Consider the following 143,213-nt stretch of genomic DNA (forward strand, 5'->3'; position numbering starts at 1 on the left):
GTATCTGACAGATGCCACTTTCTGAGTCAGTGAAACCAGGCCGCTGTGACTTCTAGGCCTGCCCCTTGAAGGAGCGTCCCTTGTGGGATCTTTCCTGCTGCCCCTGAGGCCGCCCCGCAGGCTTCCTGGGGAGCTTCCTTTGGTCACCTGGCCTTGGTGGACCTACTTACTTAACTCTTTGCAGTTCAACAAACATGTAAAGTTGAGCATCTGGTGGGCATATAATAAATGATTGTTGGATGACTAAATTCTTGTCAGTAATACGTGCAAGGCCCTGGGTAGGGCAAGGCTTTCCTCCCTTTGCACATGCAAAGGGATATGAGGAGACGTCTCCATGAGGCCATTGACTTATTAAGTAGCTGCAGATTTTTTTTTTTCATTTTGAAGGTCTCTTTTCCCTTTCTTTTCTTTTTTAAAATTAAATTAAATATTTTAAATTAAAGTATAGTCAGTTTACATTGTGTCAATTTCTGGTGTACAGAATAATGTTTGGCATACATGTACATACATACATTCCTTTTCATAGTCTTTTCCATGATAGGTTACTACAAGAGATTGAGTATAGTCCCCTGTGCTATACAGTAGAAATTTGTCTGCAAATCTCAAACTCCCAATTTATCCCTTCTCACCCCCTTTACCCCCTGGTAACCATAAGTTTGTTCTCTATGTCTGAATCTGTTTCTGTGTAAGTAAGTTCATTTGTTTTTTTTTTTTTTCAAGATTCCACATGTAAGTGATATCATATGGTATTTTTCTTTCTCCTTCTGGCTTACTTCACTTAGAATGATGATCTCCAAGTCCATCCATGTTGCCGCAAATGGCGTTATTTTATTCTTTTTTATGGCTGAGTAGTATTCCAGTGTGTGTGTGTGTATACACACACACACACATCTTTTTTATCCAGTCATCTGTTGATGGACATTTAGGTTGTTTCCATGTCTTGACTAATGTAAATAGTGCTGCTCCAAACATTGGGGTGCATGTATCTTTTTGAGTTGGAGTTTCCTCCAGATATATGTCCAGGAGTGAGATTGCTGGATCATATGGTAACCCTATTTTTAGTTTTTAAGGAGTCTGTTTTTCATAATGACTTCACCAAACTACATTCCCATCAACAGTGTAGGAGAATTCCCTTTTCTCTATACCCTCTCCAGCGTTTATTGTTTGTGGATTTTTGAATGATGGCCATTCTGACTGGTGTGAGGTGGTACCTCATTGTAGTTTTGATTTGCATTTCTCTGATAATTAGTAGGTGCACATTTTAATGAGGGTTTGATGTCTCCTGTAGAGACACAAAATTTTCTTTCTGTTGTGGAAGAGCTATTTGTGTTAATAACAACAGAAAAAGGAGTCAGCGGACACTCCAAAAGTTTTCCTGATATTTTATGATTGAGTGTTCTGAGGTAATTTGGAAAGTTAATATGGATTATTAAGCTGAGATTTTGAAAAGGGCTTCTTTAATGACATAAAGCTTCTTTCAACTCCAGCTCTTCTAATAGCAACTTCCTGTCCATCTGAGAATCATTATTTTTAAAAGTTGTATTTAAGTTAAATGAAATAATGCCAGTCCTTAAGCCTTGTTAGTAATTAGATAGAGTGATTAGATTTTCTTTTTAAATTATGCTTGGATTTTCTGTTAAGAAAACCATGGCAAAGTCATAAAATAATAGGTCCATTATAATTTCAAAGGTCCAAATACTTTAATAGACTAAATAATACTGAATTAAAAAATTGAATTCTGTGGCTTTCATATTAAAGTCAAGCAAAAGTTTCCTGCATCTTTAAATAATTAAGACAATTAGAAAACTGTCAACCAGGCTTTCAGTCCTGCAGCCCTGCAGAGTATGAAAGCTCGATGGTAAATCCGCTGCATTTATTAGCTGGGGATGCTCACTTAGTAGGGCATGAACCCTCTAAGAGAGCGCTGCTTACTCAGGGCTCTGAGTAAGTTTTTGTTCCTTTGTTTAAAAACTCCCCGAAAGTAAAAAGACTGGAAAGAGGACCTCCCACCCCATCCCCCAACTAAAACCACCTCACCTGCTTAGACTCCCTGTGCTCCGTACCTTGGCATTGAGGCGTTCATGCTGTCATTTTAAATTACTCTATGGGTATTTCCCGAGTCCTTAGTATAGGTTTGTCTCTACAGCGTACTCTTGTTTTCATTTATTTATTTATTTTTGGGGCAGGGAGATGATTAGATTTGATCATTTATTTTAAAGGAGAGTACTTGGGATTGAACTCAGTACCACTAACCACTAACCCAGTACCACTTACCACTAACCACTAACCCTAACCACTCCGCTGCTGAGCTATATCCACCCCTCCACCCCCCCCCATACTCTTCCCAGAGACAGGGGCCACTCTAGGCTTTATCACATTTCCCCACAGTGGCTGAAACAGTGCTGATCACTGAACACTGCTTCCAGAACTGTGCTGGTTAATTCTGTGTGTCAGCTAGCTAGGCTAGGCTGTGGTGGCCAGTTTTCAGTCAAACCCCAGTCAAGATATTGCTTTAGGGGAGTTTTTTACACGTGATTAATTCTGGAGTCAGCCGACATTAGTCTCCGTACAGCAGATTACTGTCCAGAACGGGAGTGGGCCTCTTCTAGTGAGGTGAAGGCCTTAAGGGAAAGGCGGAAGCTCCCTGAAAGAGAAGGCACTCTCCTCAAGGCTGCAGCCTAGAAGCTGAGTTTCCAGGCTGCTGCCCTGCGATCCCACTCCAGGCACAGCTCCTGCTCCCCCTGAAGTGCAGATTCAGCCACTGCGGTCACACGAGCCAGTGCCTTAAGATCTCATTCTCTCCTGCTTTGTTTCTCTGGAGAACCCTGACTAATACAAGTATGAAAACTCTGCACTAAACACAGATGTGATTATAATAGATTTCAGTGGGCTATACCATTTTTATAGTTAATATAAATCCTCTGAAGGAAGTACCACCTGGTTATCAATTTGCAAAAGTGATAAATCTTGAAGGAGCCTTAAAAAACTTAGCCAGTCAACATTGTCCCTATCTGCAAACCATACTAAACTCATGCCTCATTAATTTTTTTTAACTTTTGACTTGGAAATAATTTCAAATTTACAGAAATATTTTAAGAATAGTACAAAGAAAACTCATATATCCTCTACCCGGCTTCATCTGGTGTACCCACTTATGGGTACATGCACTGTCTTTCTCCCTACACACACACACACACACATTTGAGAGTCAGTTACATCCACCCTAACTCTTTACTTCTAAATGCTTCAGTGTGTATTTCCTAACAACAAGGATACTCTCTTACTGATCTAGTACAGTTATCAACTAGGGTAGATTTATTACTGATATAATACATCTATTCCACCATCTGTATTCCAGTTGTAGTCATTGGTCTAATGTTGTCCTTTAAAGCACTTTTTTCTCTACTGTAGGGTCCGGTTATCATGTCCTTCTAATCTGGAACATTTGGACAGCCTGTCTTTGTCTTGTATGACATAGGAGCCATCACTTTTGATGCAGAATTTCCAGGGAAATTGGTTGTTCAGCTAATGGTAGTTTTAACAAAACTCAGAGTCAGAGATAAATGAATATGAGATGTAATTTTATTCCTAGCACTCCTCTAGGATCACACAGAATTCTGGATGTGAAACACATACCCTAGCAATGTCTGGCTCAGCCACCCGATGGTCCTGTCACTCTCTGATACACTTTCCTAATCTAGGTTTTCCTCCGCCCTGTGCACAGTCAGTGGGCAAGACAGACTTTGTGTCTGAAGTTCTATAACTAAAAGCTTATTCTGCATTAGAGCTGGGCTTGGAAATTAGAACCAGATCTGGTTTTCAGTTAATTAATTCGTAAGAAAAAACTAAGAGCTTGAGTTTAAGAAAGAAAAAGAATGAGAAGACATCGAAGTTACTGGGAATAGGCTTTTCCAAAATATGTTCCCATCAGCTTAATTTAATATATTTTATAAAAAAAAAAACCCTAATATAATTAAGCTAAATTTAGCCCATAACAAGCTCTGGCTTCTTTCTTTCTTTTTTGTTTGACAGAGGAGAACATTTGATTAAATTACAATTCATCTGAAAATATTATTTGATAGGGAAAAAATCCATTAGATGCATAAAGACAGATAACATTAAATAGCTAATTGGGAACAAAGAACCACATGATGTAATATAGATAACTAAGAAAAAGAGTTCTTGGTTTTGAAATACATCTTTATGCAATGTCATATAGTCTAGTTAAAATCACTGTCATGGACTGATCCAAAAATAGAAGTCATATAATGCATCATGTAACATCTTCACTTTCGCTGTTTTCGCTGACTCGCCGTCTTGACGTGGTTTTTGCTGCAGATGAGTATAGAGATGGTTCATATCATCCTTTAGAAAAATGTCATTGGATAGCAAAGTGGAAACACAATCTAGGAAACTTCTGTATTATTAGGTTTTTTTTTTTTAAGTAGAGAATTTAAAGATATATTCTTGTGACCAATGAAAATAATTTAGTTTTTTTAACAGAAAAAAATGTTAAGTTGGAATTTAATGGGGCGTGGAGTGGGGAGGGTTGTTAGGTGGTTAGCAGTTGGCTGATTACCAGTCAGACGTCCTCCCCACCATAGGAGACATTACTTTTCTGAAAACAAAGCTTTTTTTGTTTGTTTTACTTATAAAATTTGATGCATAAAATAACTACCATTTAAAAAAATGAAATACCATTCTCATTTAGAGACCAGCTAATTGTGGGCCTATAACCAAGTTTGGGAAGTTAGGAATAAAGTTTATTAAGACAAATGGCTCATTCACCCAATTCAGTCAGCACCCCTCACTCTGGAAACCCCAGGGGCCTCGGGGTGAAGGAAGACCTGCCTGCCTGCACTAAGTGTAAAGCATCCTGATGAGACAAGGGTTTCCAGGTGCGTTTCTAAAACATGCTCCATTATTTACCACACAGGAGGTTAGGTGTTAGGAGAATGCAAGGTAGTTATTTTCTGTCCCTGGAGCCACCCATGCTTCCCTGGGACACCTTGACAGGGGACAGACACTTCTTTCTCGTGGTGTCAAGGGAATAAATTGTTCCCTCTGGATGGATCTGTACCAGCTCCTTGCAGAAGCAGTCCTGGGCCCGGGGATAAGTTCTGGCCTCTGCCTTCCAGCTTCTTCACATGATTTTGCACCCCATAATGCACCTAAATGGAGTCCAAGGAGGCTGTTCCCCGCTTCCCCTGCCGGGAGACAGCTCCTGCCATGAGTCATGCAGACAGACCGCTCCAGCATCCTGGGCGTGTTCTCCTCCCAGCAGACGGCCTGTGGCACCAGCATCGCACATCCCCTCCGGTGTCAGCAGCTCTCGGACAAGGCTGCCAACTCTGCCTCGTGCCCGGCCCTGAGGAAATGTGTCTGAGGATCTTCCGGAGTAGGGTGGGGTGAGTGAGTGTGTGTGTGTGTGTGTTGGGGGAGTAGAAGTGTGCTGGATCTGGAGGAGAGACTGCTGGAGACCATCAGTGGGTCTGGGGTGTGAAGCACCTGTATTTCAAGCCTTAGGCACTGCTTTTTCAATCACTAGGAATCATTTCTTTTCCATTCTCCCAAGAGAGCTCAGATGCAAACATTAGATTTTCTCACTTTTCGAAGGTTGTGAACCTATGGACTCAACCACTGTTGGGTTTTATTTACCAGAACACAATGAGATGATTGGATAAATGATTGGTTACTTGGCCAATAACTGTGACACCTCCACTGCAACACGGGATTGTTGCTTTTGAAATGCTGGAATTTTTTTAAACTGTCAAGGTTCCTGCTGATATGTGTTAAAGAAAAAAATTATTCTGACACTTGTTAAAACAATAAGGAAAACTTTCAGTACCGTTGTAGTAAGAGCATTGCAGTGGGGGAGAGAGATGGGGCGCAACTCCAGTTCAGTAGACAACCCGGGACAGCAGCCAGCGAGCAGAGTGAGGGGCCAGTGGATGGAAGGTTACTGGGAGGAGACATGAGGGTAGGGAGACCTGCTAAACCGACTTAACAGGATTCTTGCTGAAGGCAGGTCAAGGACATCCACGTCACAGGCTGGGGGTGAGGAACCTGATCCCCACAAGGATGATGGCCAAGGTGGCGGCCTCATAGAGAGGAATCTGGCTCAAGTTTGGTCAAGGAGAGAGTCTTTGTCATGTGTTCTCTATCTGGTTTTCCACCCCGCAGAGAGGGGACTGGGGGTCCTGGTACAGTTAATCTGAGATGGGGAGAGGCCCTTCTCAGGCGTCTGCTTGGCAGGTAATACATGCAGGGCTGCTCTGCCAGGCCCAGGACTTCTCTTCTGAAGGGTGGCCACGAGTGCTGTAGGGGCAGGCAGAGCCAGCGGTCGGGCTGGTTGCTCTCCGGGCCCAGCCAGAGCTTCCCGGCCTCTGCCCACTGTGCCCCACCCCCACCCAGTCCAGCCAAACAGTTTGCTGTTAAACTGGACTTGGATGTTCTTATTGTCCTGTGTTCCAGAATCAAGATGGAAGAATCAGGTCACCTTTTATTAGTTTTATGTATGAAGAATATTGGAAATACATTTTTAGATTGTAAACTTGACCTTGTCAAGTAAAGCTTATTCAGCTTTTTAAAAATTGGGGTAAAATATACATAGAATAAAATTTAACATTCTAACCCCTTTTGAATGTACAATTCAGTGGCATTAAAGTATATTCATATTCATCACATCCTTTTTCAGGTTTCCATTGTCCCAAACAGAAATTCTGTACCTATTAAACACTTAACTCCTCATCCTCTCCCTCCCTTGGTCCTGGGCAAACGTCGTTCTCCTTTCTGTGTCTGTGAATTTCTGTCGTTGTACCTCATGTAAGTAGAGTCATACAATATTGGTGCTTTTGTGACTCGCTTATTTCTTATTTCACTTAGCATAGTGTCTTCAAGTTTCCTCCATGTTGTATGTAGCATGTGTTAGAATTTCTTTACTCTTCAAGGCTAAATAATATTCCACTGTATGTATATATCATATTTTATTGATTGATTCATCTGTCAATGTACGCTTGGGTTGCTTGCACTTTTTGGCTATTGTGAGTAATGCTGCTATGAACATGTGTGTACAAATATCTGAGTCTCTGCTTTCAGTTCTCTTGGATAGATACTAGATCATTTGGTAATTTGATTTTTAATTTTTTGAGGGACCATCATACGTCTTCCATAGTGGCCATACCATTTTACGTTCCTACCAGCAACGCATGAGCATTCCAGATTCTCCCCATCCTTCCTTGCTAACACTTCTATTTTCTTTTATAGTCACCTTCCTGATGGGTATCAAGTGGTGCCTCACTGTGGTTTTGATGTGCATTTCCCTCATGATTAATGGTGTTGATCATCTCTTCATGTGACTATGGACATCTGTATATTCTTTGGAGAAATGTCTGTTCTTTTGCCCATTTTTAAATTGGGTTGTCTGTTTTTTGTTGTTGAGTTGTAGGAGTTCTTTATAGATCCTGGATATTCACCTCTTATCAGATATGTGATTTGCAAATATCTTCTCCCATTCTGTAGATTGCCTTTTCACTCTGTTAATAGGGTCCTTTGATACAGGGAAGTTTTGAATTTTGACAGAGTCCAATTTATGTATTTTTCTTCTGTTGTCTGTGTTTTGGTGTCATGTCTAAGAATTTGTTGCCAAATGCAGCGTCATGAAGCTTTTCTCCTATGTTTTCTTCACAGAGTTTTATAGTTTTAGCTCTCACATTTAGGTCTTTGATCCATTTTGAGTTAATTTTTATGTATGGTGTAAGGTATGTGTCCGTGTTCATTCTTTTGCAGGTGGTTATTCAGTTTCCAAGCTCCATTTGTTGAAAAGACTGTCCTTTGCCCATAAATGGTCTTGGCACCTTTGTTGATCATTCAGTTTTATTTTACGTTGAGAAGAGGGAGCTGTTAGAACTATATCTCATCTTTTAGGTTTACATTTCACTTTTCAATAGGTTTTAAAATCTGTACATCTGTCACAGGTTTTCACCAGCCCTTTGCTCGAGAGTCAGTGGGGGTAGTGGACTTTACCTTAATTAGGGATGACAAAACTCTGCCATTGTGATGGCACTTGGGTGGTTTGGGGAACCCAGACTGCTCCAGATTTTCTCTGTTGGGTTTCCCACGGATTCAGCTTTCCTCCTAAGAAGCACATTCCTTTAGCCTAACAAACTTCCAGGGTGGCAGTACACATGGGGAGAGTAAACAATATTGGTCACTTACTTGCCGATGTGAATTCATTTGCAGCATTACTTTCCTGCCAGTTGATTAGCTGAGAAGAAGGAAATTTTAGCTCTAACTTTATTAGAGGGTTGAAGTGAAGGCCACATTTCAAGGAGGGCAGGCCCGAGTGTGGTGGTCCCCCAGACAGCCTGAGGCACTGAGCATCTTGGATGGACCCAGAAGAGAGGCCAGTGGCCCAGACGGGGAAGTAGCAGAATCTAAAGATAAATTTTGCCTGTTCCACAGCTGTGCCGGGGAGGGGCTGTGCAAGTGAGCATGAGTAACCCAGAGACGTGCAGAACCAAGGCCGGCCCTTTCGTGTTTATTTTAAAGCAGTAGCACATGTTTCTCCAGGCCTGGCAACATTTCCTTTCGGTAGTGTCTGTCCAGTCCTTCTTTTAGGGAAAAATGGAAAGACTGCAGTGCTGGAGAACATCTAACTAGAGGAAAGGGGCTTCTAATCTCCCTGTGACCCTCACCTCCGACACACACGTGCGCGCGCACACACACACACACCCCTCTTGGAGATCTGGCATGATTTCATGATTCTAATTTGAGTTGATTGCACATATTTAAATAACATATTCAGAATGTGGGCAATATTGTTGATGCTGGCATACCTTTGGGGAGTACTGGATATTTTAATAGTTTCATTCATATGTTTCAAGAATCAGGATGTTTTTAAAATTATTAAAAATTGACATTTTGTCCTGTAAGTGCCAAGTTCTAACCCAAGTCATCTCTACTACACAGTAGAGAAAAGTAGTTTTACGATTTGGTTCGGTTATCTTTCAGGCACCTTTTATTCACAAGGGGAAAGAGGTACCTAAATCACATTCAAAATTTCATTAGTGCTTTTAATTAATTGGAGCGCATAAGACTTGACCGTTGCTGGGTGTTAGTCCCATAGAAAGTACTGCTGAGGCCACACCCTCCTCCCTCAGCTCCATGCTGAGGGTTTTCCCTGGTCTGTTACAGAACTGCTTATCGCTCACTTCGTGTTTTTGTACTGTGACAAGAGTCTGACTTGTGACACCCGAGTGCCAGATATCACAGAGCACGCCAGCCGATGCCTTTTCTCTTTAACAGATCACACTTGACTATTTTTAAGACGTTAACACGAGAGGCTATCTTGTGCTGCCATTACAAAGCTGGGGTTTCCACTTTCCGTTATCTTTCACCCAGCATCTACTTTCCTTTCCTTTTTTTTTCCACTTATGTTGTCCAACACGTCAGGCCCTCAAATTTTGTGACTGATTTCCACTACTTTTAGGTAGACTATGTCCCTTTAACAGCTGCTAAAAGAATGTATACTCCAAACAAACAAATGTATTTTTGTTTAATTGGAGTACAGTCAGTTACAATGTGTCAATTTCTGATGTACAGCACAGTGTCCCAGTCATACATATACAGACATCTATTTGTTTTCATATTTTTTTCATTAAAGGTTATTACAAGATATTGAATATAGCTCCCTGTGCTGTACAGAAGAAACAGAAATGTATTTTAATACAGTGGTGAACATCTTGCTTGATTAGCTTTTATATATTTCCTTTATTTATATTTTAGGGAACACATTTTTTCCTATTTACTATTATTAAAGGTAACCTCTGACCAAAATAATACAACAGCTGATAATGTTTTTGGTAGGGTAGAATAGAATAGAAATCACCTTTAACCTTGCAATAATGTATTTCTGATAACATTTCTTCCTTTTAAAGATTCCAATGTGGTGTAATGAGTGTATGCATATGTCCAGGGTCATCAGATTGCATACATTAAATATATGCAGGGTTTTTTGTGTATCAATTATATTTCATTTAAGCTACTTAAAAAAAAAAGAATAACTTTGTTTCTGTCAGGTAAATAGAGACTCAGTCTTGCCAAAGGAAAAAAAAAAAAGATTCAAGTAAATGGAAAGAGATACCATATTGATTGGAAGACTCGTTCTTGTTAAAATGTCAGTTTTTTGCAAAGTAGTGCAGAGATTCAATATAATCTCAGCCAGCTTTGTAATGTAGAAATTGACAAGATAATTATAAAATCTATATGGACATGCAGAGGACCTAGACTTGCCAAAGCAATCTTTAAGAAGAAGAAAGCTAGAGGACTTCAGTTACCTGAATGAAGATTTACAGTATCAAGCCACAATCATCAAAACTTCTGCTCTGGCAGAAGAGAGAAAAAGTACAGAAGAGAAAAATAAGGACAGAACAGAAAGTCCAGAAATAGATCCTCACTTATGTAGCCAGTTGATGTTTGTCAAAAGGACAAGGGTAACTCAATGGGGAAACAGTAGTGTTTTCAACAAAGGGTTCGGGAATAACTGGGCAACCACGTGTGGGAAAATGAATCCCAACCGATACCTCACATCAGATACAAAGCTTAATCGAAGATGGATTCTGGACCTAGTGTGGAAGCGAAACTGTAAAGCTTTAGAAAGAGAACACAGGAGGCTACCTCCACGGAGGGGGTGTAGGCAGCTCTTTTTCAAATGGGACTCAGAAAGCAATAACCGTAAAAGAAAAAAGTGTAAGTTAGATTTCTTCAAAATTAAATATTTCTGTTTAAGACTCACAGGTATAGAGAACAGACTCGTGGTTACCAGGGGATAAAGGGGGAAGGAAAGGATAAATTGGGAGTTCGAACTTTGTACCTCTTGGAGAGTGATGGAAATGTTAGCTGTCTTAATTGTGGCGGTGGTTTCATGGGTGTACACATCTATCAAAATTCATCAAATTGTACACCTGAAATACGTGTAGTTTACTATACAGAAATTATACCACAAGAAAGTTGCTTTTCAAAATATTTCTGTTTATTAGAAACACTTTTAAGAAAATAAATAAGCAATCCATGGCCTGGAAGAAGATGGTAGCAAATGCATAATCTAATAAATAATCCAGAGGGTATAAAGAACTCCACAGCTCAGTAACAAAGACAACCCACTTTTAAAAAGATGGACAGAAACCTTAAACCCACACCTCACACAGGAAGGTGTGTGAACAGTCAGCAAGCACAGAGAATGACGCTCATCATTAGTCATCAGAGAAATGCGGATTAAAACCACAGTAAACTAGTACCGCACACCCGTTAGGACGGCTAAAAGTAAAAAGATTAACAACATCAAATGTTGGTGAGCTATAAGCAACATGGCCAGTGGAAATACATAAAAGAGTATATCCACTTTGGAAAAGGTTGCAGTTTCACATAAAAATCAAACATACACCTGTCCTTTGACTTGGAAATCTCGCCCCAGAGAAACGAAACACATATTCACAAAAAGGCTTGTACAGGAATGTTCACAGTAGCTTGATTCATAACAGCTAGAGAAGGAAACATCCCACCTGTGCCTCAGTAGGAGAACAGGTTGACAAATTGGGGTGCATTCACCTGGAGAATGGACTACTGATACATTCACCAATGCTGGATAAATCTCATAAACACGGGGAGCAAAGGAAGCCAGACACAAGAGGACATGTGTGATTCCATTTAGAGAAACTCGAGAGAGGCAAAACTAAGGTGGGAGGGAAAAAAAAACAGTGGTTGCATCTGGGGGTAGGAAAGGATGACTGGGAGGGGACACGGAGGCCCTTCTGGAGAGATGGGAATGTTCTAAATCACAGGAGGGGCGTGGATTACAGGTGTGTGTCCGTTTGTCAGATTATACTGCTGAGATTTGTGCATGTCAGTGTAGGTATGTTTTACCTCAAAAAAACTGCAAAAAAAAAATAATAGAACAAGGAGTAGGAAGAGGTAAAAATCATGCAAGAATGGCAGGCTGTTGGTAATTATTAAATTTGTGTGACTAGTACACGCCGGTTCATCATACTATTTTCTTTATGTATGTTTGAATTTTTCCATAATAAAAAGTTTTAAAGTGTCTATAAAATTTAAAACGTGAATTGATTGGATCGATCATGGGTTGCTTTGGCTACTGTATTTTTCTGGGCAATATTCAATTATCCGCATTAATGGAGCAGCACAGTGGTTGAAGATTACAAGCCTTGAAACCATTTATTAACTCCATGGCTTTGAGAAAACTTCTTGATTTCTCCATAGTTCAGGTCTGTCACAGGGCTTTGTGAGGTTTAAATGAGATGAAATATGTGTAAAGTGCTTTGCCAAGTTCTTACTCAATAAATGTTATTTATTATTATTAGCAAAGGGGAAAATGTGACAAAGATCACTTTAAAAATGTATTCTTATTTGGCTTTGCAAAAACCCTGTTCTGTTTAATTTGAGTGTGACTGTCTCCGGTGTTTGGGGAATTGACCTTATAGGATCCCACCGGGGAAGGTTTGGCTGAGAAGAAATTAGAGGAGGGCTCTTGCCCTTGTAGTGAACTTGGAAATGAACACTTAAACTTTATTTCCATGAGATTGTCTTCACATTCCTAACATTAAATGGTAATGCAGACAATCCCGAAATCTTTTTTTCTTGTTTGTTTGCTTTTTGAATTTGAACTTATTTTCGCTCTTCTGCGAACACCTGTCTCTGGGATGTTTTGCTTGGGCTAGTATTTAAATTGGCTCTGTTTTCTAACTTCAAAACAGCTAGTGGTAGGGAGAGGAGGCTCAGATTTTTGGACCTAAAAATAGCAAAATAAATAATCCCCAGCTGGCTCACAAAAGCCCAAGTGTATAACCATGTTCACTCTCAGGCCTGGAGTGCAGTTCCCTCTGAGTCTCTTTCCTGAGCAGCGTCCACCTCCAGGCGCGGGGCCTTCTGCTTCTGTAGCCAGGGAGACACTCAGTAAATACGGATCTTGTGGGGACGCAGAGAGGGCTGTCAGGGAAGGGCTCTCCAAGGCTCACTAGTGTCGAGGCAACCCTGTCGGATGAGAAGGGCTCCGCTGGTCTCTTTCTTGCTTTACACAGTGTTGGTTTTTGACATCAGTTTTCTCTGGAAGACCTAAATGGAATTTGCCGGGAAGAGCTGGCTTTGAAGCCTAGTTTGCGGTGACAGTCTTTCCAGATCCCGTCACAGAAGTTTCTCTGAGCACCACGACGTATGTTGTGGGAGAAAAGCAGGTTGAGGCCTGTCTGCTGGGTCTGCTGGGGGCGCAGGTCTCCGCACATCGTCTCGTGGAGGTTCCCACGCCCGCTCTGCTTCCCTGCCTCCCGCCACGCTCCCGGCTCACACGCTTCTGTTTCCGCTGCCTCCCTCCCATCCTGAGATGCAAGGAGCGTCTTTTAAAACCGCAGTTGGCCTTCCCATGGGTCTCCGTGACATCTTAGTGTGTTATCCTCTTTTATCATGTTTTTATAAAACCTTGCTTGTTGTCGCTGCTTTCTCCTCTTTGTTCCTCGGCTGCTTTTTAAAAACACGAGCATCTGTACTAGTTGTTGCCGACGCTTCAGAGAGGTGTAGTGTTTTCCGTGTTTCCTCAGGAGGATGTTGAATGGTTTGTCTCCCTCGCGGTCTGGTCCCCATCTGTGCTTCTGAAATAGTTGGCTCAGTTTGGCTTCATTTGAATAACTCATTCATTTGAATAATAAACACATACCACGTTACTACAGATGATTTCTCTGAGTATTTTAATCAGCTTCCTTTTAAAAAAAAAATCCCTCTTTTAGATTTTCACAAATATGAATTAAGCACCTACCACTTCCTTATGTTGGGACTGGGATTTTCTCACTGACCTGGAACCTTGCTTCCAACCCTCCTGCCTTCAGGGCCTCCCCTCTGGCTCCTGTCCTTGTCCTCAAGGCCCGGTGGTGGCCCCGAGGTCCAGCAGTGTCCCTGGCTGCCCTGGCCCGCAGCGTTCAACTTATCACCTCCATCGCTCGCTGAGGGGTTAGTCATAAACGGCCACGTGCATGGACCAAACCCTTGTACTGTCTTCCACGACTGTTAGTCTTTTTATCTCTGGGTCCTACATTGATTAGCATTGTATCTTCTTCCTTCTGAGTGCTCAGAATATTCCATTTATTAGAAAGAATAATAGCTCCTTCTCCATCTTCAGCTTAGGAACCCACTTTGGTCTTCAGATGACCAGGAGAAGTTTCTTCCCTTTCTCAGAAGAAGAGTCAACGATGCAGCTTCACCTGCCTCCCTGAGGAATTCATCTGAATGTATTGCTCTCCTGGAACAAAATGAGCTGCCTGGCCTCCAGTGATCTGTGACCTCTTACTTAGAGGCAGAGCTCAATTAATCGTGTGCCAGTTAGTTATCACCCCCACCCGTAAATAGTTAGTTGCCTAACAGATTGCGAAAGACTGTGCCCAGGCTTCTATGGACACAGCTTCTGAGTGCAATTTCTCAAGAGTATAAATCAAGGGCGAGGTTTATAATCAAATCTCATAGGTTTAGAAATCATTTTTGCTTCGAAATCAACATAATTTGATCTCGGGCAGTTCTGGATACTTGAGGAAACATTTTTAATTCCCGCTGTTTGCCTAAAAACAAAAATCAAAACAACAAAAACTCTCTAAAAGTTCTACATTCCACAGACTTGTCTTAACCAGTGAAGATGAAAGAAAACATCTGTCCAGTCCCCTCTTTAAGGTCTTCATAGGAGGAATTCTGGACATGTGAGGGGAGTCAAGGTCACAGTGGGGCCTCCATCGACAGTGCGGCCGGGTCTGGACAGGGCGTTGCAGGGAACTCAGTTCCGGCTTCCTGCTAAGGATAAGTAGAAGGCATTTACTCTTCATTATGTGGTTGCTTTCAACAAGATTTATGAGAAAGCAAAAGGAAGTTTCTAAACTACTGCCAGATGGCAAGCACTTGGAACACTGAAATGACACTAAAACCTGATCAGAAAGAAACATAACCTATTTAGGACAAAGCATCAGGGCCTCTTTTGAAACTGAAGCATTTCCAAACGTTCCTTGAGGACATATAGGCTGATTGTACAAAGTGCTTTCTTGAGTATAACGTTTAGAAATAAAAGTTGAACCCAAGGGGAGGACATAGCCTCAAAACCGTCTCCTGTTTGCTTTGCTCTTGTCTTTGCTCTTGTTAAGTAAGTTTCTTCCCTGTTGAAGCTACTTTGAAGCTTCCTTTTCCCATCTTTGGTACAGATTAACTGGTATCGTCCCTCCCTGGTACAAATGATGGCTTTTCAGTAGACTCGTATCAGAAAACTTTGTATGTATCTAGTTTAGTCCAGATACTGTAGGTCTTCTTCCGTCTCACTGAAGCCATGTGGAACTAGTATCACTGATTATTTTTTAAAAGCCTTCTAACAGTTTTACTTACCTATAATCACTCCTTACTCTGGTACTTTCTGTGTGAACAGGGACATTTTTAAAACACAAATCAAAATAGATTCTAGGCATTTTCAGGATTGCCCTGCTCTGTAGCAGTGGTTTTTATCTGTCGTTCCCATCCTGTTGACTTCATGTTCATACATTTATAAAGCACTTTGAAATCATGAAAGCCTACTTTCTTGAGAATCAACATTTTGTTCAGAATTCCTGAGAAAGTCAGCACCTGAATACTAACTAAGGTGGGCAGCAAGAGACGGTGTCAGGTGAGTACCTGACTCCTCTGCTGTGACCTGGATGGTTTACTAATATTTGGGTTGACACCTTCACAATTGCTTATGAGTAACAGTCCTATGATTTGTACACTGACCAGAGCCTTGAGCTTAATGTTGATTTTCTGATTGAGCTGATAGATCCGTTCTCCTCTTGTCCAGTCCCGCTTGTGACATTTCCTGCACGTTCTCAGAATAATGGTGCTGCTTGTGCGCATGAAACTGAGCAAAGCCAGCCGGACCTCAGGGAGACTGAACCCCTGACCCTGGGCTCACTAGCTCCGTTCTTAAACCAGGGCAGCCAAACGGTCAGCCAATTAGTAATTCACTTGGCAGCAGGGGTGAGACTTGTGTGCTGATCTAGTCCAGGCCCAGGAAAGTCTATCAGGAGAATGGAGTGGCAGCTGTCAGGGACAGGACTCACTTCCATTTCTGATGTTCAACAGCCGTGCGCGTTTTTAAACTTGAGCCATGCTGTGTGTTCTGTAGCTAGATTTGTGATTCAACATTAGGTTGAGGATCCTCCATGTTGTTTTGTGTGTTGGAATTTTTTCACTTGCTATTTTGATTCCATTTTGCAACTATAATTTATCCATTTACCATGGACATTTGATTTCCAGTTTTTTGCTGTTATGAATAGTTCTGCTGTGCATATTCGAGTGCATGTCTCCTGGTCTGCAGGTACAAGTTTCTCCAGGTTCTCCACGTAAGTACCAGGAGTGGGACTGCAGCTTGTAGGATACGTCTTTAGTTTTACTAGATGACGCCCGAGTGTGCAGTGCTCTGTTCGAATTTATACTCCCGCCAACAAGGATTCCAGTGGTCCCACATCGTGGCCAATACTGGACATTGTCAGGCTTTGAAAGTTTTACCAACATGGTACATGTGAAACTATGTTTCAGTTGTGTTTAAAATTTGGTTTCTTCCCCATTTTCTAGAATACTAGTACAGTCGGACAGACTTTTGTGGATTTACTGGCTGTTCAGCTTTCCTCTTTTGTCAAGTCCTCATCCCAGTGTTCTGTCCATTTTCTGTTGGCTTTATCAGTGAGCATGTGTTTTTACAGTCTAGATGGTGGTCCTCTGTGAATTATGTGCTGCAAATACCTCCTCCCAGCTGGATTTGCCTTTTAACTCTTTCCAGTATCTTTATAGTTCTGTTCTTAATGTTTAATGGTTCGTATTTGTGTTTTGTTAATACACAGAATCTCTCCTCAATATCATATAAATGCTCTCTTACGGTATCTTGTACAAGTTTAATTCTTTCCCATTCCATATTTAAGTATTTAATCCACTTGGAAGTGGATTTGGACTGCTGCGCACATAGATGAGGTTAGTGGGCCAAATTCCTTCTGTAGAGATAGCCCCCAGCACCGTTCGGCGGGAGGTCCTTGTCCAACGGATCGGCAAGGCTGGCTCTCGGAAATCAAGTTTCCATACGTGGGCATGTTTGCTTCTGGAGTCTGTTTGGGATCTGTGGTTATTGTATTCATCCCAGCATCAGCGCTACAGTTCAGTCTAGTGTCTCATGACTTCTCGCCATCTGGCAAGGCCAGCAGCCTCACCTGTTGCTCTTAAGAGTGTCTTAGCCATTCTTGGCCCTTTGTGCTCCTAGAGTAGGAAAAAATCCTGTTTTCTAAATGTTCCTTCTAAGAGCTGACTGAACTTGTAATTAGGCAAGGAACAAACAAGGTTTAGATGTTCTGATCAGTAAACCTGAGAATAAATAAATGTGTTTACTTGAATTTTACTTAGTCATAAAAATTAAGTTCATGAAATTTAGATTTGAGATGAGAATTTGTGCTCAGAAAAAGTGGGTTTTTTTTATTGTACAATATCTATAAACCATATTAATACGGACATGTTAAATCTGTTTGGTTGGTCGTGCTGTGTTTATCGCAAATTTAATTAACATTGAACTTGGACCACTTCCCTGAGCAGTAATATACATAATGCCTGGCCAGTGAAGCCACATGAGACTGTAATTAGATCTCACGAAATAATGGTCTCAGATTATTTTAAGTGCTTGTAGTTTTTAGTAATATACAGGCCCATGCACAGATACCAAAAGGGAAACTCAACCAGGGAGGAGCGTGTGTGCTGATAACTGTTTACTAAGGGAATAAATAGAGAAATTTAATGTATACATTCTGCCTGGGAAACTTAGTATTGTTTATTAAATACAGCAGAGAAAGCAAGAGAGGAATCAGCACGGAGGGAAATAAGGTCACCAGATAGGTTTTTTTTTGTTGTTGTTTTTTTTGTTTGTTTTTGCCACTCTGCTTCCTGTTCTGGGTGGCTCTGCAGTCCACTGGGGGAGATACATTCCTCTTACCCAGATTGATGATTTCCCATTTCCTGTCACTCTCCCTCCCCCTCTCCTGTTCTTGAGCTGTCAAACCAAAGCAGTTCAGACACATAGAGACACAGCTAATTTGTTGAGGAGCACAGAGCTTTCAGTATACAACTTCTCCCTGATATTACTGTGTAGAGATGACAGGAATGTTACTAGCAGAGTAAGAACTGGATCAGCTTATTACTGTACCATGTCTGTTAGGCCTACACCCGGATAGCTCATCCTTGTCTTTCTTTGCAACTACAGAGCTACAAAAACAGGGAATGACTACAGAAGCCACGAAAACGTTTTGGGGAGTGGCAGGATTTGTTGGAACTAGTTTTTGCATTTTTAGACTAAAGCAGAGCGTCGACGGCAGCTGTGCAGGGTTTATGTGTGTAGGAGAGGCCGTCAGACAGTAGCAATGATGATAGTTTGTTGCAAGGGGATGGATTTCAGAAAGCCCTATTCTTATTTTCTGAATTATCTAAGTGGTGAAGACATTACCATGTTTTGATTGATGTCTAAAAACAGCAGCAGCCCTTGTCACACTTAATTACCGGGCGTAGAAATAACTATGGAAGGCATATAGAATAAGGGTGCATTCCAGAGGATCAAAAAAAGGTTTAGGTTAAAAAAAAAAACCTAACATTTTACTAAAAAAAATGACTATATTCAATGTAGGCCCGGTGTCAGGTATTTAAACGTTTTACTTAACTATGTGGTATTTTTTCCAGATAAATTAAGGGTCAGAAACCCAGGTTGGTCTGATCCTACCACATCACTAGCTGATAACCAATTAGAAGCACCTTAAGAATACTTTTTTAACATTAAAAAAAAAAAAAGAACTAAACTATGGTATACAGAATGAAAAAAAGCAGTCTGCTACACTGTTGCTTTTTGGCCTGTGTAACAGGTTGGGTCCAGCAAATGGCTTTCCTTCTGCGAAGTTCATGTTTCTGGGGTGACAGATGTGTTAATTAACCACATGGTGAGACTTCTTTTACAATGGATACCCACATCACTTCACAGTGTACATTTTACATATCTTACAGTCTTGTCAGCTATACCTCAGTAATGCCAGGGGAAAAATAAGTTTACGTCTCTAGATTCCTGGGTTTTGAAGTTCAAGGTTGTATAAAAAATAATTTGTACCAAATAAACATTACTGAGTATTACATCAGGGGCTTCCAGCAGCTCTCTAATCTGCTGGCCTACGAGAAGGAGTAGGTAGGGAGCTTGGTGGGTCTCCTGTCCCATGGCTTCACGTTCACAAGGCGCTGAAACTGGAAACCACGTCCCTGGAGGCCTCGCCAGTGTTTTTTGTGGACTGATGTCACCTCTGTAGAGGGACCACTACCGACAGGGGCCCCAGGATTCACGAAGGCTTTGTTTTTACCACCACTGGACAAGAAGCTGGAACCTGGGTTCCACTTCTAGCTCTGCCATGGCACTTACCAGCTGTAGCCATGTGGCTCCAAACAGGTCACTTGGCCTCTAAGAGCTTCATCTGTAAAATGAAGAGGTTGGATTGCACGAATTTTCAGAATAAAGAGAATGCATGGGAAAGCGCTTAGCATGCCTCTTGATGCATAGTTGGTGTGCAAAACACGTGTTTCCTCCATATTAAACTATGCTGAGGCTGAAAAACCCCAAGTTGTACTAATTTCTTGATTTCCAAAATAACCATCATTCTATTAAATAAACAAACGTGTTAACTGATGCTAGCTAGAAACCACGAGGCTCAGACCCAGTCTTCAAGGAAGTAATCGCTTACTAGGGGCAATAGGATATACTCAATCCTGGTAAGGATGGCTGGTCTTAAGTGCCACAAAGGACCAGATTCAATGGCAGATCAGAGGAGTAAGAGAAAAATTTTGGCTACAAGGAAACGTGGACATATTCATGGAAGAAAGAACACCGGAGCTCTTTCGAAAATTTCTAAAATGCTAGAAAGATGACATGTGGACAGGTGGAGGCTAGAAGTTTTGGGGATGAAGACATCCCAGGTCTGGGGAATGACATGCAGATGGGCCAGCAAAGTGGGTCTGGAGAATGGGAGCTGCCCAGGGTGAGTGGAACATGCAGAAGGCTGTTGGGAGATGATGAAAAATGTGAGCCAGAAAACAGCCCGTGGAAGCCCTCTAAGCTTTTACGCTGCAGGCAGCCAGGAGGGATTAGAGGTGACACAGCAGGTGCTGGGCTGGGGCTAAATTAATCTCGAAACCACTGGGAGGGCAGTAGGGCAAACCAGAGGCGGGGAAATTGGCACAGAGGTTATTCTCCCTTGTGGGGAGGCCGTGGGACCGTTAAGGACTCGGGTATGCCATGGACTGAATGTATTTCTGGGCTTTTAAAAAGCAAGTGACGGTGTAAGTTGGTGACCTGTGCTTAGGATGAGAAAAAGGAACATATCATTAGAAATGTTTTTAATGGGAAGAAGCTCTTAAATTTTAGAGCGAGGCCTGTTATGACCTGGCCTGAGAATACAAAGAAAAGCCATGGAGAATGTGATCTGAGCTCTGGGTTAAGAGGTTGGGGCATCGTGGCAGGCAGCTGAGAAAGACCCTGGGCTGCAGGAGGGAAAAAGCAGCAGCCTTGCCTGGGTAGATGCAGGGGGTACAGGAGAAAGTCCAGAACTGCAGTTTTGAGTCTAAATGATGCTATGACAGCAGTAACAGTAGGGAGTAAAGTCATACAAGATGTAGGGTTTTTATCTTTTTATTTTTTTGGTTGGTAGGAGGTAATTGCTTTTTTAAAATTTATTTTAGTGGAGGTACTGAGGATTGAAGCCAGGACCACGTGCATGCTAGGCATGTGCTCTACCACTGGGGTAGTTCTCTCCCTGCTAAATGTTTTTGTTTAAACTGAGTCATTTTGCTGTTTAAAACCAGTCCTGCCGAAGTCAACAATGTCTGTTCATCTTTCATATTTCTGACATGTAAATATTTTACAGTTCATTCTTAAGTGGGAAAAATGAGGGGTTCTCAATTTAAGTGGAAGAATCCATAGTGGAGATTAAATATGTCTATCCGCTGACACGCCAGAATACTAAGCAAGCTCTTCTCGCAAGCTGTAGGTAGAGCACTCCCAAAAGGCAGGAGTTCACTTCTACAAAGTTAATGCCATGCAAACAGTAAAAACAAGAAGTACAGAAGGAACATTAAATAAAAGATTTTGCTTTTATTTAAAATAAAATGCATTTATACAGTCTTTAAACCATGGATTAATGGACAATACTGGTAATCCACCCCTCCCTGGCACCCTTTTGGGCTACGTGAGCTAGGAATTTTCTGACTAGCACCAATGCAGATTGTAACAGCGCAACAGACTCAAAGATGGCCAGTCCAGGCATTAGAGTTAAGGGCATTGTGGCAAATCATGACTATAACCAAGTCATTCTTAATTTAGCAGATATTAAAACTGCACATCAATTATATTTTAAAAAGCATATAATTAATGCAAAGATGCTACATCTAAGCCATTGCTAGTTGTGAGTAGTTTTTAAAAAACTGTACAATTTTATAAAATTTGTGTTTGTACATTAGTTACACAAAATGCATACTTCATAAACCTTTACTTCATATTGTAATGCAAAAATTGCATATTTTAGGCAGACAGTGAATATGCTGGTGAATACTAAAGTGTTGTAATACAATATGGTGTAAAAATAAAAACACAAGACAATATACATACATGCTTATTCAAAGACGAAAACCAAGCATAACAACTAATAGCATTTTCCTTCAAGATCAAACGACAACATTATTAAATACCAGGCAGCTTTTGCAGGCCTGATTTATTGTGGGGTCGGGGGGACAGATGACAAATGGCTACCAGAAGGATATCTTAAAAATACGAGGTCGAATTAAACATACATTAAAATACATGCATTAAACATGATAAATAGACTTCATATAGTTAAGCCCTGGGTAGCTTTAAAGTAGATGGCTTGCATTTCTTGCAGTTTGGCTAGCTTGCATCAGTGATGTTTTGTTCCTGACTTGCCCACTACTTCGGTTTTCAACTCATGGCCCCAAGGAGCACGTGCCACATTCAAGTCCATATACTGTCTCATGATAGCAGATTAATAGCCATAGTTGTTAGTGCACATAGTAACTGGTTTGGTAAGGCAGAAAAGTTCTCATGATAAAATAATTTCAAGCTTAACTTTATTAAGCAGCATATAACAAACAACAGCTTTTAAAGTTAAATAACTGTTATGGCTGTGGCGCTTCATCATACAGCACTTCCGTTCACACCCAACCACTGGTAAGTTTGTAGAACATCTCTTCATCTAAACTCTCATTTTGGTCTTTTGCACGTGTTGAGAGGAATATGTAGCCGCCGATGAATTCATGAACCACTTTGCAGTCTACCTCAGTGCAAATGAAGGACAACCGGACTTCATCTGCAAACTCGACAGTGACCTGGAACAGAGACAGAACTCAGTCCCGGCAACGCTGCAGACGGTCGGGTCCAAGTGAGGCTGTTTCGCTCCAGGCCTGTCCTTATCGCAAAATGAGGTTCTCAGGTATTTTTTTCATCTTGAACTAGTAATGCCTTCAAGTCCAAAAGGCTGAAGTGTACCAGCCCTTCCCCCACGCCTTTTCAGTTTCATGTTCTGAAAAGGAAGACTGAATGCAAGGGGCTTAGGTCATTAAGTTCCCAAGTGGTCTCTGGTGATTCAATTTATGAGAACCTCTCTCTTCAAGTCCTGGGAGAAAACCTACTTCCTGTGTTATGTTCAACATTTGCTTTAGATATTTAACCTTTAGGTATCGTGTTTGAGTATTTCAGAAATACAAGATTCTCTGAAGTAATCGAAATTAATACAACAAACCCAATGACCGTAAAACAGATGACTTACTAGTAAAAGACTGGTGCTCATGTACTCCGAGGCTAGGGGTAGCACGACACATAGACGTGCCAGGCTTCAGAGCCCTAAGTATCCAGGTTTGAATCCTGATTCTGTTACTAAGTGTGTGGTCGTGGACAATGACGGCCCTCAGTCCTCTCAATTTTCCTGTCCTCATTTGTAAAGCAGGGATAATCCGTCTACCTTACAGGGCTGAAGTGAGGTTCAGAAACAGGGGACAAATGTAAAGCACCTAGTGTCATGCCTGGCACAGAGTGGGCATCAATGAAGAGTAGCTGCTCTCTGTGAGTGAAAGGACTTACCCGCTACAGAACAATGTAATAGAAAGGCAAGAGAATAATGTATTATGTTCTTAGAATTCAGTAACTAGGCTAGTTAAGAAACGGGCAAATTTAAGTGGGAAATGAATAGAAGTAACTGCTTTATACTCTTAAGAGGTAATGGTACAAATAATCTTCAGAATTTATAAGCCTTTTTCTTCCTAATTCATTCATTTTTAGCAGAAGGACTGTACATGTGTTCAAGTAGCATCAGAGCTTACCATTTTTATTTCCCAGTTTACATTCCACTGTTTCATGTTACTGAAACGCCATGTTTTAATTGCATCTCCTGTGCTGGCATCCATCCTAATCAGTCGGTTGTATGCGATTCCAATGAGTTCTTCTTTTTTGCCCCCTTGGAACCTGCAACATTAAAAACATACATAAATGTTTTAAAACACATTGGGGGTGGAGGGGACATGGCGGTCTGTTATTCTGCAAGATATGTGCTCTTTTTAAAAAAAAATATTTAGTAGACTTTATACTTTTAGAACAGTTTCAGGTTCGCAACAGAACTGAGCAGAAAATAGAGTTTGCACATAGCCCTCCCCACCCACACATGTATACTCCCTCAACATCCCTCATCAGTGTGGCATATTTGGTACAATTGGTGAACCAACATGGGCCCGTTATTATCAACCAAAGCCCATAGTTTACATTCGGGTTCACTCTTGATATTGTACGTTCTATGGGCTTTGACAAATGTGTAATGACATGTAGCCACTATAGTATCATACAGAATAATTTCATTGCCCTAAAAATCCTTTATGCTCCATCTGTTCACTCCTCCCTCCCTCCCTCTCCCCAACCCCCTGGAAACCATGATCTTTTTATTGTTTCTGTAGCTGTGCCTTTTCCAGAATGTCATTTGGTTGGAATCGTATAGTTTGTAGCCTTTTCAGACTGGCTTCTTTCATTTAGTAATATGTCTTTTAAGTTTCTTCTATGGCTTTCATGGCTTGATGGTTGTTTTTTTTTTTTTTTACTGCACATGTATTTTTTAATTTACACGTATGTACTGTTCATTGTTTCTAAGAACGTTCAGCTCTAGTTTTTAAACTTATAGTTATCAAAGGAATAAAGCCAACCACAAAGTAAGAATTAACTCAAAAAGATACACCCTGCTATAAACAGCAACGTTATTTATAATTGCCAAGACATGGAATCATCCCAAGTGCACATCAACAGCTGAATAGACAGTGAAGATACAGCACATGCGTGTGTGTATATATATATGTATGTGTGTGTGTAATGGAATACAAATCACCCATAAAAAAGGATATTTTGCCATTTGTGGCCCTTCACTTTTTTTTCACTTCAAAAACCAGAATTTTGTAACTGGCAGACACATTTCCATTACATCAAAAACAACAAAATACCTAGAAATAAACAACCAAGGAGGTTACCTATACTCTGAAAACCGGAATGACACAAAGAAATAGTGTTGATTCTTCCAATCCAAGAGCACAAGAAATCTTTCTATCAAAATAGCCACACTACCCAAAGCAATCCACAGAGCCAACATAATCCCCGTCAAAATACTCAGGACATTCCTCACAGAACTAGAACAATTCCAAAATTTGGAAGGAAACACGAAAGACCCCCAACAGCCAAAGCAATCTTTTTGTAGGTCTTTTTTTTTCTCTTTCTTCTTTTTGTTCTCTTTTGATGGTTTGATGACTAGAGAAGGTCCTTTAACATTTGCTGTAAAGTTGGTTTGGTGGTGCTGAAATCTTTCAGCTTTTGTTTACCTGTGAAGCTTCTGATTTCTCCATCAAGTCTGAACGCCAGCCTTGCTGGATAGAGTATCCTTAGTCGTAAGTGTCCCCCTTGCATCACTTTAAATATACCACGCCCCTCCCTTCTGGCCTGTAGAGTTTCTGCTGAAAAATCAGCTGATAACCTTCTGGGAGTTCCCTTGTGTGTTATTCGTTGCTTTCCTCTTGCTAATTTAATTTTCTCCTTATCCTTAATTGCCGTCAATTTGATGACTATGTGCCTTGGTGTGTTCCTCTTTGGGCTGATCCTGTGTGGTACTCTCTGGGCTTCCAGGACTTTGGTGACTGCTTCCTTTCCCAAGTTGGGGAATTTTTCAGTTATTCTCTCTCCCAAAGTTTTCTCAGGTCCTTTCTCTCTCTCTTCTCTTTCTGGGACCCGTATAATATCCCAGAATATGAGCGCTTCATATTGTCCCAGAGTTCTCTCAAACTATCCTCATTCCTTTTTATTCTTTTTTCTGTTCTGAAGTAGTGATTTCCACTAATCTGTCTTCTAGCTTACTGATCCATTCTTCTGCCTCATTGAGTCTATTCCTGGTTCCGTCTAGTGTGTTATTCAGTTCAGTGATTTTATTCTTCAACTGTTTGGGTATTCTTTATATTTTCCAACTCTTTGCTAAAAACTTCACTCTGTGCATCTATACTCCTCTTGAGTTCTCTAAACACCTTGGCCATCATTACTTTAAACTCTTTCTCAGATAAGTTACCTATCTCCTCATCACTTACTTCTTCTGGGATTTTATCTTGTGCCTTGGCCTGAGAGATATTCCTTTGCCCCCTCATATCGTCTGTCTGTCTATGTGTTTGTGGATTCCTTCCAAGGACTTTGGGATTATTGTTTTCTTATTTCTAGCATCTGCCCCTGGTGGATGAGGCTGGACTAGAGGCTTATATAGGGTTCCTGGCAGGAGCCAGTGCCTGCCCACTGCTGGGTGAAGCTTGGTCCTGGACCTCCGGTGGGTAGGGCTGTGTCTAGAGGCCTTTGTGGCATAAGATGTCTGCTGAAGGTTGGGGCTGTGTTCCCAGACTTTGTTGTTTGGCCCGAGGCTTCCCTACAGGCTGTTGGGTGGGGCTCAGTCTTAATGCTAATGATCCAAGCAAGATGTCAGCCTCCAGGAAAGCTCATGTAGGTGAATACTCCCGGAATGTCTGCACCAGCTTTTATGTCCCCTGGGTGAGCCACAGCTGTCCCCCACGTCCCCAGGAGACCCTCCAAATCCAGCAGGCAGGTCTGGCCCATGTTCCTATGAAATCTGCCTCTGCCTTGGACCTGTGCATGCTTCTGAAGTGAATGGAGTCTCCAAGCCCCCCTGACCTTCAAAACCGGATGTCTTGGGGTCTCTTTCTCTTCCCGATACTGAGACCCGAGCTGGGGAGCCTGACGTGGGGCTTAGAGCTCTCACTCCTGTGGGAGGGCCTCTGCGACTTAACAAATCTCCAGCTTGTGGGTCGCCCACGGGGGTGGGGGGTATGGGGCCCAATTATATCGCGAGCACGCCCCTCCTACCGTCCTGCTGTGGTTCCCTCTTTATGTTTTCAGTTGCAGAAGATCTTTATTCCTAGGTTCCAGTTTTTTTCGATGGTTGTTTAGCATTCAGTTGTGGTTTCCTTGTAGTCGTGAGGAGAGGCAAGCTCATGCTCCTACCACTCTGCCATCTTGACCTCTAACTTAAGATATTTGCTTTTTAAAAATTCTAAAAAAAGTGCTGTTCTTACATGAGTAAAAACAAATGCAATCATTTTAAGTTTTTGATGAAAAAATTACATGATAGGAAATATATTCCCACATTTTAAAAATTTAATATGTAAGAGGTTCATGGGTCTCAGTAGGTAGATGTTTAATTTCTAATTACATGAAGTAGATTAAGTAAAAATAAGCACAGGTTAAGGTTCACATACAGGGGCTTAGCAGAACCACTGACCTTGCAATGAAGTGTGTGATGCCAAATTCTGGTAATGACTGCCAAGCTTGAATGAATCTCATCTTAGCTTCAATTAGACTCATCTGAGCTACATTCTGATGGGCCTCCAAGATTCTTGCTGTTATCTGAACATGATTAAACATCATTTTTACCATTAGATATTATTCTTTCATGGTAGAATCAAAAGATTAAAAAATTGAATTACATGCCCCCCACCCCAAAATTATGTATTGCAAGAGTTGGAATTAGAAAATATCTGAAGCTATGTGGAAATTTTAGTAAAATAATGACTTTTCAAAATAAACCTCAACATATATTTTTAGTTTCTATGTCAAGAAACAGTAAGTACTATTAAGCGTACATAACTGCCATTCTTGAGACATATTCCAAGTACACACATGTATGATACTGCTTTATAAAACCACATGTTCTAAGCCTCATGTGTATGATGAGTCTTAAATTCAGCAACAAGATATATGATCAGAATGAGTACCTGGAAGACAAGTTTCTAGCAGGAATATATTTTAGCAGCTTTAAAATACTTGAAATCATAGTATTTTAAAATTTTTTCTAAAGAAATCATTAGAAAAGTTAATTTTTAATTTAAATTACACTCACTTTTGGAGTGACTGTTCTACCCAGGAGCAGAAGGAAATTAACCCATGAAGGGAGACTGTGGCTAGGGCTTTAAATATTTTTCTTTCTTTTTTCTTTTTGGTAAATATGGAGAACTTACCAAATCTCTTATATAGCCTGGCTGTAGATGGCAATGCGAAGAAAAGAAAAAGGAAGCAGAAAGAAAAAAAAGGCAATCAGAAAAAAATGGCAATGAAGCAAAGGAAAAGCTGCAGCAACCTGCAAACCAAATTCCCACCAAAAACCATGCAAAAAAATTACTTTAGGTGGAAACCAAGCAAAGTGAATGCAAGCATGAAAACGAAAATGAGAAAGCAGCCACTATTTTCCATTTAGAATACTCAGAAACACTCCATATTATTTTAGATTGTTAAGTGTTACTAGAATTAAGGGCAGAAGTTTGTAGGGAGAAAACAGAAAGAGCAAATAACCTTTTCCCCCTCCTATACCAGTTCTTACTGGTTAGGGTGAAGCTAATTATTTTAGTAGCAAAATAAAAATTAATATCCGAAAGCCTTTAAGGTCTCATATTGAGTCAGATAATATGATCCATGCACCACTTTTCAGAAATAAGTTGAAGGCATAAAATAAGTGCAGTGACCATACTGTTTATTTATACAAGAAAAGCAAACCCCTCAATTACCATCTGTTTTTTGCATCCTTTTTCCTGGAAGGGAAAATAAAAATATGCCATACACTACACTAGAAGTGGTAGCTATAAACATACCAGTCCATTTCAACTTGGATTAACATGGATAAGATGTAGAAAAATTCTTTTCTTTAACGTGAAAATCCAGGTTGGGAGTCATATTTACATAAAAATATCCATAGCAAGTTTAATTAATTCAATAGTTTTGAGGAATTAAAGTAGATTAAATATAACAAAGGCTATACTGATGGACCCCAAAGACTATATGCCCTGGTAGGGCTGACGACCCCAAGGCCTAACTCCTGAGGGCCACTGGATTATGTAGTTTAATAATTACTGAGCACTGTGACCGGTGATAGCACAGCGCCTGACCCACAAGAGCAACCAAACTCCTGCCTACTGGCACTCACGAGGTGTCAGAGCAGTACTCAGTCTCTACCTTCTAGCAGCAACCTCAAAGTCAGTTAGGGAAAGGAGAATTAAAAAAGAACGTGCATTTGATAAGATGCCAGCGTGGAAGACAGGCTAGAAGGATCTTTGCCCTTGGACCACACACCTACTGCCATCCTGCCAGTTAAAGACAGTCACACATTCTTTGTCCTCAAGAGAATTTTCAGCTGACTAGTCAAGAACTCAGGGATAGAAAACTATCTTTTTAAAATGGAAACTATCACTTTAAAGGCTTCTGTGAAAAAATTCAATACCTGTCTGACAGCTAAACCAACATTTGGCAGTCTTCATAATTATACTTTAAATCTTTTTTTCCTGATAGCTGATAGTGAAATGATAAGATCGCTAAGATAGGGAACTATTCCTTGCCTTTGAAGGCAAATGAATCCACTTTTAGAAACAAGTCTCTTTACAAATAATTTTTAAATGAAATAACTAAGAATAAAAAAAAACTAGTACTTGATTCACTTTCTCTTTTTAACTTACACTCTACATTCCACAAAGCTCCCCAGGGCAGCATTTCCTCCATTCCTTACTACTCCCACATCGTATGACTGCCGGATAAACAATTTCCTTGTAGCTAACACAGCCTCTTAAAGACACAACTTAAAGACAAGTATCTGGTGATTAAAACTTCTGAGCATTTCTAGCTCAGTGATTTCAGACCCATATGATAAACATTCTATTTAAAGTTAAGTAGTAATAAATGTTCTGGGTGTATCATTGGGCCTTTTCGAGTATGTTTCAAAAATACCCCTTAACAGAGATAAAAATGAAACTAGGTAAAAATGAAATATTTATTTTAAAGGTCTTCTTTACCCCTCTCCCAAACCAAAAGCCTTTTTCTTTTATGGCATGATGCTGGGTGTAGAGAATACTGGGGGCTATCCCAAGTGAAACTCCCCTGCAAAGAACCCTGTATGTTGTACTGAAGAGCTGTTTTCCTAAATAGCAATCCTTTTATGGTATTAATTTCCAGGAAAGGAATTCTCAACAGAGTGAGCAAAAGCAGTGAATTTCAATGAAAATTTACCAAACTTTGTCATGTTACACAAATCTTGCTTAGGTTTTGACTGTAAATGTTAAGGAAAGACTATGTTAAAATGTGGACTATTCCTACTCTTGTAAAGTTTATTTCCAAAGCTGGAAAAGTCAGTTTTGACAGCAAGAAGAGTCATCACAGATTTGACTGGGAAATGCTGGCTGTGCTTTACATCAGACTTACTTTATATTATGAATAAGACTGTATGAATTAAGGAGCACAAAGCAGTAAGACCACGTTCAATTCCCTGAAAGAACATCCTGTTAGCAGAGTGATTTCCTCAGGCTGTTTAGAATAAATGTGCACCTAACTATTCCACCTAATTATCTGTCCTATTAAGATAACAAAACTTTTTTTAAAATGACCAATTTAACTGCCTGAAGGCTATTTCCTATTTTGTATTTTAACCAACTGATACGAAATTAAGACTACCAATTAAGACTAAAAAGTTTTCAGAAGAGAAACTAAAGTATATACAGAAAATTGCAAAACAAACCTTAGCAGAAAACAGTGGATGAAGTAAAACGAATCATGTACCTGCTTGTTCTTGTACTTTTTTAGATAGCGAGGGGACACCAAACACTCAGGGTTTATATCAGTTGTGATCTGCTCTGGTATTAACTGAGGATCTGGATTTAAATGCTGCATCTTCAGAAAGGAAAGAATATTTTGAACTTCCAAGTTATAAGAACTGTCCGCCATGGTCTTGCCTTTGGAGGCCAATCTGCAGGCTGCCATCCAGTGTGCATACTGTTTTTCCTGTTGCAAAGAAATGTTGAAGTCTGAAATGATGGGTCCTTTGAGTATAAAGTATAAGAATGAATGGTTAACTCACTAGGGACCAACGAAAACTGAGGTTTACTTTTAATGAGAAAACTTACATTGTCACAACGAAGCCAGATTTCATTCATGCCCTCTGCAACTGGAATGAGGAGTTTAATGTTAAATTTCTGGCCTGAAATGTTCACATCTGGGGTAACTTCACACCCTGTAATAAAAAATTATTAAAATGGTCAAATTTACTCTTAAGAAATCTCAAGCCAATATACGCAGCCCTCATTGTATGGCATCTTAACACGATGAATTTGCTGTCTATTGGATTGCTAGCTTTCCATTGCTAATAACGGAATCTATTAATCAGAAAACAAATTCTTTATGCTAAGTAATTTTCTTTGGGGTGGTGCAAAGAATCAGAGCTAATATACAAGAGACAAAACTGCACAGAGTTTGTGGTTTTCACAATTCATAAAACCTGGTTGAGAAGAGAAGGAAAGAGTCTATTAAAAGGATATTTTACCAAAAACACTTGCACTCCAACCCACTAGTTTTATATGTTTTGTTTTAATATCATTCAGTTCTTTGAATCTTGTTATTTGGGATTTTTGTCTTAAGTTTCTAAATGTACAGGGATTTTTAAGTATCTTTCTGTAATTAAACTCTAACTTGTGTTTTCGTCAGAATAAACGACTTTTATGATATCCTTAAAAAAAGGGTACATGATGGGGGATTAGCCAATTGGAGCTAGAGTCCTACACGAGGGCTTCCTCAGGACTCTGCTGCTCCCCCGTCCTACTGGTGTGGAAGGGAGGAGCCTGCCGGCACAGGGGGAGGGAAGCCCAGTCTCTCCCGAGTCTGCTGGATGCTCCCGGGCCTAGGCCTCCCTCGGCAGCTCCAGAGTGCTGCAATACTTAAGTGAACCCTCCAATTCAGATGGTGACCATCTGAACAGAAATGGTTTCTTAAAGTCATTTCTTTGTAGATATGACTCAATTCATAAATTAACTTGTATGCACAATATTTTAGCAGTTCATCTGGTATAGAAGGTAACATAAACTTTATAGACTTGGGAAGTCAGTATGACAATAACTAGCATTCAGAATTTCACTTTACTGGCAAGTTTTCCAGAATACACACATTTATAGACCAAAAAAATGCAATTCTGTTAACCAGTTGCTGGAAGCTTTGCAGAAGAGAACACAGACTTACTGAATGTATACCCAGTTAGACAATGGGGCAATGGTCAACATAAGTAAGTAGTGACCAGTACAATTCAGTGGAGAAGAGCCCTGCACTCAGACAGATTTGGGTTCTAGACTGTTCTCGACCCCTTATTATGTCAAATTTATTTATGCCCAAATTTCCTGACCTGGCCCTTGACACTTGGAATCCTCTGTGTTTACAGACATTCTCAATAATGTTTATTTCAAATCTTCTCAGGCCTCCTATGGCACTCACTCTCATGGTACAACCTCACCTGTAGTTCTTCCAATAACATGAAAGTCGTCAATCAGTAGTGAGGTCCCCCGACTTCCTGCCACCATAGCAGATAAAGCTAGCTGCCCTCACTTCCACACAGTGGAAGCAGTGTCTCTCCTAAGGCTCTCCTACCCGAGTGGGCTTAGTTTTCTACCACCCATCAGGAACCTTGCTCCATCACAGAGATCCTCCCCTTCCACCTCCCTTCCCTTTCTACTGTGACGTCTCCATCAGCATTTAACTTGCAGTCTCTCTCATCTTAAGTCATAAAAGGCCTCTCTCCTCTAGTTTAAACCTATCTCTTCTGCTACTGCCCTCTTTCCTCCTTCCCTGTCACAGATAAAGTTCATCAAAAAGCTATCTTTGTTTCCTGTTTACTTCTCAATGACTGTACTTTGGCTCCCATACTCAAAACCCCACTGAAATCTGCTGAATCCGTCCTTAATCAAGGCCACTAATCATCTCCATGTGGCTAACTCCTATGGAGGCTTTGTTACTATGTTTGTTACTTTTCTGTAGCGTTTGACACTATTGACTACTCTATCCTTTTTAAAACAACTTTTATCTTAAGTTCCATCATACCTCATTTCCATGGTCTTCCTATGCATTTTCATTGTTGTTCTCTGTTCCCCCTCCAAGTTCCTTTTCCTCTAATCTGCCCTATCCCTTAACCGTGGGTGTCCTGCAGGGTTCTGTTCTTAGCCTTTTCATATTGTAAACAGCTATTCCAATGGCTACATTTACCATTAATACTAGCTGCTACCACATCAGTACCTGGAGCATGAATCTCTCCAAACAAGATATCCCACAGACACCTCAAATTTTTAAAACCCCTGTTAAATTAAACTCGTCTTTCTCCCCAAAGTCAGCTCCTCTGTATCCTCAATCTCAATATGGCCCTACCCACCCAACTCCACAGGCCAGAATCAAGTCCCTCCCCTAGCCTCTCCCAAGTCAATCATCGTGTCTGTGACGGAACTTCCTCAGTATCTATTGAAGTTGCACCCTCCACCCGAATTGATAAACTCAATTTGCATCACTTATCACTGCTCTAAAATTACTCAATACTGTAGCCAGTATAAATATGATGGATCCTATCATTTTCATGTTAATAATCTCAGTGTCACTTCATTGCTGCCAGTTTAAAAAACAATCTCCTTAACATTTTTATCCTCTAATTCCTGCCAGTTTCTTCTGCTGTTAGCTCTCATGTTAACAGGAATCTGATTCAGCAGCTATGAAGGAAGTATTCATCCTCCCCTTTCAGCTCCACATTCCAGCAGCACAAGTCCCCCTGTGGTTGCCGATCATTTTCTCCAGCCTCCTTTACCCACTTCTCCTTCCTTCCACAGGTCACAATGTTCTCTTTTGGATCCGATCTTAACTCTGTATTTTCCTCATGAAGTCTCCTAATTCTCTCCACCGTCACTGAAGGCTAAGTGATACAGCACCCTCACCTCTTTGCTCCTCTGACCTATTACGTACTTTTAAAGTACTATTTATTGCCCGACTTGCAGTTGTTTATTTCCTGACATGCTCTAAACATGAGGGATGCAACTATTATCTGTTCATCTGCTGAAATGCATTTTTTAGCACTTTGCATTTTAGGTATCTTAGGGGACTCAGACAGCATCTAGTCCAACACTCTCATTACTCAGAGGAAGACACTTAAGTCCAGACAGGCTGTTTTCCCAAAGTCACAGGGCTTGTTTGGTGGCAGAGCAGAATCTGGGCCATCTGATTCTTAGGCTAGTGTTGCCCTCACCAGTGTGCAGGAAAAGTGCTCCTCTGGGAGGACTTGGGAGAACTGGGATTAGGGCACCTTGTAAGCTGTGCTCCACACCAGGACTTGACCTCTCAGTCATACAGGGAAAAGAACAAGGATATAACAGGGACAGAGAAAACTGGGGCCAAAGACAGATTAAGTCTCTAAATCAAGGGCATATAATCTGAGCTGTCCTGGGCAGCTTAGAAGGGAAGTAAGAGGAGAGCTGCCATGGATTCTGAAAGTAAAAATTGTAGGGCCCCAAAAGTTAGACTCATGACTCAGAAGGGGAGGCAGTGAGTCTGACTAAAAGTTTTAGGAAAATTACAGATGTTAAGCACATAGGCATAGCAATCTTCTACCCAGGTAAGAGGTTTTCTGTTTTTTTTTTTTAAATGTGCACAACTATAAAGCAATAGCTTGGATGACTACTGGGCAGAACAGAGACAGGGTAGAAACTTGGACATTTGGTTGAAATACACTAAAAATACTCTAATGTACAATATACTAAGAAAAATTAAGACTGCAGATGTAGAGATGTAACTTCAGAGCCTGGAAGTGCCAACTCACCAACTCTTCTCAACTGCCTCTCCATCCCCTTAACTCAGTTGGGAATTCAAGTCTCACAAGAATGCATCTGATGGGAATCTAAATTTCACTGGAAATGAGTCTGGAAAATGTATTTTAGTCTCTGAGCTTGTGCTGTAAGGGAAGGCACAGTAAAAGGAGTGTGGAACAGTGAGGAGCCAATCAACTGCATCCTCCACCAAGCAGGCTGGGTGCCACGGGTGCAGTGAGTGCTGCATGAGCCTGTGGGAGAGCAGTTCTCAGGGGCACAGCTTTCTGGATGAAGTGGTATCTAAACTGTGTGAGAGCCAGGCAGTTTAAAATAGTATCACCGCAAGTGAGAGGCTCACCGGCAATCTACAAGGCGAGCTGAAGACTGTGCAGAGAACCACAGAAAGAGGCAGCAGGATGGCCCCAGCTGCAGCAGAACCAGACCAACCTGGACAGGGAGTTCTCCTACGACCCGAACCAGGGCATCCAACACCTGCAAGTGCTGCAGGAGCAGTGCGAAGGGCCAAGAGAAGTCACTAAAACTGAAATGAAGCTGTAATGCCAAAGACCTGAATGGAAAAATAAAGACCAAAACCAGTAGCTCTAAGGCCTCGGCCAGGCTCAGTCGGGGCCACAGGAAGCAAGGCTGCCACAGCTGCCACAAGGGCGAGCAAACATGTCCAGCAACGTGTGCCTGAAACACCAGCCTCTGTTCTGAAACAGCTTTGGATTTGAAGAGACAAGAGGAAACCAGTGATATTCAGGTTGTCAGCTAAAAGCCTCAGAGGAGTATCCTGGGGCTGCCCCAGGGTCCAGGACGAGAGCAATGTTGATGACATAAATGTGCAGGGAAGAGGTGGTGGAAAGGGTAGGACACGGCCAAACCCTGCGGGTGCCAGCCAACCTGCTGGTGAGCCAGTAAACCAAGAGACAGGGACTTGAGACAGACCAGTTTGTCACCAGTGAAGGTGAGGAAGAGGAGTGGGATGCTGATGATAAAGGGAGAAAGCAGTAGAAACTGGGAGATGACGACTACAGCACAGACGAAAATGAGGCAGAATCTGAAACAGACAAGCAGGCAGTTCCTGCAGAATGAGGACAACTTCAATGTCCTAATGCTAAAGAACAGAAGAGAGACACCATAAATTGGATAAAAGTAGAATCACCTGCTTCAACTGAGGACTGCACAGAAATTACAACCAAACATTCATGTGAAATTGAATACTAAACATAAAAAAGTACCTAAAGGAGTAAACGAAGTATTAAAAAAAAAACAAACTTTCCCCCCAGCAAAATGAAGTTTGTGGAATATTAGCTAACAGATAGTCCACCATCAGTACTGGTCATTCCAAGGCTCTCCTCACCTCTTAGGTTCATCTGATGAGCTGGTGTGCCACTGGATTCTTCTTTGCTCTTATAGCAAGAAATAGATGTGTCTTTAAAGGTGCACCAGTATTGCTTGTAACCTTTTAGAGTCAGCTTCTTTGGCCTATGTGTCAAATAGAATGAGGAGAAAAAAACACCTTGAAGTCACTTTATCAATGCTGTGTTTTAGCAGCCAAGTTTCACAGTGTTAAGTCTGAGAGGCCAAGTTTTACATATGCTGAATTCAGTTCCCTACTGTACAGTGTGTAATATTCAATGTTGCTGTTAACTGGATTTGCCCCTTCTTTCTCCGTCGATCTTACAGTGAGTGGGCCAATAAAGACAGAGGGCCAACATTCCAGCACTTCTGTCCGTTGTAGCCATCTCTATCACTAGCAGGTCACATGGAAAGGACAGGAAAATAAAGGTAATGTAAACGTCAATGTCAAAAGTAAATGTCAGTAGTTGGAAGGACACCAGGTTCGTGGTGTCCGCGGGGGAACCTCTGGAGCCTCTCTAAACAAGCACGTTTACCTGGCAAGACTGAAGTGAGGGAAGTACTTATCTCTCAGGGATATATTCCAATGGTGACTTTAACTTGCCACTCCACTGTCAAACATGAAGAAGAGAAGTCATGAAGAAGAGGATAAGCAAGGTACAGGTAGATGAAAAAGGTGTGTAAAGGGAGAACGAAGTGGAGGTAGGGAGCGGCACGTGAAATCGTGCCATTAGCTCAGAAATGTTACATATATGGGGCTGTAATGTTTAGCTACAGTAAATAGTTTATTCCATAATGACTATGTTTTACATTCCATATCACCTCTTTTCCCCTTTCTGCCTTAATGCCTAGGTCTCTTGAGTCTGTGGAATATGACTAGACTGTTTAACTGTCTAGATAAAATACACTAGAACCTTGTTATAAAATGTCCCATGAACCAATGTATAGAATTCAGTAGATTCTGGGGCTCTGAACAAGGAAATAACCACGACAATAGCAGTTCACTGTGTCCTGCCTTCCCCCAGAGGGGATGCTTTATACTGACACGCCACTGTACATTTCAGAACCTACGTGATGCAATCCATCTAGGTTACACAATCCCCCAGGGTTAAGAAAATGTTTATCAGATAAAACAACTTAATGAGTACTGCAACTTTAACTTGGTAAAGATGGTTATTTTCCCTCATTATACTTTAGTGTTCATCTAACTGGTAAATGCTTTTATCAGTCACTTACAGTAAATTTCAAAAATGTGAACATGACTATAAAATTGACATTTATTAATATTTGGAATCCCTCCCCTTTTTGTACTTACTTGAAAACTTTAATATAGTCAGCAAGTTCAGGAATGGAAGTGATGTCACCCTAAGAAAACAATAAATAAAAATGATTTAAATTTGAAACTCTAATGTTTAGTATCTGATATCAAGAAATCATTCAATAAACAAGCAAAATAACATACAATATAGATTATAAAGATTTTAAAGGTACAGTCATATTATATGGTCATATAGAACAATGGCATTTTCAAACGGCATAAAAAGGTATTAAAAATTTGATCAAAATTGCAATGTATACAACCCACAATATATTGTTAATTCTAGTATAGCTAAAACTGTAGCTGCATCTGGAAATTTTGTAAATCGTAACAACCCTGAGATAAATGTTTCTTCTGCAATAACCAATTCCTAAGCATTTAAAAATTCTCTTCAGATCTATTTTTCTTTCTTTCTTTCTTTTAAATAATATTTCAAATTTGGAGATCACTAAATGGATTTTACCATGACTTGAGATGAACCCTTCCTCTGCATGTAAGAGAACATACAGAATATCAGAAGATCTATCTTTACTGTGTTGGAAGCACTAGAAACTAGAACCATATTAATTCTAATAATTCCCCTGAAAGCTTCTGGAAAATTGATGCCTGTATTCTCTAAAGCAGTAAGTATATCTCTGTGTCCCCCAAATACTTCATGAAAACCTAACTCAACAAAAAAGTGTAAGCATCAATTCAAACTAAATTAGGAGGTAAAAGATTCAGCCTACCAAAATTGTTGATGTTTTACCCCCTTCCAAAGTAATCTCCAGGTCGGAAAGCGCAGCATCAACTTCATCAACTTCTTTGTCACTGTTGTTCAAATGATTCTCTGATGTCATGATCGAAAGTTTATTGATATGATACTGAAACCAGAAATGATATTTTATTTAAATAAGTGTTCTAACTATAAACTTTAAAATGAGACTATCTGCATCTATATTGAATGCCATTCACCAAATGTGAAAAGCTGAAAGTCACCAAGAATTAGAAGAGCAGGAAAATAACGGGCATGGCACCTGAAATCAATGTCGTAAATTTGCTAATAAATATTTACTCAAAAAACTAGGGTCTTTGGGCAGATACAAATGAATTCAGTTTGGGAATCCCTAGAATTTGGAGCTCCACCAAGCTCTACATGAGCAGAGACTTTCAACTGTCCCTTTTTTCACTGCAGTATTGCGTGTCTAGAATACAGCCTGGAACCAACAAATATTGAATAAACAAACAATGTGCATAATGTCTTTTGTAGAAATGGATTAACATTGATTACCTTACATTACTACTATTATCCAGCAGGGGAAAGTTAATCATCACTATTATGTTGAAAACTGAAGTTCCACCTTCCCCATCCTCAATTCAATGCTGAAAACATGATCAGAGGGAGGTGATGTTTATAGTCTCATTTATACATAAGAATAAGATAAAATACGTTTACATGTAAATACATACACTACCTCCAAAACACACACACACAACAAAAACATGGACATACGCATATATGTGTGTTTAAAATGAGTAGTGATAACAACTCCTATATGTAGATGGAAAAATCTTTGGGTACAGAACAACTAGTCTGACTTTAAATACACTTAGGTCAGCAATTTACAAATATTAATGATCAGATTTTGATGCCAACCTTTAGAGAGGTTTTATACAAAGTAAGCAGAACTTTTGAATTACTTAGTTACCTTTCAAAGCTCCAAGTAGCAATCCATATTTCTGAAGGATTCATTCACTGAATACAGTCTATTCATGGGAACATTTAATGAACGAATCCTGAGGCCAATTATCTACGTTCCTCTGTTATTTTAAGACTTAGTGAATTAGTAACGACTAGTCTCTGGCTATATCGTCAGTTGTGCTGAAATGAGATCCTTATTGTGGTAGAAACTTCCATATTCACAAATCATGGATAAAGAGGTAGACTGAGGCCCTCATGAAGTGGCCTCACGTATCAGAGTATATTTAGAAGCATATGGAGAGCTGGTTAAAAATATAGATTCTTAGGTTCACCCCTAGAGATTCTAATTCAGCAAATCTGGGGTCCAGCCTGGAATCTATGTTTTTACTAAATATGTTAGATGATTCTGATGCAAAAGGTCCTTATGAGTTACACTGAAGAAATTCTGGCTAAGAATGGGACTGGTCATTAAATCCAGCTTTGCTTTCAAAGGTGCATGGGGTATCTGTTAAATGTTACAGTACATACTTGGACCTAAATGCTTGAAAAATAGCGATACTAACTTATCTTTTTTTTAATCCACAGCTTCTTACTTTGAATTATTCTTTTTACTACAGTGGATTTTACACGAGGAACCAGAGGCCCTAAGGAGAGAACAGTTCAAGATGTAGCCAGTGTCTAAAATAAAAAATACCAGGCATCTCCTTGCCATACTTTCAGTTTCCCCTTTCTTGTACTGGATGGATGGCTTCCAAGAGGCTTTGGTTCAGTCTCTAGGAAGGCTTCTTACAATTCAGGGGACTTTTGTCCAAATTTCCTCCAATGAATCTCAATTCTAAAATGGTCCAGAAAAGCTATGCTTTGGGGTATTCAATTACCATGAATTAAAATCCATGGTTTCTGAGGTATTTTCCACTGTACTGAAATGGAATGGCGAATGTTCACTGGGGGGAGGGGGAAGGGGTTTGAGAAAGCTGCAGAATAATCCCGTTTCTGTGACAATACGACTGTACACTCATTCAACAAACATTTTTTTTGAACACCTACTGTGTGCTGGGCACTGTATATATCTGTTGGCTTTTTTAAAAATGCATTATTTTTCTAATAAAAAGATAAGAAATGCTATATAAGAAAATCTGTGGTTTCCCCATGTATATTTTACATGTATTATTATTCTGACATTAGCAAAACTTTCACTAGAAAATTATACGCCCATATTCTAAGTGACAAAGATGTAAAGAGAAAGCTATAACCATGTAAAAAGAAAGCTTAACTTTCAATAAAATTGCTCCAGAATGTAATTAAAGAAATTATTCAGATAATCTGAACCATCTAGAAAGACAATAAAAGAATCCTAACTAGTTGATTAAGCAAGTCTCTAGAAAATAACTGATTAAACTAATTCATCTACCCTCAAAGATTCTCCTCATATCTGAGCTTCACTTTCAGCAAGTAAAATAAGGAAAATTAGTTGTGCTTCCTCTCTAAAGGACAATTTTTTGAATCTCAACTAAAAACTTATTCTGGGTACATAAAAGCACTTGGAAGATCGAGAGCATTTATACTGGTGTACCAAGGAAAAAATGCAATATTGTAGTAAAAGCTTTTCATAACTGAATGTCAACCTTGCTTCCAGTGCTTAAAGAATATCAACTTTATCAGAACTTTAGGTGAAAATAAAATTCCACTATAATCTGAAAACACTCACCAAAGTCTGACGCAGGTATCTGAAGTATAAGGTTATGTAGTGGTCAGTCAGACCTCAGTGTCTCTAAGAATGTTGATTTGTGGATGCCACCCTAATGTTATTTTTACCAGAGGGGACAGCAGTCGTGAAGTGGACAATTCATACTCTAACAAGCCCTACTGTAACCCTGAAATAGGTGGTCTGCAAGAACCACATTTAGAAAAACAATGGTTTAATGTTTGCTACTTACTTCCTAAGGATTATCAACCTAAAAACTTATTTTTGTTTAGTTTCACTAGTCTCTTAAACCTTTATCATCTTTAAAGGTATGAATTTCTTCCATAGCCCATTTAACAAAAATTATCATCCTCAATTATTTATGAAATTATGTAAAAGAGCTTCATTTCAAAAATCTGATTTTTAATATAGATTTTAAGCTAATATACATCTGGGAGTAGGACACTTTTCTCCTACAGGATACAGAAAAGTATTAAGTCTGCCACTGAACACTTAGAAGGCAAAATAAATACACGAATTTAATTTTTTGTCTTATCTAAGTGTCTATTCACTTTCTACATAGCAAAAAGTAAAACACTATCTATCAAAATGCTACTGGAATTACTGTGCCACTTTACCATTTAAATAATCCTCAACCGTTTCCCCTTAAAAGTCCCATTTACCAATAATCTCCACTACCTGCAAGGCAGCAAACATCATCATTTCTTCTTCGGTGCACTCAATTTCTTCCAAGAGGATAGCCCATTTGGCCTGCTCATAAAGCTGATTGATTCTGATTGCATCATACTGCAGCAAAAGAGACACAGTTCTTTTGTACTATATTACCTTTAACATTAATAACAAGGAAAAAAGCTACCTGTAGGGTTACCTATACCTATATGTACGCACATATTTTTCATTAAAAGTGGCATTAAAATATGCCAAAAGATTTTTATGTATTCAGTATTAGAAGTAGGTTCTGTATGTTATTTTTTCAGGGAAATAACCATTAGCTATCATAGCCCTTAACAAAAGAAATTTAACTTGAAGACATTAAAATAAGGTAGAACTGACTGCTTTCAGTATTGTTATTACAACTTACGATACTAATATAATCAGAGAGTAAATTAATTATTTTGGGGAACATCTTGCTCACTGTGGAAAAGCGTACTCAGACAAAGTGGCAGGTCTTTGGAAACAGTAATTATTTTAAGAATCTAAAAAAGAGGGTGTGTGTGTTTGTGTGTGTTTGTATATACACACACACACCCACATGCTTATGGAAAAGATTTACTTATGTTATTGAATTCTCCAGTTAATTACGTTAATAAAAATCAATACTAATATCTTAACAAAACTATCTTAGAATGTTAACAATATACATAGCCCCCTCCCACCCCCTGCAAATGTAACTATGTTCCTAGAACAACTTTGGTTTACCAAAGTTAGGTATGATATAGCCAAAAAAGGGATTAAAATGATTTTTTAAATAATTCTACTATATACATTTTACAATTGTATAAAGAATTAAGTAAATAATTTAAAATAATAAATATACATTAAAATCTAGACTATAATCTAGACATGAAAAGGATGAGCAGTCAAGAGAGGTCCCCTCCGCCTGCAAGGATGATATGAAAGCAAAAGATCCAAATCTCTGTGCCATGTCCAGATTTCTATAGCAAATTTATCAGAAAGGCAAAGTACTTCAGTAGCACTGATGATGCCAACCATCTGATAGTAAAAATACAATGTTTGGCTATTAGATTGCAAGAAATGGAGACTTAAAAAAATTTTTTGAAGCAACATCTTCTGGAATATATAATTAGAAATCTGAAGGTAATTGAACCAGTAATCTTTCAGAAAACTTCTTTCACCTAAAGTACAGTTGAAGAGAGATGTTAAAAAAAAAAAGCCACATAAACTAACTTTACCAGTTCTGTGCACCAAACTTGTCCCTTTAAAATACAGATCAACCAAAAATTCAATTATCTTAACAAAAAAGAAAAGGTTCAGTCATGCTTCCAACCTACTAAAACAATAGACTTAAAATTTAAAATACAGATGCCTTTGTCCAAAGCTTTGAGTTTTTAATATTATTCAACACTTGATATATATTATATATATCCAAGCAATTCCTTACCCGACCAACTTCCAAAAAACAAACAAAAAGGAAAAAAAGGGATCCCTCTAAACCCTCGGTACCTTTGGATTCAAATCAAAAAAGCTGTAATACTTGAATCGGAGCAGCAAGGCCTCATTTTCCTTCACATCTTGTTCCATGAGAGATCTTGAGGAATCAAGCCACCTGGACAAATTAACAAGAGCAGTGGAACAAAACAAGACAGAATTAGTATTTCTACTTTATGTGGATTAAGAAATTTTTAAATTCTATCTATATTTTAAAACTTACCCTTGGTTGATTTTTGCTTTGTCAAGAAGGGCTTGAGGCTTGAACATTTTCGCCAAGATTTCTGGTGATGTTATTGGCTGACTGACAGCAAGTATACCAGGGTTGCCTTCCGACAAAGCACTGTCACCAAACCAAGCAGAAGTTGGTGACAAGGGGCTTCCATCATGAGCATCGTAAGTAGGGGTCATTGTTTTACTATAAAGTCCTGGGCTTGAATATATACTTCCTAATAAATAACATGAAAAACAGGTAGTTAAGTATTAAGTATAGTACCTTAGTTTTCAATAATACATGCTATAATTATATAAAGCACACTGTGAAACACAAGCTTCGTTCTGAAAGGGAAAACTTTAGTACATTATCTGTCTTGAAAACATGTGAAATTAACTTTACTTGTGTAACATTAAGAGCAGGTAATAACAAGGTCAAAAAATAAAATTAAGTTGGTAGAAATTCTAGGGGAAACAAATCAGTTCAAGAGAGTTAGAATATAAGTTAAGGATATTGCTGAAGCAGACAGACCAACACTTTTGTTTTTAATTGTGCCAAGGCTCACCTTTCAGAGGGCCAATGTAAAGAACATCAGTGCCTATAGGAAAGGAAAGAAAGGATTCAGAAGGTAAAGGAAAGGCAACAATAGAAGAAAGAAACAAAGAATGAAAATGAAGAGAAAATGGGAAAGGGAAAAAACAGATTTTTCCTAACTGTGAATCATAAACTGAAGTAAATATTGCAAGTGGATTTAAGAATAAAGAACTACAGAGCCATAACCTAAGTAAAACAAGTTTGTCCAATTCAGAACAATGAGGTTCTGCTCTAGTTACATGAAATCACCATGCCATGTTTTAAGACAGCTCAATGTAGCTGACTAGATTCACATAAATTAAGAGAATAATTTTATGTTGATGTTTTCTCAGTGAATAGCTGAACTGGTCTCAAAAGATTTACAAATAAAGTGTTAAAAGCAAAGGGATAAATAAAATTTTGCTCTAGAAAGACGCTAAGAAAGGTACATTTTATAATTAAACCCCTGAAGGTACGGATATTGTCTTTTTAATTTGCTTCTTCAGTATTAAAGGCCTAGGCATATAGTAGAGGCTACATGAATTAGTCAACTGATGATCTATCCTGTCATTTAAACTACAAAAATTGAGGAGATTTAAATTAAGACTTTTTTTTAAGTTCAGAATGACATTAATAAAAGCACCCCCCTCCAAAGTCCTAACTCTATTTATTATATTTTGTCCTCTAGCCACAATTCTTAAAAAGAAAATGTTCTAAAAGCAACTTGTATTATTTAACAAGATTCAGATTCTACAACTCATTTAATGCTCCCCAAAACCCTATTATTCTCATTTTAGAGGAGCAAACTGAGGCCCAGCTCAGTTGGGCAAAGAATAATTCTGCTATAGAGAGTATACATGTAAATAAAGTTTGGGGAAACATCACCTCCTAGGCAGAATCTTCTGTTAATTTCAAAGACCTAGCAGATTAAGTCTTTTACTAAACATGACAGAATACTGAAAATTCATTCCTGGTATGATGAACTATAATTACTATTCAAAACTGAGTAAACTTAGAACTGACATTTTTCCTTAAGAAGTTTCTAAAACAGAAAATATATTCCCCTAAATTACACAACATTTAATAGAATCACCCACACAATCAATTCCCCTCCCTATTACTTTCCTATACTTTGTATAACCTATGCTTCACATTTGATCAATTCACTGTTCCCATTTGTTCTTATTTTGTTAGGCAATCTGTGGTAAGAGCTTATTTAGTGTTCCCAGCAACCCTATTATTCTCACTTTAGAGGAGCAAACTGAGGCACAGAGAAGTTAATATACTTGTCCAGTGTCAAGAGCTAGTAAGTTGCAGAGCAAAACTATAAACCAGCAGTCTGAGTGCAGCTAAGCACAGTGCCTCCTGGGTACTGTAACTTATTACTCAGGTCATTCCCAACTGGTATGCATTTATTCGTTGTAGAGTTTTACTACTGATGTCACCACTGCCATTGCAAACAATGCCTTCCAATAAACACTTTTGTACTTATTTCCCAATTTCAGCAGCACTGCTGGGTCAGAGGGTATGTGCGTTTTAAATTCCTTTTAAGCCTCAAGTTCAGTGACAATCCCAACTAGCCTGTTACCCTGATTGTCCAATTTAAACTATATTTGAAGCAGAAAACGAATACAAGGTAAGATGAAGGAGCATATGTAGTCAGCAACAAAACATGAGTCTGCTGAACAATATGAACGGTAACTTAACTGTAAGAATGAGAAATAAAGACTTAAACAAGCACTACAGTCTCGGGCCACCTATTATAAATATTAAAAACCCAATGTAACCTAATAGCTTCTGAGAGTATTCCTATATTTTAACACAGTAGAATCTGCCTCATAACTTGGTTATTATATTTATTCAGATCCTTTTTAAAACAAAAAAGTATACTAAAGTATTTAATACACTTACAAAATTTTTCAATCAAAATATCTAGCTCATACCATACTTAGAAAACAAATTACAGGTGAATTTTAAAAATATGAATGTTGACATTACAGATAAAATATAGAAATATGAAGTAATGATAAAAGTACTAAAAGGAAATACAGAATTTCTATAATACTTATAAAGACTTTAAGAGTGATAACCAGAACTAACAGATTTGATTACATAAAAATATAAAACTTTAGTATAGCAAACAAAAGACCACAAACAAAATTGAAAACAAAATGCCAGTATAGGGAAAATATCACATCAAAAGATTAATATCATTAAAACAAAAATATAGATAAAAGAAAGTGGACAAAGCCCATGATTTGAAAATTAATAGCTTAAAAAAAAGTTCTGATATTTAAAATGGTAAATTCCAGCTAGGAAAAATGGCATGCTGCATGGTGATTCTCCTGAAAGTGCCAAGCAAGTCAAGTATTGATTACTTTCTGTATTACTTTTCCTTTGTCTAGCCGCCTTTAAATTTTCTTAGGGAAGCTCCTAAAAAGATAATTTTCTATTTCTATTTACATAATAGATCCTGAAATTAGTAATTTGCAAGTCAGCACTATACAGTAAAGTTAATTCTTGGAAAAACTGTTTCCCCCAGACATGAGATCAACTTGACTAAAGTCTGAGAATCATTAATTCACTAATGATTCTTTACCTACTGAAACATTACTTTCAAAAAAATAAGCTTTGTTGAAGTATAATTTACACACTTAATATTTTATCAAATGTTCCTATTAGAATTAACAAAATATTTACTTTAAATATTATAATTTGAGAGATGATGTTACATAATGGTTAGAAACATGAGTGCTGCATTTGAATCCTAGATGTGTCCCTTATGAAGCTTTGTGACCCTGGGGAAATTATTTAACCCTTGTGATGTTCTTTCCTTGTAAATAAAATGGGGATAATGCCACCAAAATCATAGGTGTTTTGTGAGGATCAAATGAAAGACAGTGTATGTATTAAGTAAGTTATCATTGACTGAATATATGTATTAAAAAATTATTAACCATGGTCACACTGAAATGCTCACAATTCAAGAAGCTCAAGGGAACAAAGGGAAAGTGAGCCTGTTTCCTTCTCAGTAAAATGAAGATTTCTCCTTATCACACCCTGCAGTAGAGGAACATCTGTGAAGCACTGAGCATAGTGTCTGAAAGCCAGATGTCATAAACTGAGATATATGGACTTGTTGCTATTTATTATGGACACAATAAGCAACTGATCGTATTTCTCAGTATTTGGTCCAATAATTGACTAAAGTGACTGACAAATCATAAAAGGAGACAAACTAGGTATTTAATATTTCTTTTAAAATGAATCAAGTTACTTTTCACATGTGTATGGGACATTTTCCCTACAGGTCATCAGCCCTCTCCATATCACTATCTTTGGGTACTTTCTTAACTCCTCAAGTGCTTTTAATTAAACTGCTTGGATATAGACAACTAAAACCTATTTTTAAAAAAATTCCTTCACTCAAATGCAATCACTTCAACAGGGAACCATATTCGGTATCTTGTAGTAACTTATGGTGAAAAAGAATATGAAAATGAATGTATGTATGTTCCTATATGACTGAAGTGCTGTAACACCAGAAATTGACACATTGTAAACTGATTAGACTTCAATTAAAAAAACAATCACTTTACAGACAAAAGAAAGCCCAAAGTGTATGATTTCATTCATATGAGGCTCAAGAACAGGCAACACTATTCTGTGATGAGAGGCAAAAAGTGGTTACTTGGGAAAAGGCATGCGAGGGGCCTTCTGGGGTTTGGTATCATGCTATGTGCTGTATCGTGTTCTGGGCGGTTACAAGATGTATACATCTGTAAATATTCATCTGTAATTTAAAATCTGTTCACTTTACTATGTGTAACACCTCAGTTTAAAAGAAACCCATAGTTACTTACTCTTAAAGATCTGTAGCTTTCCCTCATCATAATTCATCATCCTTTGTCTTCCAATTGTCTTTTCTCAAAGCACTATATAAAAGTTCTCGTTTGCAATTCTAAAACCAATCCTGCCTAATTTCAACCACTCCAAATCATCCCATAAATATACTTTTCTATGTAGTTCTTCATTTTAAAAATGAAATGAGTTTCCATTCACACTAAAAACTAGCTGAAAGCAGAGACTGTGTCTACTATCAGATTCCTTCATCAATATTTCATCAGGTCTAAATCAGACTTTAAAATTAACCTTATTCTAATGGCAGACACATTCTTTTATTTTATTTTACCTCTTTAATCTACAGGCTTCACCCAATGCCTGCAACCCTTTCCCCTCATTCCCTCCTCCACATTTTACTAGAATTAAATTTGATATTCTTTCTAAAATAATGATTTGTTCATTTTGTAACATATTCAGAAACCAATGACCCTACAGTGCACTCGTCTAAATTCCTCGGCCTGACATTAAATACCCTCCAGTGTGATCCTGAAGTTCCCGGAAGGTCTTGCCCATGCATTGGCTCAACTGGTTTATTTACACATCTTGTACTTCTCCTTTGCCAGAATGTTCTTTGTTAATATTATTCTTTCTGCTTTGATTGCCTTTTCTTCCCTTCAAAATCCTAGCCACTGGAATCCTAGCTAATTCACAATCTGAATGTACCCTATTTGGAATTGTTTTGTCTTCTGAATTCCTGTAACATTATTTTCCACAACAATCATCTAATATTTATAGACTACCTTCTTAAATACAGTAACTACTTAAGGGTAAGGACTCTTATTTCTTCATATCTCCCAAATGTGATCAGTACATGGGTACTGACGTAAAAGTTACAAGGTATGTGACCTTAGACATTCCTAAACTTACTGTGCCAAATACCTTTATTATTGTATGTGAGTAAGAACATAATCCACTTCAGTGGATTGCAGTGAGAATTAAATGAGTTTCCACAGGTGAAGTATATGAACTAGTTCTAGGCATACATAAGCTCTATGTTCAGTATTTACTTTTATCACCATCATCCTCATCCCAGAATTTTAAAAACCAGGAGTGAACTGGATTAGTAAAATTAGTTTACATGTTTGCTTCAGGGATCTGTCCTAAGAAAGGGATTAGTAAATGTATGGCCAGTGGAAACGTGGGAAACTATAATATCCCAGGACTTAAGAACCATGTAATATAATTAATTGGTCATCTAGCTACTCAAAACACACTGCCTATTTATGTTCCTGCTGGATGCCATATGCTGAGTTAGGTCCTGGAAACAAAAAGATGAAGGGCAGGCTCTTCATGCAGGGAGCTCACAATTATTAGGGGAGAACATGCAGTATAATACCGAACAGAAAAGCCTAGTGACTTATGACAGAAAGATACCTCATTCAGGTTAGGGAGGTAATGGAAGGAAATCTGAGAAAGCTTCTTAAAGGAGCAATACCTTAAAAGGAAAAAGGTAGAGAGGCACTAAGAGACCTGCAAAGCATAGAGAAGGCTTTAAACAACCTGATGGAAGTAATAATGTCTTAACTAAATAGCAGTGGTTTTCACAAAATACCAAAAACACAGAACTAAATACTAAAAACTCTCTCATTTCCACAAAACAAAGAACTGAGTCCGGTTAAGGTACTGTATGTACCCTGTTGACTGTTTCTGAGCAGAGAACCAGTTTTTCTTGATACAACTATTAACACGTGACATGATGAGCTGCAACGACACATTCCAGTGATTATTTCAAGACTGAGGGAAAAGATGCTCAAGCAGAGTGTTCTTTAACGTGACCAGTCTCCTGAGCCACACAGCCCGTTTACTTCACTATCAAAGACACAGGCATACAGTCCCTGGTTCTCACACTGAGCCCCTGCTTAGTCAAAGCCTCACCTGATCCAGGAGTGATAAGAGGCCCCTCTAACTCAAGGGCCTCATCTTCAGACTGGTCATCTAGCTTCTTCTTTTTTTTCTTTGTTGGATCTCTGGGTTTTTTCAAGAGAGAAAGCTCTTCAGGGTGTCTGATATCTGTTAAAATAAGAAAATACTATTTTGCTAAAATAATGGAAAAATTAAAAACTTTACACTTGGTAAATCCATATTTACTAATCACTTTCAAGATAAGAATTTGTAATTTCCTTCTGTGTATGTGTGTATGTGTTTTGTCAGATATTAAAGCCATGCAAAAGACTGTTTCAAAAACAATCTGCCAAAGCACTCTTAATTCAAAACTATCCAATAAATGTAGTTACCTCAAAGTAGAAAGGTAACAATCTACTAGGGTACAGAAAAAAAATTAGAACTCTTGTTTACATATTTTTAATCCAAAACTGTAAGAAATTAATGTTTATATGATAGCCCTCATTCATTATGTATGTCATAAGTTACACAAGATTCATGAAGTAAATGTAAATACTTTCATATCATTACCAAATCTCAAAATTTTAATGAACTCAAACTTTTCTGCTATGATATTGTGAATGGCTCCAAGTTTCTGTGTTTATTTATGTTATTCTATTAAAGAACCTGATGAGCAGCAAAATGGTTACACAGAAGTAACAAAAAAACCCAAGTAAGTGTATATATTTTTTTTTACATATTACATATTACATACCATATCCATAAATCACAAGAATGGTTAAGAAGTCAGTTCCCTCCCAAATTGAGCTAAAGATTCAATGGAATCCCAGTCAAAATTTCAACTTACTCTTGAACAAGTTGACTGTAAAATTTATAAGGAAATGAGAACAATTCTACAATAGTGAAAGCAATTTTTAAAAAGAAGAAAAAGTTGGAGGACTTATCCTACCCGATTTTAAAATATCATAAAACTACAGCAATCAAGACAGTGCAATTACTAAGCTGAAATAGAACAGAGCGTCCCAAAGCAGCCCCAAATATAGGTGGTCATTTATTTTGGACAAAGGTGACATGGCAATTCAAGGGAAAACAAAATCTCAATGAATTGTGCTAAATGAGAGATTCATATGCTTTTCAAACAGACCATTAGCCCTCACATAACACAATATCAGAGTTTTACAGGGGCAGCTTGTACCTTCAGGAACCCACAGTATCCACCACATTCAATCCAGTATTACACACTCAGGAAGATTTTTATCTGTAGGGGACCTAAAACTAGGATGGAGCACACTGCTGCAGACGTGCTGAGGCACAATTTGAGGCAGAAGCACACAGCTAAACTACCTGGATTCAAATCTCTGCTCCACAATTTATTAGCTGTGTGACTTGGGCAAGCTACTTATTAGCCTGCCAGCGTCCAAGTTTCCTCATCTGTAAAATGAGAATGATGCTACCACAGGAAGTTGCTGTGGAAATTAAATGATTAATACAGGTAAAGTTCCTTGCATAGTTCCTTACACATAACAAGTACTTCATAAGTATTAGGTATTAATGTTTTTCTGTAATTTTAAAAATATATAATCATGGTATAAATTTGGAAATTATTTTAAAAATATAAGCAAGTCATTTAAAACCTGTTCTTGAAAAATGGAGTATGATTATGTGAATCAGATCATTTTAACAGATGTATACAATTATGCAAATATACAATTTAACCATCTTCTAACACTGTGCCCATTATAAATAATGGTTCTTTAAACATCTATATACATATTTTTCCACATTTTATTTCTTTAGAAATTCACTGAAGTAAAATTATTGGATCAACAGTTATAATGATTTTAAGGCAAAAATGGTACAAGGTGGGCACTTTTTTTTAAAGCTTTGCTTATTTTTAAAACATTATGTTTATCTCGTTTTAATTTACATTTCTTTAATTACTAGTGATGTACATTTCCTCATGAGTTTTTAGCCATTTTTATTATTGCCTTCCTTTGCTCATTCTTCTATGAGGTTTCTCCAAATCACTTAATCTGCATATAAAAATCAACATGGTAGCAATCACTGCAAACCACATTAAAATTTGAAAAAATTTCATTTTATATATACCTTGTCCCATGTTTAAAAAAGAAATCCAAATCAATTTTTTAATAACTATATGGGTTTTTTTTATTTGTTTTTCTGTTGGTTATTTGAATTTTACTATTAGGAACACTCTGGTACACATTAGGTTTTTGTTTGTTCTCTGTTTTACATGCTATTTTCTGGTCAATGTTTTTCTAAAACATGAAAACAGAATTAGCAATAAAACTATCCTGAACAGATATGTTACCAGGGAGTAGGTGAACATAACTGCTCTTTATTTATTAATAAATTTGAGCTAAGTACATCTTAAGTGCTAAACAGCAAAAAAATCATGTTAAAAATAAATGCTTGTTCGTTAAATTGTCATTTTCTTAAAAGATTCCAGGCATATCTTTTTAAAGTTAGAAACAATACAGCATACTCTTTAGCGAAAGTTAAAAAATTAAAAATCAAAGATTTTCTTCAGTTTTGTATATTCGAATTGAGATAGGCTGGGACCTGGATGCTTTACCAGAGTACTTACACTTCAACAAATGTCCCCTGAGCAACAGAATACAAAGAAACTGTAAGGGACTAAAAATAACTGCACACGGGCAGTGGAGGCAGTAAGATACAAAACAGTAAGATACAAAAAGGCCACAAACCAACCAATTTCAGAAGTGTCCAGAGCAAAAGCAGGGTACTGCACATGATTCCTGCACATAGCACCAATGGGGTAGGCAGACCACCTAAGCCACCCCTCCGTCGTGACCCACCAATCCACCTCTAGCTTCACCCTATTTAAGGAACCAGCCCACTCTTCTCAGACAGTGAGCAAGAGAATCCGTTACTTGTTTTTGCTCTCTAGCACAAGTCCCAATAAAGCCTCGCCTGAATTCCTTGCCTGGTCCCTCATCAGCTTCTAAGAGTCCAAGGAACCAAGCCATAACAAAGTTAACCCATTTATCCTTGAAAGTAATTTTGGGGGTTTGATGCAGTAGCACTAACTGATATGATTATGTAGATTCAGAAACTCAGAAGATACTTTAAATATATCCTTTGAGCTATATTTATCTAATTAATAGAACTGAATCATTTCCTGACAATTTTTAAACGAAACAAGTTAATATGCTAAGAGACCTAACGATTTATGGGTTGCATTTTCAATTCTCAGTGTACTCTCAGTTTTAAATGCCATCATTGCCATGTTGGGAGAAAATAAAGGCCTTAGAAAATTCCAAGCTTCTGAATAATCACTTGTCCTCTCTGCTTCAGTATTAGGTGGGGGCAGGGTGGTGGCGGTCATCTCTCTCCACCCATTCATTTCCCCAAAGTAAATCATATACTGGTACAGCATAAACATTTTAAAAAGTATATAAGGACATACAATTAATCATGCCTGTGAGATATGCCATGTTTCTATCACAATTCACCACAGTCAAGCTGAGTGCGAGAGGAAAGGAACCATGTATAACTTGGAAAAGCCTCCTAAGTGGTCCAGTATGTTCCTTCTGCTTGAGAATCACTGCACTCCATGATTCATCCTTTTGAGATTTTTGTTCCTAGGTCATTTCCTGTCTGCTCACAAACCAGCTATTAATGTTAATAGAAGAATGTGTATTTTGAACTAGCTTTTTGGTCAGTCACAAGCAGATGAAGCAGCTCCTAACTATATGTGCCTATCAGAATTGCTTGTGAAGTTAAAAATAATTACAGTAAAAACACATGCTTAGGCCACACCCCCCAGATACCCTTAGTGACTCAGGGAGGGATTCAAGCAGCTTGCTTTATAAAAGCTCTAGTGAGGGATGTTAACCAGACTTGTGGTGATCATGTCACAATATATACGAATACTGAATCATTATGTTGTTTGAAACGAATATATTTTTGTTTGAAAATAATATAGTGTTATACATCAATCATATCACAATTTTATCGGTAATTTTGATTCCAACTTCTCCTTGAGAACTAGTAGCTTACAGAATGGGGAGCAGGGAGGAAAACATCTTATTTCTCTAATGATAGGTAGTTCTATATCGTAACAGGGTAGCCACTGACTACACATGAAGACTGTGAGTAAGTGGTTTTCATTTCATTATAAAAATAACAAAGTGAAGTAAACCTACCCATCCACATAAGATACTATTTCACTAATACAGAAATTTAGGACTTACATATTTACTGTGTTTTATATCAAGAAGAAATTAGTGAACTTAGGAATCTGAATCACACATGTAAGCGTGGGCTTGGTGAAGAGCATAAGTAATTAAACAAGGTTTAAACCAAAATAAAATACACCTAGCGGACTGTGAAATACAAAACCTTTGAAATGGGCATACCAAAATACAATGCTATCTTTCCTTTATGCTAAATCTTATAGTGCAGTAATAAAGATATGCTAGCATTTATGAGTCATTATACAAAGCAATGATCCAGGATCTATTTATAACAAAATGATATATTACATAGAAATAAAATTTAATGTTTAAAATCAATATAATGTTATCAAGTAGAATTACAATTCTGGTGGAAGATAAGACTACATAAATTATATATATAGCTATGTAATATATATAATACGTATATCTCAAAAACTATGGGGTGAGGAAGTGTGGAACTAAGCAGAGATGGGTTCTTTGGTAAAATAATAATCAGATTTTAGTTTAAAAACAAAGTTTTCATTGGGAGTTCAGGATTTGAGGATACTACTATACATAAAATAAACAGCAAGGTCCCATTGTGTATAGCACAGGGAACTATATTCAATACCTTGTAATAGCCTATAATGAAAAAATATCAAAAGGAATAATATATTTCATATCTGAATCACTATGCTGTACACCAGAAATTAACACAACCACTGTAAACTGACTATACTTCAATTTAAAAATTTTTTTTTAAAAAGAGCAATGTTCTATTTTTCCTCCTATGTCTACAGGTTGGCTGGGGTGGCTTTGATGATCTCAGCTAGGCTCAGCTCAGCTTGGATGCAAGGTTGGGTTGGGGTCAGTTTCTTGGACCAGTGGGCTGCCTGTGTCATGTTCTCATAGTCAATGGTGAATCTAAGTAGACAAACCAAACTCCATAAACATATTTCAAGCCCGCTGTGTAGCTCTTCTTTTAGTATCTCATTAGCCAAAGCAAATTACATGGCCAAGTCCAAACCAAGGGTTGGAGAATACTATGGTCTGGATGTCTGTGTCCCCTCAAAATTCATATGCTGAAACCTAACCTCGAAGGTGATGACATGAGGAGGTAAGGCCTTTGAGAGGTGATTAGGTCAGGGGGGCTCCACCCTCATGATTGAGATTGGTGCACTTTTAAAAGGGCTCCAGAGAAATCCCTCGCAGTCTGCAAAAGGCTTCCACAACAACATGACCATGCTGGCACCCTGATCTTGGATTTCCAGCCTCTTGAACTGTGAGAAATAGCTTTTTGTTGTTTACTAAATAAATAAATAATATAATAAAGTGTTCATGAGTTTCTGGTTAAATGTCTGTTGCACTTGTGCACTTACTTTCACTCCTTTCCAAAATCATACCAAGAAGTAAAAGAAATAAAACGTGAACCAACAAGGAGGGAAAGGAGAAAAACATCAGATAAGCAACATCAGGAAAATGTTGAGGCAGAATAGATAGGAGAGTTAACAAATGACTCAGCAAAGTGGACACACAGAAAATCAAGGTATTTGCAGAAGATACCAATGGGAAACACGCTGATGCCAAACATCAAGCATGACCAAGTACTGAAAACAGAGACATGAAAAATGAATCCTGTCCAATACTGGATTGAACCTACCCCTTAGATATACACACCCTCTAGGATTCCTTAGAGGAGAATCTCAACAGCCCTAGGGAAAAGATCTTTTAGAGATACTGACATTTGAAAAAGTTTGCTCAATATCTAAATACCCTACAGAGGGGTGACAAGCTAAACTCCATTCAACTAGGGCTTCCTACTAGGTATCTATATGAATGGACAGTCAATGATTGACAGATATTACAGAAAGGACTCTGTGGTAGATAGAACTCAAGAGATAGTTTCTTAAAATTCCTGTCCCTGGTTATACAATCATATACTAACCTAGGTACTGCTGTGACTTTGCAAATGGAATTAAGGTTACTGATCTACTGATTTTAGGGTGATTATCCTGGATTCTTTCAGTGGGTCCAATGTAACCACAGAAAGCCTGCCTAACAGAAAAGAAAGGCAGAAGAGGGAAGCAGAGGAGAGATAAGAGACAAGAGGTCATAAAGATTTGAGGACCAAGAAGAGCTGGACCTGCTCTTTCTGGCTTTGTGGAAGGGGCCACAATTCAAGAATTCAGGAGGCCTCTAGAAGCTGGCAGACAAGCCAGGGAGAGCCTCAGTTCTACAGACACACGGAACCCAATTCTACAAGGCAGAATTCTTTCTCAGAGTCTTCAGGAAAGAACAGAGCCTTGCTGACACATTAATTTTAGCCTTATAAAATTCTAAGCAGAGGACACAGCTAAGCCATGCTGTGCCCAGACTTTTCACCTCCAGAAACTGTGAGATAATAAATGTGTGTTTTTTTCAGCTGCTACATGTATGACAGGAATGGAAAACCCCCAGACTTTCTAATATGGAAGAGACTAAATGAAAAGAAAAAGAACAACTTAGGGAAACAGAGATAATGCAAAGAACAGAACACAACAAAACAAAAACCTCTTAATTACAATTCCCCCGAAAGATAAGGCAATGGCATCCATGAGAGATGAACAGGATATTAAAGGATAACCAGAGGTAAAAAACAGATCTTGGATATTAACAAGGGGGAGGAAAGATTCTTTCCACTTTTTTAGAAACTGTTTTCTTATGGCTTAACTTATATGAAGTCCACAACTCTTAAATCTATTAATACCTGGGTAACAAACATCCAGATAAAAATATAAAAACAGTGAAAATTAAAATTTGATAGCCACAATAAAAAAAAATCCAACAGAAGAGATATAAAGTCAGGTAAGATGATCAATCCAAGAACAATGTCTGACTAATTACTAGCAGCAAAGAGAAGAGAGAAAAAACATAGGGGAGGAATTAAGGCACACTACTATGAAATTTCAAACTGCAAGAAAAAAAAAGATCCTAAAACTTTCCAGAGAGAAAAGCAGGCTACAGAAAGGATGAAAATAAAGATTAAGAATACTATCAGGACTATAAATAATAACACTAGAAACTAAAACAACTGAACAATGACTTCCCAATTCTGAGGGGAAAATAATTTTCAACCCAACAATTCTATTAAAAGGCAAAATAAAGACATTTTCAAATATAACAATTTAAAATTTTACATCCCATTCACTTTTGATGATGGAGGATATACAGTTCACAAAGGAAAAATGAGGAAATCAACAATGAGGAAAATGCAAGGACCAAATATGAGAGAGAAGACATTTTCCTTGGATAATGGTGAAGGGAAGTTCTGTGGCTTTGACTACAGCATGACCTGGAAGCCACCTACTCCAGATTGGAGCAGGATGGAGGGACTTCAGAGTGTACCCAAGAAGAAAAAAAAAAAGGAAGGAGGGAGGAGATTATTATCAGATAATGCATTTGACAATGAAATGTATAGCTAAACTAGAATGCAGAAGAATCAGCAACAGAGCAGGTTGAAAACTAAGCAAATGGTAAACAAAAAGGCATATAAGACAGGAGAGGTAAAAGTATAAACTTTGATGTAGGAAGTAAAAGTATTTACCTTGTGAAAGTAATGCAAACAATAATACTGATTTAGTCAAAAATTGTAATAGTTAAAGGGGGGAAGTTGAATAAAAAGAAGTGAACAGGTATCTAAAACTGGTAAATCAAGAAGTAACAGTATAAGCACATTATTTAAATTACAGAACTAAAAGTTAGAAACAGTAGAAAAGTAGAAAGTGGTAGGGAATGTGCTTAGGAGCTGGAAAGAAATAGGATAGAAGAATGGTTTTATATTATACACCTTTTTAACTTAACTCTACATCTACTGCTTTGATTTAAAAAAAAAATTCAAAATCTTTCTACTTACTGTATTGTAAAGAATGAATTAGAAGGAACAAGAATGGATAAAGAAGACCATTTAGGAGGTGGCTAGGACAATCTAGGAGAGAGATGGTGGTGGTGTGGCCCATAGAGCAGTAAGGATGGTAGAGATAGAAAGATATGAAAAGATTCAAGCTGCATTTTAGAGGCAAAATGAACACTTCTAGGTCATTGATGAAATGTGTAGGTAAGAAAGAGAGTGGTGCTAAGAATGACTCCCACATTTCTAGTATGTGTTTCTGGGATGATGCTTTTACTGCTAATGGAGACTTCTGAGAGGCAGAGTGGGGAGGACGGAGCACAGAGATTTGGGAAGGAATACCATAAGCTCAGTTTTGAACATGTTCAATCTGAAATTTCTGTGAAAGAAATGGTTTTGTTATTATAAACAATGCTTCAATGAGCAAATGATGGCTTTCTAAAAAAGGTATATGGCTGCAAGAAAATCAAGCATAAATTATGAATGAAGGGTCTCAAGTAAGATACAGTAACAAGAATTTTACTTACCCTCCTATTTAAACAATAAGAAAAGGAAAAGAAAAGTAAGTTTTTCAGACAACAAGGGGCACATGACAGAAGAGAAAAACAACAGAATGAACTCTGAGCATAAGAGCTTACTGCCTAGAAGTGGGTCAGGGTGGGGAGCAGGCAGTTAGGTCTCGCTGAGTTGAGAGATGTGGGATGGAATCCAGGGAGGCCAAGATGGCCACAATTTGTGGTCAGAGTACCATAGAGAGGAGAGCTTCAGAGAGAGAGCAATTGTGAGAGAAGTCTTCCTAATACACACAATATTGAGAAGAATCCCCATAAGGAAATTAGCCCGAGACTGATGGTGGCTTTGGACCTGCCCTAACAAAGCTTAAAAGCAAGTTTCGAAAGGATCCAAATAATTCTAAGTAATCTGACTGGTGACCAGAAAAAAAGCCAACACTACTTAAAGGAATACAAAAAGAAATCCGGCCACGAACAATGTAAAATTAATAGACCCCTCCGTTCAATCAAAAATTACCAGACACAAAACAGGCAGGAAAGTATGATTCCTTCCCAGGAATACAGGAGGGGCAAAGAGTAACAGCAACAGAAATAACTACAATGATAGAATCAATAATCAAAGATATTAAAATAGCTATTATAAATACATTCCATATGTTTAAGAAAGGAGAGAAAAGCATAAAAATGATGAAAAACATAAAGATTTATATATTTTTAAAAGGCCAAAATCAAATTTCCACTGATGAAAAATACATCCAAAATGAAAAATACACTGGATGGGATTAACAGCAGATCAGCAGAAGAAAGATCAATGAACTTGAAGACAGCAATGGACACTATCCAAAACGAAGCACAGAGAATAAAGACTGAAAAGAGGAACAGAATATCAGTAACCTGTGCAAGAATCACAACTGGTCTAATGTACATGAAACCAGAGTCCAATAAAGGATGGGAGGTGTGGAAGGGACACCAAAAATTACCTATAGAACTTAGTGGTTAAAAATTACCCAAGTTTGATGAAAACCATAAACCTACAAATCTAAAACACAATGAACCTAGAATGGAATAAACTTAAAGAAAACCATGCCAGGACACATCAGAATTAAATGCTGAAAACCAAGATGAAAATAAATTCCTAAAAGCTTAACCAAGAAAACATTCAGAGGAACAAATAAAAGAGCCATAACAGACTTCTCTGAAATTAATGCAAACCAGAGGACAACAGAAAGACATCTGAAAATTATTGAAAGGAAGAAAAATTAGAATTCTCCAAACAGCTGCATTATCTTTCAAAAATGAAGGCAAAATTAAGATTTTTGTAGACAAAAGGTGAAAAACACCACCACCAGCAGGCCTGCACTATAAAAAGGCCATATCAAGTTCCTCAGATAGAAGAAAAAGGCTATCACATGGAAAATACCCTCACATGGAGCACTGAGAAATGATAAATGTGTGGGCAATTACAAAAGACCATTTTTCTTATTTTCTAATATTTTTAAAATTATTAAAGAAAGTTTTTTTAGGAGAGAGTAATAATATATGAGTTTTAGCATATTTTGAAAGTAACATATGACAATAGCACAAAGAGCAAGAAAGGAGAAATGGAACTATACCATTTTAAGATTATACTATGTGTGCAATGGTACACTATCTGAATACAGAATATGAATAAAGTTAAAGTCATATATTGTAAACCCTAGAATAACCACAAAAAAAGACAGAATAAAATTAGTAATAGCTAGTAAGTCACAGGTGAAGATAAAGTAATTGTAACAAACCTCCCTCAATCCAAAATAAAAGAGGCAACAAGGAAAAAAAAAAAAGGAACACACAGAAAATTAGAAATAAAATAAATACTATATAAAAAACAAATACCAAGATGGTAGATTTAAACTCAACCACACTGATAGTCACATTAAAATAAATGATCTCGGGGGAGGGTATAGCTCAGTGGTAGAGCACATGTTTAGCATGAGTGAGGTCCTGGGTCCAATCCCCAGTACCCCCACTGAAAAACCAAATAAATAAATAAACCTAATTACCTCCCTGCTGCAAAAAAAAAAAAAAAAAAAGTAAATGATCCAAACAGTTTACAAAAGCGTAGAGATTGTTAGAATAAAAAAGCAAGCCATAGCTGTATGCTGTTTACAAGAAATCTAATTTAAAGACAGACAGATTAAAAGAAACAAGACAGAAAAGGATAAATTATACTGATACTAATCAAAATATTACTATTATACCACTTTAATATCAGACAAGTTGTTTTTCTAAGCAAACAATGTTATCAAATATATAGAAGGTCATTTTATACTGATAACAGTAAATTCTTCAAGAGGACTTAACAATTCTAAATGTGTGCATGTACTAATAAGAACAATAATAAAGTAAAACTGGCAGATGTGAAAGCAGCAAGAAAAAATCAACAATTATTGAAGATTTCAACATCACTCTTTTATCAACCAACTTTATCTGTCATTTATAGGACATTCTCACCCAATGACAATACAATATATATTCCTTTCACATGCACATAGATAGTTCTGTATTCTTGGGATAAACTTAACTTGATCATGATGTTAATGTGTTAATGTCTTTTATATATTGCTGGACTCAATTTGCTTAAATTTTTGGTAAGGACTTTTATGTCTATGAATAAAAATCATTAAAGGGATCATAAACTGGTCTTCATCAAAATTAAAACTTCTGTTCTTCAAAAGATACAATGAAAAGGTAAACCACAGACAGAAGAAAATATCTGCAAAACATATGTCCAATAAATTTTCCATATCCAGAATATGCAAAAACTGCTTACAACTCAATAAAATGACAACTTTTTTTTAAAAGAGAGGCAAAGGATTCAAACAGATACTTTACCAAAGACACATGGATGGCAATTAAACACATGAAAAGATGTTCAATATCCTTAGCCATTAGGGTAATGCAAGTTGAAGCCACAAGGAGATATTACGCTACATCAACTAGAATAGCCAAAACTACAAAAGGCTTCTCCATTTCCTTCTAATTTTTATCTTTATAGAAAAAGTACTCTTTATTGTTATTCCTAAAAAAAACTTTTTGTATTAGAATCCCTATGTACACTTTAACTGATCTAAAATGAAATAAATTACCATTAAAATTTTTTTAAATCTATTTTTAAACATTGAGTTTCAGTTAAACCGAATTCTGTTCCATTACCATTGTTTGCTTCTCTATCCTTACCAAATATATTCTCCTTCACAAAAGTACAACAAAAAGAGAAAAAAGGTGAATCAATTAGTGTCTAATGCCACCAGACATACCTTAATGTCTAAGACTCAAATTACGTGTCCTATTGATATGAAATGGTAGCAAGCTCTAAACAGAATATAACCTTTCATAGTAGCTCTACATAATATGTCAATTTAAACTTTGCCATTTACTTTTTTTTTTTTTACATTTTTTTAAATTGAAAGATAGTTGATTTACAATGTTGTGTCACTTACTCTTAGTAAGGCTCTTCATTTGTAAAGCCTGCAAGTTAGAAACTATGTTACACAAAAGAACTTAGCATGCTTTGCCAGCAGTGTTTCTTTAAAAAAAAAAAAAAAGGAAAACCTCACTTAATCATTACATAGAAGTATTTTCTTAAGAGTTAAATTATAAAAGAAAACCTTCAGCAATCCCACTCCTGGGCATATATCCAGAGGGAACTCTAATTCGAAAAGATACACACACCCGAATGTTCACAGCAGCACTATTTACAATAACCAAGACATGGAAACAACCTAAATGTTCATCAACAGATGACTGGATAAAGAAGCTGTGATATATTTATACAATGGAATACTACTCAGCCATTAAAAAATGCCATTTGCAGCAACATGGACAGACCTGGAGATTGTCATTCTAAGTGAAGTAAGCCAGAAAGAGAAAGAAAAATACTACATATTACTTATATGTGGAATCTTAAAAAAAAAAAGCAAATGAACTTATTTACAAAACAGAAACAGACTCACAGACATAGAAAACAAATTTATGGTTACCAGAGGGGGAAGAGGGTGGGAAGAGATAAATTGGGAGTTCAAGACTTGCAGACACTACTATATATAAAATAGATAAACAACAAGTTTATACTGTATAGCACTGGGAACTAGATTCAATATCCTATAGTAATCTATAATGAAAAATATGAAAATGAATATGTGTATATGTATGACTGAACTATTATACTGTATACCAGAAACTGATACAATATTGTAAACTGACTATACTTCAATTAAAAATATATATTATAAAAGAAAACAAAGGTAATTGTTACCAAATAAAAAACTTGAAAAGCAATCTGCCAAAATTTATACAAGAAACAATCTGAATGGGCCTATATTTATTAAAGAAATGGAATCAATAATCAATCACCTTCCAAAACAGAAAGCATTAAGGCCAGATGGGTTTACTGGTGGATTCTACTGAACATTTTTTCTACTTTTACTGAGATACAATTGACATACAACAGTAAATTTAAGGTGTACAGCATAATGACTTGACTTACATATACTGCAAAATGACTACCACAGTAAGTTTAGTTAAAATCCATTATCTCATATAGATACAAAAAAAAAGTTTATTTTCCTTGTGTTAAAACTCTTAGGATCTACTCTCTTAACAACTTCCAAATAAACCATACAGCAATGTTAACTCCAGTCATCATGCTGTATACCACATCCCCAAGGACTTACGCACTTTGTAACTGGAAGTCTGTACCTTTTGACTGCCTTAATCCAATTCCTCAACCCTTCACCCTTGACTCTGGTAACCACAACTTGATCTCTTTTTCTGTGAGTCTGGATTTTTAATTGTTTTTAGATTCCACGTATAAGTGAGATAATACAGTATTTGTCCTTCTCTTTCTGATTTATTTCACTTAGCATAATGCCCTCAAGGTTCATCCATGTTGTCACAAATGGCAGGATTTCCTCCTATTTTATGGCTGAGTAATATTCCATCACACATACACCCACATACCCCCCACGTTTTCTTTTTCCATTCATCTGCTGATGAACACTTTGGTTGTTTCCATGTCTTGGCTATTGTAAATGCTACTGCTATGAACACAAGAGTGCAGACAATCTCTTCAACAGTGTTTTTTCATTTCCTTTGGATATAGTCCCAGAAGTGGAATTGCTCGCTCACAAGGTAGCTCTATTTTTAATTTTTTGCAGACCCTCCATACTGTTTTCCATAGTGGCTATACCAATTTACAATCCTATAAACAATGCACAAGGGTTCCCTTTTCTCCACATCCTCATCAGCACTTCTCTCTTCTTTTGATGACAGCCATTCTAACAAGTGTGAGATATACTTCATTGTAGTTTTGATTTATATTTCCCTAATGATTAACGATGTTGAGTAGCTTTTCATATACCTGTTGAGAATTTGTATATCTTCTTTGGAAAAATGTCTATTCAAGTCATTTGACCATTTTCCAATTGGATTATTTGGGGATTTTTATACTATTGAGCTGTATGAGCTCTTTATGTATTTTGGATATTAAATTCTTATCACATATACGTATTGCAAATGTTTTCCCCACTGAATAGGGTTTTTTTTTATTTTGTTGATCATTTCTTTTATTGTGCAGAAACTTTTTTTGTTTGCTGTAATCCCACTTTTTTTGTGTGTGTGCTTGTGCTTTAGGTGTTACATTCAGAAAAATCATTGCCAAAACCCATGTCAAGGAGTTTTCTTCCTTGACATTTAAGGAAGAAATTATACTAATTCTCTACAATCTCTTTCAAAAGACAGAAGCAGAGGGAATACTTCCTAATTCATTCTATGAGAGCAGCATTACTCTAATACCAAAATCAAACAAAGACATTGCAAGAAAACTACAGACCAGTATCTAAATGAACATAAATGCAAATATCTTTAACAAAGTATTAGCAAATCAAATCTAACAATGTATAAAAATAATTATACACCATGACCAAGTAGGATTTATGCCAAGTATGCAAGGTTGGTTCAACATCCAAAAATCAATATAACCTATCACATCAAAAGGCTGAAGAAAAATCACATAATCAAATCAATAGATATATAAAAAAAGCATAACTAAATCCAACACTCATTCATGATAAAAACTCAGTAAAACAGAATAGAGGGGAACACTTCCTCAACTTGATTGACCAAAAACGTTCAGCTAATAACATACATAATGGTGACAAAGCTTTCCCACTAAAATCGGTAACAAGGCAAGGATGTCCTCTCTTAACAGTGCTTTTCAATATTGAACTGGAGGTCCTAGCTGATGCAGTAAGACAAGAAAAGGAAATAAAAGGTGTACAGGTTGGGAAGGAAATAAACTGTCTCTTCCAGATAGCATGATCATCTCTGTAGAAAAATCCAAAAGAACTGACAAAAACTCCTGGAACACATAAACAATTATATCAAGGTTGCAGGATAAAAGGTTAATATACAAAAGTAAATGGCTTTCCAGCAGTAAACATGTAGAATTTGAAATGTAAAACAACACTATTTATATTAGCACCAAAAAAATAAAATACTTAGGTATATAAATCTAACAAAATATATACAGGATCTATATAAGAAGAACTATAAAACTGTGATGAAAGAAATAAGTGGAGAGATGTTCCATGCGCATGGACAGGAAGACTCAAATCTGTCAAGATGTCAGTTCCTCTCAACTTGATCTATAGATTCAATACCATCCCAATCAAAATCTTAGCAAGCGATTTTATGGATATTGACTAAACTAATTCTAAAGTTTACATGGAAAGGCAAAAGACCCAGAATATCCAACACAATATCGAAGGAGAACGAAGCTGGAGGATTGATGCTATCTGACTTCAAGACTTACTGTAAAAAGCTACAGTGAGGGGAAGGTATAGCTCAAGCGGTAGAGCACATGCTCCACATGCACGAGGTCTCAGGTTCAATCCCTAGCACCAACTCCAAATAGAAATAAATGAATAAACCCAATTACTACCCCCTCATACAAACACAAAGAAACTACAAGACAAGGTGGTACTGGCTAAAGAATAGCAAATAAATCAATGGAACAGAACACAGCCCAGAAAGAGACCTACATAAATGTAGTCAATTGATCTTTGACAAAGGAGTAAAGGCAACACAATGAAGAAAAGATAATTTTTCAATAAACAGTGCTATAACAACTGGACTTCCACATGTAAAAAAATGAATCTAGACCCAGAACATACATCCTTCACAAAATTAACTCAAAATGGATCACAGACCTAAATGTAAACTATAAAAACCCCTAGAAGATAATACAGAAAAAAACCTAGATGAACTTGGGTTTGGCAGGGACTTTTTAGATATAATAACAAAAGCATGATCCATGTAAGAAGTAATTGATAAATTAGACTTTATTAAAATTAAAAGTTTCTGCTCTGTGAAAGAAACTGTCAAAGATAATAAAAAGATAAGCCAATGACAGTGATAAAATATTTGCAAAAGACATATCTGATAAAAGACTATTACCCAAAATATACAAAGAACTCTTAAAACTCAACAATAAAAAACAAAAAAACCTGATTAAGAAATAGGCAAAAGACTTTTAACACTTCACCCAGGAAGATGTATCAGACGGCAAATGAGTGTGAAAAAGATATTCCACATCACGTCACCACAGAAATGCAGATTAAAGTAATGCTTATAACACTACACATCTATCAGAATGGCCACAATACAGAACACTGACACCACCAAATGTTGGTGAGGATTGAGAGCAACAAGAATTCTCATTCACTGATGGATACAAATGCAAAATGGTGCAGCTATTTTGGAAGACAGTTCAGTGGTTTCCTACAAAACTTAGCATATTCTTACCGTATGATCCAGCAATCACACTCCTTAGTATTAACTAAAACGAGTCATAGATGTAGTTCACAAAAAACCTGCACATGAATGTTTATAGCAGCTTTATTTACAACTGCAAAACGTAGAAACAACTAAGATATCGGTCGCTAATGGAGTGGATAAATAAACTATGGCACATCCAGACGACAAGGTATTAATTCAGCGCTAAAAAGAAATGAGCCATCAAGCCATGAAAAGACATGAAGGAAGTTTAAGTGTATATTACTAAGTGAAAGAAGCCAATGTGAAAAGGCTACATGTTGTAAGATCTCAATTGTATGACACTGTTTAAAAGCAAAACCATAGAGACAGTAAAGAGATTAGCAGTTGCCAGGAGTTGGTAGGGAAGGGATGAAAAGCCAGAATACAGAAGATTTTTCGGGCAGTGAACTAATCTATGTGATATTATAATGATGGATAGTTATTACACATTTGTCCCAAACCCAAAGACTGTACAATATCAAGAGGAAGCCCTAATGTAAGCCATGGAGTCAGGATGATAATGATGTGTCAATGAAGAGTTTATCATGTACAACGAATGTCCAGCTCTGGTGTGGGATGTTGATAGTTGGGGAGGTTGTATGTGTGGGAATGGGGGTATATGAGAACATTCTGTATTTTTTGTTCAATTTTGCTGTGACCCTAAAACTGCTCTTAAAAAAGTTTATTACTTAAAAATAATTGATAAATGATATAAACAGGTAATTCAAGAAAGAAACTGAAATGGCCAATAAAGACAAAAAACACAGTTAACTTCATAAACTAAAATGAAATACTGCTTTTTTTCACTTAGAGAAGCAAATACTAAAAACTGACATTTAAGTGTTAGTGATGACTTAGGGCGATGGGTTTTCACATATTGCTGGCTGGAATGTAAACTGGTATAACCTCTTGGGAGAGCAATTTGACAGTATCTGAAATGAATTATGTGTACACTTAAAATGCAGCAATTCTTTTTTTTTAATTGGAAGTATAGTTGATTTACAATGTTGTGCTAATTTCTGTTGTACAACAGTGATTCATATATATTATATACTTTTTCATAATTCTTTTTTATTATAGGACATAACAAGGTCTTGAATACAGCTCCCTGTAGGAACTACAGTATGACCTTGTTGTTTATCTATTTTTATATATAGTAGTTAGTATCTACAAATCCTGAACTCCCAATTTATCCCTCTCCACTCTTCCCCCCTCATAACCGTAAGTTTGTTTTCTGTGAGTCTGTCTGTTTTGTAAATGAGTCAATCTCAAAAGGCTACATTTGTGTCTGTTTTTTTTTTCCCACTTCAAATCACTTGTCTTGCTTTTTCTTTTTCTTTTCTTTTCTTTCTCCTTCTGGCTTACTTCACTTAATATGACGATCTCCAAGTCCATCCATGTTGCTGCAAATGGCATTATTTTATCCTTTTTATGACTGAGTAGTATTTCATTGTATTCATATGCCACATTTCTTTATCCATTCATCTGTCAATGGACATTTAGGCTGCTTCCATGTCTTGACTATTGTAAACAGTGCTACTGTGAACACTGGAGTGCATGTATCTTTTCAAACGAGTTTCCTCTAGATATATGCCCAGAAGTGGGATTGCTGGTCATAGTGTTGAGGATTTTTGTATCTATGTTCATCAAAGATACTGGCCTGTAATTTTCTTTTTTGGTAGTGTCTTTGGTTTTGGTTATCAGGGTGATAGTGGCTTCATAGAATGAGTTTGGGAGTATTCCCTCCTTTTCAGTCTTTTTTAAGAGTTTGAGAAGGATTGGTCTGAGTTCTTCATGTTTGGTAGAATTCACCAGTGAAGCCATCTGGTCCTGGACTTTTATTCGTACAGAGTTTTTAAATTACTGATTCTGCTTCACTTCTAGTGACTGGTCTGTTCAAATGATCTATTTCTTCTTCATTCAGTTTTGGTGGACTGTATGTTTCTAGAAAACTTGTCCATTTCTTCTAGGTTGTCCAATTTGTTGCCATATAGTTGTTCATAGTATTCTCTTATGGTTTTTTGATATTTCTGTGGTGTTGGCTATAATTTCTCCTCTTTCATTTCTTACTTTGTTTGTTTATGTCCTCTCTCTTCTTGGTAAGCCTGGCCAGAAGTTTGTTGATTTTGTTTATTCTTTCAAAAAAAATTAGCTCTTGGCTTTATTAATTTTTTTCCTGTCTTTTAAAGTCTTTATTTCCTCCTTGATCATTATACTTTCTTTCCTTCTGCTGACTTTAGGTTTCGTTTGTTCTTTTTTTCTGATTCTTTTAGGTGGTAGGTTAGGTTGTTTACTTAAGATTGTTCTTGTTTTCTGAGGAAGGCCTGTATCACTATTAACTTCCCTCTTAGGACTGTTTTTGCTGCATCCCATAGATTTTGTGCAGTTGTGCTTTCACTGTCATTTTTCTCAAGGTATTTTTAAATTTTCTCTTTGATTTCATCTTTGACCCACTAATTTTTTAGTAGCATGTTGTTTAGTCTCCATGCAGTCATTTTTTTCTTTCTGTGGTTAATTTCTAGTAAAACACAGTAATTCTACTTTCTACTTCCACATAAACATGAAAGAGAAATTCCTCCATACGTGTACAAAATGGCATAAGAAGATACTGTTACAGCAATTGCAGTAACTTACTTTGGTTTTGGATATATATACTCACAGATATGGGTACATGTATGTGCATGTATGTGTGTGTATTTACATATTTTCAGACGTACTGGAAGGATACACACTAACCTTATGACAGCAGAAGCTTGGTGAAGGGAAATTAGAGGAGAATGTGAATCAAGAACTTTACCTCTATTATTCTGACTTTTAAAAAAGTTTAGTAAAATGACAAAATATCAGCTACTAATTCTAGGTAACAGAGTTTAGGTAACTGTTATATAATTTTTTGTATTTTTCTGTATATTAATTTTTTTCTTAAAAATTCCATTAAACATAAAAAAACCTTATAACTTGAGCCATTAGATCAAAACAGTAACATCCAGTATTGCCCGCAAATCTACGCCACAACAGAGCTATGTACTCATGATGATGACAATGGTTCACATTTTCTCTGACGGTTGAATACTTCCTGTCATACAACAGAACTGGGTCAGCCAAAAGTAATCCACATCTCATTTCAGAAAACATAAACAAAATTGCTACAAGAGTGTTCAAACTGTAGGCTAGTTAAGGAAGACAACACTCATGGTCATTTCCTTAGGAGCTGTGTCAGGCCTTCAGTTAAGGAAGTGACACAATCTACCTGAATCACTAAAATCAAATACTGATTTACGTGATGGAAACACTACAACAGCTACATCCCTCTGAAAATAATGCCTGTTTTCTTCTACTTTCCATAAAAATACAGTCATCAGAAATAATAGTAAATAGATCAAATACTTCTAGTAAGGAAAGTTCTCTACTGGACTCTTCCTGTTCCACTTTAACTCAACATTTTTTTATCTTAAAGTAATATAAAAACTTTGACGAATTCAGTAAAAGTTTCATATGCACACAAACACAGACAGCCCACCCCAATCCCCACTCCTTGAGATAAGCTAAATGTCAGTCATCAGACATATACACACCACACAACTCACAGTTACATGATAAATTTATATAATACTTACTGAAAGTCTTACAGATGTCGGAAACAGCTTTGAAGACTCTATCAGAGAAATTCACTTTCACCTTCACATACTTCATGTTGGGGAGTTGCAGGCGGAGCAGTTTGTGCTGGGGGGTGAACTGAAGCTTAGCATCAGCCTGAATGCCATACTTATCTAAGGTCCAATGTGTCTTAAGAAGCCAAGTTCTCTTCTTTTCCCACCAGAGAGCATGGTCAGACCAATCTTTTTTCACATCTATTAAAAAACAAACAAACAAAACACTTAAAAATCAGCAAGATTACCTTAAGAGAAATTATAAGCAGAAAACTAAGTAACAGGGTAGTTAATATAAACAGTTCATTAAATATGAAGTGCCTGTTATATGACAGATACAAAAGAAATACTAAACAGCTGAGGAAGCACACTCTGCCCTTGAAAGCCGATATACAAGGTAGCTGAGGGCAGAACACACAGGGTAACTAATAATGCTTATATTTGGAGACACGAATGACAGAGTCAGTACTCTCTGGAGGCATTCAGAGAACAAAGAGAACTCTGGGGATGGCAAATAGAAGGATTACCAATGAGGTAAAGTTGGTGAGTTCTGAGCCGAGCCTTGAGGAATGGACAATATTCTGATGGTAAAGTTGATGAGAAGGCTGAGTTTGTGAGGCTGCAAAGCATGTTGAGGTTAAGGAGTGGTGAAAAGTAAGGTGGAACCAAAGTGAACAAAAACTAATATCCTAGGTAAAGAAGAGACTGGAAGAGAAAACATCCACGAGTAACACTTACTAACTTAAGAACTATGTTCAATATCTTGTAATAGCCTTTAATGAAAAAAAAAATGAAAACGAATGTATGTATGTATATGCATGAATGGGACATTGTGCACACCAGAAACTGACACATTATAACTGATGGTACTTCAATAATTAATTAGTCAATTAATTAATAAGAGAAAACAAAAACCAAAAAACTACATCCCAACCATACAACCCAAATACCATCCAAGAAAAATAACTTTTAAGTCACACTGTCCAACTTTTTTTTACCAATATATTTTGGTACAAGTATAAGAGAAAACATTAATATCTGTTAAACTATTTAACATCCTTATATAATTTAATTAAACAAAGAGTATAATTTACACAAGATTTGGTTACCCCCAGATAAGGTAGATCGTTAATAGACTTGCAAAATAAAATCCAAGTTCAGCTAGTTCTTAAAGTAGCAATAGAAGTAAAGACTTTTGGGATCAATTATATGTTAAACTAAGAAACAAAAATGAGGACATGATATTTATGATACCTAAACAAAAGAAAAATGGCCAAAGTCTTCCAGGGGAAGAAAGTAAAAATGAAACTATTATCATGTTTCTGATAGAAAGCCCATTTTAATACAGGTTTAAAAAGAGTTGGTCAACTTTAAGAAGATAAATTTAAAAGTATATACTAATCTGAAATTTTTTTTTTTAGCACAACTTGGCTACATGAACGCCTCAGGTAGTAAAAAGTCAAATTATCACAGTGATTATATGCAATACCTTCTATAATCTTAAAATTTACTTAAAACAATTAGCATCTCATTATTATGGAAGAAACACATCAGAAGTGGGAAAAAGATGTTCAATTCTCCAGACACTAAAAAAAATTTTTTTAATCAGTAAGTAACAGGAGAACTGTAATTATTTATAATTATATTGCCATTCTGAAATTTTAGTATTTGTTTTGGGAAAGCCCAGTCAATTATGTTACTTAAGTTTGGCTGCAGAAATACATATTTTACAACTACTTAATTGTGACACAATGTATGTAAGTACTCTGCGTTTTAAATTATTTTCCAGCACAGGATGTATCAACTAACTTTTAGAAACAGTAAATCTGATCTAGCTCATAGGAAGACAACCAAGATTAGAACCTTTTTATATACTATGAGGTAAATGGTCACACATGTTACAGATGGTTTAACCTTCTCCTTCAGGAATAAAGAACCCAAGGCATGAAAAGACAATTTGCAAAGAATGACAGTAACCAAGCAGAGTAATGCTGAGCTGAACTGAATTAACGGTAGGTAGGTATCTAACGCTTTCTTCCCCATACCTCAGTCCATTCCACTTCTGCTGGCAATGTCAACCGTTAAGAAAACTAGAATACGTATTCCCGGTGGGGTAGGACGGGGGAGCTGTACACTACTATATATATAGTTCTGTAAACACTGATTTAAATCTTTTGGGTTTCCTTTGACTTAAATCAAATGATGATCCTGAAATAAGAACTTTGGTGAAAGTAGCTTATTTGTGGGAGAGGAGATCCCAGGAAGCACATCTGAGGGAATCAGGAAAAGTGAAACAGAGGGAGGAAAGTCTTTTAAGGATTCATTACCTGCTGTGGATAACTGGAGTTCAGTCCTGTGAGACCCTCTGAGGAATCATGCAGAACACGCCTTAAAATTATCCCAGGAAGGAAAGAGAAAGCTGGGCTATTTATCCAGCTCCTAGGGCCATTAAATTCCCAGCACTTCCCAGCTGCCATGCCTGGGGCTGGCGGCCCTGCACTCTGGCAGTTAAATCACAAAGCCCCAAATATTTACTATATGAACTTTTCACAGGAAGATCTTGTAGGCTCCAATCCAATAAAACCTCAACTTTCCATCAATTAGGCTACAAACACTGACCTCAGAAACAGGTACTTCCTGTGATCTTCATTTTTAAAATCTAACCCTCTCCATCAATTCCACCTTGGTTTTTTACACCAAAGGAAGAGCCCCCCAACTGCATCCAGCAAGAATAAACATAGACAAGAAGGACATATAATCCAAAGATTATGTATACCTTATGAATAGTTTGTTTACCCACAGAAAGAGAGAAAAATCTCTTATTGACTGGCAACACTGGTAAGACCAGTCTTTTTTACTCACAGAAAATAGCGGATAAGTAGCAATATAGGAGAGAAAAAATACCCCAAATAAAAGCTAAAACAGGACATGAGAAAAGACCTGAAGTGTCAATAGTGCATATGCCAAGAGATAAAAAACAGAGGAAAGGAGGCATTCTGACAGCAAAAGAAGTAATCAGTGTTGGAAGATGGAGTGGTTCACCTATGGGAGGCCTGTAACATCTGTTCAAATAGAGTAACTTTTGGTAGCATTCTCAAATTATAAGGTAATCACTACTACAGAACAAGAACAAATAATACCTATAAAATATTCATTAATTCTGCAGATTTCTACTGAACATTTACTGTGTGCCAGAAGGCACTGTTCTAAGTGCTAGAGAAGAACAAAGTGATGAGAAGAACAAAGTTCCAGCATCTTTGAAGCAGGCCAGTATGACTGATACTGAGACGAGGACGTGAAGCATTAAAGAGCTAGACAGAAGCCTTACACATCATAAAGTTGTCTGCTTTTATTGTGAGTATGAGAGAGGCCACTAGAGCAGTGGTTTTCAGCCTGTTTGGCATTAGAATTATCTGAGCAACTTTTCAAATATACTAATGCCTGGACTCAGCCCAAACCATTCTGAGAGTGGGTCTAGAAAATGATTTTAAGCAGGGTAGTGATTCTGATTTCAAAAGCATCACCAGTAATTCTGAAGAAATGCAGGGGGCAGGGGTGTGCATGAGTGAAATTCAGAGGCTATACAAGAAGTTAACGTGGGAGTGGACAGGATGAAAGTATGAATTACAATGGTTGGGCAGTGAGGTATTAGAAATAAGGAATACGGACAACTTTTCCTGAGTATTTTGTTATAGAGGGGAGCAGAATAATGGATGGTAGGTGAACAGAGAGGGGATGGCAAGTCCAAGAAGTATTTTCAGTTTTGTTTTTAAGAAGGGAAAGCTATATTCAGCGTTATTTACATAGTGACTAGCCTATAAAGCTTAAAACACATTTCCAATTATTATCCTTCTTTAATTTGATCACCCCTCTGCAGAGAGTCACTCTATCACAATATCATTTCAAACTTTTGAGAGACTTGATTGAGCTCTCTTAAATATACAAGGCAGTGATTTTCCCACCTACTAGAAAATCTTTTTTTTTTCTTTTGGTTCTGGCTTTGTATTATACTAGGTATCTTATTTTGAAACTAATAACACAGCTGGCTCCATGAGGGATATCACAAGGATATATTTATTCTATTCAGAAGTAGCAAAAACAATATTACACTGACCAAAATCCTGAGAAAGATGATATACCAATTGAGAATAATTCATCAAGGTAAACGTAAGAGTCAACTGTACATCAGAACTACTTAACTACACAATTTGTGTGTGCGTGTGTGTGTGTGTAAAGCTGTGTATCTCAATGCAACGGCTCTTGAAAGTACTTAAGTTATCTGGTGTATTACAGCATCACTGGTCTCTATGGGGCAAATTAAAACAAAAACACACTATGCAACTGTAACTTGTAGAAACACAATGTGCACAACAGTGGATTTCAGATAGCAACACACACTTTTATTTCTCTAGTGGAATGAGTGTAGAAACACTGTGCTGGACTTTAAAAGAAAAATAGACATCTATAAGTAATTAGGAGTAGTGGCAAGCAAAACAAATTCTGTTTCTGGATTTTGAAAAGCAACATACCACAAATACAAACTTTCTCAGAGAGAAAAACTAAGGGGGAAAAGGTTATACTATTTTGAAATAATTCTTTTTTTTCCTTCTTTGGGGAAGAAATAAAGGGACTTCATTATTTATTTTTAAATTTAGCCTGTTCAGTAATTTTTTAGAAGAACTACTTAGATTATGGCTTAATATACCTAACAAAGGTTTTACTTCTTTAATAAAACTTGGTAGGGAAATAAACATTTGCCAGGATTCTGGGAAGAATTTTTCCTGTATGGCCTACCTTATTTAATAGATCCAATCAAACTGTGCTCTGCTACACATAAAAATAACAATACCTGACAGGCACTCAAATTCATATCATTAAAACTGCAAGTGAATAAAACGTTAGTTGTATCAATAAAAATCTCCTCCCATGACTGTAACAGAATGTTCTTCCAATTCAAGAAGTGGCTACATATTTATTCTACAAAGATATCATATGTGTATTTTAAGCAACAGAAGACTTAGAGTATACAAATATTGGTGGCTGAGAATACAACTAGCGTTTATTCTACCAAATGGCTTTTACTATCACAGTGTTCACCCACTTCATTAGACACAAAAGGAAAACAAATATTTCAGCAGAGAAAATATTATGCCCCGTTATGCAATGGCAGCCAGCTTATACTATAGAAAATATGAGCACAGAGAAAAAGGATACACTACTGATAACAGCGGGAAATTCAATCTTTTCCTAAAAGGATCACCAATTTCTACTAGACCATTCTGATACGGGCTTCTAAAATGAAAGCATTTGATTTCATTAAAATTTTTTAGTTCTATAAAAAGTCAAGAAAATGCTAAATAGAAAGCTAACCAAATAACTTACATTTTCTTAAGTACCCACATTTTAAAAATAAGTAACTCATTAGTAACAGTTTGAAATGAACAGGAGATAAGATGTTACTCTTAAGTGGATTAGCCTTCTAGTTGCATAGTTAAGAAATAATACTCAGGAAGGAAGGAAATGCAAAATTATTTGGCACTCTCATAACTTCCATAAACCCAGAGCAAAGTTTATACTATTTTAAAAAGGCACCATTTCATTTAAAATTTTAAGTACAGAGATGGTTTCTGGGCACATGTCTTGTTTTTGGCAAATGGCTATTTCTGTATTTTGCTAACATTGTTAACACTTTCTGCTGTTTCCTTTTGTTTTAGGATCCTCTTGAGCCCCAAAATAGATATTATAACTATTACCATATTCAAGAGTTTAGCCTGTCTTTACTGATGGTAAAGACCACGGCAATCCTAATGTGCAAAGCTACTAAGCAGCTGGTTCTGACACTGCTGCACGCAAGCCATGCCAACTGATAACACCACAGGCCAGTGGCCTCCGGGCCTCCAAATAAGACTTTCAAACTACTCCTCCATCATGCCATTAGCTATACCACCTAGCCACTCATCTACCAAACTTGGAAGGCTTTCCCTGCTTCATTTCAAACCAGGCAGATTGAAACAATTACTATACATTTATGGACAACAGGATCCTAGGTAGCACCAGGCAATTCTACCACGTTTCTTCTGTCCTCTACTGCACTGCAAACTTCTCAACCTTCCCCAAACTCCTGAGTATCCTCCCTTCTCTCAATAGACAACCATGGATTCTACTTCAGAATATAGAGAAGCCATCAGGTTGGAACTATTTCACCCCCATGCCAACCAAATCTACAAACCTTCCTGCATTTGTACCTGTACCAGTCTCCTGCCTTAGTGTTATGATGAAAGAAATGTCTCTCCCTATTTAACTGAAACCAATCCTGCTACCCATGCTCTACTGCCTTTCTCACCTTCCAAGAACCATGTGCTTCTTACTCTGGCTCCCAGATATCTCATCCATTCCAGCGGCTTTAAAAGGCATCTATATACTCACCGTCCTGATTTTTACTTCCAGCCCAACCTTGTGCTTAGAGCACCAGCTCATACATCTTAATGATTATCCCACATCTCCACCTGGATGTCTCACAGGCATCCAAAATTAATATATCCAAAACTTAACCCAATTTTCTCCTATCCATACTCTTATTAAATAGCCCTAACCATCAATCCAGTTGCTCAAACCAGAAATTTAAAAGTAATGAATTCTTCTCTTTCTTCTATTCCCCACATTTAACAGCAAGCCCCTCAGTTCTACTTTCCAAAATCTCCACTTCAGGCTCCACTGGCATCACCCTATTCCAGGTCATCATCTCTAACACTGACTACTGCAACAGCCTCCCAACTGGTATCCATGATTCCATTCAGCACTTTCACACAACAGCCAGAGTGATCTATTTAACACATTCATGTCATTCCCCTGCTGGAAATTTTACTTAGGAAAAAAATCCAAATGCCTTACACAGCCCCACACAACATGACCCATCTGTTCCTCCACATTTATCCTGTGCTACCTGCTGCGCTTTCTCTGTTTCAGCCACACTTGCCTTCTTTCTATAACAAAAACTATCTAGTAAGTAAGCTCTTTCTTGCCTCAGTGGTTGTGCTCGTGCCATTTCATCTGAGTGTCTAATTCCCTCTCGTCTTTCAAATTGTTTAAATCCCATGTTCTCAGAGAACCCTTTCTCAAGCACCCTAAGATGAGACCTCCAATGTCCTATGTCTCTCCATTATCCTGCATTTTAGTACACTGTAATGTCACTTACCAAAATTTGTTTGTTGTTCCTGGGATGGGAAAGTATCTTTCTTCCCTACTAAACACTGAGAAGACAAGGACAATGCCTATTTTAATCATCATTCTAGCACACTGCACAGATGACTGGCACACATTTGATAAATGAATGAATCCTCACATTGAAAATTTTAAAGATCCTTCATTACTTCAAGAAAACATTAATCCCAACAAGGAAATCATTCTTAAACCATCAAGAAAAATAATATATAGGATTTATTAATTTAGTTGTAGGTTTTAAAAATCCACTTTATCTTCTTCAACTTCAGAAGAGTTTTAGCCTCTGCTTCCTCTCCAATTTCTGAAACAAACATACAACTCTTCTAATGTTTCTAATGAGATGTTATTGCCAGTAATGCGTAAAGACAGGGTCTATAAGTAAAATTAATGCTTCAATAAGTTTTAAAAATTATCTCTATAATGTTATCCCTAATGTTTATTGAACTGTAAAGGATATTAAATATTAATTTTAATTTTCAACTACATAATCTTTTGTTCTTAAGAACTTTTTACTCTCACTCTTTCAGGTCTCTCTCCTCCCAAACTCTTTAATTTCAGAGATGAGGGGGCTGAGGATGCCCCTTCCTTGCTTTTAGGATGTACCCTCTTGTTCTTGTCTTTTTAATCACTTGGACCTTCAAAAAAGGAAAGAGGCAAAGTGGATGAAATGTTGCTCTTCAGGTACACAATCAATACACGAATTAATGAACATGTTCCAAGGACCAACCCTATATGCCAGACACTAAGCTAGGCCATGGGAATATAAAATTACATAAGAATTCCCATCCTGGAGGTGCTTTTGGTCCAAGTGAGGGACAGACAAATATAATGAGCTAAAAAGATAAAAGAATAAAATGCAACAGGAGCAAACAACTCTAAATGTGATAGACCAATTAGGCTCTGAAGAAGAGGTAACATTTTACCTGGGTCTTAAGAATTTGGGCATTTTAACATGTGCTAAGAGTAAAGTATCCTACAGACAGTGAAAGTTCTCAATCAGATTGTTCTACGAAAGTAATTTTGATGGGATTACGGATAATGAATCAGAAAAAGGAAGGACTTGGCAGCAAGAAATTTACTGCAATATTCTGGGAGTAGGGCCTGACCCCAGGCAGAAGCCGATGAGAAGGACCCAAATATGAGGGACAGGTCTAAATTAGAATCACACATCTTAATGTTACTAACTACAGATGAGAGAAAACAGCTGGACGGTGAAGAGGAAAGCTAGAAAGTCCTGGCTTGAGAATCAAATGGATGATAGTAATAGCACTAAGGTTTGTTTACTGAACATTTAGTATGTACCAGCACTTAACATACTCCTATTTAATTCTCATAAAAATGCTAAGTAGTAAATGCTACTGTAATTTGTTTTAGAGATGAGAAAGCCAAAGACAGGAGTCATATAACTTGACCAAAGGTCAAATTGCTAGTGTGCACGGACATTAGAATCTGAATCCGGATCAGTGTGATTTCAGAAGTGGCATTCTTAAGTAACACTCCATTAACCACGATAAAGTTATTCAGAAAAGAAGCAGGTTTAGACACATTGACTTTGAGGACAAAGAATTCATTTACACTTCACAGTAAAACCTTGATAATTATCCTGAATATTTCTATAGGAAATAGGTATTTAGGAGTGAGAAAGAAGACAGACTGGACACCTACAGTGTGGGAAAGAGATTATTATATAAAGTGGAAATACCAGGTCTTGCCGGAGGGACCAATAAGCAATGAGAAGTGAAATATGGGGACTGTATTTCCTTCCTGCCCTTCCTTAACTTGGCACCTGCCTTTCCTACCGCACAGCTGAGTGGCCTGGGCTGGTAAGAAGACTATTGTGGGGAAGATTTCAAGCAATCCTGAAGGCAAACAGCTGCAGCAGGGAGCAAAATTCTGGTGAGAGTTTCAACAAACCTTCCCTAAGTCTGACATCACCGGATCTTACTGTAACTTGCTTATTAGTTTGTGCCTTTCCCCTGCCAGCATCACAGGGGTGCTTACGAAAGCTCATGTAAACTGGGAACTGAAAAGGTCCTTGGAAATCCATCCAATCTAAATTCTTCCTGCAAATAAGGAAAACAGGCCCAGTGCGGTCAGTAACTTGGTTGAGGGCCCTACAGTTCCTCAGTGGCAAAGAAATCAGAATCCAGTTCTAATATAAGTATCTAATTGACATGTCAACTCAATAGTCGGCATAAAAAAAAATGGGTTCAGACTAAATTCATACTCACTCAGTTCTGCCCAAGGTAAACAAACGCTGCCTCCCAGGCACAGAGAAACCTTTACATCAGAGACTGCTATTTCATTAAGGTCCCAAAGAGCTATGGTGAAACAGTCACTCAAACCACTCCTTCTCTCTGTTCCAATACTGCCCATACACTGGAATGCCGATTTATTTATATATAATGGACTCCATCCCCCACCATACACCAAGAACCTAACTGACTCAAGATACATCCTAAGAAAGATAAGGTATTTCACCAGATAATTAAGGACTGAACCATGGAAACTGTGGAATTTAAGTGAAGGCTGGTTTCAGGAGGCTCTGCCTGGAACCAGCCAACACTACACAAGTCTCTCATCAGTTCACTAACAAAAAAACAAATGTGATGGGAATGTTTATATTATACAGGTCTTTAACTAATTTAATAATGGCAGCTATAGACAATAAAACTCAAAAGTTATAGCTGGTAGCTGTTTAACTATTTGAAGAATGCATATACTACGATGCAAACTTAAACTGGGCTTAAAGTAAGTGAAGAACACAAACATATCAATTGCAAAGAAGCAATCTAGAAAAATAATGTAATTAACCACTTTTGATTTTATATTATAAGTTAAAAGTATATTATAAAATGAATACTCTATCATCTAGAAATAATTGAAATACCTTCCAAGTCATTCCTTTGTTCCTTAAGATTGCTCTTGAAAGAGACCAGAAGTAAATTCCTCAATTATTTTTAATCTTATTCTTGAAGAGTGACCATCCCTTCCAGAACTATCCTTTTTCTAGAGGAATAATCCCCAACAGATTCTCAGCAGTGCATTCTACACCACATCACTACAATACAATCTAGGACTTTATCGAAATTACTGTAATAGGATTATTAGTATACTAGAAAGAAGCATTTTCCTGACTTTCCACAGCTGTGAAAAGCAGAAATAGACTGCTTTAAAGTCCCAGAGCTATCTCAGCTGACATACTCTTTTGTTAATCAACACTGGCAATGAAGAATGCAAATATTCCATAACTCAGTAACTGTACCCTTCTACCTCCCACCCATCCAGCAAATTAAAGGGAAGACTATACCAAGATCATACAAATAGTAATTACATTAACCTAAGCTTTAAATCTTTACAAGTGGATCTCTCTCTCCAAATCCTAGGTTATTTCTTCTCCCTCATTTTTTTTTTCCGATCCAAGTACTACAGAGTCTACCTCCCCAACAGCTGTTAAATTTGTCCCTTCCTCTCCTTTTACATTGCTTTAGTTCAGGTCCTCAATATCCCTTACCTAAACTACTATAATCCCACTTTTTACAAAACTGAATTATCTTTTAAAATGCAAACTGGATCATTTTACTTCTCAACTTAACTTTCCAGGTCCTTTGTTGCTGAAGTGTCTTATAATCTCTTAAAAGGTTATACAGATCTGAACTATCTGTGCCCCACATTGCTTAGCTATCCCCAGGTACAGCTCATGCTCTCGCCTAGTTTGTGGAACCTGGTGTTTCACGCCTCCTTGAGTAGATACCTTTCTCTTTCCCCATCATCAGGATGACAAAATCCTACACAAAAATCAAATATTACCATCTCTGAGTCTTCAATGACCCTCCTGTTAAAACAGGTACATATTAGCACTCTGAATAATACATGAGGGGGGAAGAGAAAGGTATCCACTCAAGGAGGCACTTCCTTATAATTAATTTTATGTAACTAACTCTCTCCACTAGAAAGGGTCTTTGATCTTTATTTTGTATGTTAAAGGCAGAGCCCAGGGCCTGGCACATGGAATTAAACCAATAAATATTTGTAATACATACAGGCAACATGTAAAAAAACCTCACAATAATTAAAGTGGAAAATTATAATTATTCATGACAAAAGTTTTTGTCAAACATTAAAAACTTTTAAGTGTACAAAGGGAAATGAAAAAATAGTAAAGCTGGAATTTACTGCATTGTAGTTTAAAACATTAGAAACAACGAGAACTGAAGTGTTACATTTCTTTGTAAAAACTTACCAAGAATAGTTTGAATACTACTTGTCTATGCCTTGGCAAATTGTCATACTCCTAAGTTTGGATCATTTTCCAATATTTTATCCTCTGTATCTTCAATGCTAAGAGTTCCTTTAACATGAAGTTTTTTACTGATGTCAGTTTCTTTGAGACATCTTTGTGTTTTTCTGTCATACCACTTTTCTCAATTATGTCAATAAACCTGCCATCACTGAATTCCTTTGGCTGTGTATCTAGAGTCAAATGGCGACAGCACTCACATTCCCATGGTGAGCGGTTTCTTCTAAGGCTCCATTTATGTTTGATTCAAATTTCACTTCTAGCATCATCACTTTTTGTTTCTTTGCTGCACATTTATCTTTGTTGACCAATTCCCTCTTTCAATTATCCATCTGTACCAAATATCTCAGGAGTTAATCAGTGGGAGACAGAGGCAACAAAACTACAGTCTGTTGTCTATGCATGGACACAAAGATACAGCAACTAATTATGGACAGACTTTGAAATAAGTGACTACTGGTCACTGATCACGATGCACATCTGTTACTGACATAGTGAACTGTGGACTGAAGAGCTAGAAGCAAAGTTGGCACTTTATGCAATTAATCAAAGTATGGTGGTAACTAAAATGTGAATCATGTTATTGGATAACTGGTGTTAACTAAACCATGATAACTGAAACATGTGCATACTGAAACTGTGAAATATTGAAAAACCTACCTGATGTCTTATTTTAAAATTTTTTTTTCTTTTTCTCGGGGGAGGGGGAGTAATTAGGTTTGTTTATTTATTTTTAGAGGAGGTACTGAGGATTGAACCCAGGACCTTGCACCTGCTAAGCATGCACTCTATCACTTATCTATCACTATACCCTCCCCCACTAAAAATGTTTTTAATCTGTTAGTAGAAGCGGTAAACTGCTTCAAAGTTTACATATCATTCAAACTGCCAATATATTTCAATTAAACTACCTCATTTAATTTTAGCATACGAAAATTACTGTTTCAAATTAAAGCTTGAATGACTAACCAACTAAAGCAGAGGGATCAACCAGTTATCGAAAATATTTAGAAACTAAACTTTGGATAAAAACTGACAAACTAGTATTTCTTCCTCAGAAGTAACTTGATTGAAAATTTATGAATTTACTCATCAAAACAAAAATCAACAAAATTTACAAATCGCCTTTTGAAGTTACACACAAACCCAAAATAATGTTTATCAATTTCAATTGTTTGCTATTACAAAATATACTAACTCAAAGTAGTTGAGACGCTTTACCAGATCACATAAACCACATGTGCAATTACAAAGTACACGCAATGAGAAGGCATACCAATTACTCATTTCCAGAGGGTGGGTAACTTTCTACCCAATCCTGAAGGCTTGCTACTAATTTGGTTCACCTTGGCTTAGTTCCTAGCTGCTGGACTCAAGAGTCCATGCAATGTCAACATCTGACAAGTTCTGAGAGAGTAACATCAAGGCTGAATTTATCAGTTAGTATTTGACTCACAGAAGTACTAACTGGATTTGTCTTTTAAAGGTGGTCAAAGGCATCAGCTATTCTATGGTTCAAGAAAGCAGCAACTTAGAGTATTTTATTGGCTTTGACATTTAAAATTTATCTCAGAAACAAATTTGAATACAGGGCTAGAGTGCAGATTACACAAAAAGTATTTCTTGGAATCCAAGAGGCTTATTATTGCTTATATCTTATGTTATTGACATATATGTACATGACGAACTTCAAATTTTAAAAGATCTGATGTCTCTCTCAGTTTAAAATCTTTTACTGGCATCTCACAGCTCTTAGTGTAACACTAAATCTTTTAAACTTGGTTTACAATGCGCTTGAAGCACCTACTTATTTCTTAAGCTTATCAAGTCACTGGTTCTCCATTAGACTTCTTTCAGTTCTTCAAATGACAGCCCTCCCCTGCTCCCATGCTGCAACGTCTCATCTTCCTCCAACCTGCTGTTCGTTTATCCCTCACCCCCTAAGATCCTCTACCACTCTCCTGGCTAATTTCTACTCCACTTTCAGCCCTCAATTTAAAAGTAATTTCCTCCAGAAGTCCTTCCCTGTATACTAGGTCAGGTTCCCTGGTACATACTCTCATAACTATTTCAGTTATCGTAATAGTCATCACATTACAGCAATTACTTTTTTAAAGACTGTCTTGCCCCTAAGCCTGCAAGTAGAGTGAGTTAATGTTCACTTCTTGTCTCTTCCATTCATAGGACCGTATTTAGCATTCACTAGGTTCTCATTTAAAACCTTAAGTGGGTGAAAGACTAATAGAAGAGAACACAATCGACCATTTCCTAACCTACTTACCTATACCTTTCCTCTCTAAAATCTTATATTCCACCTCTCTAAGGTAGTCTACAAAAAACACCATAAACACTGCAGTCATCAATCTGGAATGCCTTTTTTCCTGACTTTTCACCCTGGCCCTCTTCAAATAAAGACAGTTTTTGCTCCTGCTTCTAAATCTCCACCATCTTCCGGTACCACTTATTTGGCACTTCACAACCTGTCTCCTGTTTTCATTTTGGTACTAGAAAGCTGCTCACATTTTGAGTGGGGACTGTGTTCCATTTCCTAATATAATGCTTGACCCTGCATAAATGTTTGCTTGTGCTATTACTGATGAGGTCAAGTTCACATACCTCTTTAATTCCTACAAAAGTCTCATGCTATAAACCCCCCTAACCTATCAAAAATAGAATATGAGTGTACAGAATTACTTTATGCAGGAATATTACACATCGATGTCTCATTTTGCTCTAAAGCCCTTCTCTCTTAGTCTAAGTTCTTTAAGGCATTTATTCGCCAAACTCATAAGGGTAAAATATTTAATAGTAAGATATCCCAGAGGTCATTAGGATCCTCAATAAAATAACAAGTCCCTCTAGCTAGTGCTTTCTAAGTGCTTTACACATACACATTCATTTAATTCTCACAACAACTCCACAACATAAGTATATTATCATCCCCATTTTACTTGTAAGGAAACTAAGTCACAGCAATGCTAAATAACTTGACACAAGGTCATAGAGCTCATAGGTAGTGAAGCCAGTATTCGAACCCAGACAGTCTGGCTTCAGGGAACATATTTAGAGTTCAGAATCATACAAAACTTACAAAAGCAATAAAGTAAGAAGGGATTTCTAGTTAAATACTATATAAAAACAATGAAAATAAATTAGACAAGCTACTTCAAACCACAGTTCAAACTTTTGTTTTGGGTTTACTTACTATTTGAAGAATAACTGAGGATAACATTTTATTGAGCTCTTAATATAGGCATTCTACAAACTACCAGGGATTCTGTTAATACTTTTAACACCATACTTACTTCTTACATTAACTCCAAGAAACAGAGAAGAAAACTAAGGTTAAGTGGGATTAATAATCAGGAGAGGTTAAAATAACATGAATTTGCCAAGGTCATATGTACCTCTAAGTGACCATGTCTTAAGTTCTTAAATAGTAACAAAGTTCACCTTTTAAAGAAGGCATTTGCCTAAACCAGAATATTAAATTTACTGGAAATACCCTCCATTTTAGCAGGGTTTATCTATAATTTTGTATACACTGAAGCATAAAATCTACTACTTCTGAAACATCTTTGTCATATTTTTTAAAAATAATATTGCCCATAGTGGTGCAAAGTAGCATAATAATGTTAAAATACATTCCTAATATGGTAGAGAATATGTTAGTACTACTTGGCTTACCTTTATAAAAGATACATTCTCAATCTTATATAAATATTATTTCTCTAGCTCAGTAAAAAGGAAAGTTTTATACAGCTACATTTACAAAGGCTATTCGAAAACACTTCATATATATTAACTAACTTAACCCTTATAATAATCCTATGATAAAGGTATTGTCCTTATCCCCATTTTACAGATGAGCAACCAGAGGCATAGAAAGCTTGGTCACACAGCGCAAGGCTGCACAGCTAGAATATGGTAAAGTTGGGATTGTGACACAATCAGGAGGCCCTCCCACAGTCTACGCTCCATAACAAGGCATTCTATCATGGCAACAGATTCCATCAACACCATAAAACTTTAAAATGATACAGCAATTATTTGCTTTTTTCAAGTTATTTTTAATTTCAAAGGTTATAAAATTCAGGAACTACATTAAAGAACAATAAGCTGGGAAGCACTTATCCAACAGATACCTCCATCTACAATCAATAACACTGGCACTTTATTGGTGTTTTATTCATAACCTTCAGTGTTCCATTAAGAAAAAGATATCAAAACCATCATTACACTGATGCTTTGCAATTACAATTTATCGTTAAAATACCTGATGTAGTTTTTAGTTACAGCATGATATAAAAATAAGATAGGTAAATATCTCTAAAAAGATTCACTACAGAGTTCAAAGCAAATGTCACCTCCTCTGGGCTAAAGGTTGTCAGCTCTATAACCTTGAAAACTGAATAAGGAATGCCCCAAAATAACACTGAAGCTGGATGGTCCTTATACAACTAAATAGTAGACAATCGAATCTGAAAACTAAATCATGAAAGGAAAGGAAATCCCAATGTAAACCTCACATTTCAATCATTTATGGCTTAAGTACCCTAATTCACTTAGAAGCAGAATTATTGAAACTGAGAGAAAATATCAGAAAATATAATATTCAAAACATTTTACCACATAACTCTGAGCCACTATAAATAGACAGTATAATATTCTCACTGAAGGAAAGACCAGGATTTGAATAATGACCCTTTATACACAACAGTACTGTTTCAGAATGGAATCTTCTAGTTTAGAAAGATACCATACTCAAAAAACATTTTTCAAAAAACCCTAACAACATTACAAAGGTAAGGGAACAAACTTAAATGAAGGCTTATTCTGTGTTTATCTATACTGTACAGATAAGGAAACTGGGATCCTTAACATGAAAACCCTGACTTAAAAAAGTAAATAAATAAAATCACACAGCTACTATGGGGGATGGCCAGGATTGGAATCCAAACTTACTTAATTCTTTCTGTAACATTTCTACAGCATTAAAGCCTGAAACTTTTCTTTAACTATTCAAAGACGTTTTACTATAGATCTCTTTTTATGACTGAAGTTCTAAAAATCTGTTTTCTAGTAGATTGACAATAAATCAGTTTTCACTGCACTATTATTTTACAGCTCAGATTCCACCAAATTAAAGTTATAATTACATTATGTAAAATGATATGATGTAATTAATTCCTTCCTGATACATTATAATTACTACACTTCATTTTTCCTCCTCAACATATAAAAATAAGCAGAAGCTATACAACTTACAGAACAAAATCTTTGTGACCTTAATTAGGCCTATTTCCTTACATAAGACAATTTTTTAAAAGTTCAATCCAGAAAAAAAGAATTGATAAAACGGACTTCATAAAAAATTTAAAATTTTGCTCTTTGAAAGATACTGCTAAAAAAACAAAAAAACAAGCCACAGACTGGGAGGAAATACTGCAAAACGCGTATCTGATTAAGGACTTGTATCTAGAACATATAAAGAACTCTCAAAACTCAACAGGAAAACAAACAACACTATTAAAAAAAACAGGCAAAATATATGAAGACACTTCGCTAAGATATACAGATGGCATATAAGCATGTGAAAAGCTCTCCATCATTAGTCATCAGGGAAACGTGAATCAAAATCATAATAAGATACCACTACATAATTATTAAGACTGACTAAAATTAAACAAAAATAAAGACAAAAACACCTGACAATACCAAGTGCTAATGGAGGGCTCAGAGCAACGCTTAAAATTTTTTTTTTTTTCAATTCTCATACCATGCTGACAGGCATGTAAAATGAGGTGGCCACTTTGGAAAAGTCTGGCAGCTTCTTATAAATTTAAGCATATACTTAGGATACTACACAGCAATCCCTCTCCTCAGTAGTTTTCCAAGAGAAATGAAAATATACCTTCATGGAAATGTTTACAGCAGCCCTATTCATAATCTCCCCAAACTGGAACAACTGGTAGATGAATAAACTGCGGTTTAACATCCATACAACAGACTGCAACTCAACAATAAAAAAAACTGATACACACACAAATCTAAAATGTATGATGCTAATGAATATTTTTAGTAAAATAAAACATATTATACTAAGTGAAAGAAACCACACTCAAAGCTACATGAATTAGAAAAGGCAAATGATCAGCAGTTTTCAAGAGCTGAAGTTGAGGGGATGGGCTAATTATTAAGAAACAAATTTTTTGGGAAAAAATTGCTGGAAAAGTTCTGTATCTTGATTGTGGCTGTTTTACATGGCTGCATCATTCGTCAAAACTCAGCACATTATACTAAAAAGTATGAATTTTACTGCATGTAAATTATACATCAATAAGCCTGAGATTAAGAAAAAGCAAGCAAAAAATGCAGTAATTATGCAAAAATTTGTTACAAATGAATTATAATGGATATGAATTTGTAACCACAAACCTAAGCGCAGAATGTCACATCTCAATTAAAAAATTATTTTATAATATTCTTTTAGACTATTTGTTTACCTCACATTGGATATATATACCATTTTATAACTTACCATGGCATTAGCATTATTAATTTTTATTTCAATAAGACAATTATTTAAATAAAAATACTGCATACATTAGTTTTTTTCTTAAAACAATTTCATTAGTTTCTAAATGGGCTCAATGTTTCCATATGCCCAGACACAATTTTATATCATTCCCCTGTTATAACTGAATTAAAAAACATACTACAGAGGCCTTCATGGTTATAAATTTTTCAAATCTCTGGAATACCATCATCCACTTATTGGTCCATTCCATTTCAGAAATCTAACGAAAACAGTAGTTAAACAGCTCTCTGCCACATTACAGAGGCAGGTGTGTTTGGAAGTAAGCGAAAGGGTGGAATGATAGCTATTTTTCTTGCTGTTTAGGGGGTGAGAGCACAAAGCAGTCCCAAACTAAGCTCCTTCTAAGGAGTACAATTCTCCACGATTAAAGCTGGAACCTATTAAACAGTCTAGATTATGATGTAACTCCTTTTAAAGGAGTTCTTCTCTCCCCTCCAGTTTAGTATAATCAGGGACTCTCAATGCCACTGAGAAAGTAGCCACTCTCATTTGTACAGCATAAATAGCTTATGTAATACATTTTCATATGTATCATCTCTTTTCTCACCAAGACCCATGAGAAAGTTTTTTTTTTTAATTTGCATTTTACAGGTGTCAAAACCTACTGAGAAGGTTGGATCAGTTGTTCAAGGATCACACAAACCAATATATAGCAGAGCCAGAATGCTGTTTCTTATTATTCTGTGTATCTGTTAGCATCTACTACAGTCTGAAGGCAGCCAACATTATGGGGACTCTATACCCAATGATGTCTAAAAATATTACCTATACCTTATTTAATAGTAAGCTAAGGAGAAAACTGAACTTTAAAGGTAAAAGTACCTGAAAAAGAACCTACAAAAATATCATTCTGAACTGAAATTCACCCTGATAAAGGATTTTACCATTAAAAAAAGGTAAAAGTGTCTTGAAAGACAACAGTTAAGGAACTATTCTATAGGGTGGCTATGAAGTCTGGAAACAGGTACTATTACATGTATCTTAATGTATTATTAATAAACCACATTTTACATACTCTCCTGTGGGTTTCAAACTTGGTAGCCATTGTGTATATTAAAGGAGACTAAGAGGCCACTTTAGTGACAACTAAATGTGGAATGAGATCCCGGATGGAAAAAACAAAGGCAAATACTAGAACTGGCAAATCTGAATATGGGTGCATGTTAGACAACAGTATTGAATTAACGTTAAATTTCCTGAATTTGATCATTGTAATGTAATTTATAATAGAAAGTCCTTGTTCTTAGGTGATACATATTTTAAGTATTTAGAGACAAAGGATTATGATATGTGTGATGTCCTCAAATGGTTCCCCAAAAAATATGTATGTGTATATGTGTGTATAGGGAAATTAAATGGCAAAATGCTAACTGGTAATCTAGATGATTAGTGTTCATAGTTATTACTCTTGAACTTATAAGTTTGAAATTTCAAAAAATAAAAAGTTGAAGATAAAAGGCAAACTTTAAATTTTCTTTCGGTTTTCTTCAATAGCTAGTAAACATTTCCAACAAGATCTTTTCTAAGAAACTGAATTTTAAAAAATATTCTTTTTAGTGCCTCTGTAAGTTAACTCTAGTTGGAATTAAACAGTATTTGTTGATTTTTAAAAAAATACGGTATAAAACATGGCAGCAAACAACACATAGAGCATCCAAAGAATAGCTTATACTTTATTAGGTACTATGAGAATTTTAGTAAAGTTTACATACTGTCCTTTTTTTTTTTTTAAGGAGCTTAAGATGTGCTGAGAAACAGATAAAATTCAATGTCCAGTTCCTGTGGATCATTAACAGTACTCTAAACACTGAGTAAACCTGCTATCAGATACTACATATTTAGCTAAAATTCAACTCACTTTAATATATAGGATTTTACCATTAAGTGTTTCTCCCACTACACTCCAAAGGAGTTTTTAAAAGGTTTTATCTTAATATATTTCACTATGAATGCAATAAGGCTGTATCATGTAGATATTTTATTTTTATGAATTCAACCATAAGCCCTCAGGGGATAAAACTGAGGATTTCAACAGCAGAGACACCATTCCACCAACTAAGCATGTCTTCCCCAAGGAGCAGTAAGCAGGAGTATAAGGAGGGAGCTGTCCAGTAACATATGCGTTTCTCCCTGTGCACATCTTGCCAAGCTCTGATCCTAGCATTTAAAGTATTTTTGTGTAACAAGCCCCTAATGCAAGCCAATTTCTTCATCTGGTGCTCAACTAAAGAAATTTATTTTTGGAGTTTCTGAAGGAAAACCTAGCTATTTTGCACTTCTGTGAGATGGAATGAATGTATGGAAACCATACTTCAAGATCACTTTAAGGGATTTTTAAGGTAATGTAAACCAAAATCTTGTGGGGGGGGCAATTATGTGTGCTAAATTCACAACCTAACTCCATCGTAACATGGAACTACAACATAAACGTTCCCTATTTCATCATTATGGCAAGAACATGACATACTTTAAAGCAAAGATGACTTCTTTCCAAAGGCTACATCCAGAACCATATTCCTCAAATTTTTAAGTCAACGCCATACATTTGTTTTTAGTTACTCCTGAGTCTCCCAACTTGTATCTTTTTCTCTGGATTACTATTTAATCTGATTTAATCCAACGTCTACATTCCTCCTCATAGAATCAGAGCTAGAAGAAATTTTAAAAATCACATGGCCTATTCCACCCTCCAAGCTCACAGAGCTGTGAGCTGGAAACATCCATTCACTGAGTTCCATGTTATAATAAATTCCTTACTCTTCAACTAATATGAATTTTTATAGAAAGGTAAAAATTTAATTGTACATAGTATAAAAAAAGACAATTTTTATAAACTGATACTAAAATGCAGTGAAACAAAGCATCTTTGGCATTTGGAATCCTCAACGTTTACTAAGTTCTGAATCCTATTAGTAGATCAGTTTTAATACTTCTCGATCTCCAGAGGAACGTCAGGGAATCCCATAAAATTGGACCTCTTCCTTATAACATTATTTTTAAATATAATTATTTCATAATTTTATTCTCTGCCTCATTTGTACAATCCTTGACCCTAATGTTTTATAACTCTTTTCTTATAAAAGAAAAACTATACAACTTTGAAAACTGTTAACAAAAAGTACAATAAATTTTTAAAATTCTATTTAATGCTTTCAATCTGGATTTTTTTTAAAGAAATTAAAATATGAAGTAACTTTTTATTTCCAGAATGAGGTATAAACACTGGGGGGATACAGTGTGGAGATTATTTGTCTAGTATCAACCTAAACTAAAGTCACAGATGCAAAAAGTTTCTGTGACATCAGGATATAATTCCCTAAAGCCCACTTTTTCATGGTGTACACTATTTTCTTTTTAAAAGATTAGCGCAGAATGACAAATGTGTTGTGTACTAAGATTTACAAAGGGATCATTTGGATCTTTGAATTTAAGTCATAAATCTAAGAATTATTTTTTTTTTTAAATTGAAGTATAGTCAGTCACAATGTGTCAATTTCTGGCATACAGCACAATGTCTCAGTCAGACACATACATATAACTGTTTTCATATTCTTTGGTGTTTCATATTCTTTTTCATTATAGCTAAGAATCATAGTTGAATGACCTTACCTGAAGTGCACAAGTCTTTTACAAGATTCTAACTAAACATAAAGATGTTGCTGACATACTAAGGAAACATTATTTACTTTTTTACTTGCTTAATTAAAGTGCCTAAGTCTGAGATGAACACTATTTTCAAAATAAGACTGACCTTCAAGGGCCAAACCTTACAGTTGTATTATAAACTTTTTTTGATCATAGACCTCTTTGAGAATCTAATGAAAGCTAAGAAGCCTCTTCCCAGAAAATCTGACATGTGCACATACACACAAAATTATAATACAATGTTGAAGGGAGGAGTCATCGTGGAATCTATCAATCCCATGGAAAAAACTGCTATCACTATTATATGGAAGACAGCCTTAAAGCATAAATCTTTGGTATTCACACACACTCTGATGAGAATAAGAAAGGTTTCAAGAAGGCATCTGCAACTGAAAAGATAGGCTGTCCTGCTGTACCACCACAGTTCCAAGGCCAGAGCAGCCTGGTTCTGCTAAGTGTCCATTCCTGCTCTGCAATCCCCTGGGACATGAGACCCGGTGCCATCACATCCCTACCTCGACATCCCTACCTCGATCTCCACCTCTCACCATCTGGACTCAGCAAGCTGTTTTGATCTACTTTAGCGCTGACAAGTAACCATCCAGTCTGCCCTTTAATACTTTCAGTAACACAACTTAGGACTTCAGAAGGCAGGCCATTCCAGTGTTAGGCAACTCTGAAGAATTATAAAGTTCTTTTCTAGTTTGATTGCCTGGTTTGTAAGTTTTAAATGCTGTCCTACTGAATTTATCCTCCATTTACCTGCCAATAGGTAACAAAATAGCTTGCCATTCAAAGTATTTAATCCTAAAACCAGGAGCAAAAAAAATCACTTAACTCTACTATTACCAAACAGGAAAGTCAGAATTATGCTGAAAAACATTTTCTATTTGAAAGTCAAAATATAAGGGGCTCAGTATTGGTTCAGTATGAGAAAGATGTAAGGCTTTTATGTACACAACATTTCTTACCTTGGGCTTCCTCTTCACACCACAAAAAATTAAAAATGCATCAACATTAAAAGAGTAAAATTATAATCACTGAAAATTAACATCAGTTCTGCCTGCAAAAAGTTTACTCTCTGTATTTCTATTTGTGCCTGTGATTCTGCGATAAACAGCTCTAATCAATGCAATGTAAATATAGAAGCCATTATTTATTCATTAGATAAAGCCAGGCTTTCAAGAACTACAAGTTGTCTCAGTCACCTTCAACAGCTCCTTTTTCAGAATAAGAAACGTCTCTTCCTGAAATCTGTGTATTGATAAGGTCCATTTATCATATATAAATCCATCTCCGCTGCAAATGCTTATTTCCTTTGAAAACAAAGGGAATATAAACAACTATATTTGAGATTTTCTTCCTTAAATAATCCCACACTAGTGCTGGACAAAAACGGTTCAGAAATCTTTTGCAAAGTAATTGATTTAGTCAAATCAGGTAAGAGCATGCAATGCTAACCAACAGTTAATTGGATATACAGACAGCAAAATCTCATTTTCAAAGGGCTACCAGGGGGGCTCTCTTTCCTAGGCTTCGTCTCAGAGAGCCAAACAATGCAGTCCTAAGGAGGAGACTAACTTGTAAGGAGCTTCTTTATGGTCTTTCAATAATTAAACTTCCTGCAGAGATCCAAAGAAAATCCACCTAAATGAATTCAGCCTTACACTGCAAAGTGCATTGGGGCACTATTTTGTTAAGTTTATATGGTAGAAATACAATAATCTCCTGGTAAGAAATACATTTCCTAATAAATAACCACTTCTCTACATTTCCAGAGTGGCTTGAAGAAGGAATGCTATGCTTTAAAAAGACACACACAAAATGCCTTAAAAAAAAAATGCTACACGTATCCACTTATCAGAACTTGTTTTACAAACAAAAGACATTAAAGTTCAGGAAAACAGTCCACCAAGTATTTCTCTTGTAACAAAATCATCTGTTAAATCATTTTATTTGAGTCTTCCAATTGAAAATGGTTTCATCCATCACAAACAAAATGTGTACTGAAAAATTTTCTTCCACTTCACATTACTGGATACACTAGTATTTGATTATTTAAATCAATATATTTGTACCCAAGCAAATATTGTCAGTCTCGAGTTAGTTCAATAATGTCTGCTTTTTAAAACAAAATTCTTTCACTATCTTGTCATTCATACAAAATCAAACGCTCGAAATAGCTTAAAGCATGGACTACAGATAGAACACTGCCCCACCCCTCGTTAAGAGTGGATGACTGGAACATTTTAATATACTCCACGTAGCAGTACAGCTACAAAATCTTCATATTGGCTCCAGAAGTTGCACATTTTCCAGTAGAATTTATTCTTAAATAGATTTCGCATTATCCTCAATACCAAACGTCACTAACATTCAGGTACACTGAATATATATAGTTGATAACTACAAACCCCGTAATATAACCCTCTCAACATTCACTTGCGCACTTTTCTCATTTCTTTTCATGTGAATTCGCTCAATATAAAGAATCAAGTAGTTTTCTTCGGTAACTACGCAATTAAATTGTATTTAATTGGGAGGCTGGACTCACCACATGAAAATTTCAGAGTGAAAAAACAAGATTCAAAGCGGCGGAGGGGGGTCTATTTGCTTAAATATTTTAAGATTTTAAATTAAAAAAGAAGTATCTGCAAGATGCCACCCAAGATTTCCACAATCCACCCCTCCTCCCGCCTTAAGTCCCCCCCGCCCCGCCCCGAGTCTGGGAAGTCGTTACTTTGACGCGGCCGGGATGCTACTCACCGAGTTTTTCCACCAACTTGAGCATCACACCTCCAATGTGCACCTCCCCGGTCACTCTTAGGGTGACATCGCGGTTCAGGTCCGTCACATGAACGCTCAGTTCCCACGTCCCGTCCGCATAGCAGCCATCTGGCATCCTTATCCCGTCCAGAGCCATGGCTCCTTCCTGCGAGCACGGAGGAAATGGCTCTCGTCAGCGTCACTCCCCCAAAGGAAGGCAAATCCCACCGAACTGGCAGAGTCGGCAGCCGGGTGAGAGAAGGTGGTGGACGCGAGGGTTTCCGCACGAACTCGGGAGAGCGGCGGCGGGCCCCGCCGCAGGCAGGGTTCTGCGCCCCGCGCCCCTTCCCGGTCGCCGCCCCGCGCTCCCACCCCGCGGCGGCCCCCGGCGGACACGGCGCCGCCCTCCTGCCGGCCCCGCGCGGCCCCAGCCTAGCGGCCCGCGCCTAGCGGACCGCGGCGGGCTTCACCTGCCCGCCTGCTGGCCGCACCCTGGCCGGGGAGACCGCCCGCGGGCTCCACAGTCCTCCCCGCCCGCGCTCCCTCTCCGTCCCCGCCGGGGCCCGGCCCCTCACCGCGCGCTCCTCACGCTCCCGGCCCGGGGCTCGCGCGGCAACAGGCGGGGAGGCGACGGCTCGCCGGGCGGCGTCGGCGGCGTCGGCGGCGTCGGCGGCGGGTCTCCCTCCTCCGAGGGAAAAGCGCTGCCTCCCGGCCGGAGCGACTAATGGAGTCCGGTCGTCGCGGCCCCTTGCCTCTCCCCCCGCGCTCCACCCTCTCTCCCCGCCCCCTCCGTCGGAGTCCGGCTCAGGCCGGGCGCGCCTGCTCCCGCCTCCTCCGCCCCTCGGAGCCGCCCGCACCGGGCCGGCCGCCTCGCCCCTCCCCCACGCCAGTCCCCCGCGGCCGCGCTGCGGGCGGGGGCCGCGCGGACTCCCGGGCTGGGGGCGGGGCGGCGCGCGGCAGGGGAATGAGCTGTGCGGGGGAGGCGGGGGGCGCCCGCGGCGGCAGCAATCTCAGCCCCGCCGAGCCGCTGCCCTTTTATGGAAATGAAGGACCCGGCGTAGGGACTGAATCCAACATCCGGGCTCTCGGCGGCGGGACCTGAGGAGGGGGAGCCGGGGGAGCGCGGCGGCCTCCCACGCGGGCGCGGGTGGGCGCGCGGGGCTCTCCTTTCCGCGCTCGCGTCTCTGGCTCGGCAAGGGCCCGCGGCAGTGGGTGTCGGCGCTACCCGCCGGAGGAGGGGGCTCGTCCGTGAGAAATGGCCACAGGAAATTCCCAGGGCAAGGTCGTTTTCTGGGAACAAAGTACCCCCGCCCCTTCCCCACGTCTGGAGCGAGCCCAAAAGTCTCGGGCCGGCGAGAGGTGCCGCACTCCGGGAGCTGGAGACAGGGAGTTGGGGGACGTAAAAAACTTTAAAAAGTAAATGCCCAAGGCAGTTCCATGTATATCCAACAAAAGAATGAGAAAACCCAGAGGGAGGTGAACCACAAAAATTGCTTTGCAAGCAGTGTCCGGCACAATCAGCAACTCCTGCTGGGCTCCCAAGAGTTTGCTTTCTCTCTTAACCCGTTCGGAAGCGCCAACCAGAAGTGGGTCATAAAGATCCTACGATGCTCTGGTTAGAGGGGGAAAAATCAGTGCAGTGAGTTTTACTCGGAAGCTGTTTCCAGCTTCTTCAACTCTTTGTACGTATTTGCATATTTTATATGCAATTTAGAACTAACGTCATTAAGACATTTAGATGGCTATACATCCTTTACCCCACCCTCAGCCACACGTGGAAGGAATTTTAATAGCTCCGAAAGGGTGCCAGCAGGTACGAGAAGACCTAAAGGACTTCACCTGTTGAGACTGACCAGTGATGGAGACCGGTCCTCCTGCTTCCCACTTTACTTCCACTTCCCTCTTTTACTGTCGCATTCTGTGGAGAGGGCTCCATTCAGAAACAGCTAGCCAGGGAAACTGCGCCGCTGGCAAACACAGGGCTCAAAATGTTTAGGTCAGGAAGACTCACATAAAATATCCCAGGTCCCATAAAAGATCCGTTTTAAAAGTCTCAAAGTCTTCAGCTGTGTCAGACTCTTCGTAGAGGGACCCCTCTCCCTCCCTGCCAGGCAAATAACACTTGGTTCAGCAACACAGTTGGGAAACAAGGTTAGAGGCCTCAAGTAAGGGGTGGGACCCATAAAGGAGTGAAAGAAAAGCAGCGAAATTTAGTCAGATGCCAGAGGTTTGGCACCAAAAATAGGGAAAACCACTACAGTATTTTCAGCTAGTCATCATGGAGAAATTGATGCCTGGAGTCTGTAGTCTCCGCACTCTCCAATTATTTCTACTCATGGAAGTTCCAGACAATTCACTTGGAAGCAGTATGAACATCCGGAGAGGAGGGAATGTTTATGTAAATTATGGTGTTGAAAATATATAGGAAAATGTTTCTGATAAAATAGATAATAGGTTGTAAGAGTGAAAAAAAGGTGGACAGAACTGTACATGCAGCTGTCAAATCACAAGCATATCTATTCTTAAATATTCAGAGAAGAAAGACTGAAAGGAAATACACCAAAATGTTAAGAAGCTCTCTGGGTGTTGAGATCACAGGAGATTTTTTCCTCTCTCTCTCTCTCTCTCTCTATTCTTCTTTATTCTCTACAAATTTCGAAACTCTGCATTCTGGACTTGTCTGTCACCGCTTTTAGTTGCATCCAGCATCTCAGGTTCTCTGGGCATGCCATTACATTCACAATAATAGACACAACTAATAGAGCAGCTACTGGACACCTTGACAGGACTTTCAGGTGTTTCCTTTTGTGATTTTAATATCCCTAAATAAAACATGAGTTCTTTGAGAGCAGGGATTTCAAATTTTTGCATTGCCCACAAATTTACAAATAGCTTGGCATAAAGAAAATGGAAAACATGCTGGCATCAAATCAACAAAAATGTCAAAGAAGCACTAGGTCTGCCCCGTGGAGGTATCTCATTATTGGGGAAATCCTGGCTTTTAAATATACATGTTTATTTCCACACCTTATCCCCCAAAGATTTGTGGCAACATGTGAGGATGTATAAGCTAGGAGACAGCATACATTATAAATGGCACAAAACAAGCTGGGGAGGCGGGAAGTGGAGGGTTAGAGATTTTAAACGGAGCCGGGAAAGAGGCTAAGAATTGTACCTTAACAACCTTTGCAAGTGCTCCAGTAAGCTCTGAATAACTACAGCTTCTCAAACATGCGTCTACAGAACCAAAAATATCTGTATCTTTCCTGACTGTTCCCTTCCCTTCAGAAAAATTTGTCGAAGCCAAGCCGTCATGTCTCAGAAACCCTTTTAATGCTCAGTTTCCACATTCTAGTTCTTGTCTCACTCTTTGGCAAGTTACTTTCTGAACACCCTCCCACCACGCTGCCTGCTACTCTGACTGCTGCCGGCTTCTGTGAGTGTTCCCTTCATTAAGGGCAGGGAGCAGGGTTGGGATTTGATATTGAAAGTAACAGCCCCTTTTCTTAGTATTTGAAATAGCTTAATTATAGCTTTATAAGAGACTTACTAGCTTTAGAATATCAGCAGTTTATGTTTGAGCAGTTTAAAGCACAGGAAGGCAGTGACCCTCTGAAGGAAAGATTGGAGGAGTAATTAGACTAAGATGGGTGCAGCTGGTCCCTTTAGGCCTTTTTGAGTATTTCAAGCTGTTGCTTGCTTTGAAGATTAAAGAGGAGTCAGGCTTGAATCTCTGAAACTAGGGATTTTTTTCTAGTTTATCGAGTGAGATCTTCAAGTGCATTTTTTTTAATGTTTACTTCGATCTAACGTTTTCCAGTGTGTTCAGATGTGGAATCTTATCTGAAACCCCCCACTAGAACCTCTAAGACAATGCAATACTTGTGGTACTTACATCATACTGAAAAGTAGCCGAGAGCTCCAGTGTTTGGAAGAACAGCTCAAGCCTTGAAAGCAGCAATATCCAAATAAGGTACCAAGCACTGGGCTTAGGTTTAGACCAAATGATACCTCACAGATCTGCCGTCAAATGCGGCCCTCAGGCTTGGTAATCTGCAGGTTGACTTCAGCTTTTTCTCTGAGCCTACTTACCCTGTGCTTTATATTCTTCAAAGAGAATATAACCACTGAGTTTGAAAAAAAGAGAGGTTGGGGGATAGGAGGAAAAAAGAGAAAGTTTATGTGAGTGTGGATGTGTAAGGGTAGTTTGAAATGCACTTAAAAACGCCATATGAAGCCAGGAAGACGAACTGTAATGAATTATTCCTGTCAAATACCAGGTGAGCAGAATTCTCTCTTTGTCTCAGGGATGGCCCAAAATGGAACATACTGGTATAGCTCCTAAGGAGGTAGAAATCAAGGGGCAGGGAGTGTGAACTAAGGATGGGTAGGAAGGTTGCAGGAGCCACTTTTTGGTAGAAGTGGGCATTCACTGTAAACAGCAAGAAAGGGACTAGCAAACTAAGCAACGAGGAAGACTGGCTTGGGAGTGGGGCTGCCGGGACACAGACCTAAAGAAAGCCTCTGAGATAACAATGAAATCTACTTCCAGGGGAAAGAAATGCACTGCTTGCATTTACTGCTCCAGATTATAGAAAGCTTTTTGTAGGAACCATTCTGGGTGATACTTAGAAAACAGTTTTTGAACATCACATCACCTTGTGAAATGTTCTGCCCATGACAACGATATGAAATGGTCACAGGTACTCTCGCACAAACAAGGTGGCTGTGTGCTTAGAACAGTGCAGGGCACTGAGACAAACAAGTAGATAAGAGTCACCAGCTCTCAAGCAACATCTTGAGATTTGTATGAAAAACATCAGAAAGGATATCCATATGGAAAAAGAATGAAATTAGACAAGTGCTTTACACCATCTACAAAAATTAACTCAAAATGGATCACAGACCTAAATAAGATCTAAACTATGAAATTCTTAGACGAAAACAGGCGTAAACCCTTGTGACCTTGGATTAGATAATGGTTTCTTAGATAAGACATCAAAGCAAAAATGACAAAAGAAAAACTAAGTTGCATTTTATGGAAACCAAAAATGCCGATATTTCAAAGACAGCATCAAAAATGTGAAGAAAAAACCCCCACAGAACAGTAAAAAAATTTGCAAATTATTTATCTTTTAAGAGACATATCTAGCATCTATATGTTGTTATAGATGTTACAATGTTACAACTCAATGATAAGAAGAAAAATAACCCAATTAAAAATGAGGAAATGATCTGAATAGACAGTTCTCTAAATAAGATGTGCAGGGGAGAAGGTATAGCTCAGTGGTAGAGCACATGCTTAGCATGCACAAGGTCCTGGGTTCAATCCTCATCAAAAAGATAAATAAATAAACCTAATTACCTTCTCCCCTCCACCAAAAAAAAGATGTGCAAATGGCCAATAGGCACATAAGATGCTCAACATCATTAGGCATCAGGGAAATGCAAATCAAAACCACAATGAGATAACACTTCACACCCACTAGAATGATATAATAAAAAAGATGAAAGTAACAGGTAATGGCTAGGATGTGGAGAAATTACAACCCTCAGACATTGCTGGTGGGAATGCAAAATGGTCAGCTGTTTTGAAAAACAATTTGGCAGTTCCTTAGAAAGTTAAACATGGAGCTACTATATAACCTAGCAATTCTACTCCTAGGTATAGACCCAAGAGAATTGAAAACATATGTTCACACAAATACTTGTATATGAATATTTTAAAATAGCCAAAAGACAGCAACAACCCAAATGTATTTCAAGTGATGAATGCAAGACACTTGGGTTATTTCCATCTTTTGATCATTAGTATTCATATAAAGTTTTTTAATCATTCATTAAAAATGAGAAGAAAAATTCTGTTACTCTAACAACTAAATTGTGAAATACAGACCCACTTTGAAAACTGTGATAACCTAGCCTCTGAAAGAAAGTCATCAATGCAGTCATGGCATGTTTTATGAAGAAGATAAATCTAAGCAGATCTGAAGGGATAGATAAGAGGCCTTTTGAGAGGACTGGCATGTGGAATCAAGAGGCAGAAGTGAGCACAGCATGCTCACCAGCCAGGGAGAAGAAAGGAAGAAACGCCAAGGAGATGCTCTGGGGAAAAGTGAGCGTAGAGTGAGGCTGACAAGGAAGGACAAAAGTTTAGATTCTGAGATAGAAAACCGGGAGCCATTGAAAAGTTGGTGCATGGTAGTAACATCATGAAAGCAATGTTCAAATGAGATTAATTCAGTTAAAATATGTGTGATGGATTGGAAGAGCAAGGGACCAGAATCCAGAAGGTTGGTTTGGAATCTGTTCATAACTTAAATGTAAGAAAAAGCATTTGGCAGGTAAGGTGAGTAGTAGCGGGTGGGAGAAAGAGGGGATTTCAAAAGAATTGCGGTTATCAAAAGTTTTTGAGCATTTTTGGAGGAGTGTATAGCTCAGTGGTAGAGCGCGTGCTTAGCATGCACGAAGTCCTGGGTTCAATCCCCAGTACCTCCACTAAAAAAAAAAAGAAAAATTAAACACATAAATAAACCTAATTACCACCCTCCCCACAAAAACAAACAAACAAGCTTTTGAGCAGTTTTGATGTTCTAAGTGCCATGCAGGACACTTTATGTGTTCCTTACAACAACCCTGAGTTTTTATTATTATCCTTATTTAATGTGAGTTAATTGATAGCCAGACTGATTATCTGCTTATATAACTTGTTCTAAACCACATGGCTGGTATATGGAAGAACTGGGATGAAAACCGAGGTCTCAAAACAGAAGGTCATAAATGCTTCAAAGTTTTTACATTTGGGTGACCAGGAAAAACAGTGGAGTTATTGAACTGGGAAAGGGAAGTTGGGAGGAGCTGATTTCGGGAAGCCAGGGAAAGATGAGGCTTTTTAAAAAGGAAATATTGAATTTGGGGTGAAAGCCGTATTTCCCAGTGGAAACATTTAGGGGGCAATTAGGTAAATAAGCCTGGCAATCTTGTGAGAGGATCAGATCACACAGAGAAGAATCATTAATATAGAGGTAAGCCTTCGTGGATGGCTCAACCCCCACAAATGAGACTGAGCCTTGGGGAACTGCTCCTCAAGAGTAGAAACAGGAAGAAGAGGCATCTAAGGCAACAGAGAAGAAAGGATCAGAGGTGGGAAAAGAGTCAGGTTAGTCCAGTTGTCAGGCAAGCCAAATTAAAGAAAGAAACCATTTCAAGAAGGAAGGGTGGTCAATAGTATCAAATGATACTGAGAAGTCAGGGAATACAGAGTGTGCTTGAAGAACATGAGGCTGGTGAAAATCACTGTTCACCTTGCAGATGACAGTCTTATAGTCGACTGAAGACAGGTTTCAAATAAAGAGGAAAAGGGAAGTTTATCAGTGAAAGGAAAGCAAGAAATATGATAGTAATTTACACTAATTACTAGAGAAATGCAAATTAAAACTACAATAAGGTGTCACCTCACATCAGTCAGAATGGCCATCTTTAAAAGTCTACAAATAATAAATGCTGGAGAGGGTGTGGAGAAATAGGAACCCTCCTACACTGTGGATGGGAATGTAAATTGGTCCAGCCACTAGGGAGGACAGTATGGAGGCTCCTTAAAAATCTAAAAATAGACTTACCATTATAATCCAGCAACTCCATTCTTGGGCATATATCTAGAGAAAACTATAATTCAAAAAGACACATGCACCCCAGTGTTCATAGCAGCACTATTTACAATAGCCAAGACATGGAAACAACCTAAATGTCCATCAACATATATATATATATATATATATATATATACATATACACTCAACCATCAAAAAGAATGAAATAATGCCATTTGCAGCAACATGGATGGACCTAGAGATTATCATATTGAGTGAAGTTGCTCAGGCAGAGAAAGACAAATATCATATGATATCACTTATATGTGGAATCTAAAAAAAAAGATATAAATTCTTTATACAAACCAAAAACAGACTCATGGACATAGAAAACAAACTATGGTTACTAAAGGGGAAAGGGTGGGGAGGGATAAACTAGGGATTGGGTATTAACAGATGCATTTTACTATATATAAAATAGGTAAACAACAAGGATCTACTATATAGCACAGAGAACTGTATTTAGTTTCTTGTAATAACATATAATGGAAAAGAATCTGAAAAGAAAAAATATATATATATGTATGTATATGTATAACTGAATTGCTTTGCTGTACACTTGAAACTAACATTGTAAATCAACTACACTTCAATAAAAATTTTTTTTAAAAAAAGAAATACGATTGTAATTTGGAGGTGCCACAGGAGCAAAGACACTTTTTCAAAACAAAGGAGACCTGAGCATTTGTAAACACTACGGAAGATATAAAGGGGAAATCGTTGCTTAATACTAACACCAATATTCCTCTGGGATTATCTGGGATAATGCCAAAGATTCCAGGGGACTAGGAGCAACCCTTGCCAAAGCAGAAGAAACACACACCAGGTTGCAAGGAATTGGGTTATTGGAAGGCTCTTAGCATCTTATAAAAGTGGAAAAGCACAGCAGGCTATAGCAGATCCATGCAGAAAAATATTTAAATAAATAATGTTAATATTAGTCAACGAGAGGGTGGGGCTGGCTGGGTTATTGTGCTGCTCAGATGGACGTCCTCCCAGGAGGTCAGATTGGGGCCGGATGTAAGAAAGGAAGGATGTGATTAAGAGATTATTTCAGTACAAGTAGGGCAGAGATTTGGGCCCATAAGGGAAAACCAGTGCTAAAAGCACAGATGCCAACTTGCCTGGCCCAGAGGTGCTCCTAGGGGTCAGCTGACCTGGGAACAGTATAGCCATCACATGGAAGTCACTGGAAGGTCACAGGCCAAGAGGCCAATCTTCACAGCTGCCTTCATGCAGTCAATTCCTGCTACACAGCAGAAACTCCCATTTGATTAGTGTTTCCTTGTTAATGAACACACTAGGCCCCTCCCTGATTTTCTGGGTTATTTACTGCCTAACTGGTTCCTCCCTGTTTTTCGTGGCAGGTGAACTGCTGACTTCCAACCCCCATTCTGAGAAATGATCCCTACCCTTTGTGCTTTGTATCACAATGTCCTCTTCAAATGCATAAACCATCTATTCTTCCCAGACCAGAAGTTGCAATTCCACTACAAGAGCCAAACCAGAAATTCACCTACAATTCTAGTTGCCCTCCGGCCAACTCAGTTCAACTTGGAGGGAAAAAAGTGTTTTTTATCCACTTACTCCTAAGCAGGTGCGCAGGTGATAGAGACTTGACTGCAGCTGAACATCACCACCTGGTGCTTGGGAGGTGTTACTGCAAATCTCTTCTCTCCCTTGAACTAAATTCAACAAAAATTTCACTAAGAACTTAGTGAGCAAATGGGGAAAATGCACCTGTTGAAAGGTAAACCCTTCATTTTTGGATCCTATCCTTTCTTTAAGACTGCATTCTTGGAGGTATTCACCCTATTCCTGCATCAGCAATTTTTTCTGCTTCATCTAATTTTCCCCTTGCTTCTAAATCATTGTCATCACCATATAGACTCTACCATCTCACATTTAAAGAAAGATAAAGGTCTTTCTTGATGACATATCTCCCTTCAGTACCCATTACTGCTATGGTCCCTTGAACACAAAAGCACTCAAATGAGATACCTATATGCAGCATCTCTACTTCCTCAAGTCTAAATTACTTTTTTTTAATTGAAGTATATAGTCAGAGTACAGTATGTCAATTTCTGATGCACAGTATGTTTCAGTCATACATATACATACATATATTCGTTTTCATATTCTTTTTCATTATAGGTTACTATAAGATATTGAATATAGTTCCCTGTGCTATATAGAAGAAACTTATTTATCTATTAAATTACTTTTTAACTCACCTCCAAATTGGACTCTGTTTCCACCACTCCACTGAAACTAATGACTTCTACATTGCAAAAAACACCTCATCTCAACCTCTCAGCAGCATTAGATGCTGTCTGCAAAAGGTCATTCTCTGATCTCCTCCATTGTCCTTGAATAGTCAGTGCTGGCCCCTTCCAACCTAGCCTCCTCCTTCCTCAATCTTCCATGCCTTCATCTCCCACTTCCTATTGAACATTGAAGCCATCAGGGTAGAACTTTCTTGACTTACACTAGGAAATCTTTCATCCTGCCTGCATCTGCACAAGGTACCCTCTCTTCCTTTGCTGCATTAGGCAGAAGAGGCATCCACGTTCTTATCAAAGGTTAACCCACCTGTATCCCGCAGCCCACTCCCTCCTGTTCTTGATTCATCAATTTTCAATCATTCTTCTCCAGGGTTTTCAAACTCTCTCCTTAACTCAGGGACTTCTTACCAGAATTTAAATATGCTCAAGTCTTTCCCAGCTGTTGGGCTGCACCCGACAGGCCTACAAACCCTGTACCTGCCCATCGTCGAGACTGAAGAAAGAGCCCGGAGTTAGCAACAGAGACATCAGTGATTTGGTGGATAGGGGGATCTTATCTGAAGCAAGGTCCTGGAGAGACTCCCCACCGTGTGCGGTGGATGGCGGGGAAGACATGGCTGCATGGATAGTACACTTTCATTCATAACTTGCTGAAGGGCTAGCTGAGAAATTCTCAGGATTTCTGTCACCTACATTTCAATGTACTTTTTTTTTACATCCCTTTCAGTCTCCTTCTCTCTCCTTTCAAAAAATTCTATTTTTTTCATTTTATGTTTAGGACAATGATATTGTCCACGTAATACTAGGACTCCCCTTTAGTTTGGTCCAAGTTTATCTTTTAAAATCTTTCCTTTCCAACCAAAACATTTGTCCTCCTACTCTAACTATAGAAACAACTCCTTCTGTAATAGAACTTTTAATTTTCAGACTACAATATTCATGGATATTCCTCCTCAAAGGCTTTTAATCACACATTTCATTGGCCTTTACACTCCCAACAGAGGTGAACATGTGAATACATATTAAATAATTTTGCATTTCTGAGAATTAATCAGCCCTCATAGAAAATTTGCTTGTGTATGTAAGAAAATGGGGAAAGAACATGTGCCCCTTCTCCCAGAAACTGTAGGTCTTTGGTCTTTGCCCACCTCTGTTGCCTGCATGCCCCAAGGAAGGAGTTGTTCATTTGCAGTTTAGAGTCTAGATTATTAGTTGGGACAGTTTTGTTTACAGGCAAGTTGACTGTATGTTAAAGTTGGAACCTATCTGCAGCATCTTTTGAGCAGTAGGTATCTTCCACCTGGGGCAGGCTCAGTGCCTCCTCTCTTTCATTCCATGTGGCTTCCGGAGACTCAAGCCCCTCCTATTTGAGGGAAAGAAATGAGACCTCTGCTAGATCTTAAGCAGAAGCCACATTCTCCAATCCAGCCAGAGACTCCCTCCCTCTCTGTGGGAGTATGAAATGCTTGCTCAGGTGTTAATGAAGGAGAACTTTGCTTTGCATTTGGCTTTTTCTTTTCACGCAGTCGACTCAAGTGAGTATGAAGGATGCTCTGCAATGCAGGGATCTAAGCATTCCTGATCTCTAGTTCAATATACTCAAAATCGGACTCAAACCTTACCTCCAACCTCTAATAAAACATTTGTTTTTCCAGGAACTCTGAATAGCAATTTCAGATCTTATGCCTGAAATTGAGCATATGGGTTTTGCTTCTTGGCAGAATCTTTAAAATAAATAATAGAAAAGCCCCAATAAGTCTTCCAGTCTGTCTCCTCAAAACCAGAACAGGATCATTTCCTACATTAGGCCTTCTAATGTTTTATCTGATTTAATTTTTAATATTTTGGATAATGACTTTCACAATTTCCCTGAGGAGACCATTTCATAATTTAATATTTATCTCCCAGACAGGGAGTGTTTCCAGTAATCAACACAAATCTTTAAATTTCATATTGCTCTCTTGGAGATTATTTTCTCTCTGTGAAAAGATAAAATTTTCAAATATGGTATAAGTATACTGACAATTTCCAGTAGGCAATCATTTTCTTTAGTCTCTTTAATGAAATGAATGTCCTTAACCATTTGTTTTTATTGTTTTTCTGAACACCTACCATTTTTTTCTATCCTTTTATTATCTACAGGAACTTATTTTCCACTTGTAGTCTCATTCTTTTTTTTAAAGTGACTATTTTTGGTAGTGACTTCTGGGTGGTAAAATACACATAAAATTTACCATTTTAGCCATTTTTAAGTATACAGTTGAGTAGCATTAAGCACATTTATATTGTTGTGCAACCATCACCAGAATCTGTCTCCAGAACTTTTCCTTTTCCCAAGTGGAAACTCGGTACCTGTTAGGCACTAACTTGCTATTTCCCTCAACCCCAGTCCCTGGTGACAGCTTTACTTTCTGACTATGAATTTGACTATTGGAGGCACTTTATATAAGTTCTTTCTTACTTTTCAAAGGAACTAACACCTCTAAACTCTAACATACCCTGATTTTAAATGATGACAGAAGTAACATTAACCTTATTACAGCTGTTTTAATTCCAGGGTGATAGTCAGAATATTTAACAACTGGCATGGCAGGGGCACGGGGCACTGAGTGGATGATGGGGTACAGTCAGCCCGGCCCGCCCAGTTCTTACAGCCTCATGGCACCTCTTTGTCTCTCATTTAACTCACTCTAATGTTGCTATTTGCAGTGTATTTTTAGATATCTTCTTTTTATATAATGTAATTTTGCAGCTGATTTTATTGGCTCTCTGGATTGTTTCGCAGGCCTAATGGAATTGTACGTCCCCTAAAGTACCAGGAGGAGAGGAATAAACTACATGTCTCAAGGAGAATGCTGTCAGTGGCAAGCCACAGAAAACTATCACAACGTCCCATAGAAGACAGGGTTGAAGGCTAAGTGTAAAAGAGCATTCTGATCTATAAATTCTGAGAAGAGAATTTATGATGATAAGCAAAAGGAACACAATTTTTTTACAAAGGGATACTGGGAGATAGCAGTCTGGGGGAGGTCACTGTATGATTTTCAAAAACATGACTTTTATAAATATATAATGAACACATGTCAAAGATTTATTTAACTTAGTAATGAAGGAAACAGCAGGATGGTGAAATTGATCCAAAGAGGATCTAGGAAGCTAATATATAGCATTGGTGAATAAAAGAATACTGGAATAAAACAACCCAATCCAAAAATGGGCAGAAGACCTAAACAAGCAATTCTCCAAGGAAGACATACAAACGATCAAAAAGCACATGAAAAAAATGCTCAATATCACTAATTATCAGAGAAATGCAAATCAAAACTACAATGAGGTATCACCTCACACCAGTCAGAATGGCCGTCATTCAAAAATCCACAAATGACAAATGCTGGAGAGGCTGTGGAGAAAGGGGAACCCTCCTACACTGCTGGTGGGAATGCAGTTTGGTGCAGCCACTATGGAAAACAGTGTGGAGATTCCTCAAAAGACTAGGAATAGACTTACCATACAACCCAGGAATCCCACTCCTGGGCTTGTATCCAGAAGGAAATCTACGTCAGGATGACACCTGCACCCCAATGTTCATAGCAGCACTATTTACAATAGCCAAAACATGGAAACAGCCTAAATGTCCATCAACAGGTGACTGGATAAAGAAGATGTGGTATATTTATACAATGGAATACTACTCAGCCATAAAAACCGACAACATAATGCCATTTGCAGCAACATGGATGCTCCTGGAGAATGTCATTCTAAGTGAAGTAAGCCAGAAAGAGAAAGAAAAATACCATATGAGATTGCTCATATGTGGAATCTAAAAAACAAAAACAAAAACAAACAAACAAAAACAAAGCATAAATACAGGACAGAAATAGACTCACAGACAGAGAATACAGACTTGTGGTTGCCAGAGGGGTGGAGGGTGGGAAGGGATAGACTGGGATTTCAAAATTGTAGAATAGATAAACAAGATTACACTGTATAGCACAGGGGAATATACACAAAATGTTATGATAACTCAGAGAGAAAAAAATGTGACAATGAGTGTGTATATGTCCATGTATGACTGAAAAATTGTGCTGAACACTGGAATTTGACACAACATTGTAAAATGATTATAAATCAATAAAAAATGTTAAAATAAATAAATAAATAAATAAAATTAGAAAGTGTTAAAAAAAAAAAAGAATACTGGAATAAGATGGCAAAGTTAGATACAAAACTGATAAATGTCCTAAGAGCAGTAAAACCATAACCTTTGAAACCTCTTTTTGACTGGACAAAAATCATCAATTTTCTATGGCAATATTTAACTTTATAGAGTCTAGGCTCTAATCAACAGTAAATGGTCAACCAAACAAAATCACATTTCCTTGACAATCAGGCTTGTTAGGCAGTCTTGTTAGATAATGCTCTAGAAGAATATGGAAAGGGCACACAGTACTTTTTGTCCTATTTGTAAGTTTGGGGTGCTTTTTCTTTACAATGATGTGCAGAGAGCATGTCTTCTCAAATCTCTCCATGATCCTTCCTAAAGACATGTTTGGGTTGGTGGAAAATCCTTCCTATCCAGAATGAGGTCTGATCAGTTGGGAGGAGACCTCAGTGGGGACTCAGCAAGCTTTTTGTCCCCACCCCTAATCATGTCACCAGGAAACTCTAGCATAATGACCTTAGCTAGTTATAAACTCTGCCTTTAACAAGTCATGTCATTTAGTGCTAACATCTCTTACTATGTCATCAGTGCCATAGAAAAATCGCAAGAACTATGAACATCCATATAACTTTTGCTTAGATTCACTAATTGTAGCATTTTGTAAATTTGCTTTATCTCTTTGTCTTTCCTTTTCTCACACTCCCACAGATATATTTTCTGGAACCATTTGAAAGTTAATATCATGAAAGTTATATATCATGAAATTTCACTCCTAAATGCTATAGAATGTAGTCCTAAAAACTAGAACATTTTTTTTGTTGTTGTTGTAGTGGATACCACGATGCTTTGCCCAGATCCCCCATCAGGGATGAAGAACTTAGTCCTCCTATTTTTGGAGTGCCACTGGCAGATAGCCCTTAGCTGCTGGCCTTCTGTGGAAATGGTCTTGGCTAGAGACCATGTAGCCCAAGATCACACCCTCCCCAGGGCCATCTGCATCCCAGGACTGACTGATGTGGAGGTACAAAGGCCTGGACTCCTTCCTGATTGAGGACAACTTGGAAAGGCCATTCCAGCTTCGGCTCCCCAAGGGGTCATGAGGCCTTAGCGGAGACTGCATTGCGATGCCAACTTTCTCTCTGCTCATTTCTGCTTTTCCCCCTCTTCTGTTTTCTCCCCTAGGTGTTGGCTCCAAGAGCACTTCCTAATGAAATTCCTGCACGCTGATCTCCTTTACACAGTCGGCTTCTCAACAACTGCAACTTGTGCATTTGGTGGCAGAAGTGGTCTGAGAGCTGAAACTAGTATCAGTCTTAGAGACTCACTCCAGAATTTTATCATCATGACAGCTTAAAAGTACTTTCTCATGTTAGACTTAAAACTCTTCTGTTTCACCAGTCTCCAAGATATCTGAATTGAAAAAAGTAAGATATAGAATGTTGTATATTATGAGCTTCCATTTGTGAAAAAAAAGAAAAAGAGGGGAGAGAACACATTTACATACAGGCTGATATGTGCATAGAATATCTTTTTAAGGAAATACAAGAAACCTGTAATAGAAGTTGCCTTGAAAGAGAAGATCAGGGGTCTAGCGGCAGGGGACTGACTTACTATTTACTGTAAGCCCTTTCACGGTATCCTAATTTCTATTATGTGCTGTACGGTTTTGTTTTGTTTTGTTTTGTTTTTAAGGCTGGAAACAAAATAAGACAAAATGGTAATGGTTGCCAATTCTGGGTGGTAGGAATGTGGGCTTTGTTGTATTGGTTCCAATTTTCTGTAGTTTTAAAATTAAAGCGTTTAACACCCAAAACTCATCTGTTTAAATTTATTTCTTCTTGTGGACATGAAGACCATCCAACTTAATGAAACATGTCATTTATTTGAATGTGTTCTGCAAATGAATGAATGAATGAGAGATCATCTTTATCAGTTGTCACAGGAACAGGGAAATAGACTAGCATCAGAAACAGGACCACTGCCTTTGGGCCCCCTGCCAGGGCCACCAGTGTGAGATGCCACGAAGCGCTTGTTAAAGTCACTGGATCCTCTCCCTCCTGCTTCCTGCTTGCCCAAGTGTGCAGATGGCAGGGCTTGAGCTCCTCCGCGGAGAAGGAGGCAGGACATCAAACCGCAGAAAGGGAGGAACTAGCACAGCCTTGCCCTCAGCAGACCCTCAGCCCTGTGTTGGACTCACTGAAGACGATTTGAACACTGCCGTCAGTGTGTTCCAGGCTCTGGGCGGGGCCTGATGCTTCCCCTCCTGGGATACATGCTGAGTTAGTTAAGGTCACTGTGGGGCTGCTTTGCTTGCAGCAGCTCCTGAGGACAAACGCTTGCCTGAAAACTGGAAAAGGCCAACTTCCTGTCTTTCTGAATGAAGGATGAGAGGGATGACCTTGGAAAGTATTGAGCTTGTGGCAATACCCTGAAAAGTAGTGCGGTAAATCAGCCAAAAATGAATTTAGAAACGCTGAGAAGAGAACAAAGCACAAGGTATGGTTTTATAATAAATGATCCTTGTGTGACCCATTTAATTTCCTCCTAGGCAGAGGGGTAAGCCTGACTGAAGGAAAAGGAACCATAAATTCAACAGTTTTTCAAGCTATCAAAATTTTTCATGCTGTCTTCTATAAAAAATTAAAACGAGAAAAACATATTCTAGGTAGACAGATGGGTAGGAGGATCCTTCTCTAAGAAGAATCATTGTCAATCATGTAACCAATGGGCTCCAAAAGAGGTTTCAAAGGGATCATGTAGACACTGGCTCTGCATTCATTTTGAGCAAGACTTTTATTGAATACTTACTATATTCCAGGCACTCTTCTAGATGCTGGGGACACAACACTGAACAAAACAGACTAAAATTCTTGCCTCCATGGAGCTTACATTCTAGGGCTGAAGAGAATATATACAAATACTATGTTAGCTAATGGTAAGAGTTAAAAAGAGAGAAAAGCAGAGATGGAGGATAGAAAGTGTAGGGTGAAGCCTTACAATTTGAGGTAGAATGGCTATTGGAAGGCCTTAGAAGAAGGTGATGTTTGAGTAAGGTGTGAGAGAGCCATGCAGATATTTGAGAAAGAGCACTTTAGATGTAAAAACAACATGTCAAAGGCCCTGAGGCAGGAGCAAGCTTGGTGTTTGGCATTGAGGCTGCAGCAGAGTGAGTAACAATTGAGGTCCGCGAAGTTGCAGGGGCTGGATCAAGACAATTTTCTGTTATTAGCTATGACTACTGGATGCTCAGCATCAGGTAGCTGTTTGTATTTGGGGGGACACTCCATCGTGTAAATCTAGGTGAGAGGCAGAATACCCCCAGCCCCAATCTTTGAAGTGGAAAGACCCTCTCCCCACTTCCTGGTCGATGAGGGAGCAGATAGACTGGACAACTAATTGTTCTAGTCAGGACTTGGTGCTATGAGAGGAAGAATTGAAGCCTTAGGCACAGGCATGGAGGCGGCGTGAGCCCCAGGGCCGCAGTGTCCACAGTGTGCAGCACCAGCAGCAGTGCCTGCCCAGAGTGTCCTTCTGGGGTCACTGTGGATGCTCCTTCCACCCAGCCTTTCTTGGGTTCTGTCTATGTTCTGAGTCTAGTTCTCCAACTTTCCTATCTTCTGTAAACTAACTGGTAACCAACAAAAAGCCCCTTCTGCTTAAGTTAGCCAGAATTACTTCTTGTGCCTTGGAGCTGAAAATACCGACGGATACTCATGGAACTCAGGATTATAATTCAAAACACCCTTTATAGCTGAGGTACTGATTAGTAAAAAGCAGACAGACACACACAGAGAAAACAAATGAACTAATACTAGGTTTACTACTACCACCCACGGCTGGGGTTTATAGTGGATTTTACCAGCTAACATCGAACAGGTCTGCACACTGGTTTATGCTTCAGTGAAGATGGCTGCAGTGATATCGCCCCTCCCACATGCTGTTTTGCATTGTGACCTTGCCATCCCCGCAACAAGAAGGGTCGTATGTGTCCTCTCCCTTTGATCTGTGCTGGCTCTGTGACCAGTTTTAACCAATAAAATGTGATGGAAGAAGATGTGTAATTTCCAAGGCTGGTCTTCCATCTTGGAAGCCAGCTGCTGTGTAAGAAGTCCTTCCACTCTGCTGGAGAAAGAGTAGTGGAGAGAGGCCTGAAGACACCTGGAATATTCCAGCCCTAACCAAACTCTCACCTAAATGCAGCTCCATGAGTGAGCACAGCCAATGGCACGTGAAGCAGGACCACCCAGCTGAGCCCAGCCCAAATTCCTGATCTGCAGACTCCTGAGCAAATAACTCCTGGCTGTTGTTTTAAGCCACTAAATTTGGGGGCTGTTTGTTATACAGCAATAGATAACTGAAACAAATCAACATCACAATACCAAATTCTAGTTAAGCACTTAATTACATGAAGGTTCAGTCAGGAGGATTGCAAAGACAGGCTTGTGTGTGTGTGTGTGTGTGTGCGCGCGCGTGCGCACGCGTTGTGTCTGTGTGTGTTAGGGGAAGACCAAGGAGATGAATGGGAAAACTGAAGGAAGAAAAAGAAAAAAAGTAAAATCGTTAACAAAAGGGCTCACCTTTCTCTCTGGACCATATTTGAACTTGAGAAGCACTGGAAATCAGTTTATGAAACTGACCCATGTTCAACTATTGATCATGCAAAACCATTCCATCCTTCGATCATACCTACAGTCTATACTTCAGTGGAGAAATTGGTAGAGGCATGGTTTTCCTGGTTTTGCTCACTGATGCATCCCCAGATGACCAGAATTGGAACTCCTAAGTGTTCACTGAAGACTTGTGGCAAGAATAAACAAACACATGGGAACCACAATATAATTAAACATTTTTTGACCTAGTATCAGAATAGAGTAGTTCATCCAATTTAGGGTTTCCAAACTGATGACTGGTGAGATGGGAATAGGTGGAATGAATTAATTGGAGAGAGTTCTAGAAACCTATAAAATATATATAATATCATTATCAGAAACTCAGAAAGGGTTCGGAAGGTTAATGGTCAAAATAAAAGCCAAGGTTTGTGAAAACTATTCATAAAAAGGCTTTTAACCTATATTCTTCAGCAACAGTTCCTTCTAATTTAGACCTCTGATTTTACCTTCATCTTTTTCTTTTGTTTCATTTTCTTAAACCAGAAAAAGACCTTCACTCTGGAAAGTATAAAATATACATCATCTTTATAGAGATAAAGGAGATGGAGCATCTCCCTGCCTTAGATGAATTTAGGTCTCCAGGTCCTGCTAGCAAGATTTGGCAGAGGGTGGAGTGGCCTCGCTGAGTGTCCTTAGCTGATTCTGCCTCAGAGGACGTGGAGGTCCAGCTCCCGGAGAGAGATGTGTCTGGTCTTACAGGTTTGGTCTAAAGCCCAGACATTGTTTAGGCTGAGTAGCTTCATAAGACCCCCATTGCTCCCCTTGGAGGAGATGAGCTCTTACAAGATTTTAGTAAGTTCCAGCAGGATTCGATTGGCCCTTTTTCAGCACATCACTGCCACGATGTAGCCTGAGCCATGCCTGAGGGCTCTCCTCACTAGTCATTCCTGCCGACCAGCCACGAGGAGCGGGTGGCTGGGTGGAATTCCCTGTGGCCAAGTGTACACCAGCCTGTACAGCAGCAGTATGTACAGGAGGAACATACAGAATCCCACTCATGTCTGTTCTGTACTGGGAGCAGACAGGGAACGCCCAGCTGACCTCTCAGCCTCTGGAATGAGCTTCGTCTTGACCCTGAAGCACTATGCCCTCCTCCAAAGGCCCATGCTCTGAATGTGGATGGACATGCTGAGTCTTCCCCTTTTTGTAAACCTCTGCTGAATACAACACATTAGCATCCCAAACAATATTCAAGTATTACTGATCATCTAAAGTACCAAAATGATTGAGCTTTTTTCCCAAGGGGAACCCTGGAATACTGCTTTGTCCAAATGACCTTGGCAGAAACTGCAAAGTTTACACATACACTGCCTGTTTCATTGAAATGAACTCATCCTCTGCTGCATCGTCCAACATTCTTATGGATAAGTGCCCAGAAATGAACTCATAAAGTTAAATAACTTTTTCAGGTCATTGATTTGTGGTCTAACCTTAATTTATCCTTTAGCAAATGTCATGTATTGATTGGTCCACATATGAAAAGTTTTTTGAAATAAAGTATAAAGTCAAAATGTTCAAAGAAGTATATATTGAATTACATACAGCATTATGTCAAAATTAAATGTGCATTAACATAAGTATTATTTACAAAAAATAATCAGATGCAACTCAAATGTCTATCAATAAAGGTTTGGCTTAATTAAAATTATGCTGCATCCATAGACTGGAATACTGTGCAGCTGTACAAAAGAATGAAGCAGCAAATTACAAACAGGGAAGGAAAGGTTTCCAAAACATGTTAGTTAAAAAGAAAAGCCAGTTCAAAACAGTATGTCATGCATCAAAATAAAAATACTATGTTATAAAAATACTATTTCCATGTTTAAAGACAAATAAACTAAGATTCAGAATCACTAAAAAAAAGTATGTCATGGTAAAGAAGAGGGAAATGTAAGAATGTATATTTGAAATTTGCTTGTATGTGCATTAAACAACTCTGGAACTAAGTATATGTAAGCAATTAAGAAGGCTAGTTAGGCATGGAGGGTAGGAACTGGGTTAATGGAAACATGGGTTGAGTGAGAGGAGATAATTCTCTGTATAACCTTTTATATGTTTTGGTTTTGACCCATGAGACTGTATTACCTATGCAGAAAACTAAATTAAAAAAAGACTTAAAGTATATAACCGCAAAACTTGAGTAACTCAGGTCCTATTCATTGGGAATTTGGGGTAAGTTGAACATGTTAAAGGCAGGGGTGGTGAGTTATGTCTTCATGAAATGGGAAGGAGGGAGGTGCAGAGACGCTGGAAGAGAAACAGACTCTTCTCCCATCTCCAGCTCTTGTAGAGGAGTGAATGGGGAGAGAAGGAACACGCCTCTATTCTGGTACCAGCTTTATCCAGGTCCCCTACAGGAAGTCCAGTGCATGTGCAAGTTTTTAACAAAAGCCTAAAGCCACTGGAGACATGCATTCAACAAACATTTATTAAGTACCTATTATAGGGACACAGACATTACTAATAGCTCCAGTCCTTAAGAGAATCAGGATCCAGGAGTAGGGGCAGGTGAGTAAAGCGGTGTGAGCCAGTGTGACAGGACTGTAGCAGTGAGCCTCTTCTGGCTGGGAAGGTACGCATGTGCGTGGTGGGGAGGGTGTGGGCTGGGTAGAGGTGTCAGGATTCCCCCAGCAGGAGAGAGAGAGAGGAGCTGAATTTGCAAAGACCACCAGGAGTCAAGAAAGATGATGATGGGAGGGGATCCAGAGAGAGGGCATGTGATGTGTAGGGTCACAGAGGAAAGATTCCCCCAGCTTGTGGCGTGGAGGGGGTGAGGCAGAAGGAAATGGCAGTGATAATGCTGGAGAGGAGACAGAGACCAGCTTATGAAGGGCCTTGAACCCAGCCTTGGACCTGGTGGCTAAGGGTTCACATTGGGAGGTAAAGGCTAAGGGGACTTAGGTATTAGGTATGGACTGGGGAGAGACTTCTGCTACCACTGAAGAGGGAGGTGGAACACTTAGCCCGTGAATTGCTGCTCGTGAGAGTTATTGTCCTAAAGTGTACAACTGCCTTACTAGGTTTGGTAATATGTACAGTATTGGTTACTATTATTTTTGAGAGTTAAGACAAAGCGGTACTGTCTCAGAGTGTTCACAGGAAACAGGTGGCACTCTCAGAGGCGGCAGATTCTAGGAGGGTTATTTACAGAGGGACGACACACAGGTGTGGGCGCAGGGTAGGTGTGGGCAAGGAATGCCATGGTGACCCTGGTCTCGCAGCAGCCTGGCCGACAACATACGCCTAGGCCTGTTATGGACGGCATGTTGGTGACCCCCACACCGCCATGCATATGCTGAAGCCCCTAACCCCTCAAAGTGATGGTTTCAAGAGGTGGGGCCTTGGGGAGGTAATCAGGCTTAGATGAGGTTATGCAGGTGGGTCCGCATGATGGGATCACCGCCTTTACGAGAAGGAACCAGAGAGCTCCCCCACCAGAGAGGACGCAGCAAGAAGGCGGCCGTCTGCAAGCCCGGAAGTGGCTTTCACCAGCGGCCGATCCGGGTGGCACCTGGTCTCAGGCCTCCCAGCCTCCGGAGCTGTGAGAAATACATTTCCGTTGAGGAAGCCGCCCAGTCTACGGTATTTCGTCATGGCAGCCGAGGCTGACTAAGCTGGCTAAGACCTAGCGCTCAAGGACAAGGGCAGGGAACCACTACTCGGATCCGGAAGCAGTGAGACAGTCGTTAAAACAACTAGCTTGGGAGGAGCTGGGAACTTTGGTCTGGACCTCACAGGGAGCAAACCAGTGCAAGAAATAGCCTGACCTCCCACTCATCTCCCAGGCCTGAGAGGCCCAGAGACGTAGGAGGAAAGCAGGGTACAAAAGGATGGGGCATGGGTTCAAAGAGGCAAAACATAGAGGCTTAGCACAAACAGTATAATTAAATTTCCCTCAACTCGTCCTTTCTCGTGTCTCCTCCCTCCCTCCCAAAAGTCAGCCAGAAGAATTTTTGCTAGGCAGCTCTATAACTTAGCAAAAGCTAACTATGGTAACAAATTGACCCTAAAACCTGTAATAGCTCCAATACCAGAGAGCTGTTTCTTGTTCACAGGACTGTGTGAACCCCAGGAGTCAGTGGGGCTCCCCCTTGTGTAGTTAGTCCTGGGCCCCTGGGCTGCTGTCTTTAACTGGTGGCTTCTAAGGGTGGGCCCCGGGGGGTCATCTGCATTCCAGCCAGCTGCAAGTGGCAAACAGCAAAAAGGATCAAGCATGGGGGCTTTAAAGGGCCAGGACCGGCCCTGACACACACCGCTTCAGCCCCTCCCCTTGGCTGGGACTCAGTCCCAGGGCTGCTCCTGTCTGCAAGGGCGCGGGGTGGGGAAGGGCTGGGACATGTGGTCCAGCCGTGTGCCCAGGAAGGAGAGGAGAGGCGGCTAGCTTTTCTGCCATAGGATGGAAATGATGACCTTAGCAAAACTGCTTTGTACTGAGTTTATATTGAAATATTTTTTAACTGAAAAAAATTTTTTTAAGTTGTAAAAATTTTAAGTCAAGACTAAACCTCTTGATTGAACCACACTATTCAAAATGATTTGATAAAGTGTGTCCAGCTCCTAACAGTGAGAACTGCAAAGAGCAGTGCAGCACACGGACCACATGAATTAGCCAAGAAGGTCAAATCCTAATTTCAAAATGTATTGTTCCTTTATTCTACTTTCCTTACAGAGAAACCACTTTCTGCTTCCAAGTTAGATGGTCATCCTCCTCCCACAACATATGTGATTAAGCCCAATACAGTCTTTGAAATTTGCTAAGTGCACATCAGGAATATACACTGCCAGGAATCCCAGACGTTCATAATATAAGAGAGAAAACCAATTCTGTTTAGATGGCCTGGTGTTATAGTTATGGTATTGTAATATAGTTCATAACGGATGCATTAACAAAATTAATCGTCTCTACGACTTTTACTGTATGAGCTGTCCCCTCGAAATTCCCGACGGTCCCGAACACGGCAAGTCACTCCTTTGGCGCGAGCTGCTGTGTGCTATTACTGTGCCCAGCATCGTGAATCGGACACTCAGTTACAAGTCTGTCCCCATCTCGAGAGCAGATTCCCCACCTTATTGCTTTTATCCTTGGCCTCTAACACATTACAAGGCACACACAGGCAATACATGTGAATGAGAGAAAGAAGAAATGAGACTCAGTGAGCATAGTTTTATTTGGGGTCTCCCAAAATCCTTACTTATTGCCAGACACAAGAATCATTAAATCATTATGCTTAAATTCAACATTCACACATAAGCTTGTCTCAGCTTTCTATTTGGGGAAAAAAAAAAAAACAAACCAAAAAATGAACTGCATTCTGGGGTCACTGCCATTCTTTTTTAAGAATCTAGTGGTAATAATCACTCCAGCATGCCCTCACTTTTACCCAACCATACCATGAGAAGTGCAAACATACCCTAACAATCCAAAGTTATAACACAGAAATTAAATAAGTGGAGGAAGACAAATTTGATTTGCAAACGGATTTCAGGCAGTAGCAATATAACAAAGCACCAAAATCTCACAATTGTGTGCCAAACTCTTCTTTGTAATATCACTATCCTTTCTACAAAATATTTTTAAATTGACATATGCTTGACATACAAAAAAAGCTGTGCATATTTACCGTATACACCGTGATGAGTTTGCAAGTAAACATACACCCATGAAACTGTCACCACAACAAACACTGCCGTAAACTTAACCATCACCTCTAAACGTTTCCACCTCCTCTCTCTCTCTCTCTCTTTTTTTTTTTTTTTGGTGATAAGAACATTTAACACAAGATCCACCTTTTAAATAAGGTTTGGGACACGCAGAACAGTATTATGAACCACACGCACTCTGCTGTAGCGCAGGTCTCTAGCACTGAGCCATCTTGCACAACTGAAACCGTGTAGCCTTTGGCCAACACCTCCTGTTTCCCCCTCCTCCCGCCCCTGGTAACCACCATTCTACTCTCTGCTTCTATCACTGTTCTTTCTATAAGTGAATGAATAGTTTGATAGATGTTTGTTTTTGACTAAGCAATTGTTGGCTAAATAAGACTCTTATGTAACTCTTTGAAAACTGCATCCCACTTTATAGAAGCAATAGCAATGCTACACTACTTTTTCTTAATTGTGGGTTTGCCTGTTACAAAAAGGAAGACACAAGATAAAACCTCCAGTAGCACAAAAGGATGTACACTTCAAAATGTCTCTCTCTCACCTTTGTTCCTCCATCCTTGTCCCCTTCAGCAGAGGCACCAAATGATGCTATTTCTTGTATCTTGAATTTAGAGAATTCTAAGTCTATATAAGCAAGTTGTTTTTTTGAAAGCTATATATGCAGTTAGCGACATGCTTCTAAAGGGTTTTTATTTGGCATGTAGGTTATGAAAAATGATCTGAGTCATTAATTTTCATGTTAGTCATGGGGAGGATTCTTCTAATCACTTATAACCAGAGGCCCAAGAGACAGGATCTCAGAGAAGTGCTTAAATCCTGTGTTGGTTTCCTAGGGCCACTCTACAAATGACCACAAACTGGGTGACTTTAAACAATAGAGATGCATTCTCCCATGGTTCTGGAGGCTTGAAGTCGAAATCAAGGTGTTGGCAGGCCTACGCTCCCTCTGAAGGCTCCAGGGGAAATTCCTGCCTTCCCTCTTCTGGCAGCTTCAGGCTTTCCTCAGCTATGGCAGCACAAATACCCCCCATCTCTGTCTCCATCTTTGCTTAGCCTTCTCTCTGTGCCTCTGTGTTTCAAATCTCACTCTCCTCTTACAAGGACACCAACCATTGAATTTAGGGTCTATCCTAAATCCAGGATGATCTCCTCTAGAGATCTTTCACTTAACTGCACCTGTAGAGACCTCATTTTCAAACAAAGTCACATTCACAGTTACTGGGAGTTAGGACTTGGACATACCGTTTTTGGCAGCACAATTCAACCCACTTCAAATCCCCATAGAGAGAAAAGCCATAAGTTCCTTGAAAAGCCACAAGTTCCTTCCTGCCTGCCATCTGCACCTGAGATTCTTCCTAAAGACCTGAAGGGCTGCACTGGATGGACAGTTGGCCCTAGACATGAACCAGGTCTCCATCTGGAAGACACTAAAGATGGGGCCCCCTTTTCTGGAATTGCCTTATCCCCTCTCTCCCTACAAGTATTTACTGAGTGCTTACTCTATGCCAATCATAATTCTAGGGTACTAGGGATTTAACAGCATGAAAAGCAAAGTTGCTACCTTTATCAAGCTCATATTCTAGTGGGAAGATAAATTGTAAACAAGTAAAACCTAATATGTCGATAGTAAGGGCTATGAAAAAAGAACCAGAAGAAGGGGACAGGGAAGGATGTTGCTACTTTAAGAAGGAAGGTCACAAGAAGCCTCTCTGATGAGCAGAGATCTGAATAAGGGAAGAACTCAGCCAGGCAGTGATCCCTGACTGATGGTGAACAGGTGCAACGGTCTGCTGATGGTTATAAAAAATATGTCCGTGAATGCTTGGTGCTCTTTAAGAGAAGGAGCGTGACTCTCCTGCCCTGGAGTGTGCACTGAATTTGAAATAAATAGAACATGGCAGAACTGATGGTATGTTACTTCTGAGATTAGCTTTTAAAAAGATTACAGCTTCCATTCTGGGTGTTCATTTTCTCTCAGATCACTCTCCCTGGAGGGAGCTAGCTGCCAGGAGAGCTGCTCTCTGCTCTACAGAGAGGCTCACATAGCAGGAAATTGAGGGCCGTGTCCGGCCAGCAGCCAGGGAGGAGAGGAGGTCCTTAGTCCCCAAATCCACGAGGACCTGAGCCTGGCCAACAACCTTGTGAGTGAGCTTAGAAGTAGATCCTCCCCTAGCTGAGCCTTCAGATGACATGGTAGCCACCGCTGAAAGCTTGACTGCAACCTCATCAGAGACCTTGAGTCAAAACCCCTGCAGCTCAGCCACTCCCAGCTTTCTGACCCTCCAAAACTGAGAAATAATAAAGCACTGTTATCTTTAGACACCAAGTGTTGGGATAATCTGTTATGCAGCAAAGCATAATTTATTAAGGCCCCGAGGCTGCAGCTTGCTGGTTGCCAAGTTGGAATGGAGCTGGAACATAGTGAGCAGGAGGGAGCAGGGTAGGTGATGAGGTCAGAGAGCAAACAGAGAGCCGGATCACTTGGAGTCTGGCGAGCAACATTAAAGACTCTGGCTTCTAAGCTGAACGAGGTGAGGATCCAGAGTGCAGAGTTTTGAGTAGCTGACTGACATGATGAAAGGATAGACTTAATGGGACAGACTATATGGCTAAACATGGGAGACCCATGGGAAGGCTACTGTCACCGGTGACTCCTTGGACTGGAGGGGAATACCTGGACTATAGAGGTGGTGGTGACGGTGCTCAGAGGTGAGTGGACTCCAGACAGATTCTGATGGTGGAACCGATCGGGGAGGTAGGAATGGCACATTTCTGAAGAGGCTGGCCTGTCTGCTAGAATCAGGATAATTCTATGAAAATTCAGGGAAAAAGATGAAGGAATTAAATTGATTTCCAAAACACCTGGCAGCCCTCTTCCCTGTCCTTTTGGCTTCTTGGGGAGCCTCCTGTCCTCACACGTGCCTCCATGTTCTTTTTCCTCCCCCCTTTCTACCTACTAAAATCTCTTGCAGGGAAGTATCTATGAAACTTCCCTAGTGAGGTATCAGTAATTGATGAGGCAAAAATCAATAGCATTTTTAACACTCACAATAAGCAACTAGAAAATATATAATAGAAAAATAAGATATATTTTGCAGTAGCAACATAAACTATTAGAATATCTAGGAATTAACAAGAATACACTAGAGGTCTGTGAGAAAAAATGGAAAATTCTATTAAAGGACATAAAAAAGATCTGAATAAATGATGAAGAGGTATTCCAGGCTCATGAAGAGAATGGCATAATATTATAAAAATACAAATTCTCTCCAAATTAATCTACAAATTAAATTCAAATCTCTATCAAAATGACAGGGTTTTTTTGGTCTGCTTTTTGAGAAACATTGAAAATTCATCCTAAAACTCATTTGGAAACACAAGTCTTAAGTCTACTTTGAAAAAGAAAGGCAAAGAAGTGATATTTAAGAATACCACTAGGCCATAGTAATACAAATATTATGATACTGGTTCAAGAACAGACAAAATGGACAAGTGGAACAGAACTCAGAGACAGAACCGTATTTAGATTGGAACTTGGTCCACACATATGAGTGTAAGGAAGGATGGACTATTTACTAGATGGGAAAACTGGCTCACGGTACTGAGAAAAATTAAACTGAATCCCTAACTACTACATAAACAAATGTTGGCTCTGAATGGGTTAAAGGCTTATTTTCAAAGCCATCATGAAGCTAATAGAAATATATAAATAGATCCTTGTGACCTGCGTGTGGGGAAGGACATCGTAAAATGCAAAATGCACAAATCCTGAGATGGAACAAGATTTGCTTGACGTTGTTGAGGTTGTCCTTTCTGCCCCCTGCTGCAGCTGCTGAGTGGGGCGCTTCCAGGGTCACCCAACAATTTTATCTGAGCCAACTTGGTAGCTCTTCAGAGTGGTCCACCCTGCCGACTGTAAACTCCCAGAGACTCGAGCATCCCCTCAGTCCTTACCTGAGACACTGCAAATGAAATCCCATCTTGGTCACTTCCGGAAAACCTGTAAAAGCCTCCCTTCCCAGCTCCCAGGTTTGGGAAATGCCCAGTTCCAAGCCCAGCTTCTATTCCATCCTCTTCTGGACTCACTTACATCAATCCTCTATGATGGGCTTGAACTACAAAAACTCTTTACTTTTCTCTGGGAAAAGAGGAGTAATAAGGACCACTCACACATTTAGAAACAAATTTAGCACATGCAATACAATGAGTATCTGAGGAAGATAAACCCTGATGTAATGTTTCCTCCTGCCCTCCACCATAGCAATGGGTTTTGAAAATTCAGAGAAATTCAGAGAAGTCTTTACTCCATTCAACAACCTCCCCCATTCTCCCCCCGACCATTTATTTACTCAGAGTGTCATTCTGATTTCAGTTTTTATACCTGGGGCATCCTAAGGGCCTTTGGAATTCCTCTGAGATTTGGAAATGAACACTGGAGTGTTTCACGCCTGGTACCCATTCTTAACTTGCAGGTACTATATACTAAGACATTGGACAAGGACAAACCAATCTCTGCCTCAAGCACCCCACACGTCTCCCCACCTACCCAGTGGTGGATGTCTGACACACAGAGAGAGAATTATGGCAGGGAGTGGCAAGTCTAAGGAGGCCTGTACACCTGTAACGCTGTGCAATGCCCCTTGCTTCCTTGAATATGACAATTACTGCAAGGCTGAGCTTTCCCTGGACAATGCTGTTGCTCTGTATTTTGAAGCTAATCATATTTTTTGTTGGCTTAAAGTTCTGATTGAACTAGTAGACATCATGAATGTAATTTGAACTACTAGTGAGTTTTGAACATCCTCAAAAATAAGTGAAAAAAATGAAAGTAATAAAAGTACAAGATACATCTTTGACCAAACTAGGCAACTTCTTTAATTCTGTACTAATTGGGAAGCTTTTGACTGCAAGTAACAAAGTCTGACTCAGACTGGCTTGAAAAATAAGGAAATGTGTTAAGTCATATAATAGGAACTCCAAAGATACGGCAGGCTCGACAGTATCATCAGTCACTCAGATATTTCCTGCCTCTCTTCACTGTTGTCTGTAGGATTCATCTGAAGGCTGGTGTTCCTACTTGTGTTCCTACTGTGACTGCCTGTAGCAATTTTGGCTACGTGATTCCTTGTCCACATCCTCTAGGTGAGGGAGCAAGTAAAAGTCCTAATGGGCCAACTTAGTTCACATGGCCACTTTTCGATCAATAACTGTCTGCAAAGGGATTGCCATGTGCTGTCTGGCTCAAACCTTGGTTACTGGTTACAAACCCAAGCAGAGAATTACGGAGACTGGTTTAGGTCAATCATAGCCCATTCCCTGACTGAGAGCAGAGGGGATGGAGCCCGTCTTCCCCTGAATCTCCTGGGCTGCACTTAGTGGTGCTGGATGCCTCAAAAGAGCTGGGGTTCCATTAGAAGGAGGGAGAAGGGGACTGGTACTGAGTGGGCAACCAAAAGTGAGAAGTACAAGCCCCGAGCTACAATAATGAGGAAGTGCTGCCGGCGCAGTGAGGGTCAGCGAGGGCTGCTGACGGCGCCAGGAGGGAGGCCAGCAGTGTGGGTGCCAGACAGATCCCCAGCGTAGTAGGTCGTGAGGGAGAGTCCACACGTCCTTGTCAGAAAGGGATGGGAACAGGCTGGCTTGGGCTGGCTGCGGGAGTTTCCAGGTGGCATCGAGGAGTGGCAGGGGCGGGAGGGGTAAATGAGGAAACACACACCCTTGCTATATTTGCTGGAAGCAGTCCGTCAGTGAAGTAGGGTAGGGAAAAAATACCTATGAATTGTGAATAGCCCCACAGTTGTTGATCACTGCTGACTGGGGGAGCAGAGAGGGCTGCAACATCACACACGCACACATACAACTTCGCGGTACAAGGAACAGGGAAGGATTTTTGCCAGCTGACAGCACCAGTTTAGTTCTCCATGCGTTCAAACGTCCTACAAAGCGTTCTACCAGGAGTACCCATCTCCTGTCTGACTCTGCCACTTACCACATGCATGCCCTTGGAAGGCGGTTGAATCTCTCTTTACCTCATTTCGCTCTCAGGTAAAATAAGGATAACGAGAGTACCTACCCTCACTGGGTTGTTGTGAGGGTTAAACAATCAATATATGTAAAGCACTTAGAAAATTACTTGGAATTAGTAAGCATAACGTAAGTGATGATGATGGTGGTGGTGATTAAAAGAGGAGTAATAAAAAAAGAAACTGTATATTTATAAAGAAAGGAGCAGGAAAAAACAAATGCACAAAGTAAAACAGTATTGCTAGTGAGCTTTGGAAATTTTGAACAAACCCAAACCTGTGAATGGCGCTGGACAGTAGCTCCTCCGTACCTCTCATTTTCTTCCTTTTTGAGTGGGAGTTTCTCTGGCTGCCGTCCTTTGCCTGTCCCACCATCGTACACTGGATATGTGGGGAGATGATTTATTAGTCTCACAGGTTCACAGAGGGGAAGTGTTCTCCAGGAGCTGGACTTAATAAACTACACCTGAGGCGCCTCAGCCACACCTGGAACTGATTTAGATGTTGCGATTCTGGACCTCAAAGTGATGCTGTAATGGGATGAGGCTGCTGGAGAACTTTCGAGGTGGATGCATTTTACATGGGGGAGGGACACTGATCATTGTAGCCCAGAGGGCAGGCAGACTCTAGGATGGCACCCAATTCATCCCTTGGGTAATGAGTGAGACCTGTGATTTGCTTCCAGCCCATAGGTTATGGCAGAGGTGATGGGACGTTGCCTCTGTGCACTGTACCGCCAGCTTGCTAGCGGACCCTGCGGACTCTCTTCCTTGCTGGCTTTGATGCAGTGAGATGCCATGGGAGAGGCCCACGTGGCAAGGAATGTAGAGTGGCCTCAGACAGCTGGCCTGCAAGAAGCTGAGGCCCTCAATCTGACATCCTACAAGGATCTGAATCTGGCCCACAGCCACGTGAGCTTGGAAAAAAATCCTTCTTTAGGCAGGCCTCAGATGAGGCTCCAGGCCTGGCTGACACGTTGATGCTTTGAGAGAGACCCTGAGGAAGAGGACCCAGCTAACCTGTACTTTGGTTTCTGACCCACAGAAACTGGGAGGTAATAAATATGCGTTATTTTGTCCCAAAATTTCTGGTGATTTGCTATGCAGCAATAAATTTGCATAGCAAATATATATGGAAAGTTAGTTTCTGATTGAAGTAGCATTTCAGCTTAGTGGGTGAGGATTGGATTATTCAGTAAATGGTGCTGGAGTGACTGGGTAGCCACCTAGAGAAAGATACAGGTAGACCCCTACTTATCCTGCTGCTACAGTCAATTCTGGCTAGGTTAAAATGCTAAATACAAAATAACAAATCTTTGAGGAAAACACGGGGGGAGAAATTTTGTGATTTCAGGGGAAATGTTATCTAAATGCTAAACTTTCTGGATGACAAGAATGAAAAGATAACTTCAACAACATGAAACTAAAAAGAGTTCTATATGAAACAAGCATTGTAAGTACAGAGGGAAGAGAAAAACCAAATGGAAACAAAATGTCATACATATATATACACACACACACACTGACAAAAGACTATTTTCCTTAATATATAGAGTTCAGTGAATCAGAGCAAACAGTGCCCTACAGAGTGGGCAGAGACACATAGTTCACAGCAGCTCTCAGAGGTAAAGATGCTCAGCCTTGTTTGTAATAAGGAGAAACCAAATTAAAATTACAATGAGATGCCATTTTCAACCTTTCAATTGGCAAATGTGAAAAAGTTGGATAATCCTGTGCTGAGGAATAGAGGATGTGGGTATAAATTGATACAATCTCTATGGAGGGAAATTGGACAAAATAGTTATCAAAATGTCAACAAACAACATAGCAATCCCCCTTCCAGGAATCTGACCTACATATATACCTGCTCATGATATATCTTCAGAGATATTCACTGGAGCACAGTTTGGAATAGGGAAAGATCGAAAAATAACCAACATGTATATTAACAGGCTACAGTTTAAATATCTAGTTAAAATCAACAAATAAATGAGGGAGTTCTATTTGTACCAGTATGAAACAGTTTTCCAAGGTTGTTAAAAACAAAGAATGGAACATTGTGTAATGTCTGCTATTTGTACAACAATTTACATATACCAGACATGCTTGTACGTGCAGAGAACACTTCTGGAAAAATACACAAGAAACAAGTAACAGTGCTTGCTTCCAGGATGCAGAACTAGGTGGCTGGGGTGGGCATAAGTGAGAGGGACACTTCTTATTCTATAGTTTTTCAAATATTTTGGATGAATATTGTGAATGTATTCTCTGCTCATAGTTATTAATAAAAAAATTAAAAGAGGGTAGATTTTTTATATAAGCTTTTTTTTATTGAGTTATAGTCATTTTACAATGTTGTGTCAAATTCCAGTGTAGAGCACAATTTTTAGTTATACATGAACATACATACATTGTCATATTCTCTTTCACTGTGAGCCACCACAAGATCCTGTATATATTTCCCTGTGCTACACAGTACAATCTTGTTTATCTATTCTACATTTTGAAATCCCAGTCCCTTTCTACCCCCTGTAAGAGTGTAGTATTTTGACACCAAACTCTCTCTCCAGGACTTAAAAGGGAGGAGTGCTTTCAGGCAGTAAGAAAGAGCCAGTGAATGCCCCTCTGTTGGCATAAAAGGAGAGAACGCCCACTGCATTTTAAAATGCACCTTAAAATAGTGTACTGCAGAGCACAGCGGGCCAAGCTCTTTATGGTTGTTGGTGAGAGGACCGCCAGGGCTCATTTTCCTCCAGCCAACTTGCAATTTTCTCTTCCAGGTTGTTTTTCCTGTGAAAATGTTGAGGACTTAGAGGATGTGGCTAGAAGAGCTGACAGCTCCAGGTGGAGTAGGTGGGGATGCTTCGGAGGAGTGGTCCCCATAGGGCATTTTCCTTGTGGTTTTTTTCGCATTGCAGCCAGTCTTTCCCGGGCCCAGCCTTTGACACCAGCTCTGCAGCTGCTACAACCGACGCCTCCTCCCTTGTTCCCTCTCAGTCTGGAGCAGCCCTTGCTGGCACCTTGGCAGCTGTGACTCATTGCAAATGCTTTGCATTTTGGGATGTTCTGCAGGGCTTGGGGTCTCTCCTGTGGCTCAAAGCACTAGGCAAGTTGAAAAGGAGGAGAAAAGAGGCCCTGCAGCTGCCAAAACACTGTGAGGATGAGGGGAAAAATTGTTAGGAAAACTGAAAAGGTTTCCTGCCGGCAGGACAGCCGCTCCCTGGCCTGGACCTGCTGGTAACTTGAGCAGGGCTGGGGGATGCCATGGAGGCCAAGTCGGGGGTTTGTCCAAGCCCCAGTGAGGCCCATTCACACATCCAGAAGCACGACAGACCATCTGGCGACCATCTCCAACCGTCCGGGAAGGGCTGGGTTGGAGCCACTCTGGAAAGCAGATATGTGTGTCTCATCCAGAAATGCAGTTCACTTCAGATGTCAGTTTACCTTTAATTCACTGGAATTACTTTGTTAGCTTATTTCACCTACCTGCCAACTACGGCTGTACACAATTTATGCTTAAATTCAGGTCCACCGATATCTACTTTTAAAACAGTAGTGTTGTTGTTTTTTTTCTTCTTCCTTAAAGCTATGGAACCCTATGTTGAAATCATTGCGTAAAAGAAATAAATGCCAAAGTGCTCAGGTTAATTAAACATACATGGGTGGGAGTTGAGGAGGGGAAAGCTCTGTCCACTGACCTTTACCTTCATTTCTTCCCCACTCCTCTTCAATGACTCCAGTGGGGCATAATTTAAACAAATCTTTTAAATACATTTTATCAAGATACATTTACATACAATAAAACATGCCCACTTTAATAGTGTACAGTTTGATGAATTTTGGTAAATGTATACACTCATGTAAGATATAATTTGAAACCACTGGCTTAGTAGGTATGAATACAATAAAATAAATGTACATTTTTAAGGGGGGGAATCATTATATTTAATATTCATCTGTATTGTCCTAACAACCCCATGGGTGTGACATCATCACATGTGAAGGCTTCTTTATTATTAAATAAATAATAATATTCAACTAAGTTTCACATGGATTCCATAGAAGAAAACAACTTGGATTTCATAGAACACAATGGAAGTGAAATGGAAAGAATTGCTAAATTTCCAATAACTTTTTCTTCTTTATAAGAAACATTAGCTCCTAAAAGATCTCTTCACGATTAAGAGCTTTTGGAAGTCTGAGTCACATGTTTCAATTTCATACGCTGACTGGTCCCTTCCATGAAAGATGGGGTGATAGCACGCTCACACGGTCTCCCCTCTTCAAGCCCTCTCTCCCCAACTTTTACATTATTATTATTTTTGGAACTTTTTTTAGTTTGAAGTATAGTCAGTTTACAATGTGTCAGTTTCTGGTGTACAGCATAATGTTTCAGTCATACATATATTCATCTTCATATTCTTTTTATTTATAGGTTACTATAAGATATTGACTATAGTTCCCTATGCTATACAGCAGAAACTTGTTGTTTACCTATTTTATATATAGTAGTTAGCATCTGCAAATATCGAACTCCCAATTTATCCATTCCCATCCCCTATCCCCCAGTAACTGTAAGTTTGTTTTCTATGTCTGTGAGTCTGTTTCTGCTTTGTAAATAAGGTCACTTGTCTTTTTCTTTTTTAGATTCCATACATACATGATATCATATGGTATTTTTCTTTCTCATTCTACATTATTATTTTAAAATTTTTATGTTTGTAACATTAACATTCTCTTCAGTGACAGTCCAACAGTTTGTACTGGCCTATATTTAAATGGATCTGGTGTTCACCAAAAGCCTTTTATATGGCTTCTCTGTTTCTTTTTTTTCTTTTTTCTTTTCTTATTTTAATTCTTCCCTTACATGCCAGGATATTACCAAGTAGTTTTTTTGAGAGAGGCTCATGGATGCTGTGTTTCCTGATTTTTTGCCTGGTTTTAGAGAAGTCCATTTGCCTGTACATGGAAGGACAACTTAGTTTGGATAAGACCCCCTTGGTTACACTCCTTGAGTTGCTGTTCTTCTGTCTTCTGACATTAAATTCTGAGGTCAGTCCATCCTCTGCAGATAACTTGATATTGTTTGCCTGAATGCCTGAAGAATTCTTTTTACTTTTTGAATTTCAGTAGGTAAGCCATGCTATGTCTCAATATCGAATGTTCCATGTTGAAGTTTTCTGAAACACAATGTGTTTTTCAGTTCTGCAGATTCATTTTTTTGGGAGGGGTATTCTCTTGAATAGTTTTGTTTAATTTGATGAGTTTACTATTTCAGAGACACCATTTGTGATTATATTAAATAATATATTTTTTTAACATCTTATTAGATAATCTTTAGTCTCCATGACCTACCTCTTCTTTCTACTTACTTTAATCTTAATTTTTTTCCAACCTGCTTTTACTGTGATTACTTCAAACCTTTGCCCTATGTTAGTACTTCAAGTTTTAGCTATTTCTACTCTCACTTGCTGTTTTTTTCTTTATTAGTTTTGTAATTATGTTGTCCTCATTTTCTTTCAGCTCATTCTCCTTTTTTTATTTTTTTTTAATCACAGGTTGTTTGAGCTCTTGCTTTAATTCACGTTCTTAAAATGTTTTGTGGTGGGAAGCATTTGTAGGCAATTCCCTTATTTCTAGGGTTGCTCTAAATTGGATCCTTTATCTACCATGTTTTTGCTCTTTTCCTTCCTTTCTTCAAATTGTTGAAAAAACAAGGATGTTTGTAAAATTGCTTTGCAATTTTTTTTTTCATTTTGCTCACCTCTGTCTAGATTATCCACTTCTATTTGTCTTGAATCAGGATTCTTTTTCCTTAATAAAGTTTCAAAACCTGTCTGTCCCACTTTGTTTTCTTCTCTACACCACACTTTGATGGCTGGAAATTTTGTGCCTTCACACTTTTCTCATGACTTGACGTAATGGCAGTGGGTGGAGGAGACAGACATCAACTGAAGTAATTCTCAGTCTTAGAATATTTAAGCTCTGCTTTTCTGAAATTTTGTGAAATCTCCCCTACCAGCATGGAAGCTGTTATCCTTTTCTTGGGGGTAGGGAGAGGCATACTTTTGAGTTTGTGATTATTTAACAATCAGGATTAATCATTTAGACTAGGGTTACATAGTTAGTAATGTGGATGGCTCAAGTGTTATCTGAGTGGCAAAAAGGAGGTATGTGCTCTGGGTGATTAGGCAACTACAGAGCTGGTTGGACAACTATTTCCTGAAGATTAATATATGGTCCTCAAACCAGAGGGAAGCCTGGTCACAATGCTTACTTTTGACCCTATCATGTGCAATCGTTTGAGTATGGAGAAAGACAAAAGACTAGTTTAGAGGGGGAGGGTATAGCTCAGTGGTAGAGTGCATGATTAGTGTGCCACGAGGTCCTAGGTTCAATCCCCGGTACCTCCATTAAAATTTTTTTTTAATAATAAATAAATAAATAAATAAATCTAATTACCTCCCCCCAAAACAAAAACAAACAAAAAAAGACTAGCTTAAAAAGTATGTAGCAGCAGAAACCCAGGAATAAAAACTAACTGGATGACAGCATCATTACTTGAAAGCTATTTTTCTCAAGTTTTGAACCCAAATTGGCAAAAATGAAAATTTATATATAGCAGATATTTATAATTTGGATTGTCCAGTGTCCAAAAGCTTATCCTATTTGGGAGGAAGCCTAAGATAATAATAGGGAAGCAGCCCCCTCCACTATAAATGCCCAAAGGGCAATTATCCCCCTGGGAGCATGAGTGAGGACAAGAGCTAAGCACAGCCAATCAAATGCTGCCACTTAGACTTTACATCCTGAGGGGGTGACAACAAGGCTCAGGTCAATTAGAGACGCTTCCTTGTGGATGTGCAGGGAGGAGAGTCTAGAAGGGCAATGTGTATGTCCAGTGACAGTAGAAGCCAGCATGAGGGTGGTAGGTGTCCAGAGGGGCGCCCAGTGTCCTGCTGGTGAGTGGCATGTCCTGAGCAGCCTGCTACTGTGGTGAGTATCTGATCCATTTCTATCTTTTGTTTTTTGATTCTAGGAGCCACCAGGTGCCCATCTAATGCATTCCATTTCTACGTAAGGAACTGTAGTCAGTTTCCATTATTTACAATCAAGAATCCTGACGAGTATCACATATCTGGGATTATTATCAGGATTCAAAAATCAACTGAGAAGACCTGGAAAACTTGGCAATTCATGTGAAAAACGCCCAGGAATTTTTGTGCAGCACAAAGCAGTGTCAATAAAGGGGCGTGGCTGCCAGGGGCTACGGTGGGAAGGTCAGAGGCCTGCTTCCTCATTCTTCCACTCTTGTTAACTACAACTACAGTACATTTTTCCTGTTTAAGAAGTTTTATTTTAATGCAGACAGAAACAAATTAAAATTTGTCCAGTGGGAGAGTGATTAGGAAGGCGATGAGTCTTTATACGAGGAACTGGAGAAATGTAACTTAGAAAAGCCTCAGGGAAGGTATTCTATGACTCTTTTAAATTATGGTACCACTGAGATAATTTTATAAAGAACTGGTACAGAGATAGATGATAAATGGCCTTAAAAATAAAACAACATCCCTCCCACAGAAATTTTGGGCCTGTGCAGATATCACAAAAAAGTGAGAGAAAATGAGAGGTGAAACATTCTAGATGGAATTAGGATGCGAAATGAGTGTTGTCTGAACAGCTAACTTCTACTACTAGTAGAATAAGCCTGGAGGGACCATTTCCTGGGTTCCAAGCACTTTCCTCTTGAGGGCCTTTTGAGGGATGCAGAGGTCTTCCTCCCTAAGAATGTTCATAAAATAAATAAATAACTGGAGTCACCTTTTCGATCATGAAAGAAATACAAGATTTAAATTAACTGAAATATTCCAAAGGTATACTATTGTATATTGGCATATTGTCACTTCTGATTTCTGATATATTCAAGTGAGTAATAAGCCCAAAACTCTGTTCTTTCCTTGCAACTTACTAATAAATCTAAGGCCACGTCCATCATCAGAGGGGCCCTGAGAATAATGCTCATAATCAAGTAAGAAATGATAAATGTATGTTAGATGTGCATGCAGTACGTGCATTTATTTTCTGACTTCTATGTGGAATGTAAGAATTGAGTTAACTAAGGTTATTTTGCATTTGTGAGAAATAAAAATCTCTGAAGGTAATTAAACTCTTTTGCTGGATTGTATGTAAACTGGTTCTACCAACACCCAGGATCCACTGGCATTAAGAACTGAGAAAAGTAGACCTCCCCACCTTCAACTCTCCTTGGCAGAGCACGGAGGACCAAGGCTTCTCCTGGGGAAATACAATCTGGGGATTCAATACGGGGAGGACTGAGAGTCAAACAAGAGCCTCATTCAGGCTTGTGAGGGTTGCTACAAGCAGTATTGCTGTGAGGATCCTTCTGACTACTGAGCATGAATATTAACCAGCTTAACTTTTGTTCCCTGTTTTTACAGTTATGGCAAATGATCTGGGTTAAGCCATCTCCTCTTCTCCCTGTCCTGTCTTGTGACACATATTTTGGCAAAGTCTAATTGAGGCTTAAAGAACAATTTGTACTAAAAGAACAGGCTGTGAGCTCCATGGACTGCGGGTGGGAAGGTGTGGAGAGATGGAGGCTTGGCTTATTCAGTTTTCTCTGTCTTGTGCGTAGTGAAGGACTACTCGAGCATGTGGTAAATGACTGGTGGACTGAATGGAACTAAAAGGAGTGGAACTAACTGGCCCATAATATCAAAACTACACATAAACAAGGAATACTTGCTAGGGAGCTAAGCAAGTAAATTAATAGATAAGGCAACTTTTTGGCAGGAAGAGAAGCTGAGAATGTATTTTTCCTTGATCTTTATATTATGGCTTGGTCCACTGTATAATAATATACTAAGAAATAAGGGAACAGAGGGAAGCCACTTTAGAGGAAGTCAATAAAAAAATATTTTTTACTCCTATATCATATTAGATTTGTTGGTTAGGAAAAATTGTCAACAATTCCAAAATCAGAAACCACAAGACAGTTAAGTTTATATTTACCTAAAACAAAGGGAAAAAAATGAAGGACTTTATTCCATTTCTCCTCACTAAAATTTAATTTTCTTTCTTTTAGAAATTCTCCATATGAAGGGCAACAGAAGTGACATACTCATCTTTATTTAAACAATTTCTAAAATGCTACATTAGGCATGAGCTGGCATTATTGTATCTAATACAGCAGAAGGAAGGAATGCATAAAGATAAAAGTAAATATTAAAGAATTAGAAAACAGAAAAATGGTAGTACTGATAAATCTTATAACCCAACAAAATTAGTAATTCACCCAATTAAAAAAATTTGGGGGGAGAAAGTAATTAGGTTTTCATATATTTACGTATTTATTTATTTTTAACAGAGGTACTGGGGACTGAACCCAGGACTTCATGCATGCTAAGCAGCAGCGTTACCACTGAGCTATAATCTACCCTCAATTTTTTAAATGGAGAAAGCCCATATACTAAAAATAGGAAATGGAAATAAATTAATAACCACAGACATAAGGGAAATGAAAAGACTTCTAAAAGCTGATTTTGCTCAGCTTTATGCAAATAAAATTTTTTTAACACACAAAAGGGATTATTTTCTAGTAAAATATTAATTGCCAATGTTTCCCCTAGCAGAGAGACAATCAAAACATAGCTATTACTATGAGAGAAATGTGAAAAGGTGTCAACTTTCCTACTAAAAAATAAACGAATAAATAATGCCTTATTCATAAATTATTTTACTTCTAAATTCTACCAACTTTGAAAGATGACAGCAAATGTTCTAGAATATGCAGAAAAGAAGAAAAACCTGTAGACCCAAGCAACCCAGCATCAGAAGGCACTCCTTTAACCACTATTCTATGCTGACAGAGAAAGACAAATACTGTATGATCTCACTTATATCATTCCACACATCATTCCACTTTTTGGAGGTACCATTACTTATTTAATCAATGCCAATCAATGGATATTTACATTGGTTTTAATCTTTTGTTGTTGCAAACAATTCTGCAGTGAAATTAATTTATACGTAGGTCATTTTGCACGTGTGAGAAGATTTGAAGGATACATTTATAGAAGCAGAACTGTTGTGTCAAAGGTTATGGGCATTTGCAGTTTTGACAGCTACTGCCAAACTGCCCGCCAAAGGGGTTGCTCCCAGTCATGTCTCCACTAGCAAACATTTGAGAGTGCCTGCTTCCTAGTACTCTGACCAACAGAGCATGTTGTCAAGCTTTTTGAACTTTGTTAACCTTAATAGGGGAAAAGTAGTATCTCATACCTTTAATTTAGATTCTTCTCACCGAATGATTTAAAATGTCATCTTTACCATAGACTACATTTATTTGACACCTTTCTGGGCTTTCTAATTTATTTCATTGGACTCTCTTGTCTCTTCATTCACTATTAGTTTTTGATCATAGTAGTTTTATACTATGTTTCACTCTATGGTAGGTCTAATTACCCTTATTACTCCTCTCTCCCCTAAGAAATTTCCTGGCTATTCTTGTTTATTTTTTCCAATATGAATTTGAGAAATAGTGTGTTGGTCCTAAAAAATAAATCCTGTTGCGTTTTTATTGAGGTTGCATCACATCAATAGATTATTTAGGGATACTATTACTCACTTGTTAAAGCTTATCATTGAAGGCTTAGCATTTCTTGTCCATGTCTTTTGAATAATGTCTTCCTTGTGCTTATAACAATGTCTTAAATAAAATATTTTCTTGTTAATTCTTCACAGCATCTTTGGAAATAGGCAGAGAAGACAGAATAAGAGATTAGTCCAAGATTATATTTGATAGAAAATATTAACTCAGTTTTATATCTACTATTTAGTAATGCTTCACCAGTAGATTTTAAGAAAATTCAAAAACAAATCTTTCTACCAACAATTAAATGTTCCTATTGCAAAAAGCCTTCAGTATGGAAGCACAAAACTGCAGTCTATTTCTTGTGTAATGATCTGTGGCCAAGTACTGTGGAATGCATTCCAATCATGGAGTAACAATCTTAAAAGAATTTTGAAACCAGAGTTGGCTTGAATGCTGTACAATGACACCCAGGATCTTGGCCTGCTTCCCAGATTTTCCCTTTTTGGTTTTCCAGCAAGTTTGGTCATGCCTGGGAATTTGCTGAATATGGTACTTGGATCAGTGACTTCCTGAATGTTACATTGGGATCAATGGCATTTGTCTGCCCAAGGGGCTTTAGACTATAAATTTTAGATAAACCACTGCTGTAAATAAGTTCTCTACTGATGTTCTCAGGAAGCCCTGGCACCAGGGTGCAAACAGGAAGGGCAGTGTGTGAATTGATTATGGAAGGCAAAGATCCTGAGAAAGAATGTTTTACTGTGAATACTACCGAGTTGCATACCTGGGCACACTGGTGTTCCAGCTAGAGGACTATCAAGTTTTAAAATAAATATCTAATATACTTAAAAGCTGTCTTTAATGCCACCGTTGCCAAATGGTCACTCGCTAAAGGTCAGTCAAGACTTGGAAACCAGTTGCTTATCTGCAGCAACCTGGGCACTTCCTCCCATCACCCTGGTGTAACTAACGTGGGGAGAGCTGAGAAAGAGCCTACGTTAGTTACTGAATTAATTAGGAGACAAATATGTGTTGACATATATCTGAGTATATTTTTGGATTACATTTCCAAGTACTGTTTTCATCATTTTGTTTTAGTCCATACTTTTCTCCTCAATATCGTGTGTAATTAAGAGCTGATTCATGTAAAATATTTAAAACATGTATAGCAGTATGATACACATACCTTGCTAACATCTGAGGCTTTCTGCCACAGCATAAATGAGAACGTTCTTTAGCCCGTCCCTCTGCAACAAAAAGACTACTGTGTTCTCAACTAGAATGTTATGCAAGAATTTGAATAGCATACAGTTTACTGAATGCTCAGCCTGTTTAGTGACATACCAAAAAGTAGGACAAAGGCGAAAAGTGAAAACGTGGGGCAAGTTTTAAGCAATGGAGTTAAAGGCACATGGATGACGAAATGTTTAATTATCAAGGCAGAGACCCGGCTGCAAAACTTAGTTAATAAAGTATAAAGATGAGCTGTGAATGGGATTGTTGTTTGATTCAATGATCTCACTGGTTTGCTCAGCATTAAGAGTGTTGCCAAAATGATGCAATTAGACCTTTCTGAAGAGAGAATGGTGACAGAGAGATGGTAAAATGTATCACTTGCCTTTTATTCCCATTATAACGGCAACTTCTTAGATCATAAATATTAACTATTTATACATGAGAAATTAATGAAAGGTGAGGCAAAATGGGAAGCAAACTAGGTAAACGGCCTATAAGGCTAGGAGAGCATTTTCAAGTCTAAGAAAATGATGTGACACGTTTCATGATTCTCCTTATATTAATAGAAATTGTGTGAAATAAGTCATGTGAAGAATACTTTTTACAAACATGACCATGCTCCCGGGTCTTGAAATTTGCCGTAGTATTCTTAAATTCTGCGGTTAGAGGACTCAGCAGATCTTAGATAAGTGGACATCTGAGTCTGCCAAGCCTCTTAGGGAAATGCAAAACATGATTTAAAGGGAATTCTAGTTCCTTTTGATGACAGTTTTCATGTAAGATTTATAGTTCCTTAGGGACCTCTGTAGGACTGAGACTCTGAATGCCTTTATACATGTATGTGGAAGTTCTAGGGAACTGTCTGAAAGATTTCAACGTCTGAATTCTGCACGTGAGTTCATACCATTAAAAATGTGGTTCCAGGATGATTATAACAGATTGCAAAACAGGGTATCTTCAGCCTTCTTAAACGTAGGAAATGTGAATTGACCATTCCCAGGATTATTTTATTCCTGGGTGAGAATATTTAGCTGCAGCACATACTGAAAGGAATACAGATAAGGCTATCCTCATCAGGCAGCTCACCTGTCAAGACGTCAGTCATCAGCCCAGAGCCTTGAGGGAGGCAAAGCAGGGTGGGATCTCTTTTAGGGAAATGTGCTCATTTTTATTCTACTTTCGAGCCCTGTGGCTAATTTTTACCAGCCACCGAGACCTCAGGCAGGGGAGAAAGCTAGAATTTTGGCTGAGTTACAATCCTCAGGCTCTTACCTACAGATAGTGACATGGAGTCTGGTCCGGAGGCCCTTCTTGAGCATTCTCCCGTGCATCGCTGGGGGAGCGCGCCCACACACCGCAGCTCCACTATCATCCTGTAGCTGTGTGACCGGGGTCTGGTTACCTAAATCGTCTGTGTCCTGACTTCCTTGTTGAAAAATAAGGCCTGACAACACTGTTTACCTCAGGAGGGCATCGTGAACTTTCAGTGAGGGAACACACCTAGAGCACCTGGGACAGCGCCAGGGAGAGAGCAAACTGGTAAATGTTAACAATGATTGTAATAGAAGTCGCACGATTGAGGACTTAATAAATTCGGCAAGCTAGGGAGGTTCCACTCCTATGCATACAGACGTATCCTTAAATCTTCTTATAGCTGAAAGGGGAAAAAATGAGCAGAGAAACCTTCAAGATAGGTGGAGGGAGCAAATCTTTACAGCCCTAGATCTAGCTGAGAAAAATTCCCAGGCTTTGATGTGTCAAACTGGAATGTTCTCCATCTTGGGGTTACTCTGAGGAGTCAGACAGCCCCAAACAAGATGCCTCAGCTGTTCCCACCGCCTAGGTCACTTTGACTGTCCCTGCCTGTGGGAGCAGCCCCTCCCCTTGGCCAGTCTGTGGCATCCCATCCCCACACACGTCATCCTTAGTACTGCACGTGGTCGGTCACCCATCAGAAGCAAAAGCTTTGTGTAAGGACTGACACCAAACTTTGTGCATTTACTTATAGGTATAAACTGGTGCTCCTCACCCTCCTAAAAATCTGTGGTCCCAAAGCTGATAGCTATTTACATGAAACTTGGAATGCATCCCCTTCTATATAAACAAAACACAAAAGAACTTTCCAATGTCTCTCACAAAAGCAAATTAATTGACCAACTACCATTTTCCATTAAGCCCGTCTTTTCCTCCTTTGCTTTCCTCTTATGTTTCAGCTGCAGAGTGTCAACTGCAAATGATTGTCTGGTATAGAGAGAAAACACTCTGCAGGTGGAAGGAACTGGGAAAGCACTGGAAAGTTCCTTTTCCTAATCCTAAGGCAGTGATTACTGATGTCAAACTAACTGAAAGTTCAATAAGTGGGAAAAAAGTAGAACATGTCCTAGGGTGAGGGGACAGCACGTGCAAAGGTGGAGAGATGTGAACATGCACTGTTATGTTTGGGGAACAGCTTATGAGTTTGGGGAACAGCATATGGCAAGGAGGAGATACTTTCTGGTCTCCATAGGAAACACCACTGAGTCACTATGGAGTACAAGTTGGGGAGAAGTTAGCAAAATCTAGTTCAGTATTTTTGTTAGATACAGTTAAATACAAGTCTTTTAATAAAGTATACCCAAGTTCTAGTTTCAAGTCCACCCTGACATACACATCCCACTCTTCTTCTGCATTATAGGAACTATTGACTGCTTTCTTTGGTTGTGGAAAAAGCCAAATCCCTTCTGTCTAAGCCCCTTGGTTCCAGGTAGTTTGTCTTTTCTCAGGGCCTCTCCCAACTCTGTAATTTCCAGGAGTTTTGGTCACATAATTTTCCTACTAGAATGTATACGCCATGAAAGCAAGGATTTTTATATTTATAAATTCATGGTTATTCCTAGCAGTTAGAATAGAGCCTGGTAGAGTATGAGTCATTAAATTTAAACCCCTACAATGTGGTGCCCTATGGAGGGTCCGATGATTAAGGTACATTCTCTACCTTTCAAGAGCTTGTAAACAAATGAAAAAGACATAGGTAATCAAACCCCAAATCAAGGCAAAATGAAACCCATGCAGCTATTGAGGTACACATTATTAAAGGGAGTGCTATGGACTGAATATGTCTCCCCTAAATTCATATGTTGAGACATAATCTCCAATGAGCTAGTGTTTAGAGGTGAGGCCTTTGGGAGGTGATTAGGTCATGAAGGTAGAGCCCTCATGAATGGGATTAGCCCCCTTATAAAAGAGACCCTGAGCGCTCCCTTGTCCCTTCTGCCCCTTCTTCGTGTGAGGCTGCAGTGAGAAGTCGGCACTCAGTGAGGACATGGACTCTCACCAGACACCGAATCTGCCGGTGCCATGATCTTGGGCTTCCCAGCCTCCAGAGCTGAGAGGAATGTTTACTGTTTGTAAGCCACCCAGCTCATGGTATTTTTGCTACAGCAGCCCAAATGGACTATGACAGGGACTCACAGTTATTAATTTCAACCAGAGGACGGAGGAGAGTCTTCAAAAGTCCTCAGAGACAGAAGGATGTGAGGATTATATTCGGTCAAATGATTAATTTGAACTCTTCTGGATCCAAGAGACAGAAACCCATCTCAAAGTTGCGTGAGCAAATACAAGGAAAGTGGAATGGGGAAATGCGGGGGTGGCGTCTGCTTCAGTTCTCCAGGACCCTTGGCTCTGCTCCTGTGTGTCTGCTTCCCTCTCTCCCACAGCACATGGACATCACCCATGCTGCAGGAGGAAGGGGTGGAGTCCGACTGCAGGTGGTTGCACGCTCACATCACACCACGCGCCACCAGACTGTATTTAATAGCTACAGAAGACTATCTGCGCTTACAGGTAAATCCTATGGAAGGCCTCTAGTCTGGGGCACGTGCCTAACTCTGGGCTAAACTCTCTGGATCATTAGGCGGGAAATATGGTCTGACCTGAGACATGTACATTGCCTGGCCATGGTACAGACAGTGCTGTATTAATAACAGGGACTCATATGAAACAAAATAATTTTAACCAAGGGTGGGAAAGGTTGCAAGACTTTTATAGGATTAGCAACTTAGAACCATAGGCAGCACAAGGACAGTACTTCATAAGGAGATGGGGAGGAGAGGACACCAGAGGAGGAGAAATAGGATGCTGAGTAGACAAATCCAACAGGGAACCACTACAGTAACTAAAATGCATGCCCTGTGTAGTTTGCTGTGACAGAAATGCTGGACATACGTATCAGAGACCAGGCCTGAGAGTTAGGCTGGGCTGGGTTGTAGGGAGCCTCCACTGACAAATGGCGCCATCACAGGGCTTCAGTTGAGGAAAAGTTGTGATCACAGCCATGCCACCCTCTCACCCGCCTTTCTCAGAAGATGAGAGGTCTAAGCTGTCAGACTTCCATGACCACGCACCAAGTCTCTTTCCTTCCCCGCCTTTGCCTTTTCTTTTTCCAGTTCACACACTGTCCCATCTCAAAGCTAAATGTAGTCCCTACATCCTGGCCATTTATTTCTCAATCTAAAGTCAATACCGCTTGAGGGAATTACTTCTGTCCAGCACTGGAATTTTGGATTCTTACAACATACACCTAAAACCCTACTTTTCAGTCAGTCTGGCACCAACCAAAGGGTGAGGAAATGGGAAGTTAAGTGGAAATGTAGTAGTTGTTGGTCCCAGTTTTCACGGGTTCTTGGAGTTAATTTTCTATCAGTTATCATGTATTCAGATTAGCCTAAAAGCTTGAAAACTGTGGTCATCTCTTGAACCCTGGATCAACAAATGTGAATGGAGGGTACTCTACAAAATCAGAACATGCCCATCTCTTCCTATACCTGTACTTCATCCTCTCACGTTTGAGGGAGCCAGTGTGTCACAGGGGCCACCAACCCTCCTAGTGTGTGGTGTGGTGGCCACTGCTCGTGAACAGGTAAATACTTTCACTCTTCGTCAACTTTCTGGATTACCATAAACAAAGATCAGGACTGCGTTCCCAAGAACGCTTAGAAAGCCCACTCGCTGAGGCTGTTTGCCACAGGGCACAATTACTGGCTTTCGGTGAGTGAGCTAATGAATGGATCAGTTCAGCCCGAGAAACAGTGTAATCCAGGGGAGAACAGCATTTACCTCCCTTCCTTGAAATGATTAAATGCGCATCCACTAGTTCCAAACGAGAAAAATCAAAATTGGACAATTCTAAAATGAAAGTTACGTGTTTTTTTGCCATCCAAGCTGATCACTGCAGAGATAAAACAGGAAAAAGGCTTCACTAAAATCGACCATTCTGAGAAAGCTAATCTGCCTTGACTATTGAAAATGAGAGGTGACACAGGAAAGGAAAAAGAGAGGGGCCCCCTTCTATGAGTTGTTACTGCAGTCGCTGGCAGTACTTAGTACTGCCGGGAGGGTGAACACAAGAAGAGTTGACAGAAGCTAAAAGAAAGGAAACAACATAAGGCTCTCAAGGGCGTCATACTGTTTCGCCTCTGAGAAATGTATCTACGAGCAAAAAGCAAAAAACTCCCCAGACTCTTACAGGCAGAGTTTGGATTTACCACCACAGCCTTAGAACCAAAAAATGGTTATACTTTTCTCTCACAAAGCTCACAGGGAATCAAATATTTTCAGAGACCAAGGAGATGGCAGTGGGTATGGGTGTAGTCAAGGGAAGGTATGAATGACACCCATAGATACTTGATGTCTTCCAGGAGAGGGCATTAGAGGTGAAGTATTAACATACTTGTTTCTCGTCTTACTCCAACAGGTCAGATGTAATCTCCCTGAAGAATAGCTTCCGAACACATCCTGACACTGTAGTGGGAAGGAAGGAAGTCGCACCCTGTTACACGTAAGTGAAAAACCGTAAGGTAACAGACAATACTAAGTGCACTCCCACCCCTATCCAAACACAAAGGCAGGGGAAAAGCTCATCCTATCTGCCAAGAGACTGGGGGGAAAACACACATACATACCAGCAAAAACTCTTCTTCTATTCTCCACAAAGTATAGTACTTAAATTTAGAAATGTGTATTAGTTAACCAATGTTGGAACAGTTTTAGAAGGGCCGTACTTGTGAACTGATAAAAGGTCAACATGTAAACAGTATGGAAAGGAAACAAAAGGAATATTAAACATTATTTAACACTGTGCAACTTGTTTCCCTACCAAGTTTGCATTTGTCAACAGAGTGGAAAACTAACACAATGCTTCCTGTGCATTTTTTAAATTTAATTTTTTTTCATTTTTTTGCTTTTCTTTATCCTGGGTAGTTTGAATCTGAGACAAGAAAGGAAGTCTGTCCTGCCCTATACGCCTGGGAACAAAGGGGACCAATCGGGGAACTCTCAAGCCTAGAGACACCCTTCAAGAGCTTGCAGCTTGTAACGCATCAGGTTACACTAGAGGGCTGGGGGAGGGGATGGGAAGAAGCACACACGACCAGACACAGGGAGTTTCTGCCCTTTAGGTGCTCCCTGCGTTTTATGGGAAGGAAAAGGGTGAAACAGGCAGTATGGCATAAGACAAAAGCTGAGACTCCGGGGACTAGGTCCTAATTCGGACTCTGCCATTGGCTGGCCACGTGATCTTACATGGCAGGAGTGGTCACTAGTAAAAAGAAGGGGTAAATCTCTGTAAAATATAGGAATTAAATGTGACAGTATTTCTCTAAGTATATTCATATAAAGAAAGTCTGGTTAAATGAGTTTGGAAACCACCCCCATCTTCCACCCTCACAGCACCGGAGAGATTCACAATGCATTTAATGCACTGAAGTCCCCTGAAGTCCTGCTGTAAAGGAATCTCCTGAATTTGGTATTTCCCAAACTTATTTTTTGAACGATCTGCAGAACATGTTTTGGAAAATGATGCTCTCTATCCCTCGTCTAGCTTTAGAATTCTATCGTTAATATCTTTCTATAGAGACTCCATCAACTTCCCTCTTCTGCTGCTGTGTAGTCTTTCAGTAAGTCTTTGGGCTGAACTGAACATGCCACCCCGCACTTTACTTTTCATGACCTTTATGCTATTTAAACAAGCTCACATGAAACTAAAACAGCAGTGGACTAGCTGACCTCTAAAATCTGCACAAACCCAGAAATTTTAGGATCCTTTGAAAATTATCACAAACATCCAATGAAGACTAAAACAGGCTGCACATAACCCAGGCGGTTATCCTGCTGGCACCAGCGTTCACTAAATGAGAACTTTGAGATGAAGTTTTATATCCTGCCACTCTGCACA

The 143,213-nt window shown here is 38.8% G+C and overlaps 1 protein-coding gene across 2 annotated transcripts; it reads right to left on the bottom strand.

Moving 5' to 3' along the window:
• Positions 1-21,202: 21,202 nt before the first annotated feature.
• FERMT2 (FERM domain containing kindlin 2) lies at positions 21,203-94,578 on the bottom strand. Of its 2 annotated transcripts, XM_072963079.1 has the most exons (16): positions 94,273-94,578; positions 93,698-93,863; positions 69,132-69,365; positions 49,091-49,225; positions 42,749-42,974; positions 42,541-42,643; positions 41,035-41,142; positions 37,699-37,833; positions 36,968-37,017; positions 35,654-35,778; positions 30,592-30,698; positions 30,248-30,469; positions 27,670-27,690; positions 26,934-27,058; positions 23,455-23,596; positions 21,203-22,464 (listed from the first exon to the last, which is right to left on the bottom strand). In XM_072963079.1, the coding sequence occupies exons 2-16, from the start codon at positions 93,852-93,854 to the stop codon at positions 22,291-22,293; spliced, it is 2,064 nt and encodes a 687-aa protein (XP_072819180.1). In that variant the 5' UTR covers positions 93,855-93,863; positions 94,273-94,578; the 3' UTR covers positions 21,203-22,290. The 2 variants fall into 2 exon arrangements, with proteins under 2 accessions (XP_072819180.1, XP_072819181.1); XM_072963080.1 differs by lacking the exon at positions 27,670-27,690 and having other exon boundaries at positions 94,273-94,572.
• Between the last annotated feature and the right edge of the window lie 48,635 nt (positions 94,579-143,213).

The sequence above is a fragment of the Vicugna pacos genome, chromosome 6, assembly GCF_048564905.1.
Source record: "Vicugna pacos chromosome 6, VicPac4, whole genome shotgun sequence".
NCBI lineage: Eukaryota > Metazoa > Chordata > Mammalia > Artiodactyla > Camelidae > Vicugna > Vicugna pacos.

Coding starts and splice junctions, on each gene's coding strand:
- FERMT2 (XM_072963079.1), bottom strand. CDS start 93,854: ATGGCTCTGGACGGGATAAGGATGCCAGATGGCTGCTATGCGGACGGG. Junction 35,779..36,967: donor GACTATATTAAAGTTTTCAA/GTAAGTACAAAA, acceptor TTTGACACATAG/GCCAAAGAAGCTGACTCTAA. Junction 27,691..30,247: donor AAAAGTACAAGAACAAGCAG/GTACATGATTCG, acceptor TGCCATCTACAG/CCAGGCTATATAAGAGATTT.